Consider the following 144,179-nt stretch of genomic DNA (forward strand, 5'->3'; position numbering starts at 1 on the left):
ACTGATAGACACAGGGGCCTCTGTTTGTGTGCTTGCCACCGGCCACTACCAGGCAATCCCGGGGCTGCCACCGTTGGACGAGTCAAAGGCAAAGATTTTCACTTTTGGGGGCGACACCCCGCTACCCATTCAAGGGGTGTTTGTGGCGCCCGTTACCAGGGGGACCAAGACCATCAAGGCCCGATTTTTCATCACCAACGTCAGCCCACACTCGCTGCTTAGCTGCGCTGCGTCGGAGGCGTTGGACATTGTGCATTTTGCTCTCGAGGTTTACCAGGTGGACATAGATCAACTACTGGTCAGGTTTTCTGGCATCTTTCAGGGAGTGGGCAAGTTGAAGGCTCCCCCAGTGTAACGCTCTCACCTGATTCCCACGGAGGCGCAGGTCTGGCTTCGGGACTCTGAAGATGGACAGGAAGGGCCCTCAACTCTGGCTTCTCCGGCTCGCAGGAATATTTCCCTGTGCGTGAAAAGGGAGTATTACCTACTGACTGAGTTATGCTCAAGCCTCCCACTCTCTTCCAACCCTCCACGATACCCTTCCACGATTCCCCGCGAAGTCTCACCTTAGGGTCTGAAAGGACGAGCTCTCCATCCTGCTTCTGACGCAGGGGCGCGTTGAACCCAGTTACTTCACTGGATTGAGGTTGAATGGGAGTTCAGGTAAGCTTGATTATACTGGTAAGGCACTGTAAAAGTTCTGTTGCAAGTTCGAAAGTTCAAGCTTTAAATAATAATGTTCATTGCCTTTTTTCAGGTGATGAATGAAGATTCCTTTGGAAACTCCTTGCAATTAAGCGCTGATGTTGATGTCTTTTCCCCATAGGGGCCGGGATTCGGAATGCCGGAGATATGGCGCCGACCCGAAGTGAAACGTACAGTTCCAGTAAAGATCTGGTAAGTCCTAGATGAGCGCTCAGGTAATGTTTTTGCATTCGCTCATCTAATGTCTTTGTCTTTTTTCCCCATAGGGGCCGGGGTCCTGCTTGGAAGCAGCAAGACCCGAAATGAAATGGGAATGACCCAACAGGTAAGTCTTAGAAGGAAACTGAGCTTTTCCTATTCCCTTTCTTCTCTCACCTCTCATTCTTGTCTTTTTCTCTAGGCTCTGGGAAGTGGCTGTGTATCCGGATGATCGCTGCTGAAGATGGAGGAACCCAGGAAAGGTGAGTGAAATGCAGCGCTGCAGCGATCGTAACGAAATGCTTTTTAAAATGATGTCTTCCCTTTCAGGATCGTCGGTGGTGTCTCCGTGGTGCAGATTAGCTGGTAGGTCTCTTGTCTCCCTTTTGCAGGTGACCCAGGATGCTGACAGGCGTGGCTGAAGTCCAGATGCAGGAGCTGACACGGTGAGCGTCCAGCTGCGAGGAGCAGAACAACGCGAAGCGTGAGTTGCTGATCGGGTGTGGTTTAAATAGCTTTGGAAGAAGTTCCAAAAGTGTATCCTTCCTCCGATCAGGTATGTATCCTTCCCCGACCACACCCGGGTGGAAAGTAATCCCACAGGTAAAGTAGTTCCATTCAGGCCTCAAGAGGGCCTGGATGTGGCAGCATGGTCTGCATCAGGAAAGTGCACATTAAAACACTTGAACACATGTCTAGCTTTATGAGCCTGGCGCCTAAGGCGCCAGGACAGGGGTCCAACATGAGCCTGGCGCCTAAGGCGCCAGGACTGCGTCCAAAGGGCCCCAGCTTCGGCCCGCTGGCGCTCCCCTGGGGGAAATGATGCCTGCCTCTGGGGTTGCTGGGTCGGACCTGGCTCCTTGGAGGTAGGCATCATGACAGTACCCCCCCTCAAGGCCCCTCCCAAGGTTCTTCCCTCCGGGGGTTTTGGCTTGTTCGGCAATCTCCGGTGAAACCTTTGTACTAATCGAGGTGCGTGGACATGGTTACTAGGCTCCCACGATCTTTCTTGAGGTCCATATCCCTTCCAGTCTACAAGATAGAAGAGTTTCGACTTTACCACCTTGGAGTCTAAAATGTCTTTAACTTCGAATTCTAATTCCCCTTCAATTTGAACTGGATCTGGAAGCTTGGACAATCGGGTTCCTGGTTGTACTGGCTTCAAAAGTGATGCATGAAAAACTGGATGAATACGCATGTTGGACGGTAGGTCCAGTTTAAAGGCCACTGGGTTGATTATAGCTTTGATGGGATAAGGTCCTATGAATCTGGGATTGAAGGTTCGCGGGCCCTTGAGGGGTAAATGTTTAGTTGCTAGCCATACCTGGTCTCCTACTTGGTAAGGAGGAGTTTTACTTCGGTGCAAATCAGCGTTTTCTTTATACTTTTTCTTGGCTTGCTGTAAATGAGTTGCAGCTTCTTTGAAGGCTCGGGTTATTGTGGAATGCAGATGATTTACTGCGGGCATTTCCAGGGTCAGAGGTGGATCTAGATCAGAGGTCCGAGGATGGTGACCATACAAAGTATAAAAGGGGGTTTGTCCGGTTCCAGAATGCACTGAATTGTTGTATGCATATTCTGCGATCCAAAGGATGTCTTTCCAATTTAACTCGGATTGGTGTAACATGCACCGAAGATATTGCTCGAGAGTCTGATTGGTTCTCTCGGTTTGTCCGTCGGTCTGGGGGTGGTGGCTGGTGGATAACCGCACATCTATTTGTGCTAGTTGGCAACACTTCTTCCAAAAATGTGAGATAAATTGACTTCCACGATCCGAGACTAAAATGGAAGGGAAACCATGTATGCGAACTATATTCTCCAGGAATTCCTTGGCCAAGGTGGAAGCTGAAGGCAAACCCTTTAAAGGGATAAAATGGGCCATTTTGGAGAATAGGTCCACAATTACAAGGATTGTGTTGTAACCAGCACAAGGAGGCAGATCTGTTATAAAGTCCATTGACAGGGTGTGCCATGGTGCCGGTGGAATGTCCAAGGGTTGAAGTAGGCCGGCTGGCCTTTTCTTTTGAGCCTTGTTTTGGGCGCAAATTCCACAAGACAGTACAAAAGACTTTATGTCTTTTCTCCAAGAAGGCCACCAGAAGTGGCGTTTGATTTTTTCTTCCGTTTTAGCGATACCAGGGTGTCCTTCCATTAAAGATTCATGATGATGGGCAATAACAAGTTCTTGCAATTCTTTACTTGGCAGAAACAACCGCTCCTGGAAGTAGGGTAAGTCATCCTTAACGGTGTAATGAGGACCCTTTTGACTCCATTCCAGTAAGGTTGAAGAGTCTAGAAGTTGTTTTACTTGCGTTTGAATATCCTCAATAGATTGCAATGAAGTTAAGCCTAAGATTCTTTGCTCAGGTATGATGGGCACAGGTTCTAAGCTCGAATTAGGTTCTTCCATGCCAATCCGGGATAAGGCGTCCGCTTTTCCATTCTTGCAGCCAGGGCGATAGGTAATTACAAAATCGAATTCCGCAAAGAATAGAGCCCATCGGAGTTGTCGTGAAGATTGAGCTTTGGCCGTTTTTAAATACTGTAAGTTTCTGTGGTCCGTAATTACGGTGATGGTGTGCCTTGCCCCGAGAAGGTAATGACGCCAAGCCTTGAAAGCAGATTTGATGGCCAGTAACTCTTTATCGGTAATTGCGTAGTTGATTTCAGGAGGAGAACATTTTCTGGACCAAAAGGCCACTGGGTGTAGTTGGTTAGTCTTTGGGTCTCTTTGCGACAGGACAGCTCCCATGGCCGAACTGGATGCATCGGTTTCCACTATGTACGGGAGATCTGGGTGCGGGTGCTTCAATACAGGTGCAGAGGTGAATTTGGTTTTCAGGTCCTGGAAGGCTTTTTCGGCCTCAAGAGTCCATTCGAAGCGTTTGTTTTTCTTTAGGAGAGCGGTGATGGGTTGGACTGTTCGGGAAAATTCCGGGATGAATCTTCGATAGAAATTGGCAAAGCCGAGCATGCTCTGAACTCCCTTCACCGAGCTTGGAGATGGCCATTTGAGGATGGCGTCCACCTTTCGCGAGTCCATTCGGACTCCTTGAGGTGTCAGGATGAATCCGAGAAACTCTACTTCTGTGGTATGAAAAACGCATTTTTCGAGTTTTGCAAATAATCTGTGCTGGCGCAGTTTCTCAAGAACTGCCCTAACATGTCTTCTGTGATCAGATTCTGAAGAAGAGTACACCAGGATGTCGTCAATGTAAACAATGACACAGACATCGATAAGTTCCCGAAGAACATCATTCATAAAGTACTGAAAGGCGGCAGGTGCATTGCACAAACCGAAGGGCATCACCTGATATTCGAAGAGCCCAAACTTGGTGCGGAATGCAGTCTTCCATTCGTCGCCTTCTTTTATGCGCACCAGGTGATAAGCTCCTCTGAGATCTAACTTGGTGTACACACAAGCGTCTTTCACCTGGTCGATAAGCTCAGGGATCAAGGGCAGAGGATAACGATTCTTAATCGTTATTTGATTTAGGGCGCGATAGTCAATACACGTTCTAAGGTCACCTTCTTTTTTTGGCACGAAGAACAGAGCTGAAGAGACAGGAGACTTGGACGGGCGAATAAAACCATTGGCTAGGTACTGATCTAAATACTGACGCAAATGCAGGTTCTCAGGTTCCGTAAGAGCATAAATCCTACTACAAGGTAGTTGAGCATTGGGTACCAGATCGATCTGGCAATCATAAAACCGATGGGGAGGTAACGTGTTAGCCTGTTCTTTCTGAAAAACGTCTTGGAATTCTTGGTATTCTGACGGTAGCTGTACAGGGGTGGAAGTTGCTGTGGCTAGACCCATAGCTGGATTTCTTGGATAACAAGTTGGTTCACAATCAGGAAAACTTATCTTCTTTGCTCGCCAGTCAATTCTGGGATTATGTGTTTCTAACCAAGGAATTCCAAGAATTACTTGAAATTGTGGGGCCTTGATCACATCAAACACGATTGCTTCCCGATGTCCATCCTGACCCACCAGTGTCACTTCAACAGTGGAATGCGTTACAGGCCCTGAGGCTATTTCGGTTCCATCTACTGTAATAATGACATCTTGGGTTACTTTCGGGCGGAGAGGAAGCTTAATCCTGGAAGCCAATTCACGGTCTATGTAATTTCCAATAGCTCCACTGTCGATGTATGCTTTTATAGCATGCAACTGCTGAGGCTGTTTTGGGTCCACGAGCACCATTGGCATGACGAAATGCGAGGTCAAAGAGTTAGTTTTCAAGCTCGGCAAGCGGACCCCTACGCTTGCCGGGCTAGGTCGTTTCCCGAATCAGGTGTCCCTAATTCGTTATCAGTAGCTCCAACCACCTTCTTAAGTGGTTTAACTGGACATTTTCTAAGAAAGTGACCGGAAGTCCCGCAATACAGACAAAGTTGCATTTGCCGCCTTCTCTCACGTTCTTTCTGCGTTAATGGTCCTTTAACACCACCGATTTGCATAGGTTCAGATACGTCGGTACTCCTGGAGGTAGCGTGGGTTTTGATCGGTGCTCGGTTTTCATACTTAAACCGATCTGCTTTTCTATTTTGAAGTCTGTGATCAAGTTGAACCACCAAGTCAATGTAGTCTGCGCAGACCTGGGGTGGGTTTACTATCTGAGCTAGAACATCCTTAAGCTCTCCGCGCAGGCCTCGATGAAACAATGTGATCCTTTTGCTTTCTGGCCATCCAGTTTCCACAACCAGTCTGTTAAAGGTGGCTATGTAGGACAGAAGATCCTGATTACCTTGTCGTAAGGATAGCAGTTCGTTATCAAGGGCCTGTCCTTGAGAGTGTCGAGCGAACAATCTTTCCATGCTGGCCTGGAAGCCCTGAAAATTCTGGAGAATGGGATCATCCTGATTTACCAATGGAATAGACGAATCGGCAGCACTGCCACTGAGATAAGATAGTATAAAGGCTACCTTGGTCTGGTCGTTAGGGAAGGCTCCGGGTCTGCATAGAAAGTGTAAACGACACTGGTTCATAAAGACGGCATACTTCTTGGGATCCCCCGCAAAACGTTCAGGCGGGGCCAAAGGCATGTGTCCAGGTAGATTAATTTGTACCGGGTTACTCAAACCCATTGATGTGGAATTAGGTAAAGGAGTGTGCCCTGCCTGGGCCTGTAATAACCTTTTGGCTAGGTCATCAGTTCTTACCTTAGATAAGATCAGTTCTCTTTTGAGAGCGTTAGTCTCCTGGCGGGCTGAGTGCACCTCTGCCCGTAATTCCCCCAAAAGCTGGGCCAGCTGATCAGTCTCGGAAGTCTCCATAGCGCCCGGGTGGGAAATTGTGGGTAGGCTTCGCGTTCTGTAACGCTCACCTGATTCCCACGGAGGCGCAGGTCTGGCTTCGGGACTCTGAAGATGGACAGGAAGGGCCCTCAACTCTGGCTTCTCCGGCTCGCAGGAATATTCCCCTGTGCGTGAAAAGGGAGTATTACCTACTGACTGAGTTATGCTCAAGCCTCCCACTCTCTTCCAACCCTCCACGATACCCTTCCACGATTCCCTGTGAAGTCTCACCTTAGGGTCTGAAAGGACGAGCTCTCCATCCTGCTTCTGACGCAGGGGCGCGTTGAACCCAGTTACTTCACTGGATTGAGGTTGAATGGGAGTTCAGGTAAGCTTGATTATACTGGTAAGGCACTGTAAAAGTTCTGTTGCAAGTTCGAAAGTTCAAGCTTTAAATAATAATGTTCATTGCCTTTTTTCAGGTGATGAATGAAGATTCCTTTGGAAACTCCTTGCAATTAAGCGCTGATGTTGATGTCTTTTCCCCATAGGGGCCGGGGTTCGGAATGCCGGAGATATGGCGCCGACCCGAAGTGAAACGTGCAGTTCCAGTAAAGATCTGGTAAGTCCTAGATGAGTGCTCAGGTAATGTTTTTGCATTCGCTCATCTAATGTCTTTGTCTTTTTTCCCCATAGGGGCCGGGGTCCTGCTTGGAAGCAGCAAGACCCGAAATGAAATGGGAATGACCCAACAGGTAAGTCTTAGAAGGAAACTGAGCTTTTCCTATTCCCTTTCTTCTCTCACCTCTTATTGTTGTCTTTTTCTCTAGGCTCTGGGAAGTGGCTGTGTATCCGGATGATCGCTGCTGAAGATGGAGGAACCCAGGAAAGGTGAGTGAAATGCAGCGCTGCAGCGATCGTAACGAAATGCTTTTAAAAATGATGTCTTCCCTTTCAGGATCATCGGTGGTGTCTCCGTGGTGCAGATTAGCTGGTAGGTCTCTTGTCTCCCTTTTGCAGGTGACCCAGGATGCTGACAGGCGTGGCTGAAGTCCAGATGCAGGAGCTGACACGGTGAGCGTCCAGCTGCGAGGAGCAGAACAACGCGAAGCGTGAGTTGCTGATCGGGTGTGGTTTAAATAGCTTTGGAAGAAGTTCCAAAAGTGTATCCTTCCTCCGATCAGGTATGTATCCTTCCCCGACCACACCCGGGTGGAAAGTAATCCCACAGGTAAAGTAGTTCCATTCAGGCCTCAAGAGGGCCTGGATGTGGCAGCATGGTCTGCATCAGGTAAGTGCACATTAAAACACTTGAACACATGTCTAGCTTTATGAGCCTGGCGCCGAAGGCGCCAGGACAGGGGTCCAACATGAGCCTGGCGCCTAAGGCGCCAGGACTGCGTCCAAAGGGCCCCAGCTTGGGCCCGCTGGCGCTCAACTGGGGGAAAGGATGCCTGCCTCTGGGGTTGCTGGGTCGGACCTGGCTCCTTGGAGGTAGGCATCATGACACCCAGTGCGTCTACACATTGATGATACCATCCGGCCCACCGCCCTCAAACATCGACAAATTCCGTTCCATCTCAGGGAGCAAGTGGAAAAGGAACTTCAACTACTAGTCGAAATGGACATCATAGAGAGGGTGGAGGGGCCGACGCCCTGGGTATCGGCCATTGTACTGGCGCCAAACCCGAAGCAGCCAGGTGCTGTCCGCATCTGTGTGGACATGCGTCTCCCGAACGCTGCCATTAAATGAGAAAGGCACATAAAACCGACGCTCAATGACATTGTGGGGGAACTACAAGGGGCCAGAGTATTCTCGAAGTTGGATCTGAGGTCGGGCTATCACCAGCTAGAGCTCCACCCAGATTCGAGATATATTACGACATTTACCACACATGAGGGTCTCTATCAGTTTAAAGGCCTGAGTTTTGGCATTTCATCTGCAGCAGAAGTTTTTCAAAATGCCATTAGGGGAGCGCTGGCTGGCCTGAAAGGGGTACTTAATATGAGTGATGACATTCTGGTTTTTGCTGAGTCCAAGGCCGAGCATATGAAGAGACTGGAGTCCACTTTGCGTAGGTTGAGCGAGCTGGTCCTTACATTGCACCGTGAAAAGTGCGAGTTTTTCAAAGACAGGATTGGGTTTTTTGGTTTCATCTTCCATGCCAGCGGTGTTTCGCCAGACCCAGAAAAAGTCAAAGACATCCGCGAGGTACGTAGTTTCCTGGGGATGGTTAACTACTGCGGGCGTTTCATCAGGCGACTGGCGTTCCTGTCCGAGCCTCTCAGAGCGCTGACCAAGAATGAGGCCACCTGGGTGTGGGACAAGAGAGAGCAGGAGGCCTTCCAAGAGATCAAAAGAGCCCTGTCGGATCGTGACACGATGGCATATTTTGACCCCACCGCGGAATCAGAGATTGTTGTGGATGCCAGCCCGGTGGGACTGGGCACTGTTCTTATGCAAGCCGACACTAGAGGTGACATGTGACCTATCGCGCATGCGAGTAAAGCTCTCACGGACACGGAAAGGCGCTACTTGCAGATAGAGAGGGAGGCGTTGGCCATCCTTTTGGGCTGCCGGCACTTTCGTCTGTATATTCTGGGCAAACCTGTAACGGTCGTGACGGACCACAAGCCGCTCCTGCCCATCCTAGCAGGTGTATCATCAAAGCCCCCCCTAGGATAGAGCGCTGGATGCTTGCGCTCATCGAGTACGGGGTCAAGCTGGTGTACCGACCAGGAACTAATAATCCTGCGGATGATCTCTCCCGCCACCCAAACTACGAGCGGGCTGAAGGTCCCAGCGAGATGGTGGATTGCCAGGAGTTGGTTCACCACATTGTGGAGAGCGAGATGCCTGTGGCTCTGTCCAGGGGAGTAGTGGCCGAGGAATCGTCTACGGACGAAGTGTTTCAAATCATCCAGGCTGCGGTGAGGAGTGGCGATTGGAAAGAGGTACTCCAGAACAACTCCAGACAGGAAGTGAGGGCTCAGAGGGACCTTCAGGCGCTCTGGAGGGTGAGGGACAAACTCTCGATATCGGACGACGGTCTACTGCTGCGGGGAAGGCAGATTGTCATTCCACAAGCCCTGAGGAATCGCATCCTGGAACTGGCACATACGGGACATCAAGGGATCGCCAAGACGAAGGCGCAGCTGAGACCCAAAGTATGGTTCCCTGATTTGGAAAGCCTAGTGGAATTGCACGTGAAGAGGTGCCTACCGTGCCAAGCGGCGAGTCCCGTAGAGAGGGCTCTGCCCATCAGATCCATGGAAAGGAGTGAGAGGCCATGGGGCACCGTTCATGCTGATTTTGGGTCGACGGGGAGGGGCATGTACTTTTTGGCGGTGGTTGACCAATGGTCGAGGTATCCGGAAGTGGAGGTGGTGGAGTCAACAGCGACTGGCCACACCATCAGCGCATTGGACAAAATGTTTGCGACTCACGGCTTCCCCGAACTTCTATGCTCGGACAATGGGCCCCCATTCACGGGGAGCCAGTTTGCGCAGTACTTGAAGGAAAAAGGCATCCAACACCGGAAAGTCTCGCTCCTCTGGCCTCGGGCGAATGGTGAAGCTGAAAGACTTATTTCGGACCCTTAACAAAGTGTTCAGAATATCGGCAAATGGAGGGGGTGACCTGCAGCATAAATTGGTCGAATTCTTGAGGGAATACAGAACCACGCTTCACCAGTCCACGGGGGTCGCCCCAGCCGAAGCTTTGTTTGGACACTGTCCGAGAGGCTTGATCCCAGAGATTGAGGGCCGGGAGCCCGGGGTTATCCACAACGAGAAAGTCTGTGAGGAGCGAGCTGCACGCAATGTGAAAGAGAGTGCGAGGAGGGGCTTGCAAGAAAAGGAGGTGGCCGTGGGAGATTCTGTGTTAGTGCAGAATCGTAGACCCGAAGGGAAGCTGTCACTACCGTACGAACCCCAGCCGTGGACTGTTACCCATGTCAAGGGGACCATGGTCACTGCGGCCAACGAACGAGGGACAGTCACCCGCAACCAATCCTTTTTCAAAAAAGTGGACGTCCCATGTGCGGAAGCCGACCCAGACGAAGGAGCCTCATCGGAAGTGGTGGCTGAGAACCCAGAAGCTGACTCGCCGCTGGCCGTGCCGCCGCGGGCTGATAGCCCCGTTGTGGCCTCCCGGAGCAGCAGCTGATATCCTGTGCGACATGATTGCAGACTGCCTGCTCGTCTCAAGGACTACGTCCTGGACTCAGGAGACTGAGCCGACGTCAGAGTCAGGTCAGTGACCCAAGTTGGGTCCAGTGATAGTTACCATGTTTAATGTGTTGATGCAAGTTTGTTTTGATTAAAGAAAAAAAGGGATGTGACGTCTTAAGTTGAAAGTACGCATGCGCGATCCTCGTTTCGGGCCGTGCATGTGCATGTGGAATAAAGACGGTCCGTGCGGCAGTTGCCGCCGGGACCCTGGAAGGCAGAGACGTATGTGTCCTGCCTCAGTGATTGTGTGCATGTGTGTGCGAGTACAGGGCGGCCCGAGGCACGGTCTCGCCCATCACACAGGGCTATAACCAAAATACCCAGGGCTATATCCCCCCCAATTGCCCCAATAGCAACACCTATGGATCTGAGTCACCAAATTCAGCAGGCATTCACCCAATTGATTGGCGAACAGCAGCCTCGATCCCTTTCTTCAAAATCTATTGCCGGGAGCAAGGCAGACATAAATAAGAGCCAAAGCCACTGTCACACAGAACAGTGGGCGTCTGAACGCATATGTGCTTGAATGGTTGCCTACGTCACACTCTCCTCCTCTTCGCACCGCCACAGTGGCAAGCGCAATAAAGGCACGGGCGCCAGGGCACCTTGCAATGGCAGGGAGCCACCCATTGGTGAAATGAGAAACAACATTTTTGTATAAACCTGGCCCGAAAGGCCGTGCCGCCTTCTGCTGTAATCCACGCGCTGTGAACCTTCTCAGCCAGTTTATGTTATGTGTAACACACAACTATGTACGTGCCTCACTTCGCTTTGTTAGGCATTTGCTCTCTGTAACCCTGAGTAAAAACCTTATCTGTAACTAAGATATTTCCTTGCAACAGCGCTTCAATGCCCTTGGGCTGTGGTGCACTTTACAAATCTAAAAAATAAAAATAAAAATAAAACATACGCAAAGGTTTTTAAGGTGGTTAAGATTGAGGCCAAATCGTCTGCGAAAGAAGTGCCCTATGCAGGTTTTCCAGCCAATAAAAAAGAACAGGATTTAAGAACTCGATGGCATGAACTGTACATGCACGAGCAGCAGGACATAAAAACATTGCACATGCCCTTATGTTTACCTGGAGAGAGATCTGCTGAACGACTAAAGCCCTCTAGGGGTTAATCTGCTCTCTGCGTTCCTTCATTATTCTTACATTAAACAGATTCTTGGCAAGCCATTAAGCAAACAAGCGGCACAGATAGCTGTAACCCGCTCCATGTGTGCAGCGTTTCCAGGGACTGGAACAGGCAAACACGCGGCCAGGACTGCCTCTATTAATATTCTCGCGTAGGTTTGAGCAAGTGACGCGAGAGTTTCAAACATTAACTTCGCGCAGATCCGAGAGGCGGCCGGGCAATTACAACGCTGAGATGCCCTCCTTATAAAGCGGGAGGGTTTTCTTTATGAAGAGGTGCATGCAAATCAGGTCATAATTCTACTATTCACTTCAATTCTAAATTCCTCAATGTGAGACAGCGCTAATTCATATTTGTTCGTATATCTCCCCCTGTCAAAATAGAAAGCCCCTGGTTCTATGAATGCATTGGCTTTGAACCACCGACTCGGTTCAAATAGCGTTTGCCTCTGGTGAGGAAATGCATTCTAATGGATGTATTGAAGTCTTGGAGCTTAACTGCTTGATTTGTGGAAAAGCCGCGTGTAGATGTACATCGGATTCTAATGCACGCACCGTATTGAGCATACAGCCACAGTGGGCCTATGGACATTGTGTTGCATGGCTGGGGAAGAGTCAGTCACAAAACATGTGCAAACAAATCGAGGTCTTTTCCTAATAGAAAGCCCCCCAAGGTTACGTATTTCATATGAAAACATCAATAAAAAAACAAAATAGTATCTCATTACAGTATCTCTCCTTTGCCCATGCGCACTGAAGCACCCTTTCCCAGAGCTGCAAATGGAAAAACATGACTCTGCTAAACCCGACCCCTTCTTGTGGGGGAGGGGAAGAGGTTATGTGGGTGGGGCACATGGGCGTAGCACCAGCCCAGGGATTTCAAGGGACCCAATCTTTGCATTTGCATAAAAGCAAAGAGCATTTTGGAAACATAATAATGACCACATCATTTTATATTTGAACTATGTCTGTGATAGTGATTAAGCACAAAACCTGTCTAAGCAAATAATGCAAAATTAATTCTCTCCTTTTCAGTTGTCAAAATATACCCCAACAGAAAAACGTCTGTAAATCGCCCAACGTGTAAAATTATTTGGACACCCTGTCAGTGGGATGTGAGCCTTGAATTGCATTGATAATGTGGCGTTAGCACCCCGTTCCAAAGGCTGGAACCGGGTGTTCCATGGGGGTGGGGGGTGCTGTGCCGTTACCACCGTTCCAGCCCTTGGAACGGGGTGCTAACGTCAATAACACCCCGGGTTACCAAAGCAGTAACTTGGGGTGCCCAAAAAAAAAAGAATTTTCATTCATTGAAGGGGACACTGCGCGTGCCCGATTCAATGGATGAAAATATTTATCCAAAATGGCCCCCATGGTTCTAGAAGGCGTGACTCCGTACCAAAGATCAGGTAAGTGGGACCGGGGAGGCGGTTGGGAAAAAAAATTAAAATAAAATGGAAGCTAGGGGATAGATGGCGGCCCGCGGCGGGGTCAACAGCCTGTGGGTTCCATGGAACGCGTGCTGAGATTAGCAGTTTCAGCCCGTGTTTAATGGAATCTGATTAGCTGTTCCCCCCACCCCGGGTGCTAATAAGGATTGTCCACCTGCAAATAAAATAAAAAATGCTTGATTCATGAAGTACCGATTTTTACTCTCTTACTCAAATTTTCTAACAATCAAAACGTAATCATTCATCAGAATCAATTAATATAATAGTTTTCATATAATTTCACCAAAATTAAGATTTACAATTTTTTGGATTAACATTAATTTGCTATTAATGCAGGTAACAAAGCAATTTTTGCAATTTGCACCCAAGACATTGGAGATTCCTTTTCAATTAGTTGGAATTCTCTCTGTAGTTAGCCTAGCCTACACCTATTTCACTCGTATTTCCTTTATAATGTTTTTATCAGACCTAATAGTGAGCTTCTTTAGGGCTATTGAAAGATATTTTATGGTGAAAGTTTTTCACAAGTCTTGTAACTCCCTCAACTTTTTCTATTCGTATTATGCTTGATCCATTTTTGATAAGAGGTGACCAATAGCCACCTTCATACCTCAGGAGAATCATGTGGACAATGTAATCACGACTGGCGATTGATGGAAGACCAGTTGAATCCATGTTAGCTTTAAAGAACACTTTCAATCTTATGCTCCGAAAGAAATAGCTCATCTCTATTTCCGCCTTGAACCAGTCAGTAGAGTTGAGAGGCCTTTTGTAAGGAGTGAATTTTGTGCCTGTGGCAGCTCAAACCCAGATGGATTAAAAATGGGTATTGCTAACTGTTGATTTATATGTCGAATGGCTGCTTGTGTGGATGATAGAATCTTGGTCCCCCGTGGTTCTAGAAGTACAGGTCCCAAGATCTGCAACTGTGTTCCACTCTTCCTAAAAAAGGACGCGTGCCTCTGTTGAACTGATAATCAGCCCTTCCCAGGTTTGTTTTTTTGAATAAGCTAATTTTTCTATCCATATATGGATTTATACATATTCGATATGTATTTCTATATCCATTCTATATCCATTCCACTATGGGGTTTATATATAACCTTTATGCTGAACATAAGAATACGATTATTCTTTCCAGACCTGTCTCTGTTATGTGTGACCCTCCCAAGTGGGTTGCACTTTTAAGATGGTGTGTCCCTCCCAAGTGTATTGCCCTTTTAATCTGGGCTATGACTATGACTATGTCATGGCCTGACATAATAAAAGGAGCAACTGCAGGCACGTGCCTCAGAACGGCTGCCGGCGGCAAGAATGGAATGACTGAGTCTGTGCCTCGTTTAGGCCTGCAGGCACACACCATGTGAGCACGGGCATGCAGGCCATGGTGCCCTCTTGCCAGTACGGTTCCAAGGGTCTGCATGAGTTGGGTATGGTTTGCCCTGCACCTCCCGCCTGTTGCATGGCACCCCTCCTGGGAGCATGGTATCTCCCAGGATGTTGTAATGGGTCACGTGGCCGGAGCCACGTGACCAACTTAATAAACGATACGAGCTGCTTCCGGCTCGTCAGTCGAACCAACAAAGGCTCCGGTGTGTTCATTGCTCTGCACCATGCTGGTGCCCCACCGTGTGCTGTAGGCCCAAGGATGGGGCCCAGCACGAGGACGGTGACCCTGCCGGGCAACGCTGTCCCTTGGTGATACTGGCGCCATGTGACCATGGCTGTCCGGGCGACCCCGGCCTAAGTGCCCCCAGTGTCCGGGCCGCTGTGTGCTGGGTACCCCCAGCCCCGGGGGTTGCTCCGGTGACACGGAGCGAATGTGGTGACCCCCACTCCATTGTTTGCGGCATGATCGCCGCCCAGAAGGACTGTGTCGGGTGCTCCCGACATGCATCTGGGTCCTGCCCGGTGGTCCAGGGCAGCCCCCCCAACAATGGCGACGAGGGCTGGAGCCCACGGCGGCACCGGCTGCTGGAGGTATGGAGGTGCTGGGGGTGGCCCAGGGCCCCAGATGCCTGAACTCGGGCCGCCTGGTGCCCCCAAGATGGTGTGTGGTGCTGGCCGCACGGAAATGGTGGCGGCGTGTGCGCGGCCACCGCTCCTTCCTGACGGCAGGAGAAGATCTGCCTGCCCCTTCCTGGGGGAGGAGGAATGCTTGGTGGCGTCGGCCACGTGTGTTGTTGGCCCCACCCCACTGGAAGAAGGGGGATGCAGCCTCCGCCGCAGTGGATGAACGGCGGGTCGTCGCCCGCAAAGGGTCAGAGGACCTAAGAAGACATTGAGCGGAATCCGTGGTGGAGAAAGGTGGGAGGATCTGCGCCCCATTCCCCCCAGGAGGAGGAGGGTGGAGTCGCAACGCCGCCGCACAGAAACTGGGCTGCCCCCCCAGAAGAAAGTCGCTCCAGTCCAGAGCATCAAAAAAAAAAAGGGTGAAGCCGCAGCAAGAAGAAGAAGAACGCGGGTCGGAGCCCACAATGGGGAAGGGAGGTGCTCCACCCCGCAAGATGATATGAAGCGGCTGCGGCCGCAACGAAACGGTGAGCGGCCTCTCCCTCCCCCTCCCGCCGGTGGAGAAGTTGAAGGGGAGCAATGGTCGCTACAAAAAAAAAACAATTCAGAAGGAGGTGAAATGCAGCTGCCACAAAGCGGGGGCGGCCCCTGGTGACAAGCGGCATCGGCCGCACGCTGAAGAGGTGGAGGGGCCGCCAAACAGCTGAGGCGGCCCCCACGAGAGGCGGGCCACAGTCCAACTGGGCCTGCGCATAAAAAAAAAGTGCAAAGGAAAGCGCCATTCCGCCGCGTGAGCTGCTGCTGTCCCCCCACCTAAAACCAAGAACTGCACTGGCCCCCACAAGACCAGGGCCCCCCAGCAGCCACCGGCTGCAGTGCTCCATCCCGGAGCACAGAAGTAATAGAGTGCGGCGGCCCCGTCACAAGGAGAACTGGGCTGACCCAGCTCGCGCCGCAACGAAGAGGAGCAGCCCCCCCTGAGAAGATATGGAGCGGCTGCAGCCGCAATGAGAGGGTGTGCTGCCCCCTCCCCCACCCGTAGAGGTGAAGAGCGGCGATGGTCGCCGCAAGAAAAAGAAAATGTATGTGTGTGTGCTCGATGCCGGCACCACCCACCTGCCTAAAGTGGTCCCCGGGCCCGGCGGCGAGGAGGCCGGCAGCGCTCCATGGGGGGAGCCAAAAGAAATGAGGAGAATAAGACATGGCCCCCCAGCCCTCCAGACCTGGGTCGTCGACTGCCGCACAGCTGAGGAGCCCCCCCCCTCTTCATCGGTGGCAGGCCCAATTCCACTTGGGCCCGCAAGAAAAAAAAGCGGCAATGGGGGGAATGCAGCCCCAAGCAACAAAGAAAAGGAGAACATGAAGGCCTCCAGCATCTTCCCCATCCGCCTTTATGAGCAAGGCCAACATCAAGTGGGAGGGGTGGCCGTTTTTGGGGGTCCTTTCTGCTCTCTCCCAACCCTGCAGCTCTGGCACCCTGCCAGCGGTGGTTGTTCTTGCCACCCGCCCATGAGGGAGAGGAATTGGAATAAGGGGCCTGCCGCCAAGGTACCAGTAGTCCATCACAGGCGCCCCAGACTATGGACTTGGCGGATGTGGCCCCAGGGCCTCCCCAGGTGCGGCTTTTCCATGTTTTTTTCTTTTTGTGTGACTCTGGTGTGGCTGTCCGAAGTGAACATTGATGAGGACTCAAGATGCCCTCCTGCAAATCCACGGTGGCGGGAGAAGGGCATCGTCACTGACATCCCCATGAAGACTTGGAGCCTGCAGACACGGACTTGCTTAAAATGGCCCTGTCGGTGGGAAATGTAATGTGGTGCCAGTAGTTCTCATCAGTGTTTGGATAGTAGAACCACTCACCCAGGTTAATAAAGGGTGTGAAAAACTAGTGGAGTGGTTACAGTAGTATTAGTGTGTGGTTGTGTTGGGGTTTTGCAGGTTTTTGTTTTGTTGTTATGAAAAAGGAGGAGTGTTGCATGGCACCCCTCCTGGGAGCATGGTAGCTCCCAGGATGTTGTAATGGGTCACGTGGCCGGAGCCACGTGACCAACTTAATAAAAGATACAAGCTCCTTCCGGCTCGTCAGTCGAACCAACAAAGGCTCCGGTGTGTTCATTGCTCTGCACCATGCTGGTGCCACACTGCGTGCTGTAGGCCCAAGAATGGGGCCCAGCACGAGGACGGTGCCTCTGCAGGGTAACACTGTCCCTTGGTGATACCGGCAACATGCGACCATGACGGTCCGGGTGACCCCGGCCTGGGTGCCCCCAGAGCCGGGGCTGCTGTGTACTGGATGCCTCCAGCCCCGGGGGTTGCTCCGGTGACCCGGAGCGAGAGGGGTGACCCCCACTCCATTGTTCGCGACATGATCGCCGCCCAGAAGGACTGTGTCGGGTGCTCCCGACATGCATCTGGGGCCTGCCCAGTGGTCCAGGGCAGCTCCCCCAACACCGCCCGTTGTGCGGTGGCCGCAACATCGATCGTGCCCCAATGCTCTGGCAAGAACCTGGGCCACAAGGCACTGGAAAGTGGAACGATCAGTCGGAGCTGAAGGGAACCCTGCTCAGTGATGCGGCAGCCCCGAATCTATGCAGCGAGGAGCAGCCCCTGTGCTCCCCGGGTGTGACGAAGAAGTTGAAATTCCGGGCTACCAGGACAATGGCAGGGTCGTCATGTGTTTCGCGGTGCTACTGGAGCCCCCATTTAAATCCTGGGCCTTCCCGGCAGTGAACACAGAAGGTGCTCCATGGCGGGGTGGGGAAAATGTATAAGGCAGCTGCCATACTGATGGGTCGCCGGCGGCAGCACATCTTTGCACCCTCGATGTGCTGATAGTCGGAAAGTGTAGCCCCCGTGCAAGCAGCTGTTTGAGCCAGCTGGCGGTTAAGCCACCTAGCCCCTATTATCCCAGGCCGCACAGCGGTGCTGTGTGGGTGCTCCCAACTTCAGAGCAAATGTGAAAGTATAGCGCTCCATGGTAGCGTTTCCCCTTATGCCCCAGACCATCAGCGGTGAACTGTGTGCGCTCCCGATCGAATCGCTGAAAGGAAAAAAAGATGCAGTGCTCTGTGATGGGGTGAAGAATGAAACTACGCGGGCCGCCCAGCGGTGAAACACCACAGTGTGCTCCATGTCGGAGTGAGCAATGTCCGGCGAATACTCCGCGGACGGAGTCCGTAGTGAACAGGACCCTGCTACCTAGATCAGCTCCCAGGCCGCCTGGCGGTGAAAAGTTGTAGCGCTCCAGGTCAGCGCGGTAAAAGTAAAAACATATGGCCCCACAGTGAACCCGGGCCGCACCGGCAGTGAAAGCGAAGGCGCGCGTGTCGTAGCTTGAAAGGTGACCCCAGTAAGATCCCGGGCCAAGAGGCGGTGATTGAAAAGTGATTCCAAATGGGAAAGAAGCGGAAGCTGCCCATGCCAGCTCAGCACATCCCTGTACTCTCACTGTGCCGGCAGCCCCCGCAGTTAATCCCTGATGGTGAAAAGTAAAGTGCCCCATGTCAGATCAGAAGAGAACAGTGGCTCCCTTCCCTGAAGGACCCGGGCCATGACAGGGTGGCACAATAAGATAAATTTCTCCGTGCCAGCGTAATGACCATAAAATGGAAATGGCCCCCAGTGAAATCTCAAGCCGACAGGTGGTGAGCAGAGCTAGTGAAAGGGAAGAGGTAGATCCTGGCCCCAATAATTATATGAATACTGCATACAAGATCCATGGAAAAGAGGAAATGAATGGAGTGGCCCCAACACCCTGCCACTATTGTCGCCCTGTCTGCCTAACATATTGCCATAACACTGCCACCATTGTCGCCCTGCCTGCCTAGCAAATGGCCCTAACACTCGGCCACTAGTGTCACCCTGCCTGCTCTACCATCTATGGACTAGGCCGATGTGGATTCGAGTGCGGGTTGTGCAAGCCCCTGAAATGGGACACCAACTGCCCATTTATCCAGGAAGGAAGGACGGTAGGAATGGCCAGGACTGCTGCCCCATAAATAGCAGTGACTACTGCCTGGCGGAGGAGAAGAAGTGGCCCATACATCCTGCCACACGGGTTGGGGTAAAAGGAAAGAAAGTGCAGTGGCCCCTACCTGGAGCAGTAGAAGAAGTGGCCCCGACACCATGCCACCTGTGCCAAACAATGTCTAGACACCCGCCGCCAACAAGCAGTGTAAAACGAGCAAGAGAGGGTTGCCGCTGTGCTTGTGCACCCTCTGCTACCGGCAGAGTCCTGCTAACAACTCCTCCCTGGGGGAGCGGGGTCCTGCTATCCACGTCTTGCTGCCTGCCCTAACATCATGGGACTAAACCAATGTGGACCCTGGTGCTGCCGGTGCGGCTTTTCCAGCCTTTGAGTTATGCCATCAACGGACCTTGAGCCGTGGTAGTGACTATCCTGAACGGACACTGATGAGTGTGAACTGGTCTCCTGCAGTCCTACCAGTCCTCCAATAAGACTCAGTAAACATGTGTTTCGATGCTGTGAGCCTGCATATGAATTATATGCTTAAAGGTGGTCCCAGTTAAATGGATGTGAAGCTGTGCTCCTGTAGTTTGTAGGCATGCTCTAAATGGTGCCAGCAGCTAACAATGGCATCATACAGTGGTTGAACTTCCACTCACACCAGGTTAATAAAGAGTCTTGTGAAATGTTGTAGAGCTGCCAACATTCCACCAGCAGTTCGTCAACCCCAACTGTCACCCGCTGAATATGTGTACAGTGGTTGATATGTGTCATATGTTTGCAACTATCTGAGTCCCTATGTATGTATCATTGGACTATCCCATGAGTCGTCTACCCTACAATTCCCAACTGGTATAAGTATTGTCATTCTGTAACGGGGGAATAATTTATGTTTCAGTAATGTTTGTTTTGTTTGTTATAAAAAGGAGGAGTGTTATGTGTGACCCTCCCAAGTGTGCTGCCTTTTTAACATGGTGTGTCCCTCCCAAGTGTATTGCCCTTTTAATATGGGCCATATCTGTGCCATGGCCGGACCTAATTAAAGGAGCAACTGCAGGCACGCTTACTCTACATTGCGGACAGTGATTAACCCAGCATTGAGTGCCCAAGTAAGTTATATGGATACGTTTTTCTGTTTTGTTCAGTTATGGAGCACTACAAGGTTTCTCATTTGCTTCAGATCTCTGACCTAAATCTTGTTGGGTCTTTCCTTGTTTAGGTCCTAGACAGGAAGATTTACAGAGCATTCCCTCTCGTCTTTGGACTGTCTACTGCTTTTTTTGCAGGTATGCCGTTCTAGGTTTCATCATGACAAGACAGAGTTCCTGATTGTAGGCCTCCCACCACGCTTAGCCAAACTTGATCCTTCCTACTGTGCCTTCACAATTGATGCTTGCACCATCTCACTCTCCTCCTCTGCCAAAACGCTAGGCGTCTACCTGGATTCCAGCCTCAGCATGACCCGACACATCAATGCAATCGCATCCTCAGTGGCCCACACTACCAAACTACTGAATGCAACTAAACACTTAGGCCCGATTCATGGAATTTTTTGCACGGTTCAAAGTGACTTTGCACTGCTGACACAAACACTGATTCATGGAACTGTGAAAGGTGCAAAGTCAGTGCCAAGTCATTTTGTACTGCAAAAATGACTATGCACTGACTTTGCGCTGCAGAAATAGGCTTTGCACAGTCCCATGAATCAGTGTTTTAATATCCACTGAAGATCGCCTGACAGCACCCTGAGCAGTAATTGGTTCCCATCTTGACTACTGCAATTCCATCCTTGCTGGCATGACAGAGTGCAACTCTCTTCAAAATAACGCCATCTGTGCAGCTATGAATTTATCCAAGCGGGACCACATCTCTACGCCCATTGGCTACCAATTAGAGAACAGATTAAATTTAAAGTCCTCTCTATCACTCATCATTGCCTTTCCAACTCTGCGCCCCCCATCTCGTGCAGAGAATTTGCAAGAACAATTCACTTAGCCCTACAAGACTTCACTACAGCCACAGACTTGCTACACCTCGTTTCAGACACAACAGACCTGGAGGCTTTAGCTTTCCAGTCGTTGCTGCCAGTCTGAGGAATAACCTGCCTCCTCACCTATACTCTGAGTGAGCCTCGATACTGGCCTTGCAGAAGATGTCTAAACACAATTTTATTCAAGTGACTGATTATTTACACTGTGCCCTCCTAGCAGCGATTCTCCTTTCCCTTTCTGCTGTCCCTTCTCTTCCCCTCCTGCCTGTGCAACGGCGCCTTGATGCCTGTGGGTTTTGCGCGATCTATAAATGTAAAAATAAATAAATAAATCATGTTACATTTCACAATAGATATACCATACCCTTTTTGGTTCATGTATAGATTACAGTTGTGCTTTATTTTATTCCCTACAGTTTGTGACCACAATCAATTGGGTCCAGGTTCCCTTCTGTGCCCAGCTCAAGCACGACACCAAGATGTAGCAGTGCTTCCTGCGACCATTAAGTAATGGGGAGCCATAACATGATCCTGTTTCTTTAGGCAATCACCTACAAATTAAGCTGGTACCAGATTACCAATTCATTGCTTTTTGTATCTGTCCAATTTCATACAGGGTCACAAGATTGTTCGGTCCTGATGAAGGCGGCTAACCTAGTCTTCCGCCGAAATGTACTTTTTACGTCAACCCTACATGCTAATAATATTACATGTGTGGCACCACATTTACAGCTATGCAGATGTCTATAAGCAAATGATTTCATGTTCACAGTTTGATACATACAATCTACCAGCGGTAATTTGAACCGCTTGCAAATCCTATGCAGAAATCATGTCTTTCTAGTTTTGACATTGGTCACTCGTGTAATTTTCACCAAAGATTTCTTTATTATACATGTCTTTTTCCATGTAAATGAAAGGGTCAGCTAATTTTTGTTGTGTGTTTTTTATTGGTTTTTGTGTTGATGATAGATATTATTTCAACATTGTAAATGAATGCACTACAGAATAAAAACCTATTTGTTTGTATTAATTTGGGAAAAAAATCGAATGGGAAATTCATTATCAGTAGACATAGAATTCGATGTGATATTGATTTCCTGAAACAATACATTTGTGTGTTTTTTTATTATTATTAATTTACAATCCTAGCGATTCCCATTGGGAACAACTTGTGTATGCTATGTAATACCCCAGTTACCATGTGAGTAAGGGTTCCTCCCCCGTGTACTACACCTCTGGTTCCCACCAACACCGAAGTGAAACGCGAGCTTAAAAGATCACCAAAAAACATTAGGGCTACATGAGACATCATACAACAGAAAAGTCTCACTTCTCATTAACATTTTATTAATGAAAGGCCAAAGAATGTTCCGGATGCCACCAGAAGACGAAAATAAAGATGAGATGGAAATGAATGATAAGCATGAAGACAGACTCAAGGGAATTGCTCAGATCAACCTAAGGAAAACATCCCTCAGCATTGCTGGTGCTTCTACAGCTGCAAGAAGGACCCAGTGGGGACAGCAGATGATTTCATGATTGCATTGAAAGAATTTGCGAGCACCTGTCAGTATTGACCAATCACAAGATGACATGCTGAAAGTTGTTTCCTTAAGGTTGTGTGTGGTTACAGCAGTGTGTTTATGTGGTGAGGGGGTCTGTGTCACTATTCCTCAATATCTCATGGAGATCTTGCCCCTCCAAAATTGTGGCAGTCTCCATGATTAACAAGGAACGTATTTATTTATTTATTGAACTTATATAGCGCAACGTATGCCAGAAGGCATCTTGGCACTGAGCAGTGCTGGGAGGGAACCACCGAGTGAAAGAAGTTACAATAGAAACGTTTTCAGCTCTCACCTAAAGGACAGATAGTCCTTGTTTTACCGTAATGACAAGGGGAGCAAATTCCATAGTTTAGCTGCCAGTATAGAGAAGGCACCACCGCCAATGCGAACAAAATTTGCTCGAGGGACAACCACCAGATAAGTATAAGAAAAGCCAACAACCCGAGTAGGGACGTATGACAGAATTTTTGCTGGAATTCTGCGCCATTCCCATACAAGGCGCGGTCGACCAAAGAGATGGACTTAAAAGAAATCCACTTGGCAACTGGAAGCCAGTGCAAACAGTGGAGAATGGGTGTAGCATGGGCATAGCGAGGAATCTTTCCTGATATTCACTACGCCAATCCAAAATCAACACTATTGCACCATCTTTCCCTGAAACTATTACATTATTTTTATGCTCATGGTTTGAGATTGTATAGAACAATCAGGCTTGGTTTGAGAGCGATGTATCAGAGTACTTTGGACATCGCAAACAAACAAAAGGCAGTGCAGCTTTGGCGAGGGTGAGCAAACATTGGCGGAAATCACAGTGCCGCCATTGGAAGCGGGGAGGGCGAGTGGGGCAGGTTGAGGGAAGGAGAGCAAGGGTAGCTTCGGGTTCATTTGGAACAGAAGGCATGTCATCACCCCTGAGATCTTATGTACAATCTCACCGTACTATTGCCCATACACATGCTTGAAATGTATACAATTATCCACTATAAACAACAAAGGCAATAAGTCAACATGTAGTAACCAATAAAACATCCACAAACAAAAAGTACATAAAATAATTTGATTGTGTTACTATATATATATATATATATATATATATATATATATATATATATATATTATGACACAATATAATAAAACATCATATGCAACAATATAAATATACACCATTAGAAGTGCCCAAATTTCTATCAACACGTTAACAAGGAGGTCCAAAATTTAAAAGAAATAGACAATTCCGCTAATAACCTATACCCTGTCTTGACCCCAAATAAAAATCAGGGATAAACCTAAACACTGAGTTTCGATTTTAACCATGTGATAAGATTCATGCCTGCACCCAACATGTTTCTGTCACTCTCCACAAGTGATGACGTTCTTCAGGGGCGATAACATGAAACTTGTATCTCCTCCACTCTTTGGCGATGCTACAATTATCCACACCTCCACTGTGAAATTGACTCAATTACGCCTGCCGGTAGGATAGCTACGTGGCTATGCCCTTGTTTTGAGAGTAGGATGATGGCATGCATCACGGGTTGCATCCCAGTCATGCACTTACAAAATTAAGGAGTCCGGCATGAAGCGCTACATAAATCAACCAAAGACAAATACATCTCTATTTATTGAATAATCTTACAGTCAGTTGTCCCTGGAAAGAGAAAACTGCGCCATATCATCCTGAAAATATTCTAGTTATCTCTAATCCCTCACATCCCTGCGCATCTGAAGTTTTCGGAAGGGTACCCTATCTTTTTAGTACAGAATATTCATCACGCAAAATGTACCTACACTATATATTGATGAGCAAGGTTTTGATAGTATTCTTGTAAAAAATTGGATAATGGTTTATTTATCGGGGTAGAGGTGGGGGTTAATGGGCAGCTACAGGGCATTTTGGTGATGCACTGAATTTGAAAACGTTGAAAATTGAAACAATGTGCACTGGAAAAATTAGCAATAAAAACACATGGATGAAGACCCTCTCCCATAGCAACAATGCATTTCAGGTCCCTGCACCAACTTACCGCTATTCACTACCTATCATTGGAGCATATGCCTGAGGATGGGTTGCCAGCACTGGCTGGTCACTAGTGAGACACAATGAAGGGTAATCTCACCATCATCAATGCTCTTCCTTGCTTAGACGGCAGCCAGACTGCCTGCTTTTCCGGAAGTCCATGAAGATGCACTTGTTCCAAACAGCGTATTCTGCCTCGTTATGATTATGGCGCTATTTTCTGCGCAAATACTGGCAAACCAAAATAACATTACTGCTTTGACCGCCGCCTTTAAATCTGCCAAATTATGGGCGTTGGCTCGGCAATGTTAATCCTCAGTCATGGCGTCCATAGGTCTCTAGTGGGGATTTGGAGCATTTATTCCACCCAGGGTAAATCCTCAATTTTATGGAGGAAACACCTCCAGCAAAAAGTCGAAACTCGTCTGTGCACTAAAAGGGGTATTAATTCCATTACTGCCACTATATTACCGCACTGACTAACTCTTAATGAGTCTATATAGAAATATATTACACACGCAAGAACTTTGCAGGTTGTTGTCAGTGATGCCCAAAAATCACATATAATTCATTACTGATCAGTCATTCGTTCATACGTCAAACAAATCCCTTCGAAGATGATGCAGACGTTTTATGCCATCTTTAATAGGGAAAGAATGTAGCCTACCCCTTTTTAATTAAGTCTAACAAGTCTAGAGTGTAAAACATGTGTACATACAACAAGAGATCCATGATCATGTACACAGCAGTCAACTGCTAGAGCGTATATGGCAGGCAATGAATTTTGGGGTTCTTCCGCACCAAGCGCTTTGTTGGCTTTCCATTAGAAAAAGCACTAGGGGCAATAGGTAGAGTAAGCGCACAATTCTTCCCAGTTAGGATGATTTAACACTCTTTCCCCCTGAGATGAATGAGATCAGTGTCCGAATGAAAGCAAACATATTGTGAGAGTGAGTTATGGGTACAGAATTCTGAAGCACCAGCCCACAACCAAGGCAAGAGGTAACCCCACCATCTTACACAACCCTAACTTTCCCAGTGACTAAGAAGGCAACACAATGAACAATGCCTTTTGCTCCCTCTTTATGTGCCTGGAGCTCACATGCCACATCACCAGCCACGCCCACTCAAAAGCCAAACACATTGGCCTTAATACTGACCTGCTTAGTCCCCACCTGTGCATACTCCTGGCACTTGATCGGTATGGGCATTATGTGATCATATCTACTATCCCTCATAACTCCAAACACAGCAAGCAAGGTTTTCATTCAAAGAATTTTCCATGGACGGGTTCCACCTCGCCCTTTCCTCACTTCAAATATCTACATCCCAACTTGCCATCACTCTTATAGACACTTTCAGTACCTTGCGATATCAGGCACATCACATTACAGAGCTATGTGCGCCTCCCTCCATCAAAAACATGAAACCTAAAACCTCAGCTCTATGGATTTAACTCCACATCTTCAGGGAATCCCTCTGCCTCAACAACTAAGCCATCACATCCCCCCTCTCGCCACCTGCCTCGCTAGACGCCACCTGTCCCTCTCCTCCCCGTCGGCCGGACATCTTTACCCCTCCTCTGTGCCCCTCTGTAGCCCACCAGTGTATAGCTGATCTGTTGTTACTTCTGAAAAGCGCTCCATTATGCATCTGTACTGTTGTATACCTCAGTAAAGTGCTCCATTATGCATCTGTACTGTTGTATACCTCTGTAAAGCACTCCATTACACATCTGTACTGTTGTATACCTCAGTAAAGCACTCCATTATGCATCTGTACTGTTGTATACCTCTGTAAAGCACTGCGTTGCTTCTCGAAGCTAGGTCCACGCTCAATAAATACAATAATAATAACAAGAATGAAATGCACAAACTTCGGAAATGCCGACATAATTTGGCCTCGCCCCCTCACACCGCCCCTGATCTAACATCACTGAAAACACCCCACAAAGCATAGATGCAAGGCAGCTGCAAATCATAATCAGATTTTTGTACACACTTAATCTCACAAGCTTGTTCCTCCAGCAAGAGCCAAGCCCTCTTCAGCACCATAAACCAATGCATCAACCTCTTTGGGACCATAAACCAATGCATCAACCTCTTTGGGACCATAAACCAATGCATCAACCTCTTTGGGACCATAAACCAATGCATCAACCTCTTCGGCACCATAAACCAATGCATCAACCTCTTCGGCACCATAAACCAATGCATCAATCTCTTCGGCACCATAAACCAATGCATCAATCTCTTCGGCACCATAAACCAATGCATCAACCTCTTCAGTGCCATAAACCAACGCATCAACCTCTTCAGCACCATAAACCAATGCATCGACCTCTTTAGCACCATAAACCAATGCATCAACCTCTTCAGCGCCATAAACCAATGCATCGACCTCTTCGGCGCCATAAACCAATGCATCAAATACTGAAGCTGCCTTAATCAGTCATTGTATATGGTTTATGGTTATATACGATTTAAGGTTTGGGTGAGTGTTTTGAAAAATGAAATATGCACCAAGCCCACTGTTGTTTGTATTCTTAATCATGCAAGCATGGAACCCTTAACAGAGGCATATTTCCAAATGTAAGATATGTGGTCATTCTTATGGTCTCAAAATGCTATTTTGTTTTATGCAAAGCAGCCACAAACCTTTGTTGCTGCTATTTTTGCCCATTCCCCTTTCTCATATGGTATCAGCAAATAGTTGATTTGGTTATTCTAGGTTTGATGATGCACTTTGCTCAGGAAGACAAGTGTAATGTTCTTATTATCACTACGATATATACTGGAACTGATCATTAGAAATGAACATTGTAAAATGTCGGTTGTAGGTCATTTGGTCGAAAACCAAATGATCGGATGCCATTTGATCGAGAGTCAAATGGTCGAAAAAATGGTCGATTTTTTTTTTTTTTTATGGGGGGGTTCCCTCCCCAACCCCCCTTTTTCTATATTAATTGTTTTTTTTTACCAAACAAAATTAAAAAAATATATAAATAAATTAAAAAAATTCGACCTTTTTTTTTCCGACCATTTGACTTTCGATCAAATGGTCATTCGATCTTTTATTTTCGACCATTTGACCGGACACCAAAATGTCCAAACAGCCAATTCACAAGATTAGTAGAATTAAATAATGTTCTTTTTAATAGCTTCTATTGTCGAGAATAAACATAATTGTGTCTCTCAAAATGGCCTTCATTCTTGGAAAGGGTTCATTTCAAATTATAACCAATGATCAGTTTCTTCTGGGAGCACCACAGAAATCTTTAAATCTGCATGCTGGCCAGCAATTGGTTGGTAGTGCCCCACGTTTATTACAGTATGCAGAAACACTGTTAGCAGAAAATAGAAAATGGTAAGCACAATTGTAGACTATGCAGCCTGCCCCTCTGATCCCTTACAGAGTCTGCCAGAAGTCCAGCTCCCCCTGCAAAGATGATCTGTATCCCCCTTCCCTCCCTTCTCAATGATAACCTACATGACATGATGACTTTCCTGCCCGACACATATGATGACAACGTATGCCTCCAAATACCAGGCCAGTCCTCACCTCTGGTGATTACTCTGTCTTTGCTGCTGCTGTTCTACTTTTAACTGAAAAAAACACTGTGTCCCCTTCTTTAAAGATATCTGAGTTTTTTTTTTAGTTTTGCATCTTAGGTGCTGCCCTTGCTCTGCCTATAAGCCTAAACTATTGCATTAGAGTATAGATATGGAGAAATGGCATATGAGGAAGGACATAAGGCTTGTAGGTTATTTACCCACCCGTTGACTGTCTATGACCATGCTAATCCCTATGGCCATTTCCAACCACTTTCTGGCCCTCCCGTTGAAAACACATCCTCCTGGGATCTTTTTGAGCTCGTTATTTCAAGACTGACCATCAAACGTTGGGCTTGAAGTGCCTGGCAGTGTTGTTTTTCCAGTGCAGTCTTCTGAGATTTAATGTCTTAGTTGCAGCTGTAAATGTGCTTCTGGTGTAATATAAATGTCAACCATGTCTGCCTTCAGTCACTCGATTTATAAGCACTATGCATGTCCTTCACTGAAGTCTTATTAAAGACAAGCCTTGGTAAAGGCAACCATTTTGGCTTGTGCATAAGTATTAGGCATTTGCCAGGCACTGCTATTACATGCCCATGTCCTCACACCATTTTTCACCTGCTACCATCAGTGGCCAGTTAATACCCCTAATGCAGTGCCTGGCAAATTCCTACACAGAAGCCAAAACTGTTGGCATTGCCAGTGCTTGTTTTCTTTAGCCTCATTATGCAGACCCTCAAGCTTATAGCGATTTTGCGATGCCGCAAAATGCTGCGAAAATTGCTGTTTTTTTTTAAAAAAGCTCAAAAACAACAATTTTTGCAAAAACAGCAAATAGTGCCATTAACATAGATAAAGACGGATGGGACAATAATATTCTCAAAAGCACATCTCATCACTTACGCCAAGCGCCAAAAAAATAGCAGCCCAATCCACTATGGCATCTGAATGGGCGCACATAAGATGCATGGCCTTTTTCACCCCTTTATGCAAATCAGGGTCTGTATCTACACATTTAAAAGGGCATCCCAAATTTACAAACAAGATACGCTTTCAAATGTGCAGAAATTGTAGGGAACCCTATGCGCCTGCTTCGAGTAGGCACACGGTGGGTGCCACTGCATGATTAAGTCTTGCTGAGGCAGTCATAATTATTTTTATTGTGACAGCAGAATTATTAACTGCTGTTATCTCACTTGCATTTCTGTTCCTCAAATAGGATAGGAATGTGTTTTTTGGGTTGCATTTTACAAGGGCAGACCCCTTAAAGGCCTGTCACTGAGAAATGTGCTGGGATCCTGTGGGACGTTGTCAGGAGAGCACTTTTGACACAAACATATTCCAGGTGGCTGGCCAGCGTCCAACATATCATTTGTGCGATAGCTCAGCCCTGTGGAAATGCGCAGGTCATCTTTGAGAAAAAGGTGACCCGCTCATTTAAAAAATATTGGTTATCTAAAAATAGCATATCCACTGCTATTTTTTAGATGCCCCATTTTTTGAGGATCTGGGCCCAAATGTTTTAAATGGTCACAATATGAGAGGCACATGAGAAAGAGAGGGGTGATGGGTGAGATGTGCAGTGGAAGGCAAGAAAGCAGAGGCAGAGCAGTTAGTCAGAGGAGGAAGCGGTGGACAAGAGAGCAGAGAGGAAGCAATGGGGTGGTGAGCCAGACCTCAGAGAGGGAGCAGCAGGCCAGGAAGCAGAGATGGTGTGGAGGTACAGAAACTAGAGGTGAGCATGGGCTCAGAGGGAGCAGTGGGCCAAAAAGCAGAGAGGGAGCAGTGGGCCAGGAAGAGGCAGTGAGCTGCAGACTGGGAGAAAGAATGAGGGAAGAGTGCGACAGAATGGGAGAAAGAATGCAAGATGCAGAAGTAGCATGAAAGAATGAAACATTGTATGCTACGGGAGGAATTGGGGAGCGTAAGGTGTGAGTTGTGAGTATGATTTGGAGTATGGAAGGGACTGGGGAGTGCAAATTGTGATGAGTATGTGTATGACAGAGTGAGAGGTTCGGGAACGCAAGTTGTGATGGGGAATTGGTGAGACTTGTGAGGTGTGTTGGTGAGTGGGGTGTGTGGGTGTTTGGGTGATTGGAGAACATAGAAGGGGAATATTTTCAGCATTACAACTGATAATGATTAATACTATTAAAGGATAGTTCCGGGACTTTTTTTTTATTGTCCCTACGGGTCGCCCATGTGTTTTTAAGCATAAATCGGTAGATCGTAGAAAACTTTCCTATGGACCTTACCCGACTTTTCGTCCATTAACGCACTCGAAATCAGCCTCCATTTTGTGATAATCCTATCATTTCCCCCCATCGACCTGGCTCACCTGCCGTTGCGGCACTAAATCATATCCCCCGCCCCTGAGCCTGACATCAGCAGACGCGTACCGCCCATTTCCCAACGCCAAAGCACGTTTCGTGTCAACAATCGCTGCGCCTCAGCTAATGAAGTGTCGCCATGGAAATGGCAGGACGCCTCTTTCCTCAATGAGTATAAACACACCGTTTCACAACACACAGCATCAGATTTTCGATTCCATTACTCTCTCTGTGTTACTTTGAGTATTCTGTGACTCGTTTCTGTGCTCTGGTCAGCTACCTTCGCCGCTTCTAGGCCTTGTGAACACCTGTACCTTCTCTGTAAATTATTTTACTTTCTTTACCACACAATGGCTACAATAATGCCGTATATGTACGAGCCCGAGTACACCGAGGAGGAACTACTGGAAAGGCAAGCACGCGAAAACGATGGGGATTCGGACGGCAGTTGGGAGGACCAGTCAACGGATGAAGAGCCTGGACCATGTCGCATGGACGGCGTCTCCACTTGGTGCACGTGCAATCGGTGCGAGCTAATGCCAACTGAGGAGGAGAACTGCTGCTGCCGTGAAAATTCCGGGTGCTTGGCCTACATTTCGGAAGGCGAGCAAAGTCCGCAGGAAGGCGAGCCAAGTCCGCAATGCATCACCGAGCTGCCAGAGTTCAGGGAAGCCTGCCTCTCACGGACAGTGTTGAGGATGATGATGGTGCTTATGCACGAACTTCGCGGCACTGTTCGTCCGCGTAATCCGAGTAACGAGTAAGTATACTCTGGTTGTGATGTCAGTGATGCCACTACTATTTCATGGTCGTCTCCCACATATAAAATTACATCTACATATCATTCGAACGCATGTAAATTGGTTCCATATTGTGCATTTTCTAGATGTAATTTTTTTCAAAGCAGAATGACATGTTTTACCTGAATCGACATTGATAAGAAAGTTTTGTCATTTTAATACAGTTTGCATCTTTCTTTTTCACAGGTGGTACAGGCTGGTGGCCTATCGTTGCTTCACTTGGTGGCTTCACGGGAGGCTCGGACACCGCGTTCGGAGAGTAATACCTGCCTGTGCGGTACTTGCCATTAGACAACATTTCCCCAGCGACAGTGGACAATACCGCGGGTTTTCCCTGAATGTGCTGCAACCGGAACTTTACAATGTGTAATGTTTATTATTTATGTTCAATTGAAATTAAGATCTAAAATAAAACCCAACATATATTTTAACAATGGTTGTTTTGATTTTTTAAATGAATCTAGTGTGTCTCCATTGAATAGTCTTCCTGTGCCTCGTCTTGTCACACCACATGTCTCCGGCCAGCATCCTCCCTCACGCTGGCCGCCCACCTTCAATCCACATAACCGTTGAACCCATATGCAGCAGTCATACATATATTATTTTGCGGGTTGGCATCAAGCCTCCCGGCCTTGCCTCCTCCCCCAAAAATAGTTACCACACCACTTTGTTCAAGCGTTGGCAATAAAAGGCCGTTGGATTTTATTGATACAAAACATGGTTATAGGTAAATAATCAATATGGTTGATCATAATAAATCATCCTTTTGGGCACTGGGTACAGAGATGACCCCCTCTGGCCCGTGCCGCCTTGCCACCACAGGCCAGCCTGCTGCTGACTAACTGCCTAGGCATCCAGGGTCTCCAGGGTGAACTGCACCCATATATTCTCCTGGGAGGGTGAGGTATTTATAAACTCACCCCCCTGCCTTCCATGTACTAGATCCTGCAGCCTGCCTCTTACATGCAGTTAGATGGCCTCTCCTTGGTGAGGCCCTGCGGCAAACGGGTCTTGTCTGCACGACCACCGCCCCAATCCACCCCCCGCCCTATCAAAGGCAGTTCGCACCGGGGTACTTGCGCTGGCAAGTGGAGCTGTCAGGGAGCGATAAAGGCCAAGAGGTGCCAAAGACCATGTACACTTCAAAGTGGTCTATAGAGCATGGGTTGTTGTTCCCATGTCTACCTCCAGACCCCGTGTCTCCTGCCAAGCATCCCCCCTCACGCTGGACGCCCCCCTGCAATCCACATAAGTGTGTCTCCATTCACGAGTCTTCCTGTGTCTTGTCTGCACGACCACCGCCCCAATCCACCCCCCGCCCTATCAAAGGCAGTTCGCACCGGGGTACTTGCGCTGGCAAGTGGAGCTGTCAGGGAGCGATAAAGGCCAAGAGGTGCCAAAGACCATGTACACTTCAAAGTGGTCTATAGAGCATGGGTTGTTGTTCCCATGTCTACCTCCAGACCCCGTGTCTCCTGCCAAGCATCCCCCCTCACGCTGGACGCCCCCCTGCAATCCACATAATGCCACGACATATACACGTCATTCATTCACAAACACACCCCTGTTTCGAATTCTTTATAACCCACTTCATATTTCTAATGAGAACTTCTTTGCGCTTTGCTAGTCAACCTGTGAAGGTGCTGGTTATCTGCTCTTCGTCTCTGTGAACTTCCGTGACCACTTCTGACCACTTGGAGCAAACTCGTCAGTTTGCAACCTGTGAACTGCTCTCTGTTCTACGACAAGAAACTACTCTGATCCCTGCATCTAACTGTTTGTTCGTCAAGGTAAGGCCATGTACCATAATCATTTTGCGTCCAATTTTTTAATTTATATCTATTTGCTAGTAGTCATCAAATTGCATCCATGTTTTCTTTTCGTTCACGACAGTACATGCAAGGAACTAGTCACATGTTCTGAGTTTAGTCAAATTATTTTTCTATTTTTTTAAAGTTATTCAAATACTTATCCGCATGTGAATAACGTGTATAGTTCCAAGAACCAAAACGAACCTTGCATTGAACCTTTTATGTGTCATAACATTTTTTAACACATTGGTATTCATAGAGAATTGTTGATCTTTACTTTTCAGAACTTTCCACAATGCCTGCCTGTTCCATTGGCGGTTGCCCTTCGAAAACCCATAATAAATCTGAAGGTACTATAATGCATGTTTTCCCTAAGACTATAGATCAGATAAGAGAATGGGTCCGATATTGCGGATATCCACCGTCTGAGCTTGAAAGTAGAGTCCTAGAAGTCTTTGCGGACAAGAGGGGTGATCGATACCGCATCTGCAGCAGGCACTTTAGCTCAGACATGTACTCCACATCATTGCTAATAAAGAAGAAAACACCGCGAGCGAAGCGAAAATTGCTCCCAACCGCTATTCCCACTCTATTGGTCCACATCCCTCCACTGGTGAGTCAAGTTTACGGATTTAGCTCTCGGCCTTGCGGTAGTGTGTAGCATTAGCTAACAATTATTTCCCCATTTATGTATCCACTCAATATGAAGGCGGAAGATTCTCCATCCGTGTCGTTATTGCAGTCATCAGCCACTTCAAGCGCCTATCGGGTAATATTACTTAGCTATTCTGCCACTGACTTGTTTTAGGCATGTAAATCAATAGTTTTAATTTATCGTGTAATTATTACTGTCTTTCAGGGAGATGCTGAGGAGTCCAACGCATTGACGACAACCGTTGATGTCACTCAGATGCTCGAGGTACGTTTCCGGACAGTTCCATCGATGGAGATCATCAGATCTTGCATTCTTGTAGCGTGATTGTTACACACAATGTTTCTTTCGTTTTTAGCCATTGATATGTCCTTCTGTCGTCGCCCTCCTATGTGTCTTCTTTTTTCAATATTGTGTTCATTACTAATGAAAGTCCTATGTTTCAGGGAGTCGATGGAGCATTAGTCCAAGAAGAAGGGGGAGCATGCAGTTACGGGTCTGCACAACAGCTTGCAGAAGTGTGCACCGCAGTTACAGCGTCCCTTGATGTTCTTATGCATTTCGAGGTATGGATACTGACAGTTCGATCAAGCGAGATCATATGACGTGATTACATCCGCTAAACTTCCTTCTTTATTAACGCAAGTACTATGTTTCAGGGAGATGACGGAGCTTCTTCTACAAGTACCCCTGCACTTGTGCGATCTGAATGACACCTGGCCTAGTAGGATCGTTGTCTGTCTTCTCCTTGTCCCCCCCCCCACTGGCGCTCAGGCGGCTCTGAAAAAGGCGGAGGAGAGGGGGTGGGTTACTGGAAATGACGTATAATACCCAGTAGCGCTGTCCTAGCTATGAAATGAATAATTTTAATAAAGATCTGATGGTGAGACTAATTGCATTTTTTATGTTTTTAAAACAGGTACATCGTTCATTATTGTCTGTGTCACGAGTACCAGACACCGGCGGACGGATTTTTCAGCCGCCAGTTGCTTCTCCGCGTGAACAACGTTACCACCCTGACCATTTTATGGGACGATTGCCAAGTACAAGTATGCCCTTATGCGGTACTAACGGCTAGATGCAACATGCATACCGTTGTGGTGGCCTAGTGCCTCGTTGTTGGAACAGCCATGCGATTATCAGTGCGACCGAAGAGCTTATTTTATCGTAAACCAACACCCTGTGTACTGCACACGAACATCGCTTGCCTCAAGAAGAACTATTTTGGATCGAGAGCAAAGAAAAATGCAAATCGCTGAATATTCTCTAAACATTTGATGTCCAATAAATGTACTTTACCAAATTTACAATCTTGCGGTTTGATTTAAAAGTACAGTTTCATATTCCGAATTGTGGCGCGCTGTGTTGTGAGCTGATCTGTGTTGGTTTCCGGGTTCTGTGTGGAGTCGCGTAGAAGACGCCTGGGCGCGTTTGCCTACGCAGCACAGTCACGCCACGGATAGAGGCGGGGAATATGAATGTTTTGATAAAGTCTGTTTCAGGGGCGGGGGATATGATTTAGTGCCGCAAAGGCAGGTGAGCCAGGTCGATGGGGGGAAATGATAGGATTATCACAAAATGGAGGCTGATTTCGAGAGCGTTAATGGACGAAAAGTCGGGTAAGGTCCATAGGAAAGTTTTCTACGATCTACCGATTTATGCTTAAAAACACATGGGCGAACCGTAGGGACAATAAAAAAAAAGTCCCGGAACTATCCTTTAATAATATTAAATAGGCATGCACATTAAACCAAAAACAAGCCAAAACAAACAATGTTCTGCCAAGCCAGAGATATCTGGGGGTCTTCCTTTTAAATTGATACACACGGTAAAAATAATGACATCTTGGCTCTCTTGTAGCTTTGGACACTGCCTCTTACATGCAATGTGCCAATCTTACACCCTGCAGTCAATAAAAATGATGCCACAAAAATGCTGCATGTAATGTCCTATCTCTATGCTCACCCCCAGTAGGGCTTGGAGGACAGGCACAGACCTGTCCCCTTTATGTTGTTGTGGTGGGTTACATCCCTCTGTAAGTGAAAGGCAGGGTAACCGCTTTGCGTGGCAGTATCTCGTTAGTGATTAAATAAGTTAACACACATTCTAGCCTCCGTGTTTTATTAGAACACCATCATTGCTTCTGATGTTATATTGTATCTACAAGCGCGGAATTAACATTGGCGACGAGAAGTTTTCATCGACCGTGCCCGCGAGAAGAAACTGCGGTGCCCCCTTGGGTCTGTGCAACGGTCTTCACATTCCAGAGGCCCGTTGACCTACAGCCTGTGGCTGTCAAGCAGCATCGAATTCCATCGGGCACTGAAAGCCGCATCCATACAACGCCCAACGGATACTCATCTGACATGCATTGGCAGGCCCGAACAGGCCTGCACATAAATTGACTGTGCGTCGCATGATTGAGACGGCCTGTCCACTGAATCTGCAATCAGCACATTTTACTCACACCGCCACGGTGGAAAGTCATTTCCTTTTGGACACGGTTTGTGTCCCATGTGTGCTACTGCACCGCCACGGAGGAAAGCCATTTCATTTTGGACATGGCCTGTGTCCAACATGTTCCACTACACCGCTACGGAGTAAACACAAGTGCATAGCCCCACTCAGTGACTCCAGGAAAACACGCGCTCTGCAAAGACCATACAGACAGGTCTGCCTCCTGAATTACGCATGTGTGGCACCAGCATTAACAAACAGCATCAAGGTGAGAATTGCACTCAATCTTTGCAATACAATTGATTCATCATGTCAGATAATGAAGTGGGCAGCAGCTCACGGAGCCCACCAGCGAGTTCAACCACTCGCAACCCTACGGCCAGGGAGGAGCGAGGACATGAATCTTTACAACTCCAGGAGATACAACATTTTGACATTTTGGATACAAGCAGCCTGACACCACGGTGGAACAGGTGGCTCAAGGAACTGAATATTTGCATTGTTGCAATAGGCGTCAGGGAAGAACGCTGCCTCAGAGGCATACTACTGCACTCGCTAGGCCCCGTTGTGAGAGACATTGTGTTTGAAATGCCAGACAACTCAACCAACACCTTCCAGGGCATAATTGACTCATTGAATAATTATTTTGCGCGGCTAAAAAATGTAGATTATGAGCGCCGCATTTTCCACACTTCCACGCAGTTAAAGAGATCACCATTTACCTGTTTGTGATAGAAGGACGCTGTTTGCTTTCCTCGTAGTATGGTTGCCATCCATTTTGAAAGGAACTCAACCTTTTTATTTTGCGCAATGATGCGAAACCGTGCATCTGCGCGATGACGTCATGCATCAATTTGATGCGGACGCCATGAAATCATGCGTCAGTTTGACGTGGACGCCATCTTGCCTTGGGAAGGCGAATATTATTGTATTTAGGTGGCAATTCATTTCTTCCGAATTCGATTATTTACTTAAAAATGTAGTTAAATATTGTCTGGTTTGTTAGATACTGTTTTGTATTCAATTGTGAGTATTTTCAAAAAATTAAAAGATTTTGTTTTGTGCGGCTGAATAATCTCCTTGACTAATTAATAATGTTTACTATATTCAAGATAGTACATAAGTAGAACAATTAAATGCACTATTGAATGAACATAATTTGGTAGTCAAACAGAGAGGGGTTCAAACAGAAAACTTGAATGAGGTATCTAAATAAATCCAAAATACCAGTGAATTAATTAAATTCAGCTGCCAAGGGAAGAGGAAAATCAACAATAAATCTGTGCACTATTGAATGAATATAATTTGATAAGTCAAACAGAGAAATAAAATATATGATGATGTAAGAATCTTGAACCAGATACGAGGAATGTCAATGAATGTAGACAATTTAATCCGACAAAATTTGAGAACAGAAATGTTGCCAATAACAAAGGCGCATTTGCTTTGGATATCAAAATAATTTTTTTTCTCTTTGTCCGAAGTCATGGTCAGCCTCAGGACAATTTGATTCCGACACTGCAGCCATTTGCTTCACATTTACTTTTTTGAAACTATCAAGTTATTTAAGGGAAGCGCCATTAGCTGCTGTAAGGCTGAAAGATTTCTTTTTCAGGATGTGAATCACCAGACTTTAGAAAGAAGTTATTACAGAAAAGCAGGACTCTTGAGGTAATTCTTCAACTCGCCAGGGCAGATTCTGCATTGTCCCTACAGACAGAATGATTAAGCAACATCAAGATTACACAGACTGTGACGATATTTTTGCCCAGTGCGCACATCCGAACGCAACAAAGAACATAAGAAATGCTATAGATGTGGATACAAATTCCCACACATCGGCTCGTGCCCAGCTGTAGGTCACCACTGTGTCAAGTGTGGAGGGGAGAACCATTTCCAATCAGTGTGTAAACACATCAAATTCTTTCAGTCAGCCGATGGCAACAGAGACACTAGAAGGCGGGAAAGCCCTTGACCAAGAACATGGCAGTCTCCAGCAACCAGAAAGCACAGCTCGCACAGCAGAACAAGGGACTCGTCTCACAGGGACCGACGGCATGATGATAGAAGAAGAGACATCGAGCAGTCAAGATACAAGGGTGAATCACAGAGACGGGCGCCACAACAAAAAATAAGATACCTGGAAGCCTCGCCGAGACGGATACATGAGTATAATTTGTCACCATCGAGTGATGACCGGAAAAGAGGATACGTACACCCCATAGGGAATGCTAGAGCAACCGAATACAGCCTGACTCTGCTGTTGCAAATAAATGGACACAAATTAGTCACAAATTCCTATTAGACTCCAGAGCTACGGTGAACGTCATCAACAAAGAGACCTACAAGTATCTCAACTACAGGAAAGAACTGAAGAAAGCAGACATTGATATATATCACACAAACACACCGCCTGACTGCAGAATGCTCATGGCCACGTGGGCATACAACAAAAGTCTAAAGGCCACAGTACATGTAGTACATGGTGAAGTTCCCGGTGGAAGCATTCTTAGCTTCCGTTCGGCCATTCAGATGGGCCTGGTACATGTGATGTATCAAATCATGTCAGCTTACACGACCAGCCCGAAAGAGATGATGACAAAAATGTACCCAGCACTATTTAAAGGCCTAGGAAGCTAAAAGGTAAACAAATGAAGTTGCATATCAATACCCACGTTCAACAGACAGCTCAGCATTATAGGGGTATACCCCTTAACATTCAAAAACACGTGGAGGGTGAGATACAGTCACTGAGATACAGTCACTATTAGATCAGGACATCATTGAACAAACATCTGGACCCACCCTCTGGTTGTCCCCCATCCATCGTGCTTGTACCAAAAATAGAAAACAATACAAGCATTTGCATTTGTGTGGACATGAGAGCTCCCAGCATGGCAATAGAAAGAGAGCAACATCTGGCAACACAGTTGACCGATATGATGCATTTATTGCACGGGGCAAAAGTATTTTCCAAGCTCGACTTAAATGAATGCTATCATTAGCTCAAACTATGTCCAGACTCTCGGTATATAACCGCTTTCTCCACACACTTAGGGATTTTCAGGTATAAACGACTTAGCTTTGGTGTATCCTCCGCTGAAGAGATTTTTCAAAACGAGATACACCAAGTCATCAAGCACATTCCTCGCTGCCTGAACTACGACGATGATATTTACATTTTCAGGGCCACACAAGAAGCACATGATGACACGCTCAGGAGGGTATGCATGGCACTCGAAGAGGCGGACCTAACGCTAAACGCTGACAAGTGTGAGCTCAGTAAATCGACACTAAAATTCTTTGGGCACATCTTCTCACACAAAGGTCTACAACCGGACCCAGACAAATTGCAACCACTCATAGAAGCTCCCACACCAACCTCAACGTCTGCCGTCAGATCATTTTTAGGAATGGCAAGTTATTGCACCAGGTACATTCAGGACTTTGCCTCCTTCAGCACGCCCCTCCGTTTGCTCACTGGAAAAGGGCAACAATTCTCCTGGTCAACTGACTGTGAGGAGGCGTTTCAAGAGATCAAAACAACGTATTGCTTCTGCCTCCTGCATGGCATACTACAACCCAGAACTAGAAGCCGAATTGACAGTTGATGCTAGCCCTGTCGGTCTTGGGGCAATCCTAGCACAAATAAAACCAGGCGCCTCACCAACATCAGCAAGACGCATAGTGGCATATGCAAGTCGCAGTCTATCTCCCACCGAGTGCTCATATTCACAGCCTGAGAAAGAGAGCCTTGCTGTTTTATGGAGATGTGAACATTACCATCTGTTCTTATATGGGTGCCCATTCACCATTATTATGGACCATCAAGCCCTCACAATCACATATGGCAAGCCAACGGCCAAGATGCCACCTTGCATTGCAAGATGGGGATTCTGGTTACAGGAATATTCATTCACCATCATACATCGCCCGGGCAAGGACAGCAATCCCGCTGATTTCCTGTCCAGATATCCTTTGCCTGCCAAAGATGAGAGACAGTCCATCAAAGCCAACCAATACTTGTGAGCAATGCGCTGCCAAAATCAATCAAGGTGTTGCAACTACTAGAAGGCACGAAAAGGAACCAGCTGCTCACAACAATACATCAATGTGTGACTTCCGGCTAATGGCATCACAAGAACAAGCATGAACAGCCCCTGTCAGCGGCAGAAGAGAAACAATTCCAGACATTCTGCTTCATAAGGCACACTCTGTCTGTCTCCCTGGAAGGACTACTGTTAAAAGAAAACAGGATCGTCATCTCGGCAAGCCTACAAGACCAGATACTTGCTTTGGCACACATGGGACACTGTGGCATTGTGTCCACGAAGAGAGAGCTCAGAACCAAAGTGTGGTTCCCGCAGATGGACGATGAAGTTGAACAGACACTAAGGAAGTGCATAGTGTGTAAGGCAGTCGCTCCGCGCACATTTCCTGAACCTTTCAAAATGACAACAATGCCATTGCAAGTGTGGGACGAGGTCGCTGTCGACATGTTGTGTCCGCTGGCCTACAGCAAATAAGTACTGGTAATAATGGATGAGATGTCCAGATTTCCGGACATTACCTGATCCACTCCATGAGTGCTCAGGCAGTCATTCCAGCACTAGATAAAACATTTTCTGACTATAGAATCCCCACCATCATGAAGTAGGATAATGGACCCCCATTTAGTGGGAACGACTTTGCCATGTTTGTAGAACACCTTGGTTTCCAAGACCCGCAAAATCACACCTCTATGGCCACAAGCCAACCGAACTGTAGAAAGGTTCATGGCCAACTTAAAACACACCCTTCAAATCTGCTCAATCACAAAGGGATTGTTCATGCAGGCCATCTGCACACTACTCTGGGATTACAGGAACGCGCCGCACAGCTCCACGGGAACATGTCCATCAGCACTCATGTTTGGTCGCATAGTAAGGACCACCCTTGCACACAATCCCAACGGTGCACCGTCCAGTACCTGTGCAGACAAAGCCAGGACAAAAGATCATGAGAGCAAATGCACAATGAAGGAAAACGCGGACCACCAAAGGGGTGCAAAATACAGCGACTTCCAGATAGGGGATCAGGTACTTGTACGTCAAGCACAAGACTCCAAGGAAATCCCTGCATTTAAACCAGAACCTATGACAGTGACCCACATTCAAGGAACCATGTTAACAGCCGCCAGTCCAACCGGCACTGTCACCAGGAATTCTTCCATTTTTCGGTCTACTGAAGGTGAGCTGACTCACGAGAGAGATGAATCAACGAACTGTGAAGACTCGTCTGATGTGGACTCAGAGTTCATGGAAGGCGAGGTCGACATGGATGACAGTGAGAGTTATCGCCGTGAGAGAGGCACTCCTCCCATGTGAAGTCCCTCTATAAGGGTGGTTCATAAGCCGTCCAGATGGATTGAAGAAATGGGTTTAGCGCCCCAAGTTCTTTACTGAGCAAGAGGGATATGTAATGTCCTCTCTCTAGGCCCACCCCCTGTAGGACTTGGAGGACAGACACACACCTGTCTCCTTTCTGTTGTTGTGGGTTGCATCACACTCTGGAAGTGAAAGGCGGGGTTACCGCCTTACACAGCAGTATCTCATTAGTGATTAAATAAGTTACACGCACATTCTAGACTCCGTGTTTTATTGGAACGCCATCATTGGTTCTAATGTTATATTGAAGAGTTGAGGAATTAACACTGCAATAAGTGAAGTTTTGCTCCCAAAATGTTAATTTCATGCCGCAAAATGTGCCAATCCATGCCGCAATATCCTCAAGGGTCTGCTTATGGTCAGCAATGGTTGAGGTGATACTAGCACATGCAGAGCTGGCAACACAACTCTCACTCAAAGAGCGACAGAGATATTGAGTGAGATGGTGACAGAGAGGAAAAGAGAGCATAGTGCATATGGAGGAATAGAGGGACAGAGCGAGAGAGGGCGCGCAAGAGCACTCTACGTCAGCGTATATGGCACGAGAGGTACAGCTAGTAATTACGTACATAATACCAGACATACACACAACATATGTAATCTAGGTATGCGTAACCTATAACAGCCTAGATAACCCGGCCCAAGGCTCAAACAAACCCACGTAAACATACATATCATCACATTAAAAAATAAAACTTGAAAATTTTAAAAAAAGAAGACATATCTACACACACGATATCTCCCCTCCGAGATCGGTGTGCAACCTGCCATAATAGGTTGTAATTACAGAAGAAACGACACAGCCCTACCTCCTTTTGGAGGCGATAATTTGAGTATCATTAAAAGTGGCACTAGTAACACAATGCTTCTATCCGGGGGTGGGGGGCATCTTCCAGGAAGCATTATATTAAAACAATGCGATAACATTAGTGCACAGCCAAACTTACCCATGGCATGCATAACATACAAGTACATACAGTGCTATCACTATCAGTGTTTTCGCATAGGAACATTCCAGAACTTGACCCTGTTAACGGTGCAATTCTGATGCATGTGTTATACTCCACCTGCGGCGTCGGACCCTCTGGCCCGACCCTGGGAAGCGGACATGGCCGAGCTATTGTGACGTGTCCCATTATAGCCGGGATCCTCCAGGGAGCGTCTAATCATTAACACGGAGGGGGTGCCCTATTTGCCTAACTTTAGTGGACGGGAGACCTGGGGGTCACTGCAAAGAGCAGATTTAAGAGGCGCCTGAATTAAAATAATCCTTCACAGTGAATCTCCCCTAAAGTACTGATTAAAGCGAAGAGGTCATTGGCCTGAGTGCTCTTCAAGTCTCCCCCATAGTATCGCTAGAGGTCACAGTTGGGTATATTGTTCGACCACAATTCCCCTTTGACAATTTTGTACCATTTTACGATGACTTGGTCAACACAAAGCATTTCAACTTCCTACAGAGCAGAGGATCCACAGTTCTGAAGACTGCATTTTGAAGCAAATCTCACTGCATGGGGCGATTTATAACTACATTATTTATAAAACAACGCCTAAAATGTAACATGCTGTTAAGTTGTGAAACAGGGTCAGATGAAAACACTGGACACCATGTGGATATTGGTTTAGGATGACGTATTGGATTGTGGGAATACGATGTGATGGAGCCAAGCTTCTTCAGCTATGGTTATTCCATGCTCCAGGGTACCAGGTAAGTGGTAACAAGTAAGTTACTATGCTGCGATACACTGGCACATCCAACACTAGCCAGCACCCAGATCCAACTTCCTTCGTCAGAACCTTCACACAGTCATACCATTACATTCTTCATGACATCATTCCATTCCACTCACAGTGACATACATCCCCAGAGTAAGCATACAACACACCTACTCCTGTTACGCAACAGCACAATCAAGTATAACCAAGGCGGACCTATGGAAAATCCACAAGAAGCCACCTATGGAAAATACACCAGACCCCACCTCAACCAGAAAGCATTTCTACTACTAAGCATGCATATGGCCAGCACGCAAACCAAATAGAAGAACTAAACTCCATACCACCAGAAACACAATACCATCCACAAACCTGTGCAACAACTACTACAAGAACTCAACTTCAAGTGGACCAAGCCCGGGGGAGGAGGGACGGCCAGCAGCCGGAGCATGAGCACGTTCTTGAGCTCTGGCCCCTCCCCCCATGGATATCCTGCAGAAATACTGCTTCTTTTTTTTTTAAACGTGTTTTGTATTGTCATTTCTACCGTACACAACTTTTATGCCCTCCAAACTCCCCCTGTAAATTCCCCCATTGACAGATGCTTTCCCCACAGAAGATCAACATTTCCTGAACTCATACCAACTCTAGAACCCTCCATCTTCTAGGGAAGAAAACAACTCTCGAGTCACTGTGCAGGAAAGATAGCACCACATCCCACTCGGTCCCAAATCGCTGCAAGGCCCCCTACAAGGAATAAGTCACCCGATCCAAGGTGAAAAAGTGTAAGGCCTTGGACAACCAGTCTTGCTCATCAGGGACCACTGTGGTCTTCCACTTTTGTGCCACCAAAAGCAATGCTACAATGCTTAGGACCATGTAGGCTTTCTTCTGAGCCCTGGTTGGCAATGTCTCCAAAACCCTCCCCGTCGCCAGCATAGCTTCTTTTATGTCTTTGTGGGCATGTATGGCAAACATATCCGACATCGCCTTTCGTATACATTCCCAGAATGGCGCTAGCCTCCCACATGACCATCATATGTGCTCCCACGTGCCGGGGAGTCGCACCCTCTCCAACAACGATGCACGCACACATCCATCACACCACCAGCTACCCAACACGCACCCTCACTACCATTGCACTGCGCCCAGTCCCAACCACTCTCTTCCTCACAATCACTCATCCACCACACCCCTTGGTCCTAAACTCAACATTGACGTTCAACGACCACCCACTCCATCCCACACAGAACTTAAATGCGCATCTTATCAACGCCCAATCCCTCCCAGCACATGCACTGGAAATCAACGTCCTCATCACTGCCCACAAACTGGACCTACTAGCCATCTCTGAAACCTGGCTCCATGAAGCATCAGGCCCCTCCCTCTCCCTTGCCCTCCCTCAAGGATACACTCTCCTAAGACAGGATTGCAAGACTTCCAAAGGTGGAGGTGTAGCCCTCATCTTCAAAGACACACTCTTCATTAGACTCTGCAACACAAGCTCCTCATGGCAAAACAATGCTGATCTCCTCACGTTCAAACTGTCGCTCTCCCCTAACTGCACCATAAAATACCTAATCATCTACAGGCCACCTGGCTCACCACCAGACTACCAAAAGCTCCTCCTCCAAATCACAAGAAATAACTTAAAAGGTTCGACCAAAACCATCCTGCTCAGTGACCTCAACCTAGGTCTACATGACCCCAAAGACAAAGTAGCCGCATCTCTAGCTAATTAACTCACTCACATTGGGTTCGAACATAAAATCTCTGCTCCAACTCACTGTAAAGGACGCTCCATTGATTGGATCGCAGACCATAACTGCTCCTCATCCATCACCAACATCTCAGCCCTCCCCTGGACAGACCACCACCTTATCCAATTTGCTATTACCACCATACCCAATCGTAAAATACCTTTGTATGCCCCACCTGCCAAAGTCAGAAGCTCAAAAAAACTCACTAAAATCAACCTTGCACCACTTCTTGATATCCCTGAACTCAAACCTCCATTTATCAAAGACCCCATCTCTCTGGCGAACACTTATGCACTAGTCCTCACCCAAGCAATTGAATCCATAGCCCACCTAGAAAACAAAAAAGGGAAGAAATCTATGCACTCTAACTCCTGGTTTACTGAAGAACTATCCACACTACGCAGCAAGAAGCGTCAAGCTCTAGCCAAATGGAAATCCTTGCCAGACCAATCATCTCTAAATGAATTCAAAGAGAACTCATCCACGTACAAAAAAGCCATATTCCTAGCCAAATCAGAATCTTTCAACCAAAGAATCTCTAAAGCAAACTCTAAATCCAGAGAAATCTTCTCTATATTCAAGGAACTCAGCGCCCCCGCTATTACTCAGGATGAAATCATCAAAGACAAAGCTTGGTGTCCCAGCATTCAAGACACTCTCATCAATAAAGTCAAAATGCTCCAAGAAAAAATATTAGCTCAGCGCAAAGCTCTCCCTAATCAGGACATCACACATGCGCTCCCACCACCTAAACCTCGCTCTCAAATATCCTTCAGAGACGTCACAGAGTCAGAAGTTACTGACCTTCTCAGACATATCAAACCATCCACTTGTAAAGGGGACATCTGTCCCCCTACCATCATCAAATAATGTACAGACGCTCTTACCCCCATCATTACAGCTTTCATTAATTTGTCCTTCTCCTCTGGTATCGTACCACAAAGCCTAAAAGAAGCTTGGGTCCGCCCACTCATAAAAAAAGCCCACCCTAGACCCTGCTTGTCCCAACTATCACCCCATCACTACGGTTCCCTTCCTCCTCAAAATTCTGGACAAAGCTGCCCACATTAAAATCCAACAATACCTGAAATCCAACGCCATCCTAGGCAGAAGACAATCAGGTTTCCTCAAAGGACATGGCGCAGAAACTGCCCTCTTAGATCTGAAGTACCAAATCACCAAAATAATGGACAAAGCCAAACCTGCTCTCCTCCTCCTCGATCTCTCCGCCGTGTATGATCTTGTTGACCACGACATCCTCACCTCCCATCTGTCCAACGCAGCCCACTTTTCACACAAAGCCACCGCATGGATAACCTGCTTCCAAGAAGGAAGGGCTATGAAGGTGTATTCTGACCATGTCAACGCAGCCCCTACCACAATAAACTGTGGAGTCCCCCAGGGCTCTTTCACTGCACCCACCCTCTATAACCTGTTCACCAAACCGCTCTTTGACCTGTTGGACACCCTCGGCATAGCATACACGAACTATGCCAATGACACCCAAGTCCTCCTCCCCCTCACTGGTGAATATGACCGTGACGCAGAAGCTCTCCTCCAGATATATGCAACCATCCAAACCTGGATGGCTATCAATGGTCTCTGCTTAAATTCGGATGAAACAGAGATCATCATCCTAGGCCGTAAGGAAATCCTTGCCAAACTCAACTCTAAATACACTCACTTCACCATCGAACACACTAATATATCAGTCTCTACATCAGTAAAGACCCTTGGAGTCTTCCACTCTATCAATGACAAGACAGGTTAGCGCCATCTCCTGAGCCTCTGCTCTCACCACAAAACCTATAATAGCCATAAAACCCTTTCTAACCACTCAAAACTTCTTATCCATTGCCAGAGCCACAATAGGAGCTAGACTTGATTATTGCAATGCCCTTCTAGCAGGCACCTCTACAAAAACATCAACAGGCTCCAAATAGTACAAAATAACGGGCTCCGCGCAGCCTTACACATACCTAAAAGTGACCATATTTCATAGGCCAGACGTGAATCCGATTGGCTCCCAGTTAAGGAAAGGGTCAATTTCAAAATTCTCACCCTTACGCAAAAATGCATCAATCTCTCTGCCCCAGCCTACCTATCAGAAACTAAAACCAAAAACATCTCAGAGCCACCACGCAAACCAACTCTGTGTGCCTCCCATAAGAAGAGCCAACGTTGGTTTCCCCCACATAGCACCTAAGCTCTGGAACACCCTCCCCAACACACTCCCCAACGCACTCAGAGTAGAACCTTCCTTGCTCGCCTTTTGCAAAACCACGCTATTCATATAACCCACATCACTCCCCATCACCCTAGCTCTCTTCGCCAGGTGATCTCACATGCCAGACTGTATATGCCATCTCCTATGTACTATGGAACCCGTAAACGTACGTAATTGCTAATGTCATTGTAACCATTAAGTGTGCAATCTAACATAAATGCAAATGTTCAATGTAACCACTATGCTTTCCCTTGTAACCAGCAATGCACATCTGTAACACTGCCACAATGACCTCAGGCTGCTGTGCGCTTTAAAAATGTGAATAAATAAATAAAAACAGCTGGATAATATTCATGAAGTTTCTCCGTGGTAAGATGCCACTGGACCATGACCATGAGCTTGATCCACATTTCCCTTCTTTGCACCGCATTGGTTAATCAGGGAATATCCTCCCACAAGTGCTCCCATTGCACCCCTGCTATTTCCTGCCCCAATGTGTTTTTCCATTATTTCATATAAGGATATTTCCTTGTTTCCTCAGTGATCGAAAATATCCTGTAGAGGTCATTGATCGAAGTGCATGAAAAGAAGTAGTGGAACTATGTTCCCCGCTGGCCTCCCACAATTCCCATTGCCGTGCTCTCGCCCAAGGGCAATACAAACCCCCAAACAAATGTGCCTGCTGTTTAAGGGAAGGTGATAGGATTACGGGTCGGACACCATAAGTACGTGAAAGAGATAACTTTATTGGTTTCAAGATGAGCGAGCGACAGGCACCCAGCCCGGCTCAGCTCCAACACTAACTGCTAACTGGTTCCAGAACCCATTTGGGTTCTGGAACCGCATTGAACATATACATAAAACTAAGGCAATAAAACAACACAACACATCTCCCTCCTTATAACAAAACATACCCCAACAGCTTAATCACAATAAAAATCTTTGAACCTGATGGGAGTCTTCTTGATCCTTCCTTTTGGTCGGTCATATATCTCCCCTTCATTGTTCCGCACCACCTCCTCCTCAACCACACTCATCGAGTCACCATCCTTCAAAACATCCTCTTCCTGTTCCACCTCATCACTCATCACTACACCACTCCTGACCAATCTCCCCTTGGACCAAACTTCACCACCCTCCACAATCACCACACCACCACGAACAGCTGTAATCCTCTTGGGGCCCAAAAATGTACTTTCCAAACATTTCAGCCCAAACTTGGGATTCTTTATCAAGACTAGGTCCCCTACTGAGAAGGCCTGTTCTTTAACCTTTGCTGCAACATCAAAATCACGCTTGTATTGAAACTGAGGTTTCACTATCAAGATCATAATCTCATTGCGGTTCACATCCACACCCCCGGACAATCCCATCCAACCTGGATACAGCTTGGTGGCTGGCTGATGCCCCTTTAATGACACAAATGGTGACACCTTGCTGACAGAATGGGGCGTGATGCAATAGCTCCATACCATCTCCTTTAAAACCTCCATCCACGACAATCCAGCCCTCATGGCCAACTGTATACCTCCCTTCAGGAATCTGTTGGCCCGTTCCACTAACCCATTTGACCTGGGGTGATACAGAGCCGTGCGCATGTGACATATCCCAAAACGTGATAAAAATGCTTTCATCTTCTCCGAACAGAATTGGACTGTGTTGTCGGTAACAATCTCTGAAGGAAACCCTTCCCTGTAGAACACATCTTCAAAGAACGGCAGTAGTTCCCCCATGGTAGCCTCTCTCAGTGCCAGCCACTCTAACCACTTTGAATGGTAATCAATCATGACCACAAAAAACTTGAAGCCATCGCCCAACCCCTGAATGGGGCCCATTAAGTCCACCGCTACTTTTTGCCATGGTTCTTTCGGGACCTGTACCGGGAAAAGAGGGGTCTCTCTTACCACTTTACTCTTATCACACGCTGCGCACTCTCTGTACTCCCTGACCTTTCTGTCCACCTCGCTGTCCATAGCCGGCCACCAAAATGTTTACCTAAGTAGCCTCTTTGTCCCACTCATATCTGGATGACCCTGATGAGCAATGTTCACGAGCCTGCTTCTAACCCCCTCAGGAGGAATAACCTTGGCACCTCTTCTAAGTCTACCACCATCCTTGGAAGACACAATTCACTCTTAATTTAAAAAAAACAATCAAACATCCTCTCAATTTCCTCTTTCGTAGGCCATCCTCTTACCGTCCAATCCTTCACCCTGTTCAGAACCATATCCTCTTTATCTGCCACTACTCACTCTTCTCCTTCCACTGAACCAAGATCAACACTTGCGATAATGATCTGCTTCTCCTGTCTGGTCCCTACCGGTTCCCCTGTTTCCTCTACAGGTAACTGCGAGAGACAATCTGTGACTACATTTTCCATGCTCGGTACATAACACATCCGACGACAATTGTATCCTTGCAACCCAAACCTCCATCTTGATATCCTTGGAGAACCTCTAGCCCAACCTTCACTAGTCATAATTTGCAAGTGGTCTATGATCCTTTCTAACCTGGAACGCCTGACCCCACAAAAAAAATTTGAAGTGTAACACCACCCAATACACAGCCAGGGCCTTTCTCTCAATCACTGAGTAGTTTTTCTCAGCTCCCCTCAGTGGCCTTGAGTCAAAAGCAATAACATGTTCCACTTTCTCTCCATCCACTTGCAACAGTGAAGCTCCTAGATCCAACAGGCTCGCATCTGCAGACAGCCCAGTCTTCCTGTCACTCACAAATCTGTCCAGGATGGTGCACCACTACCTTCCTTGATTCTCTCAAAGGCATACTGACATTCCTTCGACCACCTGAAGCTAGCGCTCTTTTTTAACAACTCTCTCAAGGGACTTGAAATAGTGGCAAAGTTATTCACGAATTTAAGGTAAAATTCAGCCATTCCCATAAATGGTCTTAGCTGGTCCTTATCTTGTGGGGCGGGAGTATTACAGATACTTTCCAGCAGGCTAAGTTTGGGCAGAATACCTTGCCCTGATATTTTGTGACCTAGGTACTCCATCTCCCATACCCCTATCTTACACTTGCTCCTCCGCATCGTCAATCCAGCTTCTTTCAATCTTTCCAACACATACCTCAAGATTTCATCATGCTGCACCTCACTCACAGCAAACACCAGTATGTCATCTTGGAACACCACTACATTTGCCATGCCCTCCAACACTTTCTCCATCACACGTTGGAAAATGGCGGCGGTTGACACCAACCCAAATGGCATTTGTAGGTATTTAAATGTTCCATCATGTGTGATAAAAGCTGTTGGCTCTCGTTGGCTAATCACACTTGATGATATGCCACTGATAGGTCAATGACTGAAAACTAAGTGGAGTCTCCCAACATGGCTAAAGCCTCAGAAATGATTGGCAAAGGTGTTCTGGAACCGCATTGAACATATACATAGAACTCAGGCAAGAAAACAACACAAAAGAAGGTTCAGTGTAGTGCACTGAAGTGCAAGTTTCAACTGCTTTCTATACATTTATTTTAAAACCCAACCATTCCAGAACGGTTTCTTTTTAAAATGAAATATAGGAAGAGTAAAATGTAATTAAACAAAGTAGAGGAGCACCGCTCCCAACCGCTCCCGCCCACTTCGACCTTTGGTAGAGGTCCAGTATTATATGACCCTCCCCAGTGTTACTCGTTACGTACTTCTCGAAACGGGTGAGGTCCTTTACTGCTGCCCTCGAGACCCCAGAGTTCTTTACCCAATGCCTGATTTGGCAGTATCTAAACCTTACCCCAATTGAAAGTCTTGTTCACATTATTCATATGATTTAACTTTGCTTCCTTCCATCATATCCTTTAACACCTGGCACCCTGCCTTTCCCCTCTTCGCAAAAACTCCCTCCTCCCCCTTCCTGGGATAAATCGTGGGTTTTTAAATATTGGCGTCAACAGGGAAGGAAAGGTCATCAATCCCACTTTCCTCATCAAGGTATCCCACACCTCCCACAGTAAGACAGTAATCTGACTCCTATACATATTCTTGGGCCTATCTGACTTTGGTCACCTCAGAAAATCATCAACCGGCCTTCCCACAACTGCTGTGTCCATGTTTTTCCATACCTTGTCTCAGTCTGCCCCGAACCACTCCCGTACCACTCTCATTTGAGCCACCAGGTAGTCGAAATTGAAATTTGGGATGCCCAGGCCTCCCCTGTGGGTGGTTGCCATTAACAGCCTCATAGGCACTCAAGGTTTTCTATTGTCCCAAATGAACCTGCTCACGTGCCCCTTGTGTTCTATAAAAAAGTGATTTGGGACATCATGGGAAGAGCTTGAAAGTAATAGAGGATCTTAGGGAGAATCATCATCTTCAACACATTAATTCTCCCCAACCATGATATCGATAGAGGCCCCCATTCCCTCAACAACTGCTTGACCCTCTCCAAGAGAGGCAGATAGTTGTCCCTGTACAACTCTTCCATTGACCCCGTGAGCTGAATCCCCAAATACTGAATACTCCCTGCGGACCACGCATAGGTGCATACCTCGTTCAGCGGCCTTCACATTTTTCCTTGACAAAGTCAGATTAAGCATCAATGATTTTTGGCCTTTATTTTCAAGACAGTCACCCTGCCAAAATCTCCTAACTGCAAACATCCATAACCTGCCCGGCCATTTCGAACCCCAGCAGCACCACTCTGCAAAACACACAATAAACCCTGGCAGCACCTCACTGTAAAACACTCAGCACCCACCCGGTCATCCTGAGCCCCGGCAGCGCCCAGCTGCAAAACAAACACCCAGAACCCACCCGGCCATTCTGAACCCCAACACTTAGAACCCACGTGGCCATCCGGAACCCCGGCAGAGCCCAGCTGCAAAACAAACACCCAGAACCCACCCTGCCATTTCGAGCCCCGGCAAGACACACTGCAAAGTATGTACTCAGAACCAACTCCGCCATCCTGAACCCTGGCAGAGCACATTACAAACATATACACCCAGAACCCACTCTGCCATTCTGAGAAACACACATATCCAAAACAACCAATCAGTGGACAACCCCCACGAACAAAACTCCATGCACGTAAAAACATGTAACATAACACGATACATATACACAAATAGTGCATCCCCAGGAATAGAAAAAATCTTGTATCAAGTCCTACGCCACAAACACATGTGTCCCAAATGCATACCCCGCACACACATGTCCACAATTCCCCCACAAACGACAAGAAAGGGAAAGAAATGGATTCCCTTCTTCCCTGCACCCCCATGTCCATGACAAATAACGTCCCAATCCTGTGCATCCCTACACCCACATGTCCAAAACCAAACATGACCTCTGACCCATGTCCGCTAACTAACATAGCGCCCACCACGAAAAGGCCACAACATAATCATGACATTATAATCAAAATTGACAGGCTTTAACCAAAACACCAACCCAAACAACCCACCTAAACGTGACTGCCCCAAACTGACCTCAGAAGCCACAGCATAAACACAACTGCAAAATTATAGATACAGGCCTTAGTTACATAACCAGGGCTGACTATTCCTCCTGCTTGTCAGTAAACCTCTTACAGTCCACAAACCAAGCCCAAAGGTCGGGGTCCATTTTCCTGAGATCCCGGGAAATCCGCTCCCACCTAGGGCAGATGTACACAGAAAACCAATTGGCCTCGTAACAGACCCCGCACTGCTGCTGAAACAGCCGATCCATCTTAATTTCCTCCCACCAACTCTGTTGCCTGTCCTCCCAATGAACTTCATTGAAATATTCCCTGAGAACTGTCCCGGCAGGGCCACACTTCCGAAAAGCACAACCTGGCACCCTCCATGCAGCATTCAGGGTCCTGGATGCCATGCAACATCCTCCCTGATTGCCGCAACCCACTCCAGGGTCATGCCAGGTTTCTCCGCCCCTGATGGCAGCATCATAAACACATGCAGTGTGATGCGCTGTGTAAGGACCTCATGGAGGCAACAGTAAAGACAGACACAAATGATCACAGTTTAAGGGTGTTCATTAAACTGTATAATGGGTGAGAAAAATGCCTAATCTAAGATGGGAGCAAGCTACAACCATCAAACAATAATAAGGCAGTCCTAGTGGCGTCTTGTCAAACAAAAAGATCGTATACCAAAAACCCTATTGCCAATCCTTACAACTAAGTTACAAAATAGTGTAGCTATGGTATGGCTGGGGTCGCCTCCAGGTTTTTAGCATCGGACAAGGCAGGACCTTTGAGCACAGCACACTCCTGGGCCTCGCCAGCATGAGGTAACAGTTCCTTTCAACACTGCCAGGACCTTCTGGAGCCAAGCCTCTTTTCTGCAAAGTCTCTTGCCTTAGAAGGCCTGCTGGACCATAAACAATAAACAAACAAAAAGTTCCTTCGGTAATCTTTCACGTTGGGCGAATGCTCTTTGCCCCTTGGATCCCCCTCAGATGGGCTTTGATCCTTTTTGCAATGTTAGCCTCCCTAAATCGGGTTCACTACGGTCTTTCACTCAAAACGTATCATTCAAAAGTCTCAATGTCTTTTTAAACAACAATTTATTGTTAACATCCCTCAGCCGGGTTCACACTTGTCGCCACAATGTTCACGGTTATATCACTGTGTACCCCCAATTCGAAGGCATTCCTCCGTTGGGTTCACATTTGCCAACTTCACAGTTCACTCTGTTTTCTCCAATGTGTCAAAGACTTTCGAGTGTACGAGGGGTTTTGCTTGACCCTCGTAGGACCACTTTGACACGTCATGCCGGCCTCAACTAAGACCTCTTGATTCTTGTAGTTTAAAAACAAAACACAGCCCAAAAAGGCTCCAGTCAGAGTCCTTAGAAAGAGCGCCCCCACGGCACCGGACCACTCTGCTTCTGGACCTTTTACTAGGGTTTCTTTAAAGTTCAAACACACCAGTTCTTTGTTTAACAATTTGACCCCCTGCAACCTTGGGCCCAACACAGTTCAGTTTACAATCAGTCTTCTCCGACTCACTGGCTGTGCTGAACTGCTGGAGTTTCTTGTGTCGGGAGTCAAGCACGTTACCACAGCAGCAAACGTTTATCCTCGATTTGGCTATCAGCCCGGAAGGGCCCCATGTGCCGTTGACACTGTTATACCACACTTCAGCTGGACTTCCCAGTGTTATGATTTTCATCTCTGAGGCTTTGCAGGTCTAAGTTGAAAAGGGCAAGGGCAAGTCCCACCTCGTCGTTCCTCCAGGTCTCACTGCCTTTCTCCTCCATTTAAACTACCGGTCCGGAATGGCTGCTTCCTCGTGCGTTCAGCCTTGTTCAAAGTGTGGTCTTGTGCTCTGCCTTTTATCACTGTGGACAAGGGAAAGGGCCACCAGGTGTGCGTAGTTATTGTCAAGTGCCTGACTCTGCCTGACACTTGTGTTGGGACAAGTCAGTTAAATGGCTCTGGTGTTAGACCATTGTCTGTCACGGTGTAGGAAAGTGCTCGTGTTGGAAAAGTGGTTAGAACTTCTGAATATCCTACAGGGTAGCATGGGCAAAATGTGTTATAGGAAAAGGGGTACCGCGTCTAACCCATTGGTGTCCCACTTCCACTCCCCGAGGACCCCCCATTCAGGTGATCCTCCCGCACTGTTCCACCCCCAGGAACTGGATCAAATAGCGATGGTCGTGTCCTGGCCACCTGGATGACAGATCCCCGGGGACTAGCGGGTGAGACACCTTCAGGTTTCTCACAGCTGAGAGCTGCTCACACACCTCCACCTGTGACGCGTCCCGGTTGGCTTGAGCAGACGTAATCATTACTTCCTCGATCAAGCAGGGAACAGGAGCTCCATGGGGCAGTTTAGCACCAATGGTTGCATCCTTCGTCGACCATGACTGGCGGGCTTGTGTGCGGTAGAACCGTGATCGCCGCAGTCCATGTGACAAATAGCCATCCACAGACCCAGAAACAACAGGTCATTCAGCGGCTTGCCAATGTCTGCCCACAACTGGCTTAATATGTGCTGGCAGCCGTCACCGCCTCTTGCTCGAAGCAGCCATAGCCCCCGTAACAGTAGCAGTTCAGTAATCCACACCGTCCGGCCTGCAAGTCCACGAAAGGAGTTCGTTTTCTCACAGCTATTTCCTGCCTGCCAGTTGCTGAAGAGAGAGTCATCCCTCTGCGTTCGCCTCTCTCAACCTTCACCTCGCCGGCACTGGCACCACCCGGCCTGCCAGCGCTCAAGGACCCCGGCTCCGTCCGACCCTGCTGTCTTTGTGGTGTGGATACCCCTGGAGGTCAGTGTCTGTCACTGTGCTCCACCCATTGCCGCAGCTCCTGTCCCTGGGACCCCTGGAGAACAAGCTCGTCACCAAAATGTGATAGCCTGCATGGGTAAGAAGACGCTGGAACCAAGCTTCTTCAGGTAGGTTTATTCCATGCTCCAGAGTAGCCAGGTAAGTGGTACAAGTAAGTTACTATGCTGCAATACACTGGCACATCCAAAACTAGCCAGCATCCAGATCCAACTGCCTTTGTCAGAACCTTCACACAGTCAGACCATTACATTCTTCATGACATCACTCCATTCCACTCACAGTGACAAATATCCCCTGAGTAAGCATACAACACACGCATGGGTTACAGGGCTATTCCCTCAATCCGTGTCCCGTATCCAGCAAACTGAACTGCTCACATTCATCCCCCAGATATCTGGTATTGCTGTAACCTGCCTAATACTTGAAGTGAGTGTTACGGATGGATTTGTAGTGGCATGGAGTGAGTGTTTATCCTTCGAGTGCCATGGTTGGATTTGTTCAGGTATACAGTAAGGAGCCCATTTTAAATGCGCTTGTAATGTGGTGGTGGAGAGCCATTATGTTAGCAAAGTTACATAAATGTCTCCCCGCTGCCAAATTTTTATCACTTGCACCTCGAAGTGCAAAAGTACAGGGCAAACGAAGGCATACATGTATGTATGTCACCTGTTGCCCTGCACTTTTTGCCACCGACGTGCAAATGAAGCAAACGTTACATGCCATGTGCGCATGGCAGGCAGTGTTTAGATTGGGCTGGTGCATAAAGCAGGTGGATCCCACAGGGATCGACAGCATTTGCGCTGGCATTAAAATGCATGCTGGCGCAAATGCTAGTGAATTTGTATGGCTGGGAGGAAGGGAGGCAGCAGAAACTCAAGTTGTGTTCTGCCTTTCCTGTCCATCATAAAAATCTAGGAAAATGAGCCGTCAAGTAAATTACATGTGTGAAAGTCTTACACAAGACTTTAAGACGTGTGATTTACTTTAAGACTCATTGAAAATGAGCTGTCAAGTTTCTGTTATTCCCACTCTTTGTAGACTTTACTTATTTTTAGATTAACCTTAACTCTTATTTAAAAATATCTAATTTCAGTGTTCTTTGAGGTGGGTGTGGCATATAGTGTGTGAGTTTAAGGCGTGAAAGTTGTATGTAGTACACAGGTTTGCTGTATGAGTGCATCGGTCTATGAACCAAACAGTTAATATTTTCGTCAGCCCATTTTAACCTCGCAAACCTAAGGTTATCACACTACAATTCAGAACAGCAAACTCCTTGCTAAGGAAATAGGATGGAAGGAACAGGGGAAGGAACGGAACAACCAAGAAGGTGAAACAATGACAATAAACTGGTGGAGAAAGTGAACATTGACCACAAACTGGTGGAGAACTGCTATGCGTTTTCCCGATCATATTCAGGGGTCTCCCTATAAACCTTAATGGTATTTTCGGTTTTCATCCTCTTGCCTTGACTCGATGAGAAATAGTAATGAGGTTCTGATGAGCAATGAGTATGGGTGTCTGGTAGGCTTGGTGAAACTCTTCCACAGTGACCTCTGCCATTGTTTCATACTGGGTGGTGCTAATTTGACTCGTCTTGTGATTATTCGGAAGAACTGGCATTTGGACAATTTGAGAAGTGGAAAGAGACAAAATTCCGTCGACCGGGGGTGGAAGATGGCTCCTTATTCTAATTGCAGCATGCTATGCATTCTACATTCCATATCTTCCCATCTACCATACAAACTGACCCACCAAGGACTTCAACAATTTTGTGTCATGAGTAGTATTTGGACATACCCTTAAGAACCGCCCCGGTGACTTCACCTTCACCCAATCCCCTCTTTTGAAATCGGGTGATCGGTTATCATGAGACCATTGGAACTCTGCTTGTATTTGTTTTTGGGCTAAAGACAGATTTGAACGCACCTTCCCAAAGTCAGGAACAATGGCCATGCCCTGTGCCGTACTCCTGAATATCCACCATGGTTTGGACAGTATCAGGGTTTTGCTACCTGGGAAACTTCAAAGAGGGATATTTTCGTTGTAGAGTCGGGGTGGCCATATATGTGAAAATCATGCGTCACAATGCTTGTAGTGGTTCTAGATAATTCTGTATGGCAAATTGTATAGTGGATGTCAAGACTCTGCAGAATTTCTCCACCATGCCATTGGCTTGAGGGTGGTAGAGAGATGTGGTGCAGTGAACACCCTTGCATGAGCCCAGGAACAACCTAATTTCTCCTGAAATTAAATGCACCAATCATCAGATATTAGGATTTCTGGATAACCTTTGTCCCGAAAAGTTCCTTCAATTACTGATGTGGTAGTGAATGTTTCCACAAACCTGACTTCAGGCCACTTGGAGAAATTATGTATTATCACTACAACCTACTTGTAAACAGAAGGTGGAGAATTATACAGCCCTACTATGCCAATGGCTATTGTGCGGAGTGCAAAAATGGTTCTTTGTATATTTACTCATCAATTGTGACAAACATCTAATCACTCGTTTAGATAGGCAGCAAGACTAAAACGTCATACAAATACATTGATATGCACAGTAACAGCCTACTAATAAATAGGATTACCTAACAATACATATACTTAATAGGTATGACAAACCGTGAAATGCATACACAAATTAACAATGGAAAAATAATCATAATGATTTCATTCAAAGAGAAACAAACCTAATATAAGAATAGTCTTAAATGTATCGAGTTTATCTTTATCCAATCAGGATACCCATATACCATCACCAACCGGTTTCGACATCTAAGGCCAATGTTTGGCCGCACCTTCTTCAGGGTGATCAAACTAAAAAACATCTTTTAAAAATGAATGTACATCTTTTTTTTACACTACTATATGTCCAACTTGCTACCTACTCATTCACCAGTTATTTAAGGGAGCAACAAATTATACTGACCTATGTCCAGGGTGACAATATTCAACCTCTAGAATGGTGTAGGATAACACAAACCAATGTAGTAATCCGACATCAGTGAAGAACACCTCATGTATCACCTGTCACCTTAATACTTGCATCGACATGGCAGAACAGCTGCAGAGAAATTAGTTGCTATAGGGAAAAAAGAGCAATCACAATTCTGGTTTGAGGTGCTAATATTTACAAGGAAATTGTAAAAAAAATATATATATATAACAACTGAAACTTGCACCTGCTGCACTGTTTTCCGTTTGTCTCATTAGTAGAATTGACCATTAAGCTCCGTAATGTTAGAATGTAATGATCATACTTTCAAAAGAAACAGAGTATGGTGTACCAACCATGCCGGCATCTCCATCAGCAAAGTACCTTTAACGCTGCTGCCTATTCGGAGCAACAGGTCGATCCCTGTGCACGCGTGAGGACATTCACTGCATACACAAATATCAGTGGGCAGCCACCATGGACAAAAAAGGTATCAGTAGGAAGGCTTCTGAAAGAACCTGAATCTGTGGCATGAGATATGACCTGATCAAAAGGGACCACCTCCACTTAGGTATCGTCTGATATGTTTGACCACCTAGGCACACACCAAAGCTTTTCTTTCTATAACAGAATAGTTCACTTCCGCCGGCTGGAGTGCCCATGAAGCAAATGCTATGGTGCCTTCTATACCATCCTTAAATTTTGAAAGGACAGCTCCTAAGCCTTTTCGTGCTGGCATCCATCAATTTGTCACATGATGTGCTAAAAGTTCTCAATGTAGGCGCCTCTGATATCAGCTTCTTGTGTGCTCGAAGGCAAACAGAGGATAGCACCAAGGCAACACACTGGTCGTGCAAGCAAGACCACGCAGAGCAACATAGGTTCGAATCCCAGGATTTGCATCCCAGAGCCGCACTTAGAAAGCGAACTCCGGTATAGTATTAGACACATTATAAAAAACACATTTAAAAAAAAGAAATCCTTTAGTTCTCTGTCCCAATGTCAAGTTCCATCTCATCGTGGTTCCAGCCCCACTGCACCAGGGACCAAACGTGCACCCCCGTCCATGCAGCCCCATCTCATCGCTGTTCCACCCCACTTCACCAGGGGCCAAACGTGCACCCCGTCCATGCAGTTCAATTCCCATAATCTGCCCTTCACGTAGCATCACTGCCCACTCACCCCCTTGTGGGCCGCTCTTCTTGTGCTCCTTCACCGAACGCAAATCCTCTGATCTAATATTGCCCCCCAGTAAATTCTTCCAGTAATCTTGGCCAAACTTGCAATCCTCCCTGACCGCTCCTGAGAACCTCACCCTGTGATGTGGGTACTTAGCTCCCGCCATAGACCGTGCCATGTTTCTACACAAGTGCAAACCGGGGGCACCACCTGACACCTGAAATTGAGATGCCCCACTAACATCTTTATACCCCCCAGTATCATTTTCCGGCCCACTATCCCTTTCTCAAGCAACCCTACAAGTCTGCTCAACTTGTTATGCAGCAAGCGTGAGGTCCCGGCCACAGCATCCAACTCCCTCCCTAGAAAGGTCAACGCCACTGCTTGCTCTTCAGATTTAACCTAGCGCCAATGGCACTCCCACTTCTTGCATCAATGTCTCAAAGACCTCCAGCATCCTCCAACATTCATGTTCTCTGCCCGCCCCTCTGAAAATCGTCCCACTAATGCAACCCTCCTTCACAACACGAAGTATAAGTAAAACCCACTGCAACAAAGAGCTAAAGCACTAAAGCACTCAAACAATGCACATAAAATTGCCCAGCTCATAGGCAACGCTTTCTCAACCTAACTTCGAACTGCATCCCCAGCAGCCAAAATCTGCCGGATGCACCAGTGACAACGAAACACTTCCTTGATAACGCACTTGGCCATGAATGCCCGACAACCTTCCTCACCAAACCCACTGCCTGCTCTACACTGGCATAGTACACCCTGCAGTCTTCCGGTGCAATAAAATCCTTCAATGACATGCCCTGCCAAAATGGTCAATTAGTTTAACTACTCCTGCATCCTTTTTGGGCATGACCCCAATGGGAAAACACCACCAAGTCTCTGACAGATCCGTAAATGGCCCTACCACTCTTCCGCTGCCCCTCCTTGTGCAGCTTCACTCTCACCACTTCCAAATTCTCCCGCACATACGTAAAATGTTTCCGCCCACCACTGCATCCTTGGACCTTGATAACCCAATTTAACACCCTTGTGAAAAGCTTTTCCCAAAGTCTTGGCCCCCTCCCTGTCTGGGTAAACTGAGGCCCTCTTCCAGAACCGCAACTTTAACTGGAGTGTAGGCCTTTCCCCCAACTCCTCGCCCTGCTCCCCGCCCCCTCCTTCTGTCCCCTGTTTGAAAATATTGTGTAACTGGATGCTGTCCCGCACATCGGCTACAAATTTGCTCACCGTTCTTGTACAGCTTTCTTTATTGAATGCCCAACATGCTGCTGAGGGCTGACCCCTGCCTCCTCCCCCGCCTCCTCCGAGGTGGGGCGACGCTGGAAGGGCCGGTAAGGCACAGGTAAACCACTCGCTGTATGCAGCGTTGGTGCTGGACGTGTAGGAGCCAACCATTGTAGCCATAGATCCATGCCAATCTCTCCCCATACCGCTTGGCTATCCTCCACCATCCTTGCCCTAAATTCTTCATCGTATCTCACCCATGCAAAAACCCAGAAACTCGTAAAAGCCTTCCTTACTACTTGTATTTCAGTAACGCTAATAACATCACAGTAGCTAGGGAAGTTAAAACCCTTGGCCTCTATCTAGATTCCACTCTCACTTTCAAAAAACAAGTAAACTCTATGGCTTCGGCGACTGCCTACACTTTTAAGCTAATTAGAGCAGCCAAGCCTTTCCTTACACCCAACAACTGTATCACGTTAGCAAGAGCATTAGTAATATCCAAACTGGATTATTGTAATGCCCTATATGTTGGGAGTAACAAATATATCACCAATAAAATCCAGATCCTGCAGAATAATGCATTGAGAGCAGCTCTCAACCTTCCCAAGAAAGCCCACATATCTGACCTAAGAAGATCCAACAATTGGCTGTCCATCAAAGACAACATCTTCCTGAAGTCAGCTTCCCTGACACATAAATGCCTTCACCTGGCCGCCCCACAATACCTCACCTCTAGATTCATGAGAATCCACTAATCGCTCTTTCAGAACAGCCGCTGCCAACCTATTGCGGGTGCCCAGATTCAAACGCATGAAGATGGGTGGCAGTAGCTTCCCGGTCAAAGCTGCCCAATATTGGAACTCTCTCCCTCCTACTCTTAGGGAAGACATGCCCTACCTTTGCTTCAGATCCAACCTTATCCACTGGATTAAGGAACATGACACCTAACTCTTTCACCATGCCTGCTCCCACTACTGACCCTTTCTTTGTATATAATACTATGGTGATGCCTCTGGCCTCCACTTGTTCATCTGCATGATAATCTTTTCAGTACTGTCTTCTATTGTATTGTAAGTCACAATTGTACATATTGTAATGTAATGCACAGTATTGTAACTTAAGCTGAACAATCCTCTTTTTGCCTTCTGCGCACAAATACCCTCGGCTCTGGTGTGCGATATAAATAAATAAACAAACAAACAAACAAACGCTACACATCGCTCAGGAAATTTCTCGCAATACACACTCGCATATAGAATAAACTCTGACGTCCAATTGTCAATTGTGACTGGCACCTTTGGCCTCACAGCCAACTCCCGCACTTCCTCCTTGGACCCTTCCTTCACCCTCACTTCCCTGTGCAGGAGTTTAAAAATGTTCACAAACTCACCTGCCCATATTTTTTCCTTTTCGCCCCCATCAAATGTGCACCCAGCGGATTTGTGATGTGCATATAAGGCATCCTTTTATCCTTCCCTGCACCCTCTGTAGCCCTCTCCTTAGGAACCTCAATCACCCTCTGGGCCGCTGGCTCTGCCACTGTGTCTGTCAGTTTGCACCTCCACAGAGGAGACACTCCTTCCACTCACCCCCACGGAGGCATATGCCATCAGAGTGTCCATTTCCCCACCTGTATCCTGTGCCCCAGCCCCCTCCCTGCATGCCCCCCACCTCGTACCCAACCTGAGCCATGCCGCCGACAACTCCCGTTCCTGTTCACCTCTTTTTGCCCAACTGTCAGCTGGCCACAGCAGCCTGACTTCCACTTGGCCGCTGCATCCTGACTTCCACTCCGACACTCCCCATCTCCTTTCTTACCGGGCTCCTGCTGCAGGGACAAAAAACATCAGCAGCGTCCCCCAGCCAATTCCCCCGCTGACCTGTGCCTTTCTGCTCCCCCCAACCCAGCTTCCGCTCCAAACCTTATCCCCCTCTCACCCTATCCCTCCCCCTCAACCCCTGTTGTCCTAATCCCTCCAATGCACACCGTTCTCTTCTTCCCATTCATCCTCCCCAGTGAAATGCCATTTTTGTTGCGAGTGCTCGCTTGGCCCGGGCAGCTGCTCCTCGGGTGAGCCCGCGGGTGTCCGCCCTGCCGCTCCATTGACATCTTCTTGGTCCTCTCTTCTTGGGCAAGAGGTTCCCTCCTCCACCTTATGCTCCACGTGCTAGGGGCCGTACTGTGCCCTCTAGTCTGCTCTCTGCTTCCTGTCGGAGGGGCTGCCACCAAACCCTCTCCCACTACTTCATCCAGAACTACGGGGGCCGTAGTAGTCCCTCCGCACACCACCCTGCCACCCCGGGAGTTCATTCCGCACCTTCCCCTTTCTTCACTAAACGACGGGGATAGAGCCCTCCTCCGTCCACCAGCACTCTTACGCAGTTATTTCCCTCCTCTGCCCCTCAGCACAGCCGCCCATCTGGGGTCCGAGCTGACCCTGACCTCACCCCTACCTTGTCCTCGCCCACCTCTCCCCCTGCTCCGCCAGTGGCCTCTACAGCCCTCCAACTCCCGACCCCCTACCGGCCCCTTCACAGTCTGCTCCCCCACTCCCTGTTGCTCTCCTAGGTATCTCCCTCCTGCTCTTCCTAGTCCCTCTGTCCCACACCTCCGCCCTCCTGCTGATGGACTGCAGGCCACCACCGCTGCAAGGGCCCCATCTGCTGCCACTCTGCGCTGTGGTCTGCCCTCCCCTGCGCCATTCTCTCCCATAACCTCCCGTACTGCAACCTCAAGCTGGGCCTTAGATGCCCTGCTAATAATACGCAGGGCCTCCCTAAGTGCCTGGGTGTCCACCAGGCCCTTAGCTCCATCTCCCCGACCTGCCATCCCACTGTATCACTATTTAACACGCTTAATGCCACCAACCCCAAAATCGCCCCCCAACAGCAGGCTCCCAAGCCTGCAATATATGCGCCTCCCTGCAGAGCCTGTAATATCTTCCCGGAAGTAGCACCTTACTTCACCAATTACCCTACTGTATTCCCCCTTCCACTATCTGGAGAAAACCTGTTCCGTCCACAAGTGCACTGTTCATGAGTCCTCCTGACACTGACGGTATTGATTACTCTCACCTTGCACTTCTACAAGACATAACATTGCTCCCTATTTCCAAATGTTTACACCTGTGGCAGGGTAACACACTGTAACACACTTCACCCACCATGACGCAGATGTTCAGCGCACTGCACTCACCACACTGCATGTAACAGTGTCATCCACGACTCCGCATTACCATCATACACCGAAATGCATTGCATTTATGAAGGGTTGCATTATATTCCAACATTGTGGCCCATTGTGTAACTAATAGTGCATGCGCAAGGGCAGCTGTAACCTGAAAATCCTCAATAAGGTTAAATGTAAATCACTCCATTCATGGACCAACACACCCTAAAGGGATAGGTGCTAAAAGTCCAAGGTATGAATATATAATCGCCAACTCCTTCACCACAACAATGATGTCACCAAAAGGCAGTCAAGATCTCCCCTTGACCAACCGCCGCAATGGCTGGCACCAGACTAAATCGCTTTTGGCTCCAATGCAACAGGCTCCTGAAATCATACCAGTCGCTCCCAGATGCAGCCTCACATGCCGGTAAGTGCACCGGGCACTCGCTCACTTGTGCCAAGCTCTCTCTCGCCTTCAGTTATTCCGCTTAGAGTCTCCGCAGGTCTTCTCAGGGAGACGCTCTGCAAAGAGGAGCACTCTCCCTCCTCACCTTCACTTCCCTGTCACACATAACAGCAAATCTCTTCTGGTGACCGGTCATAAGGGGAGCTCTCCCTCTTTTTCTTCAGCATCCCCATGATAGCGGTTTACTCCTGCTCACCACAGAACACCATGATCCTTCAGGGCCCTGGCAACGCTGCCCTAGGGATCAGGAGCGGTGGGGGGTGTCAGGAGATGTCCACTGCAGCACCGTTAGAGCAAGCTCACAGACCGTATCTGGGGAGTGAATGAGGAACCCAGGAAACACAGGGCCTCCAGGAATTTTCAGCAGGTCTTGCTAGCCCTCATGCGCTCACCGCATTTCTGGAGTCAACACGTCTCCTCAGCTTCAGCTGGTGGATATCAGCAGCCCAGGTCATCAAGCTACCTGAAAAACCTGCAGCTGCAGCTGCAGCCCATTTCCACCGTTCCCAGTCTGAGGCCGGTCCTCTCAGCTCCACTGGGCAGGAGCTGGCGGCTCACAAAGAGCATTGACCAGTGCAGCAGTCTTGGAATCTGGTCATAACAATTGCCCCACCCTTGAACTTCATAAATTCAATAACCCCGCTGTCCAGACTTTTACCCTTTCTCATGCCAAGCACTACCTGCACCCTACCCTCCAAAGAGGAAGGTCTGAGGGAGCCAGGGGGATCCACTATTTGCCAACTTCAGGGGTTGCATTGTAGAGCAGGTGTCTAACAGCCCCCCAGCCGTTCTTTAAAGATAAGGAACCAGTGACCTTGTCGTCATCACTAGTGCTCACTTTAACTTTATTTTGATCACTAGTTGCCTGTTTAACAGAATTTTGGTAATTAGTGACCGATGTACATGAATTTTTGCTTCTAGTCGTTGGACCCACCCAAGCTGACATTACACACCACCAACATGCTCCTGCATTTCCTCATCACCCTCAATGAAATGAAATAAAATGAAATTATATATTATGTATATCTCGCTCGTACACAAGTGTTTCAGAGCACACCCAGGCAAAAAGGGAGGGGAACAAGGGAGAGAAAAAACGGCGATCTTACTAGGCCCAGTGACATTTAAGAAAGCGCAAGTGCATGGGAAAGGAAAAAGGGGGAAAAGTGCAAGGAAGGGGAGGAGTGGAAAGTGCAAAGCAGATGAGTATTTAATAGAATAAATAGTAAATAAGGGCTTTAAACCATGGTAGTGCAGCCAGCAAGTGGCAGGTGAAAGTTAGTCAGAAAGGTATATCTGATTAGTGCAGAAGAAACGTGGGAGAGGGACTGTATGGGTACAGATACAGAACCCTAGTGCAGATGGTGGCCTGGAGGCAGTGCAGCAGGGTGGCAGGGTGAGCAGGTACCCGGGCCCGAAAGAACAGAGGGTGGCCAGGTGCAAAATGCCATGAGAAGAAACAGATCAACAAAGGAGAAGGGGGGCTAAGGCAGAGGCAAAGAGGAAGGTCTTGAGAAGTTTCCGGAACCGAAGATGTTTTTCATCAAGTTTCAATGTGGCCAGGAGGCTGTTCCAAAGGGAGGCACCAGCCGAAGACAGGGATCTACCCCCAGCTCGTTTTTTTGCAAAACGACTAACCCTGAGGGAGTTAGAAACAGAGGAGCAAAGGGCTCGAGAGGGGAGGTATTTACAGAGGGATAGTTGAAGGTATTTGGGACCCAGGCCCCAGAAAGCCTTGTGGACAATGCAGAGGGTTTTAAATGTAATCCTTGCATCCACTGGGAGCCAATGAAGGGATTTTAAGGCTGGAGATATACGATCCCAGGGCTTGAGGTCAAGGACAAGTCTCGCAGTCCTGTTCTGGATTAGCTGTAGAGGGCAGAGAGTGGAGGCAGGTAGATTTAGAAGGGCTGTTACAGTAATCCAGTCTGGAAAAAACCAGAGCTTGGGAGACAGTGAGATTGTGAGGGAAGGAGAGGAAAGGTAGAGTAAAAAGTGAAGTAAAAAGTTAGATTTTTTTGGAGACATCAGAGATGTGCGCGGAGAAGGAAAGTGTAGAGTCAAAGATAACCCCAAGGTTCTTAGCCGCACAAGTGGGGGTGGGAGGAGGGCCACGGGAGACTGGCCAGAGAGTGAGAGGAAAGGATGAAGATGGTATACCAGTAAGGAGGATCTCATTCTTGTTGGCATTTAGAAATAGATCATTGGCAGCACACCAATTTTGAATGGCGATTAGACAATCGGAGATGAGGGAAGGAGAGGAGGAGGCTGAAGGAAGCCTGAAAATCAGTTGGGTGTCGTCAGCATAGCACTGGAAAGTTGAGCAGAACATTGAGATGTAGTAAGCGAGAGTTGCCAGGTATTGGTTGAAAAGCCAAGGCGAGAGGATAGACCCCTGGGGGACACCACATGTGTAGAGGGAGATAGAAGATAGGAAGGACCCTTGTTGTACCTGGGAGGGTCGTTCAGAGAGAAAAGAGGTCAGCCAGGCCCGAGCCTGACCAGTGATACCGAGGTTGTCACAAAGACGATTGAGCAGGGTGGTATGGTTGACCGTGTCGAACGCAGTGGAGAGGTCAAGTAGGATGAGGACAGAGGGAATGTTAGAATCGAGGTTGGAGAGCAGGTTTTCATGGATGTTCAGGAGAGCAGTTTCCATACTTCTGGCAGCTCTGAAGCCAGATTGGTGGTCATGGAGGGAGCCAACAGAGTCAGAATGGAGATTAAGCTGAGAGATGGGCAGCTTTTCCAGGAGCTTTCCCAAAAAGGGAGTAATGGAAATTGGGCGGTAGTTTGCCAGACATGACGGATCAGCAGTGGATTTCATGAGGATAGGATGCACAAAGGAGTGTTTAAGAGGGGTGGGGAAAGAGCCAGAGGCAAAGGAGAGGTTGCAGAAATCAGAAAGGGCCGGCGCAAGGGTGTCAATGTGGTCCTGGTCTTAGAGGAACAGGGATGGCCTGTTTTGATGAGGTTTTCATAGATCAGACTTGTCTAGATATCTCATCGGGAAGAAAAGAGGAAAGGAGGAGAAAGGGGGTGAGGGGTAGCTGAGGGAGGGTCAGCAGGCTGAGAAGAAGAGGGTGGAGGAGAGGGAGCGGAGGAGCGGGTGGACAGGATGTCCTGGGTTTTAGAGATAAAGTGAGAGGCAAGGGCATTGCAAAGATCCTGGGATGAGAGAGGAGGGGTGGAGACTGCAGCAGGGTTGGCCAGCTCCTTGCAGATTTTTCGAAAAGTTCAGCCGAGTTGTTAGATGCCGCAGAGATGCGGGCTTGTATGTGGACTCTCTTCTTAGTGTGGACAGCAAGTTGGTATTGCCTTTGGAGCAGTTGGCAGGTCAGTTTGTCAGAGGATGAACAAGAAGCCCTCCATTTCCTTTCCGCCGCCCTACACTTCCGTTTAAGTGTAGCTAGGTCAGAGTCATACCAAGAATTGCACTTGGCTTTGGACTTCAAACGGATCCTCATGATGGGGGCAAGAGTATCAAGAGTAGCAGAAATAGAGGAGTAGAGAAGAGAGAGGGCTATGTCAGGGTGTGAGTCAGCCTGGGGTGGAGGAGGGGGACGAGAAGGTTGCAGCAAAGGCCTCGACTGACACACGCTTCATGGGCCGGATATCTGAGAAGGTGGGTGGCAATCTAGGAGTGGACTTGGCTTGGGGGGAGGAGATGGAGAGATGAGAGGAGAGGAGGCAGTGATCACTCCAGGAGAGAAGAGTGGTAAGGTGGGGTAGAAAGGGGGAGGCCGGATGAGATCAAGACATCAAGTGCGTGGCCAGCGAAGTGAGTCGGGCCGGAGGGAAGGATGGAGAGAGAGAGTGAATCGCAGAGGTCGTGAAAGAGTGAAGATGAGGGACAGGTAGAATCAAGATGAATGTTGAGGTCACCCAGGAGGAGAAGTTGAGTGGTGGAGGCCAAGAGGGAAGAGGAGAGGTCAGCCCACTCAGAGAGAAAAGAGGTGATTTGACCAGGGAGCCGGTAGAGAGTAGCAACAGTAAGAGAGTGGCTAGGAGAGAGAGAGAGCCTGCAGACTAGGTATTCAAACGAGGAGGAGTTCTTGAGTGGGAATAAGAGAGGCAGGTATCCACTCAGGGAAGATAAGGGCTACACCCCCTCCAGGCCGATTTGATCTGGGAGCTGAGAGGGTCTTGTAGCCATCGGGGAGGAGAGTGTCAAAACCTGTGATAAAGCTGGCTGTGAACCATGTCTCCGTGAGACCGAGGACATCAAGGTCGAGTTCTTCTAGGAGGTGACAGAGATTAGACGATTGTTTAACGGCCAAGCGGGAATTTAGTGTGGCAAGATGGAGAAGGTTGCCAGACTTAAAGACCTTCCGGGGAGGGGTACCGATCGTAGGTACGCCCTGCAGAGGTTTGGAAGGAGCTTGAGATGGGGCAAAGGAGGAGGCGGAGGAGTGCAAGGTAGCCAGAGGAAGAGAGTAGGGGACAGCTGGAGATGAGAGGAAGTTGATGAGGCGAGGGAACTGCCTATCAAAGAGGAGGAGGTTAGTCTGAGGGCCTTGAACCATGACAGTACCATTTAGATAGATGTTGATAAATACTCTAGAGGAGTCAAAGAGATCCATACGTACTTCCCAACGGGTGCCACCATTAATGGGAGAGGAGGAGACAGGACAGAGCACATAGATCATATGAGGGGTCCAGAGATCTTGCGAAGGAATGAAAAAGAGGATGTCAGTGAGGGTTTGTCTGGCAGAGGCGCTGGAATAGGTATCAGCGATGGGGAGACAAGGGATAGAAATCAACATATCCTTTTTGAATTTCTTCTTACCAGACTTAGTGAGAAAGGAAGGAAAGTTGATAGAGAAACAGTTGGAATAGATAGGAGAAACTGATAATGCCATGGGCAGGTAGGGAGAGGAGGCAGTAGGAGAAATATACAAGATCAGAGGTATGGAGCGTTCACTGGGCTAGCAGTTAGCAATGTAGATGAACAAAAACACACCCAAATGTGACTTTCCCAAACACACCCAAATTTGACTTTCCCAAAACACACCCAAATTTGACTTTCCCAAAACACACCCAAAATTGACTTTCCCAAACACACCCAGATATTGAAATTCAAGGCAATAGCAAAGGCACCAATTGGTAAAAGAAATGAGGTGGGAACATAGGTGGGTGCTCAGACGAGAGCATGAAGGGAAGACCAGTTAAAAAACACAGGAAGAAGGTAGAGTGAAGGTCAGTCAAGTGAAAATAGAAAGGGTAGGCAGAAAGAGGGAAACTAACCAATAGATGGGGAAGCGGGACAGTCGTGGAAGTCCAGGTTCATAGTAGAAAAGAGATGGCAACCCCAGGGAGGGTCAGGCTATTGTATTAGCATCCCGGAAAGCAGACAGGGAAGCTGACAGGCGCCTTAGAAGCGGTCCCTCGTTGGTCAGGAAGACAGAGTTCCCAGCCAATGGCAGAGCACCATAGAGGAAGCCAGGAAGGCACAGACAGCCTCAGATGGAGATGAGGACAGGACGGCCATGTTGAAAGCACCGGATGGTGCACACAGTTTGCAGGCAGAAAGTCCCAAAATTACCCAAATTCATGGTGCAGCAGGCAGCAGGATGTTATAACATTGCCAAATGGTGCAATGTGGAAGCACTTCAAATAATGGCAATTTAGAAGCGATTTTCTTTGTTTTTTAAATTTTCACTTTTTTTCAAAAAAATGCACCCACAATTCCCACGAGGTGCAGAGGGCAATGGATATTTGCACCTACCTCAAACCAAATGGCTACAACAGCCCTGTGCAGACAAGGAGACCAGGAAAATGTAGATTTGGAACGTGAGAGGCTGCAGGACCTTGCACTCCGGAGCAAGGAGGAGAAACTCTCGCTCTATCCCTATTCTTATGTTAAGACGGCCTAAGAAGTCTCATATTACACAGAGGTTCTGGAGCCAGTTCAAACCAGACTCAATAACGGAAATAGACGAAGTGCAAGGCAAAACCCAGCTTTATTATCAAAATAAAGCAGAGAGAGCATACAACTGTAGAAATATTGGCACTCTCGGCAGGCTTATCAAAAACAATGGTTTATAAAGTCAACATTTGTCATAACTGACATCATACTGTAATCTTAGTTACCAAAACATATGGGGTACAGGAATTGGTTAATAATGGGGATTACATATACATTCTATAGGGTTACATTTCTAATTGGGTAACACATGTCCGATTGCTCGTTCTGCGACTTCCTCTAAATTCATAACGATAAAAAGACATCATTTCTACAATATGTAATTGGCTGGCACCGTACTTCATGCGAGGTGTAACATTGGAGATTCTCATTGGTTGGCTTCTTACTAACCAACATTGGGCAACGGACAAGTCGTCAAGACATGAGCCAGACGGGAGTAGGGGCAGAGAGGTCCATGGACTTGTGTGGTGTCTCGTGTCTGGAAATTTGTGTAAGGAGTAAGGTATGTGCCTTGTCTGTGTTCATTGCTAAGGAATAGAGAGCGTTCTTAAATTATGGGTCACGTGTGATGGGACCATGTTTGGAATCATTTCACCTCTAATTTATTGGGAATTTAGTCAATATTGAGCGGGTGTTATATTTTCGCTTGCCTCTGGGGACACTCTTGAGTTATTCTTCATGGAGTCTTTTGAATTATAGTTGTTTGTTTTGCACCTGGATTACAAAGGGTGGTTATACTCTTATGAAACTTGAATTAATCTGGGAGTATCCTTCTTGGGTCCTGGGAATTGCTGTCACATGCTTTCACTGCAACATTCTATCACTGCAACATTCTGACCCTTCCTTAATTCGCAGTAACCTTGGCTGTGGTTGTGAGCTCAGCATTTTGAGTTCTTGTGAAGCCTTGAGGCCTTTCGTTTAATTAGAAGCATATTGTGGCTTTCATGTTGGAAAAGATTACTGTTGCATTTCTGTTAGTGAGCTATATTTGTGTGTCGTTCATGTTGCATTCAGCTTATACATTGCTTATTTTAATATTTTTCATGTCTTATGGATGCTATGTTAATGTTCTTCATGTATAAATGCATGTGTTTACCTAGTGCCTGCGTTCTTTATGTGGAGTGCACATTTGCTTTGTGTCTAATGCATGCACACGTAGTATCACAACGTTAATTTGTTTGCTCAAGCCATATTCAGCTTAAATTGTGTCCATCTCCTGCTTTAACTGTCTGGGATAAGGGTGGTGCAGTTGTCTTTCTCACCTGTGCAGTATTGAGCCGGGAGTGGGGGACAAAAGCTATGGATGACGTATTCATCTGCCTCTCAACACTTAACCAGCATGCACCAGGCACCTCGCTGCATGATACCTGCAAGCTCCCTCATCTCTCAATTATTTCCCCTCTATATTAAACAACCTTCGAGTCACTCTGCTTTCACCTAATTGATCTACTATGTGATGCAATGATAGACACAGGAACCAGGGTTATTCTCTGGTTCACATGGCAACACTCTAGAATGAAGTGGATCATTTGAATCCCTTGGAAAGAGCTCAGACTGTGGATGTAGTCATGCTCTTTGTGGCAGAAACACGCTGCAACAAATGATGCTGTTTGTGTTTTGTTCACATTTCCCTGCTCATTTGTGTGTCTAAAATTCAGTGAAACACTTTGGAGCTCATTTTGGAGTCTCCACGTAATGCGGTGTAGGGGACCTGTATGCAGGCACTTTGGCGTGCACGGGTCTCGCTGCCGAATCTTTATCATTTGCATGGCAGAGTGCAAAGGTGCAGGGAAAAAGGAAACGCACGAGCATGAACACTGCCTTTTGCCCTGCACATTGTCACTCCGCTGTGCAAATGAGTAAACGCTGCCTACCATGCTCACATGGCAGGCAGTATTTACAATTGCAATTAAACGCTGCCTGCCATGCACGCATGGTAGGCAGTGTTTAATTGTAATTGTAAACTCTGCCTACCCACCGCGCATGACAGGCAGCATTTCCAATGGATCCCTTTGGAGTCTGCCTGCTTTATGTTGGTGCCATAAGGATCCCCAGAATTTGCGCCTGCATAAAAATGCATACCGGTGCAAATGCTGGGGCATTCATATGGCGGAGAGGAAGGGAGGCAGCAGAAACACAAGTTGCGTTCTGCCCCTCCTGTCCCCCATACAAATGAATGAAAATGGGGCATGGCGTTAACGGAAGGCATAAAAGCCTTGTCCAAGGTCTTTAGGACTTCCATTAATGTTCTGCCCCATTGGAAATGAGCCCCGGGTGTTGCATATGACATATTCTCTTTTTTGTACATTAAACTTCAGATAAGATTTGTACTTCTATTGGATAGAAAGATTTTACCTCTGCCTCCCCTGAGGGCAAATCCAGTGTTTGCTCTTTGGTCTCCTGGTGTTGTATTCTTTGCCTCCATTCTTTGCCTCCATTTGAATACCTGATGAAAGCAGCACTGAAAGGTGGAAATACCTATACATTTAGAAAAGGGGCTACCAACAGCAGCTCATGGGTGGGAATCTGCTTGATAGAAGCATTTTCTCAAAGAAGATTTCCTGCATGGTTTACACTTGCAGAGATAGTGTTCTCCAAGCTCGTGGCATGCATGATCCCACACAAGGAATCTGTGGCTATTCCTCAGGCTTCAGGAGATTCATGGGAGGGTGACAGGATCACATCCAAGCTGGCAGTAGCATTGCTACCACTACCCACTAGTACCCGCCATCCAGCTGTGGTTTGTACTCCTCTGTCTAGAAGAGGCAGGAGGAGAGAAGAGGTCCTGCTGACACATGCAGAGATGGGTTGGGCATGCGACGAGAACGTAAGGTGATTAGAAGGCTACCACACCTTCAAGTATGTGCGTGCAGCTTTGCTTGCAGAAGCTGAACCTTTAATTCGAGCAGAGGCTGCAGGTTTACCACAACTCAATCACTCTCATAAACAGAAGAAGCCCATAAACCGTGGTATAGCTAATACAGCTAGTTAAACAGTTGGTCTTGAAGGAACAGTTTCCTCAAATGTAGATGGGAGTTGGGTTTAGGTATACAAAGAGGTATGGAGATGTGGGTAGGTTGCGGGTAATTGCTTCAAAATGTGATAAAACAATGGACCAAATGGGCAAATTGCTGTGAGGAAACGTCATAGATCCGTTGAATATACCTCAGATCCACTTGTTGATCAGCCTCCATCACTTCCGGTCTGGTTTGGTGCCATTATTGGATTCTCTCAAAGTTCTGTATAGAATGGAGTTCTCTCTTTAGCTGTTATTTCTTTTGGATTTCATAGGCACTCTGCCCCATTTCTGAAAGACTCCTATCCGCCAGCTTTTTGTTATCATGAAATATCTGCTTTACCTAAGTATATTAATGTCATTGGTTACTGTCATGATGCCTACCCCCGGAGCACCAGGACAGGCCCAGCACCCCCGGGAGCAGGCATCATGCCCTCGGGTAAAAGCCCAGCGGCCCCTAATAAGGGCTCTTTGGACTTTGTCCTGGCGCCTTTGGCGCCAGGCTCATGTTGGACATCAGTCCTGGCGCCATAGGCGCCAGGCTCATAAAAGAGGGTGTTTGGTGCACTTACCTGACGCAGACCATGCTGCATGAAGCCTCAAGCCAAATGAGGCTTAGGAGGGACTATTTTATCAAAGGAACTATTTTACTTGGGTGGGGACCGTGGAAGAATACTTACCTGGAACTTCTTCCAAGGCTATTTAAACCACGCCCGGACTGCCACATGTGCTTCGCGTTGCTCTGCATCTAGCAGCTGAACGCTTACCGTGCCTGCTCCTGCATCTTGCCTCCAGCCATGCCCGCCTCGATCTTGGGATACCTGAAAGGAAGGAAGGGAAGAGAAAAGGTGAAAACCAAGAACTTAATCTAATTTCCTACCTGTCTCCGGAATCATCACGCCAGCGATCCTGAAGATAGACATTCTTTAAAAGCATCGCGCTACTTGTAGCAGCGCCGCGCATCACTCACCTGCCTCGTGGGCTCTTCACTATCCACCGCGACCTTCTGGGCATTCCGCCACATCTCTGCACCTGCAGGGGAGAAGAAGAGACAAAAGGTGAGAAGGAGGAACAAATGAGGAAAGCCTGATTTTCCGTCACAAGACTTACCCGGCCATATTTGACGGAACCACTCCTCATTTCGGGTCGGCGCCACTTCTTGGCCTGGTACCGCACCCCGCCCCCTAAGGGGAAAAAAGAAAGACATTACTAGAGGGATTCAAAGACATTTAAAGGGATCATTTTATCACAAACTCACCTGAGTTATCTCCAGCAATATCCCTCGAAGCATCACTTCCACTCTGCACCTGAAAATAAGGACAGATCGCAGGTTAAGAAAAGCAAACAAAGAGAAGACTCTACTCTGGAACTTTTTAAACTGCATACTTACGGCATTTCGCCTTCCGAAACTAGTGAACTAACTGGTCAAATACGCGCCCCTGCACCAGAAGCAGGATGGAGAGCTCATCCATTCCAACATTAAGGTGAGCCTTGATTGGGGATTTCGGAGGTGGTCAGAGAAGAGCAAAGGGGAGGTGGGAAGCAATCACAATACTCTGCAGTCAGTTTATCCCCTTTCTCCACCTACAGAAAGATTTTTCTACGGGCCAGACAAGCCAGATTTGGGGGTCCAGTTCAGCCAGTGTTTCGAATCCTGCGCATCACGCTTGAAGAGGTCACAGCAATCCAGACCAGGTCAGCGCCTCCGTGGGGGCCAGGTGAGCGTTACAGAACGCAAAGCCTTCCTACAAATTCCCACCCAGGCGCTATGGAAACTTCTGAGACTGATATGTTGGCCCAATTACTGGGGGAATTACGGGCCGAAGTACATGCCGCTCGTCAAGAGACTAATGCCCTCAGGAGGGAACTAATCGTATCTAAGGAACGAACTGATGACCTGGCTAGGCAGGTATTGCAAGGTCAAGCTGGGCAAACCCCTCTATCTGGTTCCGGGGGGAATTCTGTTCCTGTGGCTTCAAGTAACCCTGTGCAAATCAATATACCTGGAAATATGCCGCTGGCCCCACCTGAACGCTTTGCTGGGGACCCCAAACAGTTCGCCGTATTAATGAATCAATGTCGTTTGTATTTCCTATATAGACCTGGGGCCTTCCCTAATGACCAGACCAAGGTAGCTTTTGTGTTGTCATACCTTAGCGGCTGTGCTGCCGATTGGTCAGTACCACTGGTTACTCAAGATGACCCAATCCTCCGGGATTTCCAAGGATTTCAAGCAAGCATGGAGAGATTATTTGCTCGACATTCTCAGGAACAAGCTCTGGATGATGAACTTCTATCCCTGCGACAGGGCAACCAAGACCTCCTCTCCTACATAGCAACCTTTAACAGACTAATCGTGGAAACTGGGTGGCCAGAGGATAAATGAATCACATTATTCTATCGGGGTCTACGCGGAGAACTTAAAGATGTCTTGGCCCAAGTCGTAAATCCGCCCCAAGAATGCACAGAATATATAGACTTAGTGGTCCAATTGGATCACAGGCTCCAAAACCGAAAAGCGGATCGGTCCAAGTTTGAAACCCGGGTGTTGGTCAAGACCCACGTCACTCCCAAGGGTGCCGATGTCTCCGAGCCTATGCAAATTGGAGGGGTTAGAGGACCTTTAACCCAAAAGGAACGTAAAAAGGAGGCGGCAGTCAAAATTATGTCTTTATTGTGGGAACTCTGGACACTTTCTACGAGATTGCACGGCAAAACCGCCCAAGAAGGTGGTAGGAGCCGCTGATAAAAACCATGAAGACTCTGTTTCGTAGGGGTCCGCTTGCCGAGCTTGAAAACGAACTCTCAGACCTTGCATTTCATTGTGCCAATGGTTCTCGTAGATCCGGAACAGCCTAAGCGGTTGCATGCAATAAAGGCATACATTGATAGTGGGGCTATAGGAAACTATGTGGATCGTGAATTGGTCTCTAGGATTAACCTCCCTCTGCGTCCAAAAACCAGCAAAGATGTCATCACCACAGTCGATGGAACTGAAATTGTCTCAGGACCGGTAACACATTCCACTACTGAGGTGACTCTTATTGGTCCGGACGGCCATCGGGAGGCAGTTGTGTTTGACGTAATCAAGGCCCCACAGTTTCAGGTTATTCTTGCAATTCCTTGGTTAGAGACACATAATCCTAGAATTGATTGGCAAGCAAAGAGAATAACCTTCCCGGATTGTGCACAAACCTGCTACCCAGAAAATCTGAAGATTAGTCTAGCATCTGTAACCTCTGTCTCCATGCAACTACCTCCGGAATACCAAGACTTTCAGGACGTCTTCCAAAAGGAACAGGCCAACACGTTACCCCCCCACAGATCGTACGATTGCCAAATCGATCTGGTGCCCGGTGCACAACCCCCTTGTAGCAGGATTTATGCCCTTACTGAACCTGAGAACCGGCATTTGAGACAATATTTAGATCAATACCTAGCCAATGGTTTCATTCGCCCGTCAAAGTCCCAGGCATCCTCGGCTTTGTTCTTCGTGCCCAAAAAAGAAGGCGACCTTAGAACTTGTATCGACTACCGCGCATTGAACCAGATAACGGTTAAAAACCGTTACCCTCTGCCTTTGATCCCTGAACTCCTTGACCAGGTGAAGGACGCTTGCGTATGCACCAAGTTAGATCTCCGGGGGGCTTATTATCTGGTGCGAGTAAAAGAAGGCGACAAATGGAAAACGGCCTTCCGTACAAAATATGGTTTATTCGAATACCAGGTGATGCCTTTTGGGTTGTGCAACGCGCCTGCTGCCTTCCAATTCTTCATGAACGATGTCCTTCGGGAATTTATCGATGTTTGTGTTATCGTATATATCGATGACATTCTTGTGTACTCCTCTTCGGAATCTGATCACAGAAAGCATGTCCGGCCCGTCCTTCAGAAATTGCGCCAGCACAAACTGTTTGCTAAACTGGAAAAGTGTGTTTTCCATACCACCGAGGTGGAGTTTCTTGGATTCATCCTGACACCTAATGGGGTCTGAATGGACTCACGGAAAGTGGAGGCCATCCTCAAATAGCCATCTCCTAGCTCGGTAAAAGGGGTCCAAAGCATGCTTGGTTTTGCCAATTTTTATCGCAGATTTATTCCGGAATTTTCACGTGTAGTACAACCCATCACTGCACTTTTGCGGAAAAATAAACGTTTCGAATGGACCAAGGAAGCCGAACAGGCCTTTCAGGAATTGAAAGCTAAATTCACGTCTGCACCTATTTTGAAACACCTGCGTCCCGATCTCCCATACATAGTCGAAACTGACGCGTGCAGTTTAGCCATGGGAGCTGTCCTGTCTCAGAGAGACCCTGAAACCAACCAACTGCATCCTGTAGCATTTTGGTCCAGAAAGTTCTCACCGCCTGAGGTAAATTATGCAATTACCGATAAGGAATTATTATCCATTAAGTCCGCCTTTAAGGCTTGGCGGCATTATCTTCTTGGCGCCAGGCACACCATCACTGTGATCACTGATCACCGAAATGTACAATATTTAAAGACTGCCAAGGCTCAATCATCACGTCAGCTCCGATGGGCTTTGTTCTTTGCTGAGTTTGATTTCGTAATCACTTACCGTCCCGGCTGTAAGAATGGTAAAGCAGACGCACTATCTAGAATAGGAATGGGAGAAATAGACACTAATTCAGAACCTGTGCCGATCATTCCCGGACAAAGAATTTTGGGATTAACCTCCTTACAAACCTTTGAAGACATTCAAGCACGAGCAAAACAACTCCTGGACTCTACCGCCTTGCAGGATTGGATCCAAAGGGGGTCTTACTTTTTGGTCAACGATGGCCTACCTTACTTCCAAGGACGGTTATTTCTGCCAGAAAAGGAATTACAAGAACTGGTTATTTCCCGTCATCATGATACCCTGATGGAAGGACATCCTGGCATTGCCAAGACTGAGGAAAAAATTAAACGACAATTCTGGTGGCCTTCCTGGCGAAAGGATATTAAATCTTTCGTGATGTCCTGTGGAGTTTGCGCCCAAAACAAAGGCCAAAAGACAAAACCCGCCGGTCTTCTTCAGCCTTTAGACATTCCACCAGCGCCGTGGCACACCTTGTCACTAGATTTTATCACGGACCTGCCCCCTTGTAATGGATACATTACTATTCTGGTTGTGGTGGATCTATTTTCTAAAATGGCTCATTTTATTCCGTTGAAAGGATTACCTTCAGCTTCTGTCCTTGCTAAGGAATTCCTCGAAAATATCATCCGCTTGCATGGATTCCCGTCCATATTAGTCTCCGACCGGGGAAGCCAGTTTATTTCACATTTTTGGAAAAAGTGTTGTGAACTGGCACAAATCGACGTAAGACTCTCAACCAGCCATCACCCACAGACCGATGGTCAGACGGAGAGAACGAACCAGACCCTTGAACAATACCTACGGTGTATGTTGCACCAATCGCAGGGTAATTGGAAAGATCTGTTATGGGTGGCCGAATATGCATACAATAACTCGGTGCACTCTGGAACTGGACAAAGGCCCTTTTACACCCTATATGGACATCGCCCTCGTACTTCAGACCTGGATTCTCCTCTGAGCCTTGAAATGCCCGCGGTAGACCATTTGCATTACACTATAACTCAAGAATTCAAGAATGCAACTGCCCATTTGCAACAAGCGAAAGAAAAATACAAGAAAAATGCAGATCTGCATCGGAAGGAGGCGCCTTCATACCAAATAGGAGACCAAGTATGGTTGGCTACCAAACATTTATTACTCAAGGGACCTCAAACTTTTAATCCAAGGTATTTGGGCCCTTATTCGATCAAAGCTATCATTAATCCAGTGGCAGTCAAGCTCGATCTGCCAGCTAACATGCGGATTCATCCCGTTTTTCATGTGTCACTTTTGAAACCAGTGCAACCAGGAACCAGATTAATAAAGCTACCAGAACCAATTCAGATAGATGGGGAGCCTGAATTCGAGGTGAAGAACATTTTGGATTCTAAAATTTCAAAATCAAAACTTTTCTATCTAATTGATTGGAAAGGGTACGGACCTCAGGAAAGGTCTTGGGAACCCAGCGACCACGTACATGCACCTCGGCTGGTAAAAAAGTTCCATCGGGATTTCCCAAAAAAACCGAAACCTCCAGAGGGAAGGACCTTGGGAGGGAGTGCTGTCATGATGCCTACCCCCGGAGCACCAGGACAGGCCCAGCACCCCCGGGAGCAGGCATCATGCCCTCGGGTAAAAGCCCAGCGGCCCCTAATAGGGGCTCTTTGGACTTTGTCCTGGCACCTTTGGCGTCAGGCTCATGTTGGACATCAGTCCTGGCGCCATAGGCGCCAGGCTCATAAAAGAGGGTGTTTGGTGCACTTACCTGACGCAGACCATGCTGCATGAAGCCTCAAGCCAAATGAGGCTTAGGAGGGACTATTTTATCAAAGGAACTATTTTACTTGGGTGGGGACCGTGGAAGAATACTTACCTGGAACTTCTTCCAAGGCTATTTAAACCACGCCCGGACTGCCACACGTGCTTCGCGTTGCTCTGCATCTAGCAGCTGAACGCTCACCGTGCCTGCTCCTACATCTTGCCTCCAGCCACGCCCGCCTCGATCTTGGGATACCTGAAAGGAAGGAAGGGAAGAGAAAAGGTGAAAACCAAGAACTTAATCTAATTTCCTACCTGTCTCCGGAATCATCACACCAGCGATCCTGAAGATAGACATTCTTTAAAAGCATCGCGCTACTTGTAGCAGCGCCGCGCATCACTCACCTGCCTCGTGGGCTCTTCACTATCCACCGCGACCTTCTGGGCATTCCGCCACATCTCTGCACCTGCAGGGGAGAAGAAGAGACAAAAGGTGAGCAGGAGGAACAAATGAGGAAAGCCTGATTTTCCGTCACAAGACTTACCTGGCCGTATTTGACGGAACCACTCCTCATTTCGGGTCGGCGCCACTTCTTGGTCTGGTACCGCACCCCCGCCCCTAAGGGGAAAAAAGAAAGACATTACTAGAGGGATTCAAAGACATTTAAAGGGATCATTTTATCACGAACTCACCTGAGTTATCTCCGGCAATATCCCTCGAAGCATCACTTCCACTCTGCACCTGAAAATAAGGACAGATCGCAGGTTAAGAAAAGCAAACAAAGAGAAGACTCTACTCTAGAACTTTTTAAACTGCATACATACGGCATTTTGCCTTCCGAAACCAGTGAAGTAACTGGTCAAATACGCACCCCTGCACCAGAAGCAGGATGGAGAGCTCATCCATTCAAACATTAAGGTGAGCCTTGATTGGGGATTTCGGAGGTGGTCAGAGAAGAGCAAAGGGGAGGTGGGAAGCAATCAAAATACTCTGCAGTCAGTTAATCCCCTTTCTCCACCTACAGAAAGATTTTTCTACGGGCCAGACAAGCCAGATTTGGGGGTCCAGTTCAGTCAGTGTTTCGAATCCTGCGCATCACGCTTGAAGAGGTCACAGCAATCCAGACCAGGTCAGCGCCTCCGTGGGAGCCAGGTGAGCGTTACAGTTACTAAGTTTCCTACAAAGTGATGCTTGACAACACCCTTTGAAACTTTATGTTCCCACATATCCTTTAAGAAGAATGACATGGCATAAGAACTACTGTGTAGATGCTGAGCCCTTGCCAAAGGGAATCTCCTGGATGAAAATCTAAATTCAACTTCATAGGAGGTAATGACAACCAAAAATAGGAGAGCTGAAGACTCCCCATCTTAACAAAAGCCGGGAATATTGCCAAGAGTATTCAGGACAAGCTAATGAATACACAGTCCCTAAAGGAACCAGACCCGTCTGAGAGTGATGATCTTCAGAAAAAATTGGCTTCATTACAAGCCTGGCGGTTGAGAAATAAGAGTGCCCGTAGCAATGCACCGGCACCCTTTCTGGCCTGCCAGTCTACAAGAATGCCTGCTTGGGCCGGTGCTCGGGTTATCGCTGAACTTGTAATGAGGTCCAATGTCTAACAGAAACATGACAAGTGAGGAGTTCTCAGAGTACTCTTGGAAACAGCGCTCCAAATAGGATTTTGAAGTGCGGGTATTTGACTCCCTTTTTAAAAAAAAGTTTGCAGTAAAAAATCAAATCCCGTTGACAACAGAAGTATTTTTAAGCACGTAACATTTCATGCAAATTAAAAGATGCAAATGTACCTTAAATTAATTGCTAAGGTCAAGCACAAATAATAGTAGAGCTCACTTTTGTGGCACTGCTATGTGGGTTCCACTGCTCCAAGCACATCTGTGCAGCACTGTGGATGGACGCAGGGGGCAGGAATCTATTGTCCATTATTTCCTATGTTGTGTTGTGTATACTCCCTGTTTAATTCTGTTGGGTGTGTTTGCCTGCTTTTAGGGAGTAAAAGTGACTGGTTGGAAAAATCATTTCTTGCAATGGCCCCTCCCTCATCACCTCTGATGAGGAGGAGGTGATAGTGGTCTATGTGACTTTATTCATTGAAACGATAGCAAAGGCCATATGTGGAGATGAATGGGCAAGCCCAAGAGGTGTGGCACTGCTGCATGGCTGCCTGCCACCACAGAATGAATTGCATGGCCTCCATGGCTCAGTCTTTGCCTACATTCCGTCCCAATGCTGTGTGCCATTTCTCCTGCCTCCCGGAAGAAGGGCATGGCAAGGTACTACAGTCTTCTCTCTTCAGGTTGCTGCTAAGGACACAAACCAGGCTTTTGGCGAAGATCAATGAGCCCACAGCACAGCAGACAATCCTGCCCTGCGGGCAAGTGCCGCGGCTATGAAGAATAGTCCACAGAAAGAAACGTGGAACTTACACTAAGACCGGGTCTACAGTTAAGCGGTGTACCAGCCATGATTATTCTCTAAAAATGGAAAACGCTACCATGGAAAAGAAATAGGGAGTAAAAATAATCAACACAAAAAACAAGAAACTGTAAAGAAATATATCTGTACTCGTCTAACCACAACCCCAACGGAAATTACTTTTTTTACTCCCTAAAATGATGTTAACTTTCAACGTCAAAATATATGGAGTAAAATACTCCCACTTCAAAAAATGTCCGGGAGCCGTGACTTACAAACTTACAGGAAGGTTGAAGAAAAGCATATCATGGAGTCCAACTTGAGCAGAATACTGCAATATCCTGTAGCTAACAAATGAAAGTAAAGAAAAAGCAGATTATTCACCTCATACATGCCATCCCTCTCTGGTCTGGAGAGGGACTGGCCGTTTTCCATAGATTTGTACTTCCGCACCTCTAAAATACCCCTCCATCCATGCAAGTCAAAGAGCAAAATCAATCATCTTATTCTGTCTACAAATCTTCCTCTTGGGTGATCTCAAACCTTAGTTTGACTTTAAACAGGCATTGTGTATTCAAGTGGAATTACATTCATAATTCTCAACCTACTGACCCTCCAAGGCAGGTGAAATCAGATGTTCTTTCGTGTGATCTCATTGAAGTCAATGGGAATTAAAGCAATTTTGAATTTCGATAAAGGTTTCCTGAGCGGGTGAGCCCCCTGAAGTTTGTGGAAGACACTGGGGTGTTGGGAGGGTGAAAACATGTACAAGGCAGGTGACGCCCTTCAGATGCGGGTGAGTTGTGATATATGTATACAATATGCTTATTCTGTGCGAGTGGCCTGTGGTTTGCCGGTAATGAGGTGAGCGTGGTGGCGGTCGCTGCGCAATGTGTGCCCTGTCTATTGTTTGCACTGTTCATTTTTGTTGGTCTCGGAAGCAGAGCCAGCGTCAGGGACCCACTACACAAACTACGGCTGGTGGTATTCACATATCGCTCAATTCGGTAATTCCCGGGCTTTCTAACCAGTGAACTCATCACTTTGGTTATAAATTGCTTCCGGGTGAACATGTCGCTTCTGGTTCAATCCTTCGGGTCAAAAACCTGCCTCTGGGGCTGTTGCGCACGGCGAAGATGGCAGCATAGAAGGAGAGTTCCAGTGACTGAAACACTAGCTGGGCTTTAATTATATGCATTCCGGTGACAAAATACATACCAGTTGAGCCCATTCTTCGCTGGAACAGCCACGTCGCATTGGGACCAAATCCTGCCCTAAATCAACCATAATCAACCTAAATGATGCCCTTTTTTCATGTAATTTCCAGGCGGCTTTAAAGATAGTGATTGCATTTTCCTAGGACTTTGGGGACTGAAACGGCCAGTTAAGACTAGTTTCTGACTGATCTGAACAGGTTAAAAATATGACAGTTGGTGAAAAGATGGAAAATGAAATTAGGAACATGCTTGATCATTTGCAAATTAGATTCATAACTGTTATACATTTTATGAAAAGGACAAAAATGTGTCAAATGGCCATGCTACATCGTACAGATTTAGCGATCGATTTATCTAATTCCCCACAACCAGCTAAAAACACATATCTGTTTCATATGGCAGTGGCTAGTAGATTTATGAAGTTATGAGACATCACTAGTTGTTGCCAAAAAGTCGTAATGAGAACAAAGAATACTAATAAATGCAAACAGACAGATGGTGCTCTCTTCCCTTGAACCAATCATGCCAGCGTGCGAAGAGAGGAATGGTAAACTGTCCTACCTGAGCGCAGGGATAATTATACCCGCAGGGATAATTACAGGGTACTGCCCCTAGATTGTAAAGTTAGCGATATAATTTGTGCTATATAAGGGGAACTGTACTAGGTCAGGGGGAGAGACAGACAAAAACCGGGAGACAGGAGAAGGAGGACAGAGAGAAGACTACTGCACCTTACCATCTTTAAGAGTGCAGTGACCAAACCCCTTGCCTTAGCTGTCCAGAGTGTCCTGATATCCAGCTGGCTTTCCTGAATCCTAAACCAAGGCTTGCTTTGTAAGTATTTTTAGAGACTGGATGTGGGTATTTGTACTCCTGCTCTCTATATGGCAGAGTTGAGGCACAGAGCACCCCAGCCAAGATTCTCTATTTGGTATCATGGACGAGAAGTCAAGGCTTAAGCTCTCAGAATCTGATGCAGGCTGGTTCTCAAGTACAGTGTAGTCCCCAAGCACCCATGGAGAAAGGGGTGGGTTCAGGCTACCTCTTCCTCTGAGATACTTACAGGTGAACTTGAATCCTGCTTAAAAGCAAGAGGATATCCACCTAAAATCATAAGAAGAGCACGAAGGACAGCTAGGAACACCAGCAGGGAAATGTGTCTCACAAAAAGATCAAGAGTGGAACATACGGACAAAATGAAATGTGTCACAACTTTTTCACCAATAAGCAACAACATTCGCAAAACTATCTTAGCCAATTGGAACCTCCTTCAAACAGATGACTTCAGTCCAGTAAAACCCAGACTCACATTTAAACGGAGCCAAAATTTGAGAGATCGGCTAGTCCACACATACCCAGTAATTACTCAGAAACCCAGACAAGCAAATCTATGGGATCTACCCCCTGTTATCGGACATTTCAGATGCGGCAAATGCTCAGTGTGCAGCTTAACCAAAGATCAAAAAGAAATCTCACTAAACGGTTTTGAGTGTAAATACAAATCCTTCTCCAACTGCCGGACAAAATGGAGCATATATGTTATAAGGTGCCCCTGTAACTTAGTTTATGTAGGTAAGAGCAAAAGAGAAGTGAGACAACGCATATGTGAACATAGATCGTGTCTAAAAAATGCCGTAGAAGATAAGCCAATGGTAGCACATTTCAGTAAATTGAAACACAAACACACAGACTTCCAGTAGTCAATCATCCAGACCATCAGTGAAAAGGAACGTGGAGGAGACAGAAACCTGGCACTCAGGAAATGGGAAGAAATATGGATCCATAGATTGGACACAGTGAGAAATGGACTCAATATTTGCATAGAGTGGAATCTTTTCTTTTGAAATAGACCCTATCAGTAATGTCCCTGTCTCTCTCGGGATCACAGTGTAATATGACATATGCATACAGCTTGGCAGAACCTTCTACATGATAGCCAGTTTTGCAAACATCACCTATACACTATGCATATATGTAGCTCCCTTTAGACACCTAACAGGACCAACACATATAGACGTGCCCAAAAAAATATTGTGTCACAAATGGTTTCTTTTGCTAAACAATGTCTAAACTGTGGTTTTCTCTAAAAATGTGGTTTTCCAAATCAGCCTTCTCTGGTATAGAGTGTTTCCTCAAAATAGGTCTTCAAGCATTTCAGGATACTTGTCATCAATATGTTTTGTATGTAATGAAACATCCTTTCTTTACAAGGAACATGTACAATGCCTCTAAGTAACACTTTTACCCATTGTATTACGGCACCAGGGCATGGACATGGGCATGGACATTGGGCATCAGCCCGTTACAAATATGACAGCCACTTTCCCATTTGCCATATACACTGACGCGCACATGCAGTTTTTGTAACACTACTATACTGCGCAGGAACCGGCACACCCCTTCGCCTTTAGGTCCCTCACGTTCCCCTGCACACCATTGCGCAAGTGCAGAGGACGTCCGGAGATCCACGGGAGACACAGCTCATTCTGAACTACCCGCACATTGACCAGGTAACGAGAGACGCCTGTACCCACGCTCGAACAAGCTCTTGAGTGTTGGGCGATACGGGGCATTTTCCCTCCTCTCCACAGCCCATTTTATAGTCCATGTCACACAATTAAGCGTCATGATTTTCTTTACGGGCACTAACCGCCCCCGCACCTATAGTTAGTATGTTTCTCCACATCAAGGTGGTGCAATCCCCCCTTAAAATACTCCACAGGCCTCAATGCATGTCATGCACTTTTCTCTGTTACATTCAATGACAGATCAGTGAACAAAAATGGTTTTGTTCTTTGTTTGCAGACAAACACTATGTGTGCAACCAGAGCCTTCTGACTCGATTCGTTTTGGCGCACTGAGAGATGCCAATCCGCCATTTTGTCAATTAATCCTGCCCTAAGACACCAAATATCTTGAAACAGGTATGTTAAGGCACAAACTACATGTTTTTTAATCAACCCTCCCCCATGTAGACGTTTTTAAAAACACACTTTCATGTTCCCACAGCTTCTCTGGCCCCATGAACGAGATGAGGAAGATTTATCTACATAAATCTGTCTGACCAGTCCTGAGGAAAGCTATAGGACATTACTGCATCAACATCTGTTTTTGTTCATAGCTGGAAACACAACTTTGAGTGTCGACTCGATAGGTGCATGTCTAGGAACATTGCACTCTCAGTCATTATGTATTAATCCTCACATTGCTTATGTCAATGAAACAGCCACATTATATGATGTCACAATATAATGTCAACATGGACTTGTGTACTTATATGTTTGTATGTTAAGAAAAGGAAACTGTTCCTTGTCTGTAAATAAATAAGTTTGTGTACTTTTAAGGCTGTGTTCTACTACAATAAAAACACGGATCTCAAGTACTAGGATCTGTTTACATTTATTTTTGTGCCACACCTGTAAGTATCTCAGAGGAAGAGGTAGCCTGAACCCACCCCTTTCTCCATAGTATAATTTCCCCTCCAGATTCAGGCCCCTCTATAAAAATAAAAGAGGATACCCCTTTCCCTCACTTTACAAACCCAGTCCCCAAGCACCCATAAAGGAATGTCTACACACTATGTTAATGAAAACACAGTTCTTTATATAAATAAGCTCAAGTTAGTACATTAACTGTACTCAGTTCCAATGTCATACAAATCAGTTAATAAAGTGAAGCAACAATAGAAATAGGAGGAAAGCAGGTTGGTTTAAACAATAGGCAGAATACTGGCCCCTACCACTAGACACAGCTCTGTGTGAGGATCCCCCCACCTGGGCAACCTGTAGTTAAATATATAATACAAGACTAGTCCATGGGCCTCATTACGAGTCACCCGGTATGGAAATAATTGTGGCGTTAAACCCGCTGCCACCGTTGTTTCCATACCGGGTGATCTCGAGTCCTGCAGGCGGAGGTGTCATTCCTGCCAGGTCTGACCTGGCGGGTTTAACACTGCCCGCCTGCAGGCGGACGTGGAAACACCGGCACCATCACGAGATGGTGCCGGTGTTGCCATGGTCCCCATTCCCATTGAGTCCTGTTGGACTCAATGGGAATGGGTATTTACCGAATTACGCCTCCGGAATTCCCGGGTCACTGGGGTTGTAATGCCCCAGTAATTCCGGGAATCACAGAGGCGGAATGGTAATACGAGTCCGGCGGTAGCTGAGCCGGAAAAACCGGCAGGTTACTGCCGGACTCGTAATGAGGCTCCATATATTGTTTAGGAGAGTCTTATTTCCTTCTATAAAGGTTCTACCACCCCAATGTACCTGGAATAGCAGATTTCTTCGATAGTTCGTCGACAGATCCTTCTTGAGCGAATCCCTTTAAGGCAAGAGTCCTGGATCGTCGATAGTCCTCGAAGAAGGTGAACCTTGGCGTCGAGAGTCGTTGACGAAAAGGTTCGATGGCGTCGAGGCACCAGCTTCGGTCCTAGCGGTGGTCGTCGATGATCGGTCGTGGATGTCCTGCGAAGACGAGGCGTGCGGTGCCCCTCGATGACGATAGTTAATTGCCGCAAAGAGTCACTGATGAACTTCAGCCCAGCAAGGGTGTTGAGTCGTCGGCATCTCTGCGTTCTTCGGGTGGCCGGAAACCCACAGGTGGATTCTCCTTGGCGCATCAGCGGCCTCGACGTTCTCCAGAGGAACAAAGCAGTCTGCGATGCGGCGAGAGAGTCCTTGGACTCAAATGTCTTAGGCAAAGGAGCGTTGCAGATTCCTCAGTGGTCCCCGTCTCCGGTCGCGGGTCTTTCGAGGGCTGGCTTCCAGGGCGCTTAGGTGAAGGTTTAGCAGTGCACGATGATCCCTCATAGCTCGGGAAGAGGTCTCCTAGCCAGGTCCTCTCTCAGATCAGTCCTCGACAAACTCGACAGATTTCGGATTGGGTCGAAGCAAATGCAGCAGCAAGTCTTCTTCTTCCAGCTGGGCTTCAAGGATAAGCATCAAGTATCAACTTCAGCTTCTGAATGATTTCTAGCAGTGAGAGGCCCCCAGATATGCTGTTCTGTTTCTCATTCACTCTGGGTCACACTCAGGCAACCAATCATTCAGAGGGGCATTCATGCAGACAGGCAGCCAATCAAGCCCACAGTGCATTCAGGCCATTCTCCTCCCTCAAGACACTCACAACAAGGGATGTGTATTGGGACAAGTACCCAGCCGTTCAGCACTCCACACTGCATTCATACCAGTTTCGGGCAGGGCTGTCTCAGTCTTTGTGTCACATACCAGAAACCAGACAACCATAACAAGAAGGGCATATTGGTCACACACTCCATTCACCGAGGTCCCACCCACAGGGTGTACCTACAACATACAGTAACTGGGAAGACTCCAGCCAGTCTGGCCTGTACTTCCCCTTAATACCATATATGGAACTTCCACCCAACAGCCAGTCACGGGGAAGGGACAGAGTCAGGGCTTCACCGGACTTTGGGAAAAACAAGGTAACAGGCAATAGAAAGCAAGAGGCCACAGGGGCCATCTTGTCTGCTATCAACAATCAACTGATTCCAATGGCAGGGCCTGGGTGTCCCAAAATGGAGGATACTCAGAGCACCTGTCATATTCAGCATGGAGCTGCTACCAGCCCATACCCTGCTCTGTGAGCCAAACACAGGTGCCCGAAAACATACACTAGGAGTACAGGGTTGTACCGCCACCCATGGGTGCCACAAGGGTATCCCAAGGGTCTGTACACCAAACCAAAAAAGAGGAAGAGCTGCACTGCCAGGGGTCCCACATGGACTCCTGGGCAGAAAACAATACAGAACATACATGAAAAAGGACTACAGAACAAGGACAGGGAGGACCTGTCCCTCCAATGCATTTCCAGCATCACAGTAGTTTATAACCCCAGCTGTAATTGCATAAACCCCTTTGTTTTTGGAGTAGTACATTTAATCCAAATACCCCATTGAAAACCCCAAATTGCCAGTGTAATCCACTCATCTCCCCTAGAAGAATCACTTATTTGCTTGTGTATTTTAGCATATCTCCTTTGAAAAACCTCTCAGTGTCTGTGTAAATCCTTAGTATATTTTTATGTAAATAATTAATTCCCCATTGAAATTCACGGTACAAGATTGTTGAAATTCGAAATCAACCACCTTGTACCTGGTGCTTGTATTTAATTGTTATAGTCATTAAAGTGTTGCCTCAAAAGAATTAGTCTCCTTGCAATCAAAAAGCGAATGTGTCCGTGTAACGTGTGCATTACCAAACGAATTTCCATTTGCATCTGTCCTATTAAACCCAAACCGTTGTTCCCATTGTGAGCAATACCTTTTGCCTAGAAGTCTACCTATTATGTGCCTCTGTCTTTGTCAACGAAAACCTATTTTCCTATTGGTAGCCAAATCCCTTCACTGAGCTGCCTGTCATTATAAGTCCCAGCATAAACACATTTCCATTTGCCACTGTATTTACCCTTTGCATTTGCTTTTTCTCAAAACCGATTTTCCCACTTAATTTCTATTCTTGCCCTTGTGTGCTGATTAGTATTCTCTACACTTTCCCTATCTCCTAAGTGTAAGCAATATACATTTCCTTCTATTCTGTCCCCTAGCAGTTGTGAGTAAGAATCAAAATCCCATTCTGCCATTTTGCTCCAAAAACAGGTTTTCCCTTTCATTGCTGACTTCCCATCTTGGGGTTGTGAGGTTTACCCCAAATCTGATTTTCTCTCTCTATTCCTACTCCTTGCCACTGCCTTCCATTCAAAGGAATCAAGTTTAGCTGATGTTTGGGGGTGAGTGTTGCAGGGGGGAGTGTTTAACTGTTGGTACCATCATTTTGTGATACATTATTGTTTTTCAGTTTTGCCATTAAAAAAAGGAAGTAACTGTGATCATATATCTGAACAGGATTGTTGTGTAGAGATTATTGCATTTTGTGTTGCCACAACATTAGTGGCTGCAAAATTGTTTGATTTTTCCCTTTTAATTAAATAATAAATTAATGAATATCTTATTGATACACATCGGCCTGGTTCCTAGTCCATTGTAACATGGGGTGTTTACGGAGGTTGGGTGCGAGACGGGTTGGTGGCCTACTCAAAAAGAATCTGTATCATATTTAAAATAAAAAGTGTTATATTGTACGCCACATTCATTGTCGGGGAAGGAGTCCCTGGCTGGAGTGTGCTCTGTAGTAACAATGTGACACCCCACCGTTTAAAAGGAGATGTCACCCAGCGCAAGTACCCTCGCAGTTGTGCCCCGCTTGCTCCTTCATTGATGAGCATTCTCCTGAAGATGGTGTTGGCAAACACTGCCCTAAAATGATGCCACCTCAAAGCTATTCTAGCATGCTTCTGTAGTATGTAAAAATCTGTTGGGAGGCCACGGTCCTCCTTTGCCCATCTATTCTGTCTCAACACAGAAGCGCCTCCCGCATAAGAAAACTCTTTTTAGGGTCCCACCCAGGGCTCAAGTCGACAGTACACGCGGGGGAAGGAGTACCCCCACTTTATTCAGAGGGTGGACTCAGTCCCTCCAGCTAAAATGAGAAAATTGAATGAACCCTTTGAATTTATGAATTAAAGCTGACCTCAGGGATCAAACCGCAGTCGACAGGTTTAGGTTTACAGGCTGGACACTTCACCACTGCACTATATAACCTACAAACAACTAAAGGTGAAATGTCGCATTTCGGTACTGCAACTTGTCGTATTTCAGTACTGCAAGTCCCAGGGAAAACATTTGTGTTGGTTCTTGGAGTTTAAAACATGCACACCTTTTAACGTTTTCAAAAACACTATTAGAGGAAAATATCCTCCCTTTGTTTTGTGTGTGTGTTGATTTTATGACAGGCAAATTCCATTCGTCCTGTGCAATTTGGATGGTTATGCAAAATTAATTTAATGAAATGTGCATATTTCACCTTGATGTGCTAGTTTCTGGCAATGCCTCCTTGTCCTCTGCACTCATACGCAAACTTTTCTCAATCGGTCCAACTGAAAACAAGTAAGTACATCCGCAGCTGCAGCATTGCAAATCTCCTGCACATGTCGCGAACTGAACTCATTGTTTTGGTAAAGGCGTATTTAAAATAATTTTCTCAGAACACCAAACACCACTAGCCAAGAAGCTGATTCTGTAGTTAATGGCATTGTCACCGTCCTCCTAGCAGATTAAACCACCCTGTAGTTATTTAACCTCCATAACAACAAAAAACAAACCACACATAGCCTCGCCCAACAGCACATGGCGGCTACCAACCCAAACCAACACCACTACGCTCAGTGAACAGTATCAACCGAACTGAAGCTGCCAACAGCACATCATAGCTCTCTTGCTCTTTTTCCTGCTAATTCCTACTAACTAACCCACAGTTGCCCCCTTGCTTCAGAGATCCACCAGAGCGCCAAGAAACCATGCAGGTGGCAACAGTGCGCCGTATAAGAACCTTTAACATAACATAACCTCAACTATTCATGTGCACCCATATATGCTCCCATACAAATGCAGCTAATGTTTCAATCCAGGTGTCCTACTGCCTTTGATTGGTGATTGATTGTGCTGGCCAAAGGCCTCTCCAAACAGGTTTGAATAATTGTACACGTTTTAACCAGCTTTCAGCTCTTTCTTGTGTGGCCAAATGGAGCTTAACGAAGTTCAACGTGTGGCTTCTGTCACACAACCTCAATAACATAACCAGGCTAACCACACATTTAAGTTTCCATTACAATTCAATCTCCATATATATATACTCATTTTTCCTGTTCATCATTATATATTGATTTTGGCCTGTTTTTTGTTCTGACGCGCACCGTCACCCGTGTCATGTTTATAATAAATGGGGAGGTCCACCCTTGCACAAAGACAGACTCCCTGTGGCCATACCAGTGCCTGGTGTCATTTCCAGGGCTCCGCAGCCGGTGATCCGACGGCACGAGGCCCTTAACAACTGGCGACGAGTGGTGGGTGGGTGTACGTACCATGCCACAGATTACGTACCGGTGCATGCAGGCGACCGCACGTGTGAGCTGGTCATGACCTAACGTCACGGAGGAGAGGCGCCCGGCGTAGGCAGCCTTCCTGTTGTTCCCACACACGATGGTGTGCGACGTCGCAGACCTCAGCAGGTTGTGTGGGGCACAGCAGTGACCAAAGGCTGCAGTCGAGGTGAGCAGCTCCTCACCCGCTGATCATCTCTGCATTCCTGCTCCTGGCAACCGGCCCCAGTAAGGGGTGCTCGTGCTGCCGGGGACCTGTGATCCTCCAATCCGAAGGGAAGTGCAGCGGCCCGCTGCCACCTCGGCATTACAAACCAAGAGGAGGTGAGAGCTGGTCCAGCCTCTCAGTCCATTTCTGCATCCTCGGCTCCCGGCTCCCGGCCCCAGGCTGCGGTGCTCGTCAGGGCAGTAGGGGGTGACAATCCTGCCCTGCCGACACAATACCCGTGACCCAGTACACAGCAGTGCTGGGTGGCCCCACAAAGCACACAACTTACCGCCAGCATGGCTGATGTGGACCTAGAGGATGATTTTGCACCAATCACTGCTCCAAGGACTCCATTGTCCACGTCCTGAGTGGACGTGGGGGAGAAGTAGAAGCACACCTAAGGCTATAGTCAGAGGGTTCATGGGAGACCCAGTGCCCGAATTTGATGTTAATGGGGCACCAGCAACACAGGGCCTCTGGTGGGACATGTGGGTCAAGAGACTGGAAATGTTTGTCAACATGGGCAAAGAAACGAATGAAAAGGCCATGAAAGCAATGCTGCTTTTCTACGCAGGCAGTGAAGTCCCTCAAATATTTAAAACACTACAACCCCAAGATAATTCATATGACGGAGCTAAGGGAGTACGCCAGGTGTACTTCAGGCCACTGGTCACCCGTGACTATGAGCGTTTTCGCTTGCGCCAAGCTCATCAGATCGTTGGATGCCTATCACACAAGCCTTCATCACCTGGTCATGTCGTGTCGTCTCCATGACGAGACAGACGAAATAAGGGTGCACATTTTACAACACTGCTCATGTGCTGCGCTATGGTGACAGATTCTTAAGGAACCAGACATCCCATTGCAGAGAATACCAGAACTGGGTCGCACACAGGAGCTTTCAACCTCCAGAGCAACACAGAGGGAGGAAGTGTTAAGGGAAGGAAGACCAGAGTTAACACAGGCGGTTACAGTGAGAGGGTCACCAGGAGCCAGAGGGTGGTTTAATAGACAAGCAAGGCTGGGCCCACAGAAACTGCCAGAAGAGCAACGGAAATCCTGTGAGGCATGCCGACGAACATTGCCACACAATCAAGCCTGTCCAACTGCAGGCCTTACATGTGGACAATGTGGCAAGCCCAATCACTTCCCCCTAATGTGCAGAGCTCCCTGGCAGGTGGCTCAGCCGTCTCGTCCTCCCCTGACGCCGCCAAGACCAAGACAGCCGCAGATAGCAGCTTTGAATGAGGATCAACAATCGGTTTCCTCAGTGCTGTCAAGACTCAAGGGGGCAGTTGACATCGAAGATGCATTCTTTGTCTCAGCCATTTGTTTGGGTAGCTCAGGGCAATGGAGGAAACCACAGTGTTTGGCAAATATCCTGGACATGCCCATTCTCGTTGACACCGGAGCCTCTGTGAACGTCATGCATGCAACACAGTTTCCCAATCTATGCCTAACGCCAGTGCTAAGGGCCCTGAAGATCTGCATCTTCGTGTATGATGGATCATCACTGCTACCGCTTGATGGGGCATTTAGTACAAAGGTGTGCCATGAACAGGAGAAGGTGGAAGCAGCGTTCTACGTGACCCCAGTGGCAAAAGATGCGCTGTTAACCTGCTCAACGGCCAAATACCTCAGACTGGTGCATTTTGATTTTCAGGTATATCAAAATGACATGGACTGCCTGATAGCAACATTTCTGAATCCATTTGAAGGCATAGCTGCCTGAAGGGACAAGAAGTCTTCCTGCATTGAACGTGTCAGTCCAGCCCATGGCCCTGCATCACAGGCGAATAGTGTTCCACTTGCAGAAGAAAGTGGAGGAAGAGTTCTTCAAACTCAAGAGCACAGGTATCACCGAGTGGGAGGATGGACCACGTCCTAGGCTTCACCCATAGTGGTAGCCAACAAACCCAAGTCCCCAGAAGAAGTACGCATTTGTGTGCAGATGAGGCTGCCCAACAGAGCCACAGATAAAGGTACCCAACGCCCACTGTGGATAGCATTCTGGTTGGTCTACAGGGGGCCAAATTGTTCTCCACCCTGGACCTTCAAGGCAGGGTACCATCAGATCCCCTGACACGTCGAATCCCAAGCATTAACATTTTCTACACATGTTGGACTCTTCCATTACAAACACCTGAGTTTTGGCATTTCATCGGCTGTTGAGGTGTCCCAGCACACCATCAGGAGTGTGCTGACAGGTCTCCTAGGGGTGCTTATTGTGAGCAACGATGTGCTGATATACTCGCAGACACCAAGGGAACACATGTCCTGACTCACTGCTGTACTCAAGAGGTTTGCTCAACAGGGGCTGGCTCTGAACCGAAGAAAGTGTCGATTCATGGAGTCCAAGTGTGACTTCTTCAGATTCATATTCCACAATGGGAGACTATTGCCAGATCTATGAAAGGTTAAAAATATCAAGAATGCGGCAGCCCCATCAAATCAATCGGAGGTCAGGAGCTTCCTTGGGATGGTGAACTTCTGTGGAAGGTTCATCCCTAATCTTGCTACGATCACAGAACCCCTGCGTCTGCTGACCAAGAAGGATAAGGTCTGGTGTTGAGGCCACACTGAACACAATGAATTCTGGGTCACCAAGGAAGCACTGGTTGCAGACACCACCATGGCATATTTTTACCATGCAAAGGATTGTGGTTGATGCTAGCCCAATTGGTCTGGGGCGGTCCTGTGGCCTATGCGAGTAAAGCACTGACTCCCACATGTAGGGTATTTTGTGTAGATTTGGGGCCTAGCGGTATTTTCTTACCACCAAGAATAAAAGTAATTTAGCAATAATCACTCCTTGCATTCAGATTGGGTTTGGTATTATAGTGGTATCGTGGCTATGCATTATTTCAGTTCACAGATACATTTAGTTGGTATGCATTTTGTTGTGGTATAGTGATGAGCATCATTTCATTGCTTTATTTGTGGCCCCAACATACAAAACCCCTTTCTTTTGTTTAGACTGTTCTTGTGATCTCTAGAGGCCTCAGGCTTCTACATTATTCAAGAACACCACATTTTCATATGGAGTGCCACTTATGGCTGTTATCACTGATTTATCTACACCAGTGAGCTATGCTTCCATAAAGTATTCACAATAACATGTGGTATAATCACTAATTTATTTACATTAGTGAAACTATTTCCAGAGGCCTCTTTCTCTGCTGACTCATGTACGTCCAACAGACTATCAGATTGTGTTCCACTCAGAAGTCACACACACATATACACTGAGTGGAACCACGCACACAGCTATTTATAATTGCTCATAACATAACTTTTTCCACATGGGATGCTTGGCATATATTACCTAATAACCTCCCCTTTTATCAGGCGATATGTGCTAACTGCACCAGAGAAAAACAGAAGCAAATAGAAGCCTTTACACAGATTGTGATTTACATCAGTTTCATTTAAAACATCATTCATTAACAGTTTTGCGAGGCAGTCTTTTCTAGAATAAACATAAGAGAAGCAATTGCAAAATACATGGCATTTCATTAGATTCTTTGCAATAATAAGAAGAACAGTGCATCAGTTGACTTGCAGTTCTGAATGGCGACATTAGAATGCAGCTATCGCTACGCTGCCTGACGGAAATAGCTTTCATTCACACACTGCATTCTCGCTTTGTGTAAGATAATTACCAGCAAAATTGTAGCAGTTCAGCACGCAAACGCTCTGGACAGGTCGCTTTCTTTAAATGGCTCGAGGCTTCCTTTTAGAGCACTCTGCGAGGACATGCAGTTCCAATCTGCACTCTTTGGTCCTCAAGCCGGTGCCAATTGAATGGAATCTCCAGCCTGTGAAGGGCTAGTAGTACACTGGAATGACGCCCCTCAATCAGGAAGCCCCACAGCAACTCCCGCCAAGTCCTCACCGAAGCTGTGCAAAATGTCCACTGCCTTTCTTCCTCCCCGAGATGCACCAAGAGACCTCTGTTACAGCCCCTAATTTGACGTGCATCCAATAAAAATCTATCATGTCATACCCTCCTTCTCCAAACAATAGCTCTCTTTTCAGTAAGAAACGGTATCCACCAATTTCCTGCTTATTCGAGTTTTGCTTCCTTAGCAATGACCGTGAAAAGGACAGAGAAAGCAAAAGGAAAAAATAAAATCTGAATGACGGTTTAAAATGAGTTTCAGCCTGCCTCATTTTGCACTTGGAGAACACATTATGATATTAGTAAGTTAGAATCATGTTAGTACTGTTAATTATATTAGTTCATTAATCCTCTAATGTGTCTCCTGCAACAGAGGCATTTCAGGTGAGAAAAAATTGGTGCGTTTCTAACAATGAAAAAAATGATGTGTTTTTTGACTGAGTAGCCTGTCTTCATTTACATATCCATATGTTACACCAGCAACACATGGCTTGCTGTACCACATTATAGCAATACATTGATCTCATGCATTGGTGCTGCACCCAAAAACACGCTATATATTGATCCCATGTAGTGGCGCTGCACTCCAAAAACACGCTAAATAATCTGTGGTGCTGCACTCCAAAAACACACTAAATAATCCGTGGTGCTGCACTCCAAAAACACACTATATATTGATCCCATGTAGTGGCGCTGCACTCCAAAAACACGCTAAATAATCCTACATATCCCCTCCTTTTTCTGAGAATTTTGGCCATGGTCCAAGCCACGATTGGAAGAAATCCAACTTGCTCCCTTTCTTCTTTTAAAATGTATGCGTGTTGGGATATCTTTCTCTCCCGTTGTAGCCACTAACATGAGCAACATCTTCATTTTTACTGATAAAACAATCAACCATCCTCCCATTATTAGCACCAGGACAGCTAAACAGCTAAACCCACTATAGAGCGTTCCCCCAGGTTTCCCAATTAAATCTTTCCACTTCTATTATACCCAGGTTACTAACCGTAATGTTGTTCTTTCTTAGATTCATTTTCACTACGTGTTTCTCTTTATGATTCAATAAGAATTCTAGGTACGGGTCTATTGGAAAGGTATTCCCAAATGTCATTCGTAACATTAAATAATGTTAACCCTCCAATCGACACAATTGTATCCTTTGGAACCTGTAAGTACCAAACCACATATGTTCCATGATTTAAGTGTACTACTGTCAGGTTTTTTAAACAGGTGCTGATCAACCATTTACCTTTGACCATTTTAGCCGTGCTAATTCTTCACTCCCCATATTGCTAATGATCACTTCACATCCTTCTGATATACTTGGGTCAGATTTCAAACCACAAATAGCGTCTGTAGCATCAGGAACAAACGGTTTACCTGGGCACATATAATTTTGTTCTTTAAATTTGACACACGTTTCCATGTTTGGTATCAAGTAAACTTCAGGCTCCCATGACTGAAATGCCACCACTTCTGGAGTCTTAATCTTAATAAATTTGTCCTCTTGCCAAAATCCCACATGTTGTACCCACTTGGTTTGATAAATAAGTTCAGGAGCTACATATGGGATGCATAGTAAGAATCCAATTTCCAACCTTTCCAAGTCCACATATAATGGCATTGCATTACCCATTTCAAATGCAATTTTTACCTGTATCACCTCAATCTCCCTCCTAGTCAAAATTTCTATCATTTGATGAATAATATCCTGTGAAACAAAGTACAATAGTATATGTCCTTGAATCAATTGGGAAATTGCAGTTTGAACTTCTCTCATATAATTCGTTAATAGTCTATCAACAGGACTCATTATATTCAAAATCTCACTAAGTGTTCTGTCATGCTTAATAATAAGCTTAGTTGCTCGTTGCATCACATCCGCTTGTTCATTCAATATGATCGCAGTTTCATTTATGAACCTTACTTGTTCATCCAATCCCCCTCTAATCCCATCTGCTTTAGTACTCAGCGTCCCTACTGAAATGGCATTGGCTGTTGATATCGTGGTACCTATTATGGCTCCAACTATAGACATTACCAATGAGATCGCAAGCATCACTGCACCTCTTTTTCCTCTCCTCTTATTAATGTCTGCTGAATTCACAAATGTTTTCTCCAATTGCATCAATATATCTCTTATTGACTGATTAGCGTCCTCTTTTCTTATTTCCAGCCACTCTTTAGTCTGCTCAGCTTTAATTCCAGTGTTGTTAAAATGTTTTTTTGATCAAAATATCAGGATTCAATGGTATATAAATGTTCTGGAAAATCATCCTTCTATCACTCATGATGAATCCTGCTGCTTCTTCTACCGCAATACCAGATGCTGGTCCAGGTTCAATGCCAACCTGTGCTTCTGAATTTTTGAAGTTCCCTCCGAACATCAACATAATTATCCATATTGTCGGCGTCATCTTCAATGCTTTGCAGCCTTGATCTTCGCCCCCTTCCGGGGCTTCTCCAGACTCCGTCCACGTGAGCTCCAGGACTCCATCGTCTCCCGTGGCCTCCGATCCCGGAACCAGCAATTAAATGTACGTTAATATTCTAAATCAAATAGAAAATAAATAAATTAAGTACATAGCACAATACTAACTTCACCCTTTTAACAAAAATAAAACATGCTTTGTAAAATATTTCGCCCTTTTTCCTCTTGCTTTCTGAAATTAAACATAGGTTAAAGAGAAAACAAACATACATACAACAGCATTCAATATTTAATACATTTTCATTTTGCACACCAACTCCATAAATTTTAGCTTTCATTTTTTTAATATATATTTACATATATTACAGTGTTTATGTGCCATTATCATAATCAACCATCTTTATTGAACTTCTCTGCCACTTCTATTGACTAGACCCATTCACTTATGTTCAAGGGACTTTATCTGCTTGTACACGCTCAAGTTGTTTAATCTCATGTTTGGGGTGACATTGTTTAATTTGATTCACGTGAACAAACTGTTCTGTTGCTGTTTCACCTTCAGTCTTCAAAATGTTATATACCACAGGAGAGACCTTATCTATAATTCGATATGGCCCCTGCCAGGCTGCTAGAAATTTGGAATTTTTCTGTTTACCTTTTCCAAAATGAAATTTATACACCTGATCGCCCACACAATATTCCTTTACTGACGTCTTTTTATCATAATATGTCTTTGCACTGTCAGCAGCTCTTTCTAAATTTTTCTGTACAAAATCAAATGCATGTTGTAAATGCTTCCTCAGTTCATCAATGTATTCATGAACTGTGGATGCGCTCACAAGTGTTTGCTCGCTCATGTGTCCTGTATAGCAGGTGTTGTGGTAACACCATTTTCCTACCTGTTAAAATTTCATGAGGGCTAATACCTGTTGCTTTGGCAGGAGTTAATCTGATTGCCATCAGAACCAAAGGTAAGCGTAAATCCCAGCTGGAACCTGCTTCTGCCACAAATTTCTTTGAAATGTCCACAACAGACCTATTGCTGCGTTCAATTCCACCTGAAGAAGCTGCCCGATATGCGATATGTAGCTTTCTCTTCACACCCAGTATTTGCCATACCTTACTCATTAGAGCACTTGTAAAATGACTTCCTCTGTCTGATTCTATTCTTTGTCGCAACCCAAATCTTGAAAACACATGGTTCACCAGCAGTGTGGCTGCTGTTTGCGCACTACAATCTGGTGCAGGAATACACTCAATCCACTTCGACATCAAACACACCACACTTAAAATATAACGGTTCCCCCTGCTCGACCTCTTTACAGGCCCTACATAGTCTATTTGCAAATCTGACCATGGAAGAGTTAGGCCTCTTTTCATTAATGGAGCTATATGCATTGGTGAAGCAGGTTTAAATTGGGCACATACTAGACATCCTCTAGTATATAATTCTACATCTTGGGACATATGTGGCCAATAAGCATAATCTTTTAGTATTTCCATTGTTTTCTGTGAGCCTCTGTGGCCTGCAGTTATACCATCATGCGCATGGTGAAGCATTGACCCTCTGAATGAAAGGGGTACCACCCACTGTATTTGTCCTGTTATGGACTCTCTAATCATGAGTCCATCTTGTAGTCTTATTCGTTTTTTATTCTTTAATAGCACCCTCAACTCTTCTTTTCCCATACAATCATTTTCTGTTAAAGGGTTTTGTTCAGGATCTATCAAATGATTATAATAGATTCCCAAAATGCGATCATTCTTTTGTGCCTCAATCAGATCTTGGTCTGGTGTATCATAACTCCACTGCACCACTGGTTGATCTGTCTCCTTTGGTGCTTTAGAACGTGTTACTGCATCAATTTGTATTTCACCCAGTAAATGTTCAATAGGTAGCAATTCTCCCATCACAGCCCCAATTTCAGCCAGGTGATCTGCCTTATCATTTCCCTCCTTATCCTCTCCTGGAGTTTTTAAATGGCCACGAATTTTCCTCCAGTATATTGTTAAATCATTTTCTGACACCAATTTGTCTATGGCTTGTATAATTTTTCCATGTTTAAGTGGCTTTTTGTTGTATGTAATCATGCCTCTCGCTTTCCAGCCAGGTAAATATTCCACAAAGCTATTTCGTGCGTAATCAGAATCAGTTACCAGGACAATTTCACTGAATTTATTATCAACTGCAGTAGCAATTGCTTTATAAATGGCTGCCAATTCCACTACATGACTGCTCCTAGCACCAATTCTCATCCCTATACTCGGGATACCTTCACACTTCAACCAGACATTCCCTATTCCTGACACTAATTGTTTATCACTGTCATTTTCAATGTGAAAGGCACAACCATCAACATATACAGTTGGCAAGTCCTTGCATGTTTTTTCATCAAAAGCTTTGTGTGGTGATTGTTCAAATTCCTGCAAATTAGGTTCCATTTCTATTTCATTTGATACTTGTTCAGCTGCACAGTCATGTAAATCTGCTAAACCTTGAGCAATTGGCCTTCTTTTATTTTGGTCATATCTCACTTCTACAGGAAAGCCTTGTAATGCCAGCGTCCATGAAGTGATTCTGGATTGTGCTAGATTGCCTGACCTAATTTTTTTACTCTCTAAAAACTGCAAAGGTTGATGATTTGTCTCAATAATCACCTTTTCTCCCTGAACAATGGGGCGGAAATGTTGTAGCGCCCATGGGGCGGAAATGTTGTAGCACCCACACAGTGGTTAATAGGGCCTTTTCACATTAATTGAATTTAATTTCAACTTGGGAAAATGCCTTACTTGCATATGCAATGGTTTTGTGATTCAAATCATGTTTGTGTGATAACACTGCTGACATACAATGTTCAGAGAAACCTATTTCTATAAAGAAATCCCTGTCCTTTATGGGATATGCTAAACATGGTGCCTTTACAAGACATTCCTTTAATTTAGCCACTGCTTCAGACTGCTCTTTTTCCCCTTTCCAGGGTGTATTCAGTTTAAGCAGTTTAGTCAATGGTTGAGTGATTTCAGCATAATTTTCAATGAACTTTCTGTTATAGCCTGTCATTCCTAATAAACTTTTTACCCCTTTCACATTTTTAGGATCTTTTAGTTTCTGTATGGCCTCTATTTTCTTCTTTTGTGGATTTAGTCCATGTTCAGTCACTTCATGGCCTAGAAAATTCACCTTTTTCTTGCACCATTGTGCTTTTTGGAAAGATACTTTGGCGCCTGCTTTCTGCAATTGGCCAAGAACATGTCTTATTTCATCAAAATTGCTTTTCAAGCTATCATTTTTTATCAGGACATCATCCACATAAATTATGGTTCCTCTTTCTGCTGCATCAGGCATAGCCTTCCTCAAAAATATGCCAAATTCACTCCCACTATTGTCGTACCCGAATGGAGTTCTAACCCATACGTATTGAGTCTTATCAAATGAAAAGGAAAATAAATTCTGTATCTCCTCTGCCAATGGCACACACCAATATCCAGAGGTGAGATCTAACGTGGTGAACACTTTTAAACCATGTACCTGAGCTAATCCCTGATCAATGAATGGCAGTGGCCATCTGGATACTGGCACTCTTTTATTCAACTCTCTCAAATCTGCACACAGTCGCCATTGACCGTTTGGTTTTAACACACCTAAAATAGGTGTGTTGGATGTGCTATGAATGGGCCTGATGATTTCCCGCGACTCCAAATTTTTAATAATCTCTGCCAATGATTCTAAACATGCCAGCGGTAGTCTATACTGGCGTACAAATACTGGGCTTCTGCTACACCCTTCCGGAAGTGTGGCCACATGTAAATTAGTTAGCCTGCAATCATAAGCATCTTTTGCAAATACATCTTTAAACTCCATAAATATCTTCCTCAATTCATTTCTATCCTCCTCGTTGTCACATGCATCCGCTAACAAAATCTGCTCCTCTACCATTTTGGAGAATTCTGGAAAATGTTCCGGCATGGGAATCTCGGTGCTTTCCTCTAATTGTGTGGCTGTGTCTCTTTGTAAAGCTGCCACATTTAAATGTTTTGGCATATCAGCTTCCACTTCAATGAGCTGATTTTCTATTTCATTTTCTTTTAAGTTAAATGTTATGCAATCCTCTTGATGACAGCACACTGTCTCGCTTGAATCATAAGGGTACACAGAATGAATTTTAAATATCCCTTTGGGCTGAGAGTCCAGGTATTCTGGCAATTCACCCTTAGCATCTACATACTTTTCAGGTATATTTCCAATCACCATGTTATTTAGATCTGCTGTGTAATGTGATTTTTGTATGGCCATTCCTACTGGGGAGTTTTCCTCTAAATGAATATTCTGATAACCTTTATTATTCACCATCATTTTTACAGACCCTTCACCCACATCTACCAATGGGATGTATTCATAATCCAGGCCTTGCTGTTTTATGGATTCATTCAGACACGCAAATGCATCAGAATCTTTCATCTGCTGTCCATTTTTGCATTTCAGTGTTATTGCAAACTGCTTTGTGAATGCAAGGATAACAATATCTTTCCTCATTTGTAATTCAATTGCATAAGGGACCAGCTGTGCACAATGATAAGCCCTTCTTTTGTCTTCAAATTCAGGTGCCGGCCTACCTATGCGTGACCACATCTTTTGATTAAGGAAATCTAGCACCATACACATTCTGTGCATGATGTCATTGCCCCTGTAAAAGTCATTTTGTGTTCCACACACTATCCAAACATTATGGTAAATTGTTTTTTGTCCAATGCTAATTTTCAGCATGCATCTACCTGCAATTCGGTTTTCAAAGTCTGGACCGTCCAAACCAGAGACATACTGGTTTTTAATCCTAAATTTCGGGATCTCCTCCCTTTCCATTATTTTTTGCAACCATTTTTTTTTAAGCCCAATTAATGAAGCTCCTTTCCTGTTCAAGCGCTAAAGTGGCTTTTACTGTTTTAGAATAGTCATTTATCCCAACATGAACCCATGGTTGTTCATCTTCCATGTGTATTTCAGCAAGAGTGGTAATGTGTTTTTCTGAACCTGCTCTAGGAGCAAAATTTTGTTTGCATGTCTTCTCTTTTAAATAAAAGCGTAAGGTGTGCTCATCTATGGCAGTTTGCCATTCTTTCCTTGGGTCTAAGTATATTTGTACAGTTAATTTTTTATTTTCACTCTGCATCTTGTCTTGACACATTAATATAACAGTGACGCTAGATATGCAACTATTCTGGAGATACACTTCCACTGCATCATTTGTTTTTGCAACGGTGTGACATTCATTTATATTGCTGTTTTGTGATTTTCGTTTCTTAGGTCTCAATGGTTTTTTGGTTAAGGAACACAGTACTCCATTCACCCCATCTATGAGCGGAGATAATCTTTTCAGGCAATCTGTTCCCATCAGAAATGGAATATCACAAATGGATGTAACCAACACCTCCTGTTTCATTCTGTGTTTACCTATCTTTATGTCAACCTCGGTGGCGCCTATAATAGGCACCTCCTCCCCGTTAAAATTATGCACTGGACCTTGATTCTCCTTTACTGTGATCTGATTCTGCGGGGATCTCCCTTCATTGATACTCTTTACTAATTTTTTAGACATAATTGTGGCCTGTGCGCCAGTGTCAATCATTGCAAATGTATGGCATTTTTCTTCCACAATGATGGGAGCATAATACCTGTCTTCAACTTCCTCTAACACACATAGGAAATGCAAATTCTTACTGATTTCAGGGCTCACCTTTCTCAGGCCTTTTTCACTTTTGGCTAAGCACATCGGTAAATGGAAAGACATTTTTCCCTCCTTTTTGCTCATTCCTGTGTGAGAGACTTTATTCATTTCCCCATGTTCAGAGGTTTTTTGGAGTGTGGCCACCGTTCGCCCATCCATCCAGGTATCATCAGAGGTCACGCTACAACCCTCCAACTGACCATGTGTAACAACATCACTTGGCAATTTGTCATTGTCTAATTCTGTGCATTTGTGATTGTTCAGTATGATACCAGCCCTTTTAACCTCTTCAAAAATATGTGGTTCAAAGAATTCTTCAGGTGATTTTTCCTGCCTGTGTTTGGTCATTGTTTGGATTGCCCAGGGAAGGAGTTATAGCATCGCCACCTACTCCCGGTTCACTGGTATTCCCCATGCATGAGTCATTTTTCTTAAACCTGTCTCTTTGTTCTTTTGGACTTTCAGGTTTTCCTATTTCATTTGTACATATCGCCAATGTTTGATTTAGTTCTAGGTTAAACCGTACCTCTCTTTTATAAGTATTTGCATTTTCTGTTACATGTTCATGTACTGGTATTTTCACTTTTAAATCATTAGGCATCTCAGAGTCATTATGCAAAATTACATCAGAGCAAACTGTCTTTTCGGCGCTGCAGGTATCATAAGTACTTAGTCACTTTTCAGAAGCCCCCCGATCATTGCTATGGCCTTCTGCCCCCTCCTTTGATGACTGTTTTTGTGTTGTACAGAGCTTTCCTATTTGCTCAGCCAACATTTTCACTTGGGCCTCTAGGCACTGGAATCTTTCCATCTGTCTAGAATCCTCTCTCTGTGGCCTAGATCGATATTGGTTGTTTTCTCCCTGATTGGATCTATTCTGATACCTCTCAGGAGAATGATTTCTATTGGGATGGTTCCTGAACTCTTGATTCATTTGCGGAGGGGAGCGGGGTGCACCCATCCTTTGGTTGTAGTCTCCTGGTGAAGAATCATTGTACTGACGTGAAGTGTAGTTCATGTTCTGCCTCATGTCTTGTCTCTCAGGTTGTGGGTACTGGCCCCTATGTTGATTCCCATTATCAGCAAATCGATCCACATATCGGGGTCTATCCTGATTACCATATATCATGGTATTGGGATCAAATCTGCTTTGTGTCCCCAATGTCTGATAAGGATAATCATTTCTTTGATCCTGATTTTGTCTCTGGTTATTGTTCATACCTGACATATCAGGTCGATAGCCTGCCCGGGGCCTATCTCCTAAGTACCTGGGGCTGATGTAGCTCTCCCTATTATTAGGATCATGTGATTGGAATATTGGTGCAGTGTGTGACAACCTTTGTTGATTACCCCTCTGTTCAGGTGCCAAATTATTTTTACTTGGACTTTGAGCAGACTCAAGGGACATTTTGGCTGATCTGATTTCCATCACTGTTGCTGAGGATTCTTTAAATTTAGGTCTAGTATTTCTCATTTTATCACTTTCTCTACCCTGACAATAGAGTACCTCATATAGTTTTGTGCTTTGGTGTACAATCCATTCCAGGGACTTGTCACGGTCAAATTCACGGACCAATTGGGATATGATGTCTTTCTGCAGCCCATAGAAGTAGGCAGTTTTAAACTCATTGGAATTGGGGTCAAAAGATACATGAAAGCGAGAAAATGCTCTTTTTAAGTCTTGTAAAAACTGGCGAGGGGATGTATTAGGCCCAGCAGTGATTGTGTAAGCGACTTTCTTTGCCTCCTGCAATGAATGGAAAGGAGTAAAATGACGCCTAATCTCTTTTTTGAACTCCGCCCATGTCATATTCTGCTGTTCATTCAATCCTCTTATAATACTGACCGTCAAGGGCATCTAAAGTTAAATGAAAATATTGCCTGTACTGTTCCTTAGGTATCTGGAGTGCTTTAAAAATGTCATGAACCGCTTCTAAGTGATCCTCAATGCAGCATTCCCCTCCTTTTTTAAATGGTTTGATCAGGGCTTCAATGGATTTCTTTATCTTTATGGGACTACTTGTTGCAATGCATGGAATTGCACTACTTGGTGACTCAACCCTGGTTCCAGGTGTATGGGATTGGTGGTGGCCCCCAATGGGAGTATCAAATCCCCCAAGGGCGCTGCAACCAAGTTCAGTCACCGGCCCAGTCACTGGGGCACTAGCCCTTTGGGTAGAAATAGAATTCACTTCAACTCCATTGAATGTGGTACACTGCTGCCTCTCCTGGGACATGGGAATGCACATTTGCTGTTTTAAGTCCTTACACTTTTTAAGGAGCCTGTTTGCTTCGTTTTGCAAATAGTTGTTTTCATCACTCATTTTATTAATTACCTCCTGCATGTCGCACATTTGCATTTGGCACTCATTAAATTCTTTATTCCTCTTGTCTCTTTCTTGGAGCACTTTAACCATTTCTTGTTCCGCATTTTGGAGGTCACTTTCTTTCTCATAATGTTCTTTTTGTAAAATCTGCATCTCTGACACAACCTCATCTTTCTCTTGTCTAATGTGGTCCACTAATGCTTTTAAGTGTACCAATTCTTGTTCACTGTCCTCAAACTGTTTCTTGCTTTTGGACAATTGAACATCAAAATCTCTGCATTTTAACTGCATGTCTTTTTGGCATGCATCCAATTCTGCTCTTAACATTTCCTCTTTTTAACTTGCCCCATCTAATTCAGTCTTTAACTTGTTAATTAGCTGGGTGTAATTTTCTTGCATTCGCAGGGACCTATTCAAAATAAACCAGATTTTGGCGCATAGCTGTATCAAACAGTCTTTCTCTGCATTTTTATCGGCTGCATTTAATAACATTAGAAGGCAGACCTGAATTAAGCTGCCTTCTGCAAAAGTATTGTCTAGTTTTTCTTTCTGCACCTCACCCTGAATGCGGTCATGCCATTCTGAGGTACTGTTTGATGACCACGTCCCATGTGCAAACAACTTTGCCTCTAAATATTGCACTAGGTCTGAGAATGTGGTTTCCCTTTGAGACATTCTGAAATTCGTTTTTAGTGACACACTGCTATTATGAAATGGGTTCCCTTTAATGTACAGATGGTGGTGTGAGATACACTTGCCACGGTCAGTAGGTGCTCTATGATCACTTTCCCAGCCTGCAACGCACCATAAATATGTAGGGTATTTTGTGTAGATTTGGGGCCTAGCGGTATTTTCTTACCACCAAGAATAAAAGTAATTTAGCAATAATCACTCCTTGCATTCAGATTGGGTTTGGTATTATAGTGGTATTGTGGCTATGCATTATTTCAGTTCACAGATACATTTAGTTGGTATGCATTTTGTTGTGGTATAGTGATGAGCATAATTTATTTGCTTTATTTGTGGCCCCAACATACAAAACCTCTTTCTTTTGTTTAGACTGTTCTTGTGATCTCTAGAGGCCTCAGGCTTCTACATTATTCAAGAACACCACATTTTCATATGGAGTGCCACTTATGGCTGTTATCACTGATTTATCTACACCAGTGAGCTATGCTTCCATAAAGTATTCGCAATAACATGTGGTATAATCACTAATTTATTTACATTAGTGAAACTATTTCCAGAGGCCTCTTTCTCTGCTGAGTCATGTACGTCCAACAGACTATCAGATTGTTTTCCACTCAGAAGTCACACACACATATACACTGAGTGGAACCACGCACACAGCTATTTATAATTACTCATAACATAACTTTTTCCACATGGGATGCTTGGCATATATTACCTAATAACCTCCCCTTTTATCAGGCGATATGTGCTACTGCACCAGAGAAAAACAGAAGCAAATAGAAGCCTTTACATAGATTGTGATTTACATCAGTTTCTTTTCAAAAATCATACATTACCCGTTTTGCGAGGCAGTCTTTTCTAGAATAAACATAAGAGAAGCAATTGCAAAATACATGGCATTTCATTAGATTCGTTGCAATTATAAGAAGAACAATGCATCAGTTGACTTGCAGTTCTGAATGGCAACATTAGAATGCAGCTATCGCTACGCTGCCTGACTGAAATAGCTTTCATTCACACACTGCATTCTCGCTTCGTGTAAGATAATTACCAGCAAAATTGTAGCAGTTCAGCACGCAAACTCTCTGGACAGGTCGCTTTCTTTAAATGGCTTGGGGCTTCCTTTTAGAGCACCCGGCGAGGACATGCAGTTCCAATCTGCACTCTTTGGTCCTCAAGCCGGTGCCAATTGACTGGAATCTCCAGCCTGTGAAGGTCAGCAGTACACTGGAACAACGCCCCTCAATCAGGCAGCCCCACAGCAACTCCTGCCAAGTCCTCACCGAAGCTGTGCAAAATGTCCACTGCCTTTCTTCCCCCCCTAGATGCACCAAGAGACCTCTGTTACAGCCCCTAATTTGACGTGCATCCAACCAATAAAAATCTATCATGTCATACCATCCTTCTCCAAACAATAGCTCTCTTTTCAGTAAGAAACTGTATCCACTAATTTCCTGCTTATTCGAGTTTTGCTTCCTTAGCAATGACCGTGAAAAGCACAGAGAAAGCAAAAGGAAAAAAAAATTCTGAATGATCGTTTAAAATGAGTTTCAGCCTGCCTCATTTTGCACTTGGAGAACACATTATATTAGTAAGTTAGAATCATGTTAGTACTGTTAATTATATTAGTTCATTAATCCTCTAATGTGTCTCCTGCAACAGAGGCATTTCATGTGAGAAAAAAAAATGGTGCGTTTCTAACAGTGAAAAAAATGATGTGTTTTTTGACTGAGTAGCCTGTCTTCATTTACATATCCATATGTTACACCGGCAACACATGGCTTGCTGTACCGCATTATAGCAATACATTGATCTCATGCATTGGTGCTGCACTCAAAAACACGCTATATATTGATCCCATGTAGTGGCGCTGCACTCCAAAAACACGCTAAATAATCTGTGGTGCTGCACTCCAAAAACACGTTAAATAATCTGTGGTGCTGCACTCCAAAAACACGCTATATATTGATCCCATGTAGTGGCGCTGCACTCCAAAAACACGCTAAATAATACTACACACCCAACGCGAATACTCCCAGATAGAGAGAGAAGCACTTGTGGTTCTATGGGAGTGTAAACACTTTTACATTTACATCTATGGTCCTCCGGTCACTGTGGAGAATGGAAAAGCAGGTGTCACTACGTTCCAGGATCAGGGGAACAATTATGACACCAACAGAAAACAATTCTGGTGCAACATTTGAAGAAACAAACAATGTATTCCAAATATTCGTGATGTATGAACATGTATTTTTATTTTTAAATGCAAGAATTAATTAAAGAACAAAGCACAGAGAATATATAAATAAATAACCACACACATTTAATACTAAACACTCAATGTCAAATTAACAGGCACACCTCACTCCTTCAATCGCTCTCAGCATCTCTAAATGCACAGCTGAAAAAACAGACTAAAATACTAATCAAGAAACACAGTGAATTTATATATGATATGATATGATAGTTTATTTATATAGCGCCTATACACAATGTGTTTCGAAGCGCTTCAAGGCAAGGGAGGGAACAAGGGAAAATACAATTACATTCTTACAGGCCATGAACAGTAAGGATGTGAAATGAACTATCGTACTCGGCCTGACGACATTTCAGATAGTGCAAGAGCTAAGATATAGATAAGGAAGGGAGGGGAGAGTGGGAAGGAAATGGAAACAGACAGGTGACTACCGTACTAGGCCTGACGACATTTCTGGTAGAGCCGGAGAAAAACAAAAGGTGAGGGAGAGGGGTGCAGAAAGGTAGGGGAAGAACAAAACAAGCAACTATCACACTAGGCCTGACGACATTTCAGATAGTGCTGGAGGGGCGGTGGGGAGGAAAAAAACAGTAAGAGGAGGGGGGGAGGAGACAGACGAGGTTGCTATCATACTAGGTCCAGGGAGAATTCTGATAGAGTAAGTGCATTGAAGAAAGCAAGGGGAGGAGATAGGAAAAGGGAGAAGGGAAATGAGGAGAGAACAGAGAGTTAGCAGTCAAAACAGTGGAGAAGCAAGAGGGGAGAGTGAATACAATTGCAGAAGTCAGTAGTAACACATAATGTTGCAATCCAGAATACAAGATGAAGATGGGAACAGCATGATTCAGGGCCACCAGTACAAGATGCAAAGGAAGTTCAGCATGAGAGTTGAGAAAGGGTGATGCACCGTGAATGAATGAAGTCCATAAAAGTCAAATCCAGCATTGGACACAAGACGGTGATGGTGAAACCAGAATTTATCAGGACAGACTCCTGCAGAAGTAGGCTTGAGGAGGGTGAGGGCGGAACATGGTAGAAGAATCAAGCAAAACAGGCAACATCTGTGTGCGAGAAAGGTGGTAACAAGAAATGTTTTCTCTGAGTATAAGTTGAGATGGATATTTATCAATTACAGCCATCTTCTACCCGGTGTGCCAGAATTAAATAACCCAACCGATTTCGGCGTGTGAAAAATGCAACGTCTTCATCAGTGGACCAACATGCTTGAAGGACTAAACAGTAGGTTTTTCCAGTCAGGGACAATCAAACATATGCAGGGGTCTGCACCATAGGAGAACCCCTGTTCTACCCGTTCCTCAATGGAAATGGGCACAATCACATGCCGGGAACAATATGCACACAAACTGCCATAACTACTATTGTCACCCATCACAGGTATTGAATATTGGTACCGCGGTATAGGGAATAGTTTGCTTATTTGTTTGTGCACTGTAATCAGATCTGGAGATTACACGTGTGCGTATTCCAATTCAGAACCAACACAGGGCTGTAGTTCCCCTCAGTGGGACACCAGCACTCCCTAGAGGGCAATCATCCAGTCACAGTGGTCATGGACCACAAGATCCTTGTGTCTATCAAGGGTGGGCCAGTGCCCCGGCTGCCAATCCGCCTCAACAGATAGCTGCTTCAGCTACAGGAGTATGTTGTCACGTTAGTATTCAAAGCTGGCGTGGAAAATCCTGCAGACTATCTGTCTAGCCACCCTGTGTCACAGGAGTCTGCAGGAGTTCTGGACGATTTCGAAACTGAAGAGTTGGTGGCAATGATTACCTGGACTGCAGTGCCCCAAGCCATGTCGTTTAACGCTGCTGCAACAGGTCAAGACACAGGAATGCAGGATCTGCTGAGTCAATTGCGAGCAGGGCAATGGAAAGGATTTCTCTCTATGACACAGGACAAGCCACCAGACAATCCTTTAAGGACTCTTGAAGGTGAGAAACGAGCTGTCCATGGGTCAGGAACGGGTCCTCCTTCGTGGAACCCAGCTGGTCATTCCTGTCACAATACAAGATCATGTCCTAAATCTTACGCATGTCAGGTATCCAGGGCTAGACGGACCAAAGCTTGCCTCAGTGTAAAAGTGTGGTTTACGGATTTGGAAAGAAAAGTGGAGGATCTAATCAGCAGGTGCACGTAGTGCACGGGTTCCTCGCTAGAAAGATCATCAACCCCATGGAAGGCACTCATCTTTGACTTTGGCACCATTATTCAGTCCCAGCACTTCCTGGTAGTGTTGGATGAGTTACTTCCTGGTAGTGTTGGATGAGTTTTCACGATATCCCCTTGTTCAGTTTGTGGGCCCCACGGCAGCTAGCACGATCATCCCCATTTTGGAAGATATGTTTGGAGCATATGGGATCCCCGAGTTGGTATGGTCCGACACTGGGTCCCGATTACAGAGTGAAGAGTTGGTAAGGTTTTTGGACTCCTACGGAGGGATGCATAAGCGCATAACTACCTGCTTGCCTAGAGTCAACGGGGATGTGGAGAGATCTTGCAAACCCTGAACAAGGCGTTTCTCATAGCCGTGGACAGAGGACAACCACTGGAGCCCGCACTCACATCCTTCTTCATGGCATACTGTACCACACCCATGGCTACAGGCAAAGGACAATGGTGGATCCCATCCTCGTCCAAGAGAAACATGAATGAGCAAATGATAAGGAATGAGGCCAGAGGGCACCTGTTGATAAACCGGTTGAGGTCGGCGATCAAGTGTTAGCAAGAACCCAGCGCGCTACACACAAGCTATGTCTGTCCCATGACCCAGTACCGAGGTCAGTGACTGACCGTCAAGGAACAATGATCATGGCAGTCAGGGGACGGGAGTCGCTCACAAGAAACAGCAGCTGGTTCCGACACCTTCAAGGTATCCCTGATAATGACAGCCGGCAGATAGGGGTGCAGGAACTACCCAGACAGAGACGACTTGACAGCGGAGGATGTCGATCAAGGATGCTCGGAGGGTCCTGCTTCTCCGACTGCCACAGCCAGATATCCCCAGTGCACCAGCAGGCACCCTCCCAAGAGACTCAGGGACTACATCCTGGAGTGATGGTGAACTCCATACAAGTACTGGGCCTCAGCTGTTGAGTTAATGTATTATGTTCATTGTTAAGTTGTTTGTGATGGTTGGATGGGATGTTATGAGGCGTGCACTGACACCTGTGTCAGGTACGGCCAGTGCCATAATAAATGGGGAGATCAGCCCTCGCTCAAGGACAGACTCCCAGGGACTATACCAGTGCCTGGTGTCATTATTTCCATGGCCCGCTCCACCACGTCACGAGGCCCATAACATGTTGTAAAGATGCAGCCTTCAAAGATCACGACCTGCATCTGATCCCGCAAGACTACAGGCGGATGTGCGCTGTTAGCGTGCACAGAGCGTCAGTGTTGAGCGGACTGGGAGTGCAGGGAAGACTCTCCCCGAGGCTCCTCCTGCCCAAAGACTTGGGCCTTGCTGAACAGCAGAACTTAGACCCTTAAGAGACCTTGACTAAAGATAGTGCATACTGGCAGTAAAGCAACTGTAGGGCACAACATAAGGGGACTTTATTGGCAGGTTACTGTTACGGTCCGACACCGTTACAGGGACTGCGTCCCCTTTAAGCGACCGCACCTGTATCACGTGGGAGCACGTCATGGGAGCAGGGACGTTATAAGGGGGGAAGGGACTGAAGCGAGTCAGTCCATGCATGTAGTTCAATAAAGAAAGAGTATACGTTCCACTTGGTGTGTCTGTCCTCCTTTCACAGGCCCAGTCCGGGCCTAACATCTGGCGACGAGCTGACTTCCCAGACCACCGACTCCTCCTCCTTGAGCTCACCGATCCTGCTCCAATCCGGCGCCGCGGGCACCTTCCAGCCCAACGCACGTGCCTGATCCCAGGCCCGACTCCTCCTTTACACATCGACCGCACGTCCGCGACTCGATTTCCAGCGAAGCCACCTGGCCTCCTCCCTCCAGCACGTTCCACACTATGAGCGGCTACGACACGACGCCGAACCTCATCCAAAGCCCGCCCTCCGCCCCCTCCGAGCAGGAGTGCCGCACGGAGCCCGCGAAGTTGCTCACCCGGCTCCAGACTACAGCGGTCGCACGGGCCACCCACAAAGGCTCACGGAACATCTGAAGGTGGGTCTGTCCGTCAGGCACCCGCTTTCGCGCAGGCCGCGGCCTAAGCCCACGAAATGAGTTCGCCTCAAGCCCAGCAGCCTCAGGCCCAGCAGCCGTGTAACGCCCCTGCAAGCGGCACAGCGACGACGGCATGGCGCATGCCGCCCCCATTTTCGATGATGCCACAGGCGGACAAGAGCCCAAGGTGGGTTGATTGGCTAGAGGACTTTAACACTTTCATCGACGCAGCGGGGGAAGACAAGTCCCCTCGACTACGGAGCATGTTCCTAAATCTGGCGGGCAACGACATCAAAATCCTCACCAAGACCATTCCTCCTGCAGAACAGGCTGACTTTCCGACACTAATTGCGGCCATAAACAGAAGATTGGTCATTGAACCGAACAGGGACTATGAACGGTACATATTCAACCTGTGTACACAGAGAGTTGATGAAACCGTCGACAAATTCATAACTCGCCTACGAATAAAAGGAGCCAATTGTCAATTTGAGGCCTTCTCCCTTGACGAAGCTATCCGGTTGAGGATAATTGAAGGATGTCTGTCTCAAACCTTAAAAAAGCAACTTCTAAAAAAGCCTATCTCCATAGAAGAAGTGAGCCAGATGGCCAGAATCCTAGAGAGGGTAGAGAAGCAGGCGTCCCAAATCTTGAACACAGCGTCGACGAGACAAGAGAGAACAGAAACTGTCGCAGCGATACACACCAGACAAGGAGACAAAGGCGCCAATCCCAACTACGCCATGACGCCGAGGACACAACGCCAATGCTACCGCTGCGGCATGGCTTTCCCACATGCAGGCGCCTGCCCCGCCATATCACAGAGATGTGGCAACTGCGGCAGGGAGGGACACTTCCAGTCGGTCTGTAGAGAAGGCAGACCATTTCCGACGCAAAAGTTCCCCATTGCCGCCCACTTCAAACCGCCCGTCAGGAACCCCCCACTCCAGGCCTACCAACCACGCGCATATGCCCAGAACCCACGGAGATATGTCAGAGTGGTCGAAGAAGTATACCCCATGGATGATGGGCAAGAGCACGAAGGCGAAGAGCAAGTATCCCACATCAGAGACGAGTATGACGGACCTCCGGATCACTTCTCGCAATATGAGGGAGACTCACAGGGGAGTCCACACGAACTGGACCAATTTCACCTGAATTCACACGACGAATACGTGAATCTCATCATGGACGAAAGCGAGGCACGTGAAGCTCCCAAAATACCCGTCGACATAGCAGGCCAGCAGTTCTGTTTCCTTGTGGACTCAGGAGCCACCGTTAACATAATGGGTGAGAAAGAGTTCAACCAGATCACCAACCGACCAGTCCTGACACCCTCGTGTTCCAAGATCTACCAATGGGGCGCTGCAACCCTCCTGCAATCGATAGGATTTTTCAGCCGCCGGCTCATCCGTGACAACCAGTCCACCACGACGGACATACATGTCATACGCAGCCCAACCAAAGGCAGATGCCTACTCAGCTACAAGACGGCGCCATGCCTCGGACTCATTGACATACATGTCGGCGAAAGGGACAGAATACGCTCGACTGACCCAGCATCAGAAACGAGGGAGTCCGTACTGCTTCTCTCCTCGGCACTCACCAAACCTGGAATGATGTCGCGCGATGACATCCTACAAGAATTTCCTCTCATCTGCAAGGGTCTGTGTCAACTGAAAGGTCCGCCGGTGAAACTCCACATTGATCCCACGATTCGACCGGTACCTCAACACCCGAGAAGAGTTGGTTTCCATCTTCAGGAGGCAGTGTCAGCAGAACTCAACCAACTTCTGACTGACGGCATAATTGAGCCAGCCACGGGCCCGACCCCATGGGTGTCTCCACTGGTCATAGTACCAAAGGAAGGTGGGCACCTAAGACTCTGCGTCGACATGCGCGTAGCCAATACAGCAATTCAGCGCGAAAGACATCCGGGGCCGCTCATCGAAGACATGATAGTTCAACTGAATAAATCCACCCTCTTCTCGAAACTGGACTTGAACCAGGGCTACCACCAGATGGTACTCCACCCAGAATCCAGAGGAATCACCACGTTCGCCACCCATGATGGCCTGTTCAGATACAAACGCCTACATTTCGGCATTTCATCGGCGGCGGAAATCTTTCACGAAGCCATCAGACAGATCATACGTCCAATCAAGGGCACGCTGAACTACAGCGATGACATTCTTGTGTTCGGGCGCACCCGAGAAGAGCATGACGCCGCCCTTCGAGCCACGTGCAAAGCCATTCAGGACGCAGGCCTCACGTTAAATGTGGAGAAATGCAGATTCAGCAAAAATAAGCTAAAATTTTTCGGTCACATCTTCTCGGCTGACGGGATGACGCCGGACCCCGACAAAGTGGCCACCATTTTCAATCTGCAAGCCCCGAGACAGATTGCCGACGTCCGCTCGTTCCTAGGCATGGCTGGGTACTGCGCCCGATACATCCCCCACTATGCCACCATCACGGAACCCCTCCGGAAATTGCTCCAAAAAGACATGATCTTCGCCTGGACCGCCGAGTGCCAGGAAGCATTCGATTCCATAAAACTGTCCTTGGCCGAGGCACGGAAACTGGCCTACTTCGACCAAGAATGGCACACGGAAATCGTGGTCGACGCGAGCCCGGTGGGTCTCGGGGCCATACTCGCCCAGACCAATGGCACGGACGCCCACCCGAGACACATAGTGGCGTACGCCAGCAGAGCACTGGCGCCCCCTGAAGCAGCATATTCCCAGGCGGAAAAGGAAAGTCTGGCCGCAGTATGGGCTTGTGAACACTTTCACAACTTCGTCATCGGGAAACGGTTCACCCTCATCACAGATCACCAGGCTCTCCTGTCGCTATTTGGAAACCCAAAGACGAAAATGCCCCCCAGAATAGAACGATGGGGCATCCGGCTGCAAGAGTATGACTATCACATTATTCACCGCCCGGGGGGTGAACATAATCCAGCTGACTATCTGTCGAGACACCCCTCCGGGACGTCAACGCCAAGACAAGGCGATGCAGAATACATAAACTACGTCACTAACAACGCGCTACCTCCGGCAATGTCACTGGAGACGGTAGCACTTGCAACAGCAGCAGACCCATCCATGGCACTGGCGGTTGAACTCACAGAACACAACAAGTGGAAAGACTACAAGAGAGCAATATCGTCACACCCAGGAGCAAATCAAGACGAAGTAGAAAGGATTGCAAGGATCCACTCAGAGCTAGCCGTGCATGACGGCGCCATACTTCTCAGAGGGTGCAGAATAATAATCCCATCGGCCCTGAGATCTGAAATCATCAAGACGGCACATGAAGGCCACAGAGGCGCAGACAACACCAAGCGCCAACTGCGACGACACGTGTGGTTTCCCTACCTCGATGCCTTAGTCGACCGTTGGGTGAGAAATTGCATGGCCTGCCAATGCACAGCCAGAGAAGAGGCACCCGCACCTTTACAAGCAACACGAATCCCAGAACGCCCTTGGGAAAAGGTGGCAGTAGACTTCTACGGGCCTCTCGAAACAGGAGAATACTTACTTCTATTCATCGATGAACACTCACGATTCCCCATCGTCAAAAGGTCACCATCCACTGCCTTCGCACACGTAGCGGCAATCTTTGATGAAGTAGTGAGCGAGTGGGGCATACCAGACATTATCAAGTCCGACAATGGACCTCCTTTTTGTAGTCATGACTTCTCAAAGCTGGCGAAACACTTGGGGTTCAAGCACCAGAAAATAACGCCTCTCTGGCCCCAAGCAAATGGAATGGCAGAGCGGTTCATGTCGTCCATCAAAAAGACAGTACAAAGAGCCAAGCTGGAAAACGTAGATCTCCACCAAGCTCTGTGCAGAATGCTGCGAGACTACAGGAACACGCCGCATGAAGCGACAAACAAGACCCCAGCGGAACTGATGGTAAAATACCAAGTTCGCACGAGGATTATCCAACACCCGTTGAACAGACCGGACCCCGACATGCAACTCATAGAAAGAGACACACTGAGAAAAGAACGAGCACGCACCCGAACTGATGAAAGGCGGCGAGCTCATCAGAAAGACTTTCAAGTGGGAGATGAAGTCTTTGTCCAACAGCCAATGGCGAGAAAGAGTGACTCCCGATTCTCCCCTCAAACACTCCAAGTCACTGCTGTGAAAGGAACAATGGTGACCGCTGGAAACGAAGAAAGAGAGATGACAAGAAACTGCTCAAAGTTCAAGTTAGCAACAACGACCGCCCTTGAAGAACCCCAAGACCCAGATCCTGAGGTGGTGTCAGTAGATGTGCGAGACACCTTGTGGACACCTCCAAAGTTCCTCCCCCGGCCAGGGACCAAGAGAGTGGAGAGACCAGAAGAGGATCCTCAGGAAGGTACCAGCGCTCGGACCCAGCGGGCCAAAAAGAAGCCAGCGCGCTTAGTTGAAGAATGCTGATCTGGTTGCAAGGACATTTCGTCCGGGGGTGATGTTACGGTCCGACACCGTTACAGGGACTGCGTCCCCTTTAAGCGACCGCACCTGTATCACGTGGGAGCACGTCATGGGAGCAGGGACGTTATAAGGGGGGAAGGGACTGAAGCGAGTCAGTCCATGCATGTAGTTCAATAAAGAAAGAGTATACGTTCCACTCGGTGTGTCTGTCCTCCTTTCACAGGCCCAGTCCGGGCCTAACAGTTACTGACTGTTTATCTCATTTTGTTTTCTCCCCTGTTCCCCTTCCCTATGCCTGGTCGCGCTCTGATACACCTGTGTATGAGCTCGATATAGATAAAATATCTTATCATATCATTCCTCTGATTTGCTCATGCACAATAAACCCTCACTTCAGTTTAATCAACGTTGTCAGCAGAGTTTTATATAAAGACACTACACGTGTATTAATATAATACTGCTACAGTATTCACTGTTTTTGTAGTTTTGAAATCAACACTTTCCTTTTTTTAAAGTGCGCAATCACCTCACATCTTGGTTCAACGGTTAGAAGAGCGGCGAGAGGGCCTGGAGCTGGCGAGCGCTGTGGACGGCGGGCGGGAGGAGACCGCGCGCGTGGCGTGGTGTTCGGCTGCGCGCGCAGCCTGCATTGCTTTCTTGACGCTTGTAGCAGTCGCTACGGCCTGCTTCACGGGTAGTGTGGCGTGTGGCCAACAGTGCTCTCCTGTCGTTTCCCCCATCGCACCGAGCGCCAGCTTCTGTCACCGAGTGGTAAATGGCTTTATAAACTGTTTGTGGCAGACGCATAAATCTACTTTTCCCCCTCTTGTCGTTTTTCGCGTAGCGCCTCTCATCGTGGCATAACAGTCCCGTTGCGCTGAACGCTGTTAAGTCGACTGAACACCCACCGTACTTTAGTGAAGAGATGAACGTTTCCTAGACACCGAAACTGACCTGAGCGTAGTGGTAGGTTTTATGTATTTACTACTTACCGATTGTTTCCTATATTTTGAGAACTAGAGGGTTACTAAATGCCATCTAATGACACTCAAATTGTGGGGAGGGGTCCCGTCCAAAATGACAGTTGGTGAGTTTTTCTAGTGGAGGGGCATTAATACGTTACTGAAATTAGGGCGAAGTGCTTGGTGGGGCGGTGTTTCCCTCCAGAACAGTTTAAAAATAATTGTTTGCAATGGTGCGGTTTTCCTGCAGCAGATTCAGGCACGCGTTTCCCAGCGGCCATTGTGCAAATGGGGCTTTACCCCCTCTCTCCAGAGACCCCCCCTGAAATTCTGGGTTATGTTGTCTTGACCTCGCTCACTTACAGAGCCGGGTGCAGGCAGGACAGGGCATACATGATGGCATAGATGATACACGGTGCCAGGGCTGCCCATTTCATTGATGACAACTTCCCTTTTCGCTTGCATACATTTTGAGGCAATGGAAATCCTGATGGGATGTAAGTACTTGCATGTCAGTGGATTGTTTGGAAGGGTAATAGGGAACCGGACACAACTCATCTTCACGGTGTTTGGTTCCTGGCCTGAAGGACAGAGTTAACTGCTTTTAACATGGAAGCTTTCAGAATAGTCTCACTAAAATGTGTAAAGAAGTTATATGCGCTAAACACAACATTTGGTCACGGAAGTCCCATAGAAAAAAGTGACTCACTAAATAAAGCTACCTTTAAGGCTGAGTTTAGATGAGATCTAACAGTTTAAGATGAAACTAAAATTTCAACTTAAATGATATTATACTAGAAATGCAGCTGGACGTGGAGAAGGAACTAGCAGCTGACAAAGCCAACCACACACCACAGCCTAACCACAGAATTACCATGCTGGCAAGTACCAAAAGAAATGTGCATTTTGTCCTTCACTCGTCTAGGGGCTGTGTCAGTGACACTAGATCTGTCTAAAAAAGCCGTGGCAGAGAATACTCTCAACCCAGCTTGCACCCCCACCCAGTCGACATTAGCCCTTCTCCCAACATTTGAAGTGTTAGCCTTCCCAACCCACAAAGTTTTAGTGTACTTGCGCCACTGGCAGAACACATTTCTGGAAAAAAGTAACACATTTTTGTGCTTGCTGTTTCTGAAGAAAAACCATAAGGTCTGCCACATCAATATATACCAGCAATTATATGTAGAATGTATTTTCATTGGGTCAGTGCCCAATAGTTCGACAGTATTGACTCAGTAAGGGCACATTTTATTGCTGGACATGCACTCTATATGTAAGCATGCCAATGTAGGAACGCAGACCGACTGGCTGTGCCAAATATATACCAGCATGCCACTGCAGGAAGACATTTTCATGCTGGCTATCCCAATTTAATCTCAGCATGCCATTTTATAAGAACATTAATTCTGGCTGAGCTGAGCCCAATATATGCGAGCATTTCACTCTATTTAGACTTAATGCTGGCTTTGCCCAGTGTTCAGTATTTCAGTGTTATGACTGTCAGAACATATGTTTAAGATGGTTGTACCTGTTGTATGCCATCATTCCGCTGTAAGAACCCGTTTCATGCTGGCTGTGCACATTCAAGATTTCTGTGTCCCTTATATGCCACAATGACGGTGCCAGAACACATTTTTAGACTGGCGGAACTCAATAAATTGCCACTGTTAATCATTTCCAAGTTGCTTTTGCTCACAGTATAGGCCACCACTACCCCAATAAAACATTGTCAAGTTCCTTCATTTGCCTGTTTCCGCAATACATGCTATCATTGCCATCTAGTCATGCTGTGTGCACCCTACCACATACAAACGCCTTCTTTCACACGCATGCACAATCTGTCCATGCACATACGAGCACCCCCTTTCACATTTATGCACCTGCATTCTCCTTAACACATCTGCTCACCAACACATGTACACTCTGTTACATGAGCAAAGCCTCCCACACATCTGCATAGTCTCACACACTCACACCAAACACATGTTTAAAAATCCACTTTCATGCCATGTCCATGTTCTTCTCCTGCCTCCAACACGCCACTCTTGCCTGCTCCCAAACTATATGCAGCATTGCCTTGTAAACACACTGCATGCCCCCTACCATTCATGCACACAAAACTCCGCTTTCACATGTATGCCATGTATGCACTCTCACATGCACCCACATGCTATCATGCTCTCATACACACTTGCACTCATACAAAAACATCCACACTCACTCACTTACGCTCAGGCATATGCACACTCTTACATGCACACCTGTTCTTACATGCAAATCCGCTCTCACATGCTTTAACAAGTACAATTTCTCTCACATGCATCCTCTACCGCACAGAAACACATACACTCACTCCCCACACATTTCTCAGAAACCACTTACATTCATGCACTGGCAGTGGTATCTCGCCTCGAGCTCCCTTCCGGGTTTCTCCTCAGCCAACATGATGGCAACATAACTTCAGGCAGCACAATCTGTGCTAAGCCTATGCCCTTCTGGGCAGGGATAGAATACCAAATCTGCCATGAAGGGGAGTGACCTATCACAGTATGCCCACTTCATTTCTCCCTCTTCTTGCTTCTGTACTGACGGTGGGTGGGGAGAGCTTCTTGATCCCAGCCTGTGTGAGACACAAATATGTTGTACAGGGCAATGGTAGCATATTTTGTGTAGACATGCATCCTGCAAACATGACCTATAGTGCAATGCTGGCCTACAGAGGGGCATAGGCACCATTAAAATGCGTTAGTCATTTTACTGGAAGATAGTGTGAGTACAGGGATCATAGATATGTGGTGATGGACCTTCAATCACCTTAACCCAAACAGGGCCACCACCTAAGAAGTATGTCCACGTTGTACATAAAGCAAGTTTATTGTACAAAGCTCTGGGGAGCGGTTGGTGTTGCAGGACCAAACAAACCCAAGTCTCAACAATACCACATCAGTTCACATCTTTTATACCTTTTTGCAACTGTTAAAACACTCCCAAAATACTTTATTGCAATTCACCCCCTCCCCAAACATGATTGGACACAACCCTCTTCAAAGAAATCCCATCTTCCCAATTCCTTTGTTTTCATTGGCCAGGGTTATCTCAATAATTGTCTTCAGATTATATTTATAACACACCTCTTCTTATCATTTGTTCGTAGTAGATCATGACGATAACACATGGTTAAACATTGGTATTGAAAACATAATTCATTACTAGTAATAACTGACCTAAGCTGTTTAAATCCGAATTCTTCATTTGCACATGGCTCATATGGAAGTTTCATACAACATGATGAGTCTGGGTGAAGGATTTCCCTATGTTCGTGATGCTATATCATTTCCCAGGTGACTGTTCCCTCGAAACTTCCCACTTTAACGCACAATTGAAACTCCTAAATAGCTTTATGCAGTTAGCTAATCCCGTGTTTTACTACTGACCAGAATAAATAACTAAACTCTTTTGGTCACGCTCTCAAACAGCAGGAGATTATTTATTTTATTAATTGGTTATTTGTTATGCGTACTATACAGCAAAATAGTGTTTCAAGGAGCATCAAGACAAGGAAGGTGGTGAGGAGAAAGTATAACAGAAATGTTCTTAAAAGGTCTTGAAACATTCGGAGCGTGCACCTGTTACGCGAGTAAGGAGGGTGGGGGAGGAAAAGGGCTGGGAGGGGAGAAAGGGTTGAAAAAGCGTTCCTACAGGGCTGTGAGGCGATTCAGATCCTGCAAGTCCTGAGACATAAAGAAGGGGGGCGGAGGGAAGTGCAGGAGGGGAGAAGAGGGAGAGGTACGAATGTAAAGCAAGTAAAAAAAGTGTAGGTACAAGTAGGAAAAATTGCATTGAGGAAAAACAAGACATGCAATGGTGACAAGCAGATATGAACGGTTACAGACTGGAACAGCCTAGCCTCATGGCATGAGTGGCTACATCAGGCCAGCAGACAAGCAATTATGAAAAATCAGGTATGAGTGACTGCAGACTGGAAAAGCCGTCCGCATGCCCAGGCTGCATCTCTGGCTGGACTGTGTTACAGTTTCCTCCCGCTGGGAAGATAGGGACCCTGCCGGGGCTTCCTGGAACCACTGCTGGGCTTGGGGACAGTCAACCCACATGGGAAACGAATGCCCAAGGCCGGGGACATCACCCCTAACCGTCCTGGAGTTCTGGCTGGTCTGCGTTACAGCGTTGTCGCACCAGGTAGGACCAGCAGTGTGCTAATCCCTTCCTGGAGGGGGGATAAAGCTATAACATAGCCCAGACAAAACTCCAGGACAGTTAGGGGTGATGTCTCCGGCCCTGGGCATTCGTTTCCCATGTGGGTCGACCATCCCCAAGGCCAGCCTGGAGCTCTGGCTGGGCTGCGTTACAGCTTTTCCCTCCAGGGAAGAATGGGGACCCTGCCTGAACTGCCACTGGACTTGAGGACGGCCAACCCACATGGGAGACAGCCACCCAAGGCCTGGGACATCACCCCTGACAAATCCCGGAGCGCTGGCTCGGCTGCGTTACAGAATTTCCCTTGGGGAAAGGATGGGGACCCTGTCGGGGCACCCTGGGACAACCGCTACACTTGGGGATGGTCGCCCCATATGGGAGACAGCCGCCCAAGGCCAGGGACATTACCCCAGTCTATCCTGGAGCTCTGGTTGGCCTGCGTTACAGATTCTCCCTCCGGAGAAAGGTCAGGGACCCTGCCACGCCTCGCTGGGACTGCTGCGTCACTTGGGGATAGTCAGCCCACATGGGAGACAGCTGCCCAAGGCCAGGGACATTACCCCCGACTATCCCAGAGCTCTGGCTTGTCTGGGTTACAGCTTCTCCCTCCGGACCTGCTGCTGGGCTTGCGACGGTCAAACCAAATGGGAGTCAGCTGCCCAAGGCCAGGAACATCGCCCGACTATCCTGAAGCGCTGGCTTGGCTGCATTACAGTATTTCCATCGGGGGAGGGAAGGGGAGCCTGCCGGTGCTCCCTGGAGCTGCCGCTCTGCTTGTGGACAGTACACCCACATGGGAAACGGATGCCCAAGGCCGGGGACATCACCTCCATCTGTCAGAGTTCTGGCTGAGCTGCGTTGAAAAGCCAGGGCGAGAGGACGGACCCCTGGGGAACACCACAATTGAAGAGGGTGATGATGTGGGAGGAGAAGGAGTCCAGGAGCACCTGGGAGGGGCGATCAGTGCGGAAGGAGGTCAACCAATCCAGTGCCCAGTCTGAGATGGCGAGGATATCGTGTAGCCTCTTTGTCAGAATTAAGTGGTTTACCGTGTCAAAGGCAGAGGAGAGGTCAATGAGAATGAGAACAGCAGGAGAGTTAGAATCCAGATTTGCGAGCACTTCTTCACAGATGTCTGCAGAGCAGTTTCTGTGCCTCTGGATGCTCAGAATCCAGATTGATGGTCATGTAGACAGCCAGCAAGCTCAGTGTGTTGGGTCAGTTGGGGGACGACCAACTTCTCCAGGAGTTTCCCAAGGAAGGTTGTAGTATAGATAGGGTGGTAGTTGGTCAGACAAGAGGGGTCGGCTGATGGCTTTTGTAGCAGGGGGTGCACAAGGGAGTGCTTGAGAGCGGAAGGGAAAAACCAGAGGCTAAGGAGTGGTTACAGAAGTCAGCAAGACTGGCATGTTACATGTGAATGAGGGATGAGACTCTATCATTTTACTGATTAGTAACATCACCGGTCCGGTCCGATAGCACAGCAGGTAGAGGGTTCGCTTTGACATCGGTGCAGAGCCTGCGGACGCAGGTTCGAATCCTGGCAGGGCCAAACTCAGCTTTTCATCCTTCCGAGGTCGATAAATGAGCACCACACACCGTGGGTAATAATAAGCAGCGCTCAGATACCTGAGGGTTTGTAGCGCTATATAAATGCTAAATTATTATCACGAGTCGTGCAGTGATCTTAATATGGTGTTGCTGTGATCAGGTCTCGTTGAACACACTTGCTAGTGAAATAACAGTGAATTGCACTGAGCTGGTGCTCCAGCCCTGATCAGCCCTCGTGGCATTGTGGCACATTGAAATTTGTGATTGGATGAGATGATACAATCTCATCCATCATTCACATGTTATATGCCATATTGGAGGATCACCATTTATTGCAAGAAACGGGAGTAATCGTATGTTCCAAATTTCAATAGAACTGGATAATCTGATTTTTACCTCTTTGCCTTGAGAAAGCCTGCCAGGGTCGAAACATGTGTTCATGGACTCCTTTTACTTGTGTTACGAGTGACTTTATTTTATTAGTATTTTTCTCTTGTGAGACTGATATATGATTTAAACATTCCAATTGAATTACTTGCACGCTACAGCAGTTGTTTGTTACTGTTTGACTGTTGACGATTGATCATAATAATGTGTCGGTTCTAACAATTACCAGAGATTCAAGAATAATTTGTATTTCAATGCTTTTTTTATCCAGGACAACATGTGCGCATATCCGTGCTCTCAAGGAATAGGAGGATAGTCTCCTGTATTGGGGAAAGTTTGGGGAAAGTAACTCTATTCAAGGATTATATCTCCCTGTTGGGCTTCAAAGACTAAAGTGACATATCTCCTGCCACGTGATTGCCAAGTCAGAAACCCACGCTACTTCTTTAGCCTTCTGCAGGGCTTACTTTCTAGATGAGAACTCCAGGGCAGATGCTCAGTTTGGGCCATTAGCCCCTCGAAAAGTTGTTCAGCTAAGTTAGTTTTAGGGCCCTCCTCCCCCCAATTTTGTCAGTGGTTCCGGCTCTCCTGCAAGTATGGAGGAAAGGTGACGGGATGCTGGAGTTAGAAAAGGTTATTCACCTTGTAACTACTGTACTCCTAGTCCCCTTTCCTCCATATGCCTGCTTGCCTGCCTTCCCCTCGTAATAACATGGCCATCAGTCAGATACCAACCTAAGCGGATGGAAAAAGACTGAAGGTTCAAACTTGTGGCGGGGCCTGGGCAGCCAACCCTGCCTGCGCCTGTGCCCAGCTTCATGAAAAAAGAAAGAAGGAATAACAATGTATTTGTACTGCAAAGAATGCTACTGTCCCGTAGGATGGAATGTCCCACGGATATGGTGGAAACACCTCCATTTCTCCATTTAGATTAAGGAAGTTTAAAGTGTAAAATGGTACAACCATTGCATGAAAGTTTTTGCAAAGTATGGCCAAATTCTGCACTGGTGGAGGTCCTATTGAGTTAAAGGGAATAAATGACATCATGTCTAAAGGAATAGTTTTGAATAGGGATTTTTAATAATTTCGTAAGAAATTCATTATTGATATTCTTTATTTCATTAATTTATTTAAGTTATCTGTGTGCATATGAAATCCAAAATGTAATCATTTGAAAATTAAGGGAGGTCCTATCAACTTAAAACAAATTGCATGTCATAGCAAAAATGATATCTTGTAACATACATAAAAAATAGGCTGGGGCGTAATGGAAAAAATGAAGATAAATGACAAAAAATGATTATCCTTGGAAGTAGACGACATACAAGAATATTTAACCTTTTGAAATATTCCTTTCAATCTACAGAATATAATGATCCTTATTGTTTAAATCCCCACATTCACACCCAAAGTTACTGCAAGTAAAGAAAATGCCGCTCAATACCATGTGGAGTGAAATTCCCTCCCACCATTAGTCATGGGAATCGAGGAGGAAGAGCCCCTCCTTTCAAAATCACACGCTGTGTGGAGACTCCTCGAGCGTTATAAAATAGCTTGCACACAGATTTATTAATACTGTGCGATGAATATTGAAGATTTCTGGATACATCTGTAGATGGTTGGGGAGCTGAAACCATCTGGATGACCGGTGTCTAGGCAGGATGGAGACCGAAGCCCTTTCAGATAGAGGTGATCAGCCAGCTGAGAAGGATCTTGCTGAGGCAGTAACTCCAGATTAACTGGGTCTCTGCTAATTCTCTAAAAATAAGCCACATTTAAAATGTAAATGTAGAAACCCCCAATATCAGTCAACATTTCCCCTCATTATTATCCATGGTAAAATCCTGGGACTCACAGGGGCTGGGCTTCAAGGGGGAGGATGCTAATACAGGGTTCTATATTGCTGGGTGCTAGGAGCTATTTAGTTCCTGCTTCTACCCTAGGAGAGCCTAGTTAGCTTAAAACCAACAATAATCGGGTGCTTTACAAACATGCATATTTGATATTGCCTTTGAGTGTTTGAGAATGTAAATAAAAAGAATTAGGACACATCTAAATAAAATGAATCGTACATAAGGGGTAATGTTAGTGCGCATCTCATGTGGAAGTTAGATTTGCAGTGTGATGTGTACTCGCTCCAAGTTCCCCAGCAGTAGCCCCTGCCTACTGGGTTATGCCTGACACACAGGAGCTTGTTTTAGCACCTACTCCTCAAATATTAATTTTGGGCAATAGGACATGTTAATTTGCACATTTTACATTACATCCGAATAGGAAAGATACAATGTGTTGTGTACCAATTTTAGACAAAAATTACGGCTTTTCTCTCGGGTGATATGCCATTACCTCGGCAGATGTCTGCCACAGCCTTAGAAACCATGTTTCCCATCTTCAGCCCCAGCAGAGGTATTGTTACACCAAACGTGAGACATCTATGTTACAAGGGAGTAGTACACAGTCCAAGGCTTTGGAATGGGGATGCCACAAACGGGCCCACAGGAGGCTGAGACATCAGGCTCTTACTTTAAATGGACACTGCATGCTGCATATGACGGGCACCTAATAATACCCCTCCCCACTGATGGCAGTGGGTCATTTGAGTCCATTCTTCCCTAAATACTGGCACTAGTGTTGATGGATTTCAGCAGAAGTCAATGGATGGCAAGCTGTGACATATAGTCTAGTGTTCAGCCCCAACATGGCAAGACATAGAAAAGGTGTCTCACTGATACCAGGCACACATGTGTTCACAGTTTTGGGACAGTTTAATACACCTCTGCGATTCCTAAGATTGGCTTGATGAGAGCACACAGATAACAAGTCATGGTCCGGGTACATGCAAGTCAACTGGGATCCTTTCATGTGGCCATGACTGGGAGAGCCATAGCATGACAGCTTGTATACCCTTAACAAAAAGAAGCTTTCATGACCCTACCATTACATGTTATGTGGAAGCAAGAGTGTACCTAAACACTCAACAGAGGATGTAATGCTCTGCATAAGGCGTCGACACTTGTGTCCGTGCTTCTGATACTCAAAATAGCAGTACCTCTTGCACCAACGACTGAACCATAGGGTGCATGATGTTGATGCATATTCGGATTCTGAGAGCAATGCAACATGACATGTCATATACAGAATTGCACTTGCCAGGCACAGGCAGTGACCTCTCCAAATCCATGGCCCTCTGGTATTCCTCCGTGCTGATATTCTGGACTACCCAGGGCATCTCAGAGATTATGCAGGCCCCTAAACAGCGTGTGGTGGTTTTTGGTGCTCCACCTGAAGAGTCTTCAATGCCTTCTTTGCCTGTGGTCATCCAAGCACCTGTTTACCTCTGTGGGTTTATGCTGCAACATCCCAACCAAGCTGAACTTCCTGGCTTTCTTGGCTGAGGACTTGGGTTCTGCTGTCACCTGAGTTTGGGCATATATGCGGCATGAGAGGTGCTCATAACTGCTGAGCAGCTCCACCCCAGGGTTTCAACCTACTGGGAGGAGCATTTGGGATTTTATGATACAGAAGATGGTGAATTGGAAGCAATATAACCAGGAGGTGGTATAGCTTGGACGGTGGTAGTGGTAGGTGGTGGCCTCGTCCTTGCAGTGTTTGTGTCCTGGACAGAGGTGTTTGAGGCTGGTGGTGGTTGTACCCTCTTCCTGTGGGCCATCATTCTGCTCCCGCTCAGCATGGTTCCTGTTTGATGCCTTCCCCCTCTTTCACTCCACTGGGTTTATACACCAGCCTCGGGATTCTGGAAGTGTCGAGCAGAAGGGGCTGGGCACTAGACCTCAACAGCAGGGACCAGGGCAGTGGTGGTGATGAGTGCAGGAGCTGGTAGGCTCTGCCTTGGGTGGGGCTCCCTCCTCTTGAGCCCATATAGATGTGGAATTGGTGGCATTGCCCTCTTCAGAAAGCCTTGCACTAGGCCCAAGCCCTTGCCGATGGCCTTTCCACTACCTTTAGAGTCTTGGCTCCCCATGCCCCCTTTAATTTGGGTTTCGTTGCAGCTGTAGAGTACCTGTTTGAAGATTTTCTGTGGCCTTGGCCTCACCTTCTTTTATACCACGTGGGAAGGCTGGGTGCACAATGTACGGCATTGGCGTAAGTTCTGCCTCCGCATTCTGGAAGTTTCACAATAACTATGCATAACCTCAGGCATCACCACAATTATACATTATACAGGGAGTAAGTGACAAGGAATGAATAGAAGCCATTCATCCATTAGAGGACATGGCACACCACATACACACATGCACACACATACATGTACCCACACTTCATACATATGATGCAGTAGAATAACATGAAATACCACATATTTGTATTTACTGCATGAAGGAATGGGCCCCAGGCAGCCACAAAGCAAAGATTCAGCACATACAAGGAGGAAACAATGTAACCCCTTCTTAACCCTTCACTATTTCTAATGCTGACCCATATTTTTTATAAAATACTTATTTTTGATAGGCAAGTCTACACAAGTCCCAATTCCATCAACTCATTTGCTTATCGTGCCTCATGTGTAGACCTTATGCTAGATTCCAGCACATTTTGGCCACTATACAATAAATATGATGTCATAAAACTCTTAAACCACAAAACCCATAATTGTTCCATTTGTGATGTAACCATGGAGAAATGGTTCCGTTACAAGGCACACTCATGTGATTTTGTGATTTATTCTGCGGAAATCCGAGAGGAACCAAGCAGAGACTGCATCTAGGCGTAGATGTTAAAACGGGTATGATAAGAGGAGAAAAGAGAACAGTTTATTCAGGACAAAGAAATTATTTAACAAGATATGCTTTTAGCTTCTTTCTGAATAACGACAAAGAATGTATTTTACGGAGATCCGCAGGCAGCATTTTCCAGTCTCAAGGACTGCCAATAGAAAAACATCTATCTCTGCATTGCACAAAGCCATAGGAGGGAACGGTCATGAGGTTTTGACCAGCGGACCATGTTGAACAATGAAGAGACATTTTTCAGACAAGATAGCTAGGAGCGGTGCCATGAATGCACTTAAAAATCAGGCAGAGGATCGTAAAAGGACTTCTGTTGAACTGCTAGCCAGTGAAGGTTCCTACGAAACAGTGCGATCGAGGCAGTTCTAGGAAGGCTGTAGAGGAATCTGACTGCAGAATTCTGAGCGACCTGGAAGTGGTGTATCTGGCCAGTCGGAATGCCCAGCAGAAGGGGCATTACAGGGATACAATCTGGAATTTACCACGGTCCCGACAATAGATGAACGGTCTGGTTCTGCGATAGGGGACAAAACAGGTCTCAGGAGTTTGAATTGATAATAGATTGATTTAACAACTTCACTGACATGCAGTTTGCGTGCCAAATACAACCTAGATTTTTAATTTTAGCAGAAAAGGTGGTCGGGAATTCGAAAAGAGCTGTAAAAGAAACACAATATTGAAAGTCGGTCAACCATTTTCTTTGGGCCAAACACAATAACCTAGGTCATGGAGGGGTTGAGGTGCAACCTATTTTCAAGCATCCAGCTTTTAATTTTTTGAGCGATTAATTGCTTCTGGTGGTTTCTTGAGCTGAAAAAGATGTGCCTGTCATCGGTGTAAGAATGATATCTAAGATTGAACAGTGGACGAATATAAATGTTGAACAGTAAAGGGGAGGGAGAGGACTCCTGCAGAAAACTGCAAAGAATAGGTAAAGAGTAGTAGTAGTAATAGGTTCCTATTTTGACTTGTTGGGTCTGACTTGATTAAAAGGAGGAACTTCGCTTCAGGGATTCCTCAGATACCAGAGCCACCTTAGACAGTCTAAAGATAAGAATGTCAAAATTGACGGTGTTGAACGCTGCTGATAAATCAAGCATGACTAGCATGCTCATGTCCCATTCATCAGCAGTCCAAGGAATGTCATCCCAGACAGTTACAAGAGCAGTTTCTGTGACTAGGCCAGAAACCAGATTGGTAAGCATTGAGAATATCACGATCTTACAGAAAATTCTGAAGTTGTACCGTCACTATTTTCTCGACGATCTTTGAAGGCCATACCAGGCCTGCGATGGGCCAATAGTGGAGAGCAGGTTATGGTCCAGTGATGAATTTTTTTAATAGAGGGCTTACACACGATTATTTAAGATCAGAGGGCACACAACCTTGGGCCATAGAGGCATTAACAAAGGCAGTTATGAAATCACTCAATAAAGGAGCATTCTGTTTAGCAAGGCACACCAGGATTGGATCATAGTTATGATTTGTGGGTTTAAAATTTTAAAATCGGCGTCTCACTTTCCTTTGGGGAAACCGAATTAAACATGAAGTTGGAGGACGTTGGTAAGGAAGGTATCGCTGCGTCAGTATCTAACATACTAGTCTGAAGATTTGTAAGCTGAAAATCGACGTACAGTCAAATGGAATTGACTTTCTTCGTAAAGAAAGTAGCTAGCTTTTTTATTACTGAAAAAAGTTATTTTGGTCTGTTATTGACGAGGTCAATGAGGTTTTGAAGAAACTGGGATTTAGCTGAAAGAGTTCCTCTTCTCTATATTTTCAGTGCTGCTTTTGCAGCCTGATGATCTTTGAGATCTTTTTACCAGAGCAAACAATTTTTCTTCTTGCAGTATTCTTTCTTCAAACTCTGATTCGGATTACCATGGGTTATAATTATTTTTAGATTCTTTAATGGTTTTCGCAGATTTTCTGTAGCGTTGACTGGCAATATCTACACAGTTAAGGTCAGGAGAAGAGGGAGTTAATCCAGAAGTTAATTGTGAGCCTGTGATGGCATTAGGATCTGTTTTGTTATGTGATGGAGTGATAGTAGCTGGGGGAGCTTTATGAGGGCCTGCGTGATCAATCAGAATGAGGAATGTTACAACATAATGATCAGACCATACAATTGGTGTGTTTTTCTGATGAGTTAAACTATTGCCTCTAGACATTACTAAACCCTAACAGTGACCAGTTATGAGAAGCAGAAACTATAAACATGAGCTTGAAGAATTTCATTGTTTAAAAGTCTGGATCATCAGGAATGTCGCACCAGATATTAAAATCTCAGGGAATTAACAAGTTAGAATAGTGAAGAGTTTCAGAGCCAAGAAAAAGCTCAACATTTTCTAAAGAAGAGCCAGTAGGACCGGGCGGACGATAACAAAGAACTAACTGGTAAGAGTCATTAGGTGAAAAGGAAGGAGTGCAGGCATACATTTGGGATATCTTGTCCTAGTTCAAAGGGAGAAAATTGGAGAGAGTCAAAGAAGACTTGTCGATAATGGCAGCCCCCCCAACCTTTTCTGGTGTTCACGATTAAGCCATTTTATTTAGAAATCACTGGGAAAAAGCAAATGGAAATGTGCGGCCGAGCTGGTGGTAAATCACATTTCAGTTATAAAAAGCATATCTAATTTAGAAGACAAAATAATATCTAAGTACTACTACATTTTTTTTTACAGTTGATGGGACTGCCTTATAATGCCATAGCTGTGCAGGGACAGCCAAGCGACACATGACCCCTGTAGATGTCCCAAATGGGTAACATTGCCACACTATTATTCTTTGGAAGCAACATAGTGAGCCAAAGTGAGCCCACAGACTATCAGTGTGATGCCTTTGATGCCTGTGTGATGCCTGTGGAATGATGCGCCTTCATCTTATTGTTTGTTGTTTGTGTATAACGCAGGCACAATGTGCAGCTGTTATGATGATATTTATGCAATCCATGTGTTCTGTGATTACTCTATCACCTTTAGGGTTCACTATCCTCATTAATGTGGCTTGTGATGCAACACCCACGACATGCTTGTTGTGTCTGTCATTTGAGATCAAATGTGCCATATGCACGGAAGATCCTTTGCTTGAACCACTCAGATAAAAAGCCACATGGGCAGTTAACCTCAGTTAGCTGCATTGGTGTGGGGACACCTAAACATGATCCCTGAAACTAACTTACCTTTGAGCACACATTTTCTACTTCCTTGTGTTTACATCAGCATTAGATGATCTGTGGCCATGCAATGTCCCTCACATCCTCAGGTTCAGAGGTGTTTCCAGACATCATAATATGTTGCCATCAACATTTGTGAGCGGTGACAAGGCAAGACACACATCCTCATCCACGTGTCTGCAAAACACATAAATCCATCCTTGCAGTGAATTGCACTGTGCCATTTGCTTTGGGAAACAGCCCATGCCTTGTGTTCTGAGTCAGTGACATACACTGTATGATGTTTTAATCAGGTAACATCTATTTCTGGGGATTTCTTCACCCACCCCAAATCTGGCACGCACAATTTGTATTAAATAAAGTTTTTTTTATGAACATGGGAAATGACATTTTAACAGTATCGCTTCCCAACAGCCTGCCTACCTCTTCATATCGGTACAAGAAAAAGACAGGGTTGCACAGAAGGTCTATTTATTAGAAACTAAAAATAATCAAACCAATTTAAAATAAAAATCAGTTATATATTTGCATCAGTCTTAATGAAATCCCAATGTCAATGGTTCCTACAATGGAGAATGATCAATACGCTGGTAAATTCAATTATCACTGTTGCATTTATCTTAAATTCAGGACAAAGCTTTCATTTTTATTAAAAAATAAATTAAATCATTCAAGACATCCATGCCCATCTAAGTCTCTCTATTTTTTATTTATCGGAAATGACACCACCCCTTACTCAATAGACATGTCACTATTTCACCAGCATTCGAGAAAACTAAATTTAAACACTGACTACTTGACTGCACGTAAATCACTTATAAAAAAAAATGCATATGCTTGGTGTACTTCAATGGTGTTTCTATTGCATTATTGTGTACAAAGTGGAAAACGTGTGGCAGTAAAAAACAGTCTCCCTATTTCCTTGAGTGGTTCAGAGATAGTAACCAAACCTTACTCTGTGATATAACTAGGGAATAGCTTCAATTACATAGTTGTTTTAGGTATGTGCAAAATGAGATATTGTATGGTTCCCATTCTGTACTTGGCCATTTCGCAGAAAAGAAGTCAGGGATCTCCTAATATACACACAATCTGGGTCTATTTTAGCAAATTGTAAGTTTCCAGAAGATGTTACACTTATTAAATATTTACTAATTTCCCAGGATGTATACTCAGTTTACATACCCTCCTTCTCCCTCATTACTTGGAGGGATTGGGATTTAATTATTCGCCTCTAGAGTATACCTCCACATAGTTATATTTCCCTTTGACATTTTACTTACAAAGGAATGTCTTTGGGGCTGTCTCACAGACACGAGGTTGCCCTCTCAAGGACTTTTTAAAATCTCCCCTCTAGAAAAAGGGGGGCATCGGTCAGCAAGCTAGATCATCTTCCCTCCACATCCTGGTTTCTCTCCTTCTTATTTTGGCCTGCCTGCTTCCCTTTTCCGCAGAGGAAGGCCTGGGCTGTAACTCCATATTAGCCTCTCACAATGGTCTGCTAGCAATCCAAGATTTGTCCAAACCAAAACAAGCTATTCTATTCCTCCTCTTGTGATGTCAATTCTCCTTTCTATCTCTCCTCCAGTCAGTCCATCACTGAGTAAGTGGAAACCACTCCCTTTTGAGTTGTGTATCATTTTTCTATTTCGATTGGTCAGTCTATATGACTGAACAGTGTTCCAAAAGTTACAGCACTTTAAACTATCCCCTTCATACTCATTGGGCATATTAATGAGGAGGGAAGTCTAAATGGAGTAATTCTTTTTTTAAAAACATTTTATTTAAAGTTTATGAAAAGCGATAACAAGCAATCAATACATAAGTGACATATGTAGTACAGCAAAGTAAAACCATCATTCTAAGCAATTAACAATTAAATCAGAAACCATAGTATATATAAGGTGAACAATGAATCTTAATCACCAATAACAAACGATGGTTAAATAATATACAGTTCAATAAACTAATGAAACACAAAACATAGGACATGACAAAACTCATACTCGCAACACAAAACCCCACCCCACCAGACAACATCAAGCAAAGTCGCAAAGACTCTGTCTAAATATTAATCATAAAATTAATTAAATGGTCCCCATAAACATCCTCCCTATGTTGCTTACCAAACTTAACCCTTTCAAAAGTTGAGAGAACCTGCACATTAACACGCCATTCTGCCACACATGGCTTCTTCCTGGTTTTCCAGACTTTTAGTATTTGGCTTGTTGCGACCAAGAGGACTTTGTTAATCCAACCTAATAATGTACAATCAATAAACCTACAATACACTGTAGATGAAGTTCTCAGAAATATAACATTCCATATAAACTCAATTCTATCCAATATGTCATTCCAAAAATCCCTCACCCTGGCACAGTTCCAAATCATATGTAACAGGGTACCTTTCTCCTTCTGGCATCCCCAGCAATTTTCACTTCTTATCAATCCCAATCTGCACATCCGAACCGGTGTCCAATAAAGGCGCCCCAATATCTTCTGGTGAATATAACGTAAATTCAAGTCAACTTTCGCCGTGATTGGAAGCTTCCACAGACTCTGCCATTCCTTTATTGAAATAACCCTACCCAGTTCCTCAGAGCAAGTAAGTCTCAACGTATCCCATGACTCAGCCAGATGAGCCTCTGGAACCTCCAACATCTGTTGTCTTTCTGAAATCAAGGCCGTCAACAAACCATATCTCCTCAACTCTTCTTATGCAAGCCGAATTTCTCTCTTAAATTCTCAAAAGCCACCATACTACCATCACACCAGACATCCCCAATTAACAATACACCTCTGCTAATCCAACTCCTCCAACATAACAATTTGTTATTGATCTGCAAACCTGGATTGTGCCAAATCGAAGCATCCCTATACAAGAACAATCCCTGCCCACTCCCCAATATCATTGATGTAACAGCCTCCTTGCTAGCAACCACTGTCTGCAAACAAGACACTGGTTTAGGTAATTTCCCCATTGAATATAAACTCTCAATCCGATACAGCCCCATTGTTTGATTTTCTATTTGTGCCCATAATAGAGTCAAGAAAATATCCACGTTGAAATAAGCGACAGATTTTTTCAAAATAAATCCTTTGCAGTAATTCTCAAGGTTAGGGTATCCAAATCCCCCCCTCTTGCACACTACGAACCTGGATACAGCGAGGTATTCTCGGCCTCTTACCGACTCCCCACAAAAATTCCTGGAACACCCTATCAATGCTCCCTAAGTTTTTCTTTGTAAACTTAACAGGGAGCGACTGAATGATATATAGGACTTTCGGTAGTAGTACCATTTTGATCGCGTGAATTCTTGCCCAGATACTTAACAAAAGTCTTCCCTATTTACAGATGTCTCTACGAAGAACCTCTATTATTTTATCTACATTATATTCAACTAGCCTCTTCAAATCTCTCACAAGATATACCCTAAATATTTTACCTTACCGTTCTCCCATTTGCAGTTCCAATCCATCAAACAATTACGAACAGGGGTGTCTCTGGCAGGAAAAACCACTGTTTTCTCCCAGATAATATTAAACCTGAAAGAGCCCCCAACCATTTGCTTCAGAATAGAGCCCCCCCCTCAATTGGATTAACAAGAACTATCATGACATCATCAGCATAAGCTAGTACCTTGACCTCTTCTTCCCCTATTTTTAACCCTTTCAAAAGCAGACTTTGTTGAATAAAAATCAAAAAGGATTCCAGCGCCAAATTAAAAAGGTAGGGAGACAGTGGGCACCCCTGTCGCGTACCTCTGAAAAGATTAAAAGAGGCAGGCAATTCCGCATTCACCCAGACTCTGGCACTAATGTCCAATTGTAAAGCCCCCACAGCATTAATAAACAAGGGTCCAAAACCTATTTTCATCAATGTATAGTTGAGAAAGGTCCAGCTTACCCTATTGAATGCTTTCTCAGCATCTAAAAAAATGAATAATGGCCCCTCAACCTCTGAGCTTGTCAAATTCAAAACATCTAGGAGTGTTCTAATATTATCATACCCATAGCATTGTTTCATAAAGCCAACTTGTGTTCTGTCAATCAGATCCCCAATGTGTTTATCCAATCTGTTGGCCAGAATCTCCGTAAAGATCTTCACATCCACATTGAGCAATGATATAGGTCGGTAATTACAGCACTTAGACACATCTCACCCTTCCTTGGGAATCAATGTAATTATAGCCTCTTTCATCGAGGGACATAATGAACCTTCTACTAGAAAGCAATTGTAAAGAGCATATAATTCTGGCGCCAATTGGACCTCAAAAGCCTGAAAGAATTCGGTTGGTAATCCACCCGACCCTGGCGATTTCCCAACTTTGAGACCATTAATAACCTGAGGAACCTCTGCAACAGAAATGGGAGCATCTAGGAACAAACAGCCCTCATTGGAAAGACAGGGAACATCAATTTTCCCAAAAATGTCTGCTAGTTCACACTCGTGTGGGATGAGATTCTCAGAATACAGTGTAGCATAAAACATCCAAAAGGATTCACTAATCTCTTTCTTGTTAACCACCACACCACCCAGACCATTAGCGATTTTTTGAATTGAAGATCTTTCCAAGAAACCCCTCAACTTATTAGCCAACAACCTACCCCCACATTCTCCTTTATCCCAATAGCGTTGTTTCAAGTAAAACACACCCCTAACCGCTTGAGCATTGTCGCACTTCGTGGGTTCCACGATCAGTCTGAGGAATCACTTGGGTTTAGATGCCGCTAAAGTAATTCAGACTTCCTTCCTGAGAGCACAGCTTGCAGGGAAAAGAAACACCTGTCAGGCCAAGGGCTCAGGCAAAAAGGCAGAACGCACAGCGGAGCTAGAGGGAAGAAAACAAACAAAGCAAATATTACATACCGTTTGTTGACAATTCCAGTCCCTCTACCCCCTCCGAGCCTCACAAGCTTACCTGTGTATTCCTTTCCTTTAGCAGAATACCTACTTGTGTCACTACACAAGAATGGGAGTGCGGGAAGGTCAGAGGAAGTTTTCTTGCTTGAAAGAAGCGGAACCATAAACTTCCCTCAATGATGGATTAGTGATTGTCAACAGCAGAGCGTCCCACTATCCAAGGAGTGTAGGCAAATGTCTCTAGAGCCAAAGGGAGGGGCGGAGTAGACGATGAGCACAGCAAAGCGTCCCAAAAAATTCCACAAGTGATGAACACAGCAAAGCGTCCCAATAAATTCCACAAGTGATGAGCACAGCAAAGCGTCCCAACAATGATCAAGAAGCGAGGTTTTCTCCACTCGGGAAGCGAGTGGCCAGGAGTGATTCGAAGACTACGGGGTTGAAGGGAGCCGGAAACCAGACATGAGTAGCATAATCCAAAAGAAGTCCGAGGTGTATTCCGTGGTCGAGCAGGGGAGTTGATCAAACGAAGGTCTAAGACAGAACCAAGGAAACGATAACAAGGTCCAAGGTTAACTTAGAATTCAGGAACCAGAAAGGCAAAGAATAGGAAAAAAGGAACTTATTCCAAGAGCGTAGCTCGCGTAACGCAATGGTTTAGGAGCACCGGCCTACTGGGGGCGCGGCCAATTATAGGAAGTGAAATGAAATTGAGGCGTGGAACGCGTGTAAAAAGAAAGTAAAGAAAACGTTCCCAGGTTCCTTGCGGGCATCGTCTTCTTGGGAGATGTAGTTGATCACCGGCGGTGCCGTCGGCGTTGCCGCAAACGCCAAGTTAACCGCCACGGCCTTCTCCCCTGGGCATAAGGATACCCTAAGAAACCGGGGGACGTGACAGTACCCCTCCTCAAAGAAGGGCCTCCCCCGGGTCTCGGACCCTTAGACCGGAGAAACGCCCGCAAAAGACGCGGAGCGTGAAGATTTGAGGCGGGTTCCCAGGTACGATCTTCGGGGCCATAGCCTTTCCAATCTACTAGATAATGCCGAGTGCCCCGGATTACTCGAGTATCCAATATGGCCTGAACCTCATATTCCTCTTCCCCCTGAATCGCAATGGGAGCGGGACGATCACCCAAACGTGTGCCGGCAACATAAGGCCGTAATAGGGAGACATGGAACACAGGGTGGATCTTCCAAGCTGAGGGTATGCCCAAACGATAGGCCACTGCGTTGATGCATCGCGTGATGGTATAGGGACCCACGTAGCGGGGATTCAGCTTACGTTTGCCTGGTATGCGAAGATGCACAGTGGATAGCCAGACCTTGTCCCCCAGGTGATACTCCGGGGCTAACCTACGATGCCTATCAGCATTTCGTTTCGTGCGATCCTGTGCTTGGTGTAGATGCTGAAGCACAGCGACACGGATAGACCGCAACGACTGGGCTGTTGCCTGAGCTGCGGGTACTCGTGCTACTGAAGGAAGGGTGGATGGTAGAACTCGAGGATGTAAACCATACATGGCATAGAAGGGTGAACAACCAGCCGATGCATGGCAGGCATTGTTGTAAGCGAATTCCGCAGCCCCCAATACAGACAGCCAGTCCGATTGATATTGTAGACACAAACATCGGAGATACTGCTCCATTGTGGCATTAAGACGTTCTGTCTGCCCGTCCGTCTGAGGATGGTATGCTGAGGATAGGCGAACGTCAATGCCAAGAAATCGAGTGAGAGCCAACCAAAAACGCGATGTGAATTGGGATCCACGATCTGAGATAAGGATCAGAGGGAGGCCGAATAGGCGGACCACCTGTTCGAAAAACAACTTGGCCAATGTAGGAGCAGAAGGAACACCCTTGCAGGGGGCAAACCGTGCCATCTTGGTGAAGGCATCTACCACCACCAAGATAGTGGTTAACCCCTGGACCGGTGGTAACTCTACCACAAAATCAAGTGACACAGTGTGCATGGGCGTGATGGGATGGGCATTTTTTGAAGAAGCCCCATCGGTTTTCCAGGTACCGTTTTACATTGTGTACAGACAGCACATTTTGATACATAGTCTGCCACATCCTGTTTCATATTGGGCCACCAACACCACCGGAGGAGTAGATCAGTTGTCTTTGTTTGTCCTGGATGAGCCGCCAGGCGAGTATCGTGGGACCAGTTTAGGGCCTGTAACTGAGTCCGAGCATCAGGGATATATAGACGTTCCTGTACGTAAGGTAATCCCGATATCAATTGTGCTTTTAGCCCTTGAAGTAGCTCCCCATGGTCAGCAGCCCAGTGGCGGATCCGTTCTAATAAGGAACCGGTTGCAGCACAGACACACATAACCGTGTTGTGTGGCAAAACAGGAAGGACTGCCTCCTCGGAGGGGATATCAACTCCGATACGAGAAAGTGCATCGGCCTTGCCATGCAAGGGGCCCGGTCGATAAGAAACCGTGAAATTGAATTGTGCAAAAAACAAATGCCATCTGATTTGTCTAGAGTTGGTACATTTCACCGTGGAAAGAGCTTGTAGGTTCCGGTGGTCCGTGTAAACCGTGACAGGATGTCGACCCCCCAGTAGATGGTGTCTCCACTCCTTAAAAGCAGCTCGAATAGCCAGTAGCTCACGTTCCATTATAGTATAATGTTTTTCCGGAGAAGTCAATTTCCTGGAAAAGAAGGCTACTGGGTGTAGCTGCCGAGTCGTGGGGCATTTTTGAGATAAGATCGCCCCAAGGGCAAGGGCAGAGGCATCAGCTTCGATGATGAAAGGTAATAGGGGGTTCGGATGTAGCAAGACCGGAGCCGTAGTGAACGCCTCTTTCAAGGCCTGAAAGGCGTCCTGAGCCTGAGTGTCCCAACAAAAGGGAACTGAGGGACTGGTAAGACGTGTCAATGGGACTACAATGGCCGAAAAGGATGCAATAAAGCGTCTATAAAAGTTAGCAAATCCTAGGAAAGATTGCAAACCCTTAAGCGAAGTAGGAGCAGGCCAATCAAGAACTGCTCGTATCTTTGCATCATGCATATGAACACCCTGAGAGGATATCACGAATCCTAAAAACTCCACAGAGGAAACATGAAAGACACATTTTTCAGCTTTTGCATATAACCCATGTTCCCGAAGACGGAGTAACACCGCCCGGACATGGTTCTCATGTTGTGATAACGTTTCCGAGAAGATTAATATATCACAACAAAAACATCCAACAGATCTCGAAAGATGTCATTGACGAAGTGTTGGAAGGTTGCGGGGGCGTTACATAGGCCAAACGGCATTACTAGGTATTCAAAAAGGCCGTATTTGCACTTGAAGGCAGTCTTCCACTCGTCGCCCGCACGCACTCTTACCAGATTGTAAGCCCCCCTTAGATCTAGTTTCGTAAAGAGTTTGGCGGTAGAGAGGCGGTCCAACAACTCCGAAATGAGGGGTAACGGATACTGGTTTTTTATTGTCACGGCGTTAAGTGCACGATAATCTACACAAGGCCGGAGATCCCCTTCCTTTTTTGGGACAAAAAAAATCGGGGAAGCAGCTGGAGAACGAGAAGGTCTTATATGGCCCAATCTCAGAGATTTCTCAACGTACTCCTTTAGGAGTTCTTCTTCGGGCCGTGCCAAAGAATATATCCTTCCGTGGGGGAGAATGGCATTGGATACCAAATCGATCGGACAGTCATATTCCCGATGTGGCGGCAGTTGTTCAGACAAACCTTTGTCAAACACCTCAATCAGGTCCTGATATGCAGAAGGTATTTCCACCGTCATCTTAGTAGTAGCATCACAAGTGAGGATACTTGAAATCAGAGCCTTACATGGAGATGGGTGAGATGTCCCGGGAACTGGAAAGCAGTCCTTCAGACACAGGGGAGAAGAAAAAAGCACTGTTTGATCCACCCAATCAATGATAGGGTTATGTTTACGCAACCATGGGAGGCCTAAGATGACCCCAAATTGCGGTGTGGAAATGAGATCGAAGGACAGGTATTCTGTATGCCCTTCCGTTGTGCTCATCCGCAAGGGTTGTGTTTGTTTTACAACATGACCCGAAACCAAACAGGAGCCGTCTACTGCATAGACAAGTTCTGGTGACTCCTTAGGGTCTACCGGGATACCATAGGTTGCTGCCAGATGTTCACCCATATAATTACCTGTTGCCCCGGAATCTATCATGACTGGACTAGAAAAGACTTGAGAGTTGGGCAACATAAAAGACATATCTAAATATATGTGCGCGGCAGCTGTCTGAAGGAATGAGCCATTGGAAGGCTGACCCGTCACATCGGCTCGATTTAGGGACGGGTCGTGGCGTTTCCCGCCCGTTTAACAGGGCGTTTAGGGCAGACACGAATGAAATGTCCCGTTTGTCCACAATACAAGCACAGATTGTTTTGCATTCTTCTCTCCCTCTCTGCTTTGGAGAGGGGACCTTTTACTGCCCCAATTTGCATGGGTTCTACCTCTCCAGAGGTTGGGGAAGATCCCAATTCGGATTTGCCAGGGCGAGGATCAAGGTGACGGCGTTCTCCACGCCTTTGTTGCATCCGAGCATCGACCTGTAACACCAAATCAAGCAATTCAGGAAATACTGAAGGGATAGAAGGGACAACGGACAATGCGTCCTTAAGTTCGTCTGATAATCCCTTATAAAAGACTGCCGCCTTTTTTGATTCAGGCCAAGAGGTTTCTGCGGCCAGTTGATTAAATCGGGCTAAATACGCCAAAAGAGGTTGTTTCCCCTGGGATATTGCCAAGAACTCTAAATCCGAAGCCTGAGCCTTATATCTGGTGTCAAAGACCAGATTCATGGCGACTAGTAGGGCGTCGAAATCGTACAAGACCGGGTCATTGGATTCCAACAACGGATTCGCCCAGGCCGCAGCCATTCCCCCTAGATGAGAGAGCACAAAAGCTGCTTTTGTTTCAGAATTAGGGAATGCCAAGGGACGGCATAGGAAATGTAAACGACATTGATTGACAAATGTCCTATACGTTTTTGGATCTCCCGTGAAGCGTTCCGGTGGTGCCAATGGAAAAGGACCCGGCAGCACCACAGGGGCTAGGGGTGTCGGAGGAACTGGTGGTGGTACAGGAGCGGGAACATCCCCAAACTCCTCATCCACCGGCAAGGGTTGCACAAAGCTTTGCATGACATCCATGCGTTGGTGCAAAGCGGCATGTGCTGCTGCCATGTCTGTGCGTAACGTGGTAAAGGCTTGCATCATAGCAGCCATAGGATCTGCATTAGGATCCATCTCGGACAGACAGGCACCAGTATTAGGCTCCTAAATCTGTCGCACTTCGTGGGTTCCACGATCAGTCTGAGGAATCACTTGGGTTTAGATGCCGCTAAAGTAATTCAGACTTCCTTCCTGAGAGCACAGCTTGCAGGGAAAAGAAACACCTGTCAGGCCAAGGGCTCAGGCAAAAAGGCAGAACGCACAGCGGAGCTAGAGGGAAGAAAACAAACAAAGCAAATATTACATACCGTTTGTTGACAATTCCAGTCCCTCTACCCCCTCCGAGCCCCACAAGCTTACCTGTGTATTCCTTTCCTTTAGCAGAATACCTACTTGTGTCACTACACAAGAATGGGAGTGCGGGAAGGTCAGAGGAAGTTTTCTTGCTTGAAAGAAGCGGAACCATAAACTTCCCTCAATGATGGATTAGTGATTGTCAACAGCAGAGCGTCCCACTATCCAAGGAGTGTAGGCAAATGTCTCTAGAGCCAAAGGGAGGGGCGGAGT

Source organism: Ambystoma mexicanum, chromosome 9 (genome assembly GCF_040938575.1).
Source record: "Ambystoma mexicanum isolate Mex_15411 chromosome 9, UKY_AmexF1_1, whole genome shotgun sequence".
Taxonomy (NCBI): Eukaryota; Metazoa; Chordata; class Amphibia; order Caudata; family Ambystomatidae; genus Ambystoma; species Ambystoma mexicanum.